The sequence below is a fragment of the Phyllobates terribilis genome, unplaced genomic scaffold, assembly GCF_046119375.1.
Source record: "Phyllobates terribilis strain yellow unplaced genomic scaffold, ASM4611937v1 Scaffold_7__3_contigs__length_470593459, whole genome shotgun sequence".
NCBI lineage: Eukaryota > Metazoa > Chordata > Amphibia > Anura > Dendrobatidae > Phyllobates > Phyllobates terribilis.
Window position 1 is genome coordinate 362,016,904 of NW_027362767.1, and position 144,179 is coordinate 362,161,082.

The following is a 144,179-nucleotide window of genomic DNA, read 5'->3' on the forward strand; positions in this document are numbered from 1 at the left end:
TCATTTATCCACCAGTTTGCAATCCCGATCCCTATGTCAACACTCCCGGTCAGCCTGGTTTTAAAGTGGAAAAAGTAGCTGCCAGAAATGGAACTGGTCAAGAATATCCAATGCTTCCAATTCTTGGTGACTTTGGGCAGTGAAATCTCTGTGTCTGTGGTCGGTCTTGTTTTTAGCTTTGGGAATGTCTCTTGATTAGGTTGGGAGTCTCTGATTTTATGATCTGCTGGTAAATCGCACATGACAGATATGTAAATATTACCCGGAGAATGGAAGGTGCGGTTCTAGTATTTGTGGAGACGGCGTTCGCCCAGCTCTGAAATGCGTAATAGCTGTGGTATAACAGGTTTGTCTATGCCCTGCCCGGGGCTGCTGCTGTCACTTGTGGAGTTATTATATGTAAATGATTATATTAGAAGGTGATTATTGCTGTTTAAAGGTATTTTGCAAGCAAAATTATTTTTACAACTTTTTTTTTTTACTTTTATCTAACATGGAAAATGACACTTTTTAAATCATGTTATTGGGGGATTTGACTTGTATGCATTTTTTTCTTACAGGAATAAAAGTGGCTTCCTCTATCCCTGCATTCAGGGTTGGACTGGCCCACCAGAGAACCGGAGAATCCTCCGGTGGGCCCTGGCTTCTCCTTCAGGAGAGTTCATAGTGCAAACCTTGAAGCTGCTATGGGGCTCTTGAGTGGGGGAGAAAGGTGGGCCCTCGGAATCAAATCCTCTGGTAGGCCCAATGTTCCTCAGTCTAACACTGCCTGCATTGATATCAGACCGTACTGATTTGGAGTACAGATGGTGGCAGTGATGGGTCAGCTCCACCCTTGTGTGTCACTAACTGTGGGGATAAGCTGCTGCAGGAGATTGGCCTGATGAGCACAACACTCGGAGGAGACAGTCGCTGACCGATCACTGCCATCAGCTGTACTCCCAATGAGTAAATTCTGATATCGCTGCCGATGAAAGCAGGGAAATTAACTGGGGAAACGCAGAGGTTTGGAAGCCACTTGCATGTAATTTTTTTTTTACAGGAATGAAGACTTATCCTCCTCAAAGAAGGGATTTGCAAAGTTTCAGGACTTTCCATGCTGGACAAATTAAAAAAATAAAAGTTACTTGTTAAGCAGAACTACACATGTATAGTGCTATGCAAAGCTGCGCTGTACATCAGATGAAGTTTTGGGCACCAGCTCTTTTGTCTGTACCTCTCTTCTGGAGGAGGAGAAGAAAATGAGCCGCTGCCCGACACCTCATGGGGCACTCTATCTTCCCTGGGCTCTGAAATTCTTTATGGACCCCCCCCCCATTCAGGTTGGAGCGGATTCGATGCCGCTCAGCTGGTGTAAAGAGAGCTAGAGCACCATGGCTCTCTTCACCACATAGTGGCTGTTTCTCGGTACTGCTGCTCAACTCCTCTTGAAGTGAATAAGAGCTGAGTTGCAAGACCCTTTGGCTTTCCTTGTGGTTCCTTCTGTGTTTTTTTAAAATACTTTATTTTTTTATTTTTTTTTACAAGAATACCTCCATAATACAGCACCACGCAGAATTAAAGTAAGGGCCTATAGCTGTTGAGTACCATCTTACCGATATGTCCAGCGCTTTCATAATATGGCCACATGTGGGAAGCGTTGCAGTTTGTTGGACAGCAACCTCTTCCAATACGTCTTTGCATTATAAATTTTTGCATAGTTGCATGTACCCATATGGTGAAATAACCAAAACCCAGTGATACTGTGTAGATCGTTGTGTGTGTATATTTAATTATTCATCGAATAACTGATTTTTTTTCCCTCTTTCCCTACAGATAACTCAGAGGAAATTTGCACAGCTTCGGCTTTGAAGACTTTACAGCCCAGGTTGCAGTTCTGAGCCTTGATAAACCTGTCTGCACAACAGCACATTTGCCATTCTTGTCACCAAGCGCCCCGACGCGCGTGCAGCCCGCACACTCGCTCCCTCGGCATCAGCAGCTGTGCTTAGCAAGTTTACCATAAGTCTAAAGAAAAAAAACAAATACTTCTTATTTTCCTTCTCCCTTTCTAGTTTCCTAAGTTCCCATTAACAGCTAATATGCAACAGTTCAGTCTCGGTTTTATTTTATTTTTTTTAGCAGTATAGTTTAATCATTTTTTGACACTTGTATTTATTGAATACTTTAAACTCAGTATTACCTACTTTTTGCCTTTAGGACGGTTTTAACAGAGGATAACTTTGAGCCTTAATCGAATGGTTAATTTCTGTATGTTACCTCGACTCTGCTCCTAACCCCTTCAGTGCCGACCGGCCGACTATAGCATCGTTGCCTGCTCCTCTTGCATTGAAGGCGCTCGTACACTTGTTTTTTTTTTCTTGATTATGAGTTGTAAATGCTTTTGAGATTATGTTTACGATTTTTTTGGGGGGTATCAAGTGAAGCTGCTGAAAACTACATTGGACCTGGTCTATTTTTTTTTTTTGTTATTAATAAATGCCTATCGGGTCCAGAACGTGTTGAAGCCGAGCTGGTAGGTGAACAAAGTCCCTGCTATAACGTGTTATATTACAGGACCATTTTTTTATTTAAAAAAAAAATAAAATGTTGAATCCTCCTAAAACAAAATAATTGTTCCACTTTGAAGTGGTGACCCCAGGAACGGATGGGCTTGTATGGGTTGAACGCGGAAACCCAGTGGTTAGGACTCAAACATATCCTATGTATTAATTTTTACTTTTTTTTTTTTTTGTTTTTTAATGCCCCACTTTTAAAAAATCCATTGATCACCTATTTTGTTGTTTTTTCACTTTTTTTTATATATTTACTATTACGTAGTTATGGGTTGTTACCTCTTGTGTGTCTCTAATATTACCCAGCTTCAGACAACTTTTTTTTGTTTCACCCCATCTTCCCACATGTGCACATAAAAATCTAATCCGAATAAACTGATTTTATGTTTTCTAGTTTATTATAGTTGTGTTTTCTAATGTACTTATTGAAGCAATGTATTTTTTTTTGTTCACTTTAGTCACACTCGTTGCTTTTCTGCTGTCGTTCGCACTCTCCTGCCCCAAGTTACAATGTGACTTGGCCACTTTTCACTCCAGAGATTATTAGCCGAATGTGCTTTATATATAGCCAAAGCCTTTCATGGCGTTTTAACTGAATTTTTTTTTTGTTTTTGTTTTTACATATGTCGGATTACTTTAACATTAAAACTTAACAATTCGATTTTGCAGAAATGTTTTTAATTTGTGAATAGCAGTTACAATTTATACCTCCATCATGAAATTAATTATATCTAGCGATTACTTTACAATGGGCTTTCCCCCCCCCCTTTATGTCTTTATAGTTTCCTCCCCCGAAACAAAGAAAGGTCTTGCTAAATTAAAAACATAATCACACTGACCAGCTTAATCTCTGTTCACACTAGTGTCACAGCTTCTACAAGAATACCAGCTATCCCAGATTTATTTGATGAAGCCCCATGGATTCCGTTGTTTTTAATGTAGGTTTTTTTGGTTTGTCATATTTCTGATGGCATGAAAACTGCTAGAGACAACCAGATCCTTGCCCTATATACCGGAAAGTGCCAGTGGGAACAGTCTTGCGCTGCGTTGTTAATTGTTGCGCTCCCATATGGGGTAGTGCCCATTTTTTTCCGATCTTTACTGGTATTGGAGGGAAATTAGATGTCGGTAATAAACCCGCCGGACATCTGATGTGTATGGGGGACCTCCTAACTCTCCCTCGAAATGAGAAGGATCATGCAGCAGGAATGTCTACCCCCTGATCCTATTGTTTTCAGGGGAGATGGTCGCCTTTTTTGCTCATCCCGACATTGAAAACACATGTATGAAATAATCCAGAATGAATGACAGGCTTTTTTTTTCCCGATATATATAAGGCCATCCAGTATGGTGGCTTTTCCCTCCCTCCGGCGTGGTCTTGAGGTTTTGTAGGAAAATAGATATAGGATCTGATCTTATAGGAATTTATAGTGCATCGGCTATTGTGCTGGATTGCTTGCCGGACTAGATCGGCGTTTTCTCACCCGGCTATGAACGCTGGCCCGGTTCTCTGCTTTGGTATAGGTTACATCCCCATCAGGCATAAGAAAACTGACCGGATACAACTGATGTAAGGAAGCCCAGCCTAAGAGCTCATTCAGACAAGCAGATTATACGTATTTGTGCTGTTATTGTTACAGTCAGACAGACCAATGTTATTGCCTAGGGCTGTCCAACTGGCCGTCATGTCACACGGACCAAGCGTCGGGGTGAAACAAAATTGCAACGTGCCCTATTCTTCCCTTTTTTTTGGCTGATACTCTTCCATTTAAGTCCAAAAAAATTTAATCCAATGTGAATTCTCCATATCGCATCCAATTTTTCCCCTTCTCCCATGACAGCACCATCTGAGAGAGGGTATCCGCCCACCAAGGACAGGAACCTACTGAATAAAAAGGCGGTACCTCTCCTCCGCATCAGTTTTGGTTCCTGTCCCTGATGGGAGCCTCACCAGGTGGTACCTCACGTACCTGGATTATGGACGGTGCGGCCTGGAGGCCGTGGAAGCAGCAGATGGTCCCTGTTCCCAGCCCGTCTGGCTGCTGCCCGGGTCTGCGTGTGGGGAGGAGGTGCTGTTTCTGGATTCCTCCCCGCGTGCGCCAGGGCCTGTGGCCCGGTCTGCGCCTCGCAAAGATGAACTGAGCGCGCCGGCCGGCAGGTCTTCCGGGCTGTGCACGTGGGGGTCACGTCGCACCCTGTGACGGAGCGCGCCGGAAGTCCGGGCTGCGCACGCGCGGGGTGCTGACGCGCCCTATCACGGAGTGCGCCGGAAACCGGGTCTGCGCATGCGCGGGTGGGAAGCTGTCATCCCGCTGCAAGCGCGCCGGGTGCCGCTGGGCTGCGCAGAGGCAGGTGGATCTGCGGGTAGCGCGCCAGCTGGCTAAAATAAAAAAAAAAAGAAAAAAAGAGAGATGAGCACGCTGCCGGAAAGGGAGGAGCCTAAAGGAGGTGGAGCCCTACTGCTTTTAAGGATGGGGAGCAATCAGGATGGCGGTGTCTGCATCCCCGCCATGATGGATGAGGAACCGCAGTAACCTGGGCAGCAGCTGTCACCGCCACAGGAAGTACAGCAGCAGCCACAGCCATCAAAGGAGCGCAAGCAGCTCAAACAAATGGAACGGGAATCTTCCCATCAACAAAGTCACAGCAGTGAGGGGAGTACGAGTTCCGGCAAGACTGGTCAGAAAAGACTTCGTCAGTCCACCTCCGCCAGATGGGAGCCCTCATGTGAACGGCAACCACCGCCTCCGGTACCCTAGTCTGAACGGCAGTGTGGTGAGTGATCTTCGTGAAAGTCTCACCTTGAATAATGTGCTCTTCTCTCTCTCTCTTTTCCTCCTTCTCCTTTTATTTCTTGGGGCAGGAGGCGAAGAAGTGTAGTGCTAAAAGTAAAAACAGGGAGTGTGCTTTATGCAAAATCGGTCTTCCCACCTCCTATGCCAAAAACCTATGCTCGGACTGTATTCAGAAAACCATTGCAGAGGAGTCCCCCAGGTTTTCTTTAGAATTAAAGGATCTAATCCAGACAGAGGTCAGAGAGTCCTTAAGAGGCTTAACCTCACTCAAAAAGAAGAAGCGAAAACTAGTTTCTTCAGAATCAGAGGAATCAGTGGAGTCCCGTTTTACGAGAGAACTGCCTTCCTCCTCTAATCACTCCTCATCGTCATCGGAGTCTTCGGATGATGATGGGGGGGGGGGGGCAGACCTTGTTTTTCGGTTGAGAATACTGAGAGACTAGTTAAAGCCGTCAGAGGGGCTATGGGTATTACCGATACCAAAGTGCCCAGAACAGTCCAGGATGTTATGTTCGGGGGCTTAGACCAAAGGAGGAGACGCTCATTCCCGGTCAATGACAGGATTAAATCTCTGATAGAAAGGGAATGGAAGAAACCGGAGAGGAAGGGTCAGCTGCCGTCATCCTCCAAGCGGAGGTACCCCTTTGAGGATGAGGATGCGGCTAAATGGGACAAAACCCCTAAGATTGACGTGGCCATTTCAAAATCTTCAAAAAAATCCACTCTGCCCTTTGAGGATTTAGGAGCCTTAAAAGACCCGCTGGATAAAAAAGCAGAGTCCTTCCTTAAGCAAACCTGGGAGTCGTCAGCAGGGGCCCTTAAACCGGCAGTAGCAGCGACCTGCACTGCTAGATCTATGATGATCTGGCTTCAACAATTGGAAGACCAGATCAGGGGGAATGTGTCCAGGGAGAAAATTCTATCAGACCTTCCTCTTGTGCAGGGAGCGGCTGCATTCCTGGCAGATGCATCGGCAGATTCAGTTAGGCTGGCTGCCCGGTCTGCAAACCTCTCTAATGCAGCCCGTAGGGCGCTATGGCTCAAGAGCTGGCCAGGAGATGTGCAGTCAAAGTCTAAACTGTGCTCAATCCCTTGTGAGGGGGACTTCTTGTTCGGCAAAGGTCTAGATGACATCCTAGATAAAGCCGCAGACAAAAAACATGGATTTCCCACGGTGTCTGGTTCCCGATTTAACAGTTCCTTTCGGAAGAGAAAATACAGCCGCAGTAAAGCTCCCAGAGACCAAGGTAGCTGGAAAGACCGAAAGCCGTATAGCAGAGGCTTCATGTTTGGGGGTCCCTCCTCCGAGAATAAGAAAGCCCCTAAGTGACAGTTCCCCCCGGGTGGGAGGAAGATTGTCCCACTTCCTGCCTGCCTGGAAGAAAATTTCATCCAATTCTTGGATCTTAGGGATAATCAGGAGGGGGCTCACATTAGAGTTCAAAAGCAGGCCCAAGAACACTGTCAAAATATCAGCCCCCAGAGGTTTAGCGGAACAGATAGCCTTACAGCAGGAAGTTCTCTCTCTGCTCATGAAAGGAGTTCTGGTGGAAACACCTGCACCCGAGCAAGGAAGAGGATTCTATTCGACTCTCTTCCTAATAAAGAAGCCGGACGGCTCCTTCAGGACCATTGCGAACTTAAAGAGACTGAACGACCATTTAATCTACAGGCCTTTCAAGATGGAAACAATAAAATCAGCCATAAAGATGTTATTTCCGGACTGTTTTATGTGCGTCCTCGATCTGAAGGACGCCTACTACCACGTCCCGATTTTGCCAGATCATCAACAGTTTCTAAGAGTAGCTGTACAATTCGGCAGGCACGTAAGGCATTTTCAGTTCGCAGCTCTTCCCTTTGGCATTTCCATGGCGCCGAGAGTCTTCACAAAAATCATTCTGGAGGTCACAGCGCACTTGAGGGAAAGAGATATTTTGGTCATCCCTTATCTGGACGACTTCTTAGTAGTGGGCAGATCAAGTCAACTCTGTGCTCTAGCCCTGGCGGACGTCATGGCCAGTCTAAGACGCCTAGGTTGGCTGTTAAATCTGGAGAAGTCAAGGCTGGAACCAAAGAGGGTTCAGTCTTTCCTGGGTCTCATTCTGGACTCAGAAAACCAAACCTGTCTTCTGCCAGAGGAAAAGAAACTGAAGATCAGATCCCTAACATCTCAGGTTGTCAGCAATCCGACCATGACCCTGAGGAGTGCAATGTCTCTGTTGGGTACAATGACGTCTTGCATCCCGGCGGTTCAGTGGGCCCAGCACCATTCCAGATGTCTTCAACAGGAGATTCTGGCAGCGGACAGGCGGCTCAAAGGTCGCCTGAATGGGAAAATATCTCTTCCAGATGTTGTGATCAACTCCCTGGACTGGTGGACATCTCCGGTCAACCTATCTTTGGGGGTTCCTTGGACCTTCCAGGTGTCGGATACAATTACAACAGACGCAAGTGCGGAAGGTTGGGGAGCTCACCTAAGGGATCGTTCTGTACAAGGCCTCTGGTCGGACAGCGAGACAAGTCTCTCTTCCAACATGAAAGAGCTGTTGGCAGCCAGAAACGCGCTAAAAGAATTCAGTTCTGTTCTTCAGGGTCCTCACGTCAGGATAATGTCAGACAACAGATCAACAGTCGCCTACATCAATCATCAGGGGGGTACCAGATCTCTCCCTCTGATGTTAATAGCGGATCAGATCTTCAGGTTTGCCGAGAGTCGGCTGGTTACGCTCTCGGCACTGCATATAAAAGGGGAAGAGAACATAAAGGCCGATTTCTTGAGTCGTCACATCTTGAAACAAGGAGAGTGGGAGTTGAATCCAGCCGTTTTTCAGCAGATTGTGGATCGGTGGGGACAGCCCCAGATAGATCTGTTTGCAAACAGACACAATCGGAAGACCGAAACCTTTTGCTCCCTGAATCCAAAAGAGGGGGCGTTTGCGGTGGACACGCTGCAGATTCAGTGGGATTTCACTCTAGCTTATGCCTTTCCCCCTTTAGTACTGATCCCTACTATCGTGAGGAAGATCCGAGAGGAACGGGCGAGGGTTATATTGATCGCCCCGTTCTGGCCCAAGAGACCATGGTTCACTTGGATGAAGAGAATGTCCCAAGCAGATCCATGGGTTCTTCCGGACATCCCGGATCTCCTCAGGCAGGGCCCAGTCTGTCATCCCCAAAGAGCGGGCCTGCATTTGACGGCTTGGATTTTGAGAGGTCGCTATTGACGCAAAGGGGGGCACTGTATAATTATGACTTGGCAGCAAATAGATGGATCATTAGATTTATTAAAGCCTGTCATAGATCCAGACCTATTCCTGTTCCAAGAATGCCTCCTTGGGACCTTAATTTAGTTCTGGAAGCATTAACCAAACCTCCCTTCGAGCCCTTAGAGAAGGTTTCAGAAAAAATCTTAACTTTAAAGACTGCGCTATTGGTGGCCCTGACATCAGCTCGTAGAGTCAGTGACTTACACGCACTATCCGTTAACCATCCATTCACTCAAGTATGTATGGATAGAGTAATCTTAAGACCAGACCCGGCCTATCTTCCAAAGGTAGCCTCCAAGTTCCATAGGACGCAAGTAATCACTCTCCCTTCCTTCTATCCTAATCCTACGGATTCTGAGGAACATAAGCTTCACACCTTAGATGTTAAGAGGGTGTTAGTCCAGTATTTGGAAGTGACAAAAGCCTGGAGAAAGAGTAACGCTTTATTTATATCCTTTCAGGGGGCTAGGAAAGGACTTAAGGTTACAAGGGGGACCAGAGCTAGATGGGTCAGGGATACTGTTACCTTAGCCTACTCTTCTAAGCAATCTGCCGGTTCCTGAGAACCTGAAGGCCCATTCCACCAGAGCGGTAGCTGCTTCCTGGGCTGAGAAGGCGGATGTGCCCATCGACATTATATGTAAGGCGGCAACTTGGTCATCCCCTGCTACATTTTACAAACATTACCGTCTTGACCTTTCCTCTTCTACTGATCTGTCCTTTGGTAGAAGGGTTTGCAAGCGGTAATCCCTCCCTCTGGTATTTGATCTCTATAAATCTCTCAGGTGGTGCTGTCATGGGAGAAGGGGAAAAGATCCTAGTTACTTACCGGTAACGGGATTTTACAGAGCCCATGACAGCACCCTATTAATTCCCTCCCCTTTATCACTGTGGTGTGCACTTTTTTTAAGGTGTTGAGGTGGTGGTTATGTATTAACCTGTCTTCGGAGGCCCTCTCATGCTCTGAAACAAAACTGATGCGGAGGAGAGGTACCGCCTTTTTATTCAGTAGGTTCCTGTCCTTGGTGGGTGGATACCCTCTCTCAGGTGGTGCTGTCATGGGCTCTGTAAAATCACGTTACCGGTAAGTAACTAGGATCTTTTTCTTTTACGGGTACAATGCAATTTTTCACGTAGGAAACTTAATTTGATCTTGAAATATTTGCTTAAAAAACAGATGGAATACAGATGACAATACGGATTAAAAATAGGTTTTTTTTCTTGCTGAAAATTTGCCGAATTGTTATTTTTTTTCAATACATTCATCTGAACCTGGCCTAACTCGTACTCATTTGTGTAGACTTGCCCTCTTTTGAGTTAGTTAATTTTGCTAGAAAATATTAGCAGCCCAGAAACCTTTTATCTTGAGTGTCGTGGTGGATAAAATGACATAAATGATGGACTGTGACCAAACAAGGATCATCTATAGGACGACTCTCATTTGCTAGTTGAATACAAACAGCATGTATCTGTATGAAGAAGCCCGGACTTGGTTATCCGTTTGCTACAATCATTGCTCCTTTTCGGGAACGGTATTAAGCTGATTTGCAGATGCACAATCTTTGTAATGCATTAAAGGGGTTGTCTGCTAAGGAAAATTGGTTTCTTTAGTTGGGATCGTTTAGTGATCAAATGATTGCCAGTTGTTCTGCTGACCGGAACCCAGTGATCAACTGAGAAAACCAGGGTTGAAATTCCCAGCACAAGGGAAAAGAAGCATTACACCATTCCTTTTATAACAATGGGGTCTCCTAATCCACAAGAGTGCAAGGTCCTACAAGACGTCTTTGTACTATTCTCCTACCTAGATTATAGAGGGGTATCAACGGGTTATCCCATCTTGACACCAAAATTCCCTAATGGCGTTTTTAAAAAATTTAGTTTTCCAAAACAAAAACTTAAAATGGTCACCTAACACAACCCTTTGTGATTCATCCTAACATAGTAAGGTAGGTTGAATAAAGACCTAGGTCCATCAAGTTCAACCTTCCTCCCTTTACAATCCTAAATACAGTGAGATGAAAAGGTTTTACACTTATAAGAAAAGGGGACTTGCTTTTATTTTCTGTAAAATAATAAACGTTTCTGGGTCCAACGCCAGATCTCTTCTGCTGCTCCAGTTTCAGTGTTTCGCTGATGTGCACTGAGCTCAGTGATTGACTGCAGCGGTGATGTAGCCAAAACGCTGAGATCAAAACAGCAGTGGGGGACTGGGGTGGAGGAAAAAAACACAAATTCCAAAGTCTTGCCTAACTTTTTTTTTTTTTTTAACTGCCACCTACCTCCATCAAGTATGGAAATCTGCTGGGTAATGCTTATAAATAAATCAGTATCTATCAATTGACTATTTTTCTACTACATTGTACAGCTGCAAAAAATGGACTTTCCAAATCAATTCTGTTTGATAAAATGGAAAAGGATCCTGAGAAAATACACTTTAAACTTTTTTTTTTTTTTTCTCCCTGTTTTTATGGATGAAGAACAGAAATCAGAAGGCTCCTCCTCTGGTGGGAACGACCCTCATTGTGCTTGAAGGAGGCGCCTTTACTTTCTGTGCAAGCACAATTTTAATTTGTCACGTGCTTCCCTTGATTTTGGACTTGCACTTTTATTTCCAGACATGGCTAAAATATATTTTTTAAGCAAGGGAAATACTCTAATTATTATATATATATATATATATATATATATATATATATATATATATATATATATATATATATATATATATATATATATATATATATATATATCTATCTCTCTCACTTTCGTCCATTTTTTATTTTTCTTGTTTTATAATTCAAGGAGGTGAGAAACATTTTATTTTACTTTTTAGCAATATTTTTGACTTAAAAATTGAAACCCCCTTAAGTAAAGATTTGTTTCTGTCTACGGCGTATTATTGACTTACAAGTTTTGAAATCCGGGATAGGACAGGACGCGTATTTGGTTTTCATTGCAGTCAGGAAATAACGGTTTATTCAGCACATATTGAATGGGAGATTTGGAGCCAATCTTCATGCTTCCCGATCAGCTTGCATGTTAACGTTGCTATTACAGACAGTCTTTTCTGCAGCAGACGTGTTGTGGTAACTGTGACGCTGCGTTACAAATGAAAACTACTTGACTAAGGCTCAAACTTGGACATTGTATTGTGTTTCTTGTTGATCAGGTAGTCGGTGTAATGCAAATTTAAGGTATCCGGAACATCTAGACAATTTTGGAAAATCTAAGATACTCAATTTTGGCATTTTGTAAAGCAACCGAACCATTCACCCGTTTGTAAATTTTTATTTTTTTTATATATATATGAAATAAATATGTATTAATGACATTGAGTATATGATTGTGATTTATTTAGATTTTACTTTAGAAATAAAATAATCACGGTCAATTTAAATGTGACTACCCAATCGGTCTATGCTTTGAAGTGGATCAGTCTGAAGATGTGACTCATGACTAGTCCACGAGGCAGGTCCCCAATGTATTTTCTCAACCAATTCACCTAAATTTGAAAGGTCCCTGAATGTATTTATGGAGAGACATGTCTGTCAACGGGGAGAAGCTGCCGGGGACCTGACTCTGGCTGGTCTAGTTGTCACCTCACCGGAGACGTTTCAAAGTATTGTTCCTACCTGAAGCCCTACAGCATTTAAGAGTAAAACCAGCATATTTTTAATGGGGCAACATAAATCAATACTGACAGGTTCCCATTAAAGAAACCCTCCTGCAGACGCATTAATTTATGCCACCCTTTCATCAATCATTTTCAATGATCGCTTTATACCTCTATCTTGCTAACTCGACGGTTGAAAATGCAGCAGGTGTCAGTTGTATACTATAGCTGAAAGCCTGTTGCATCGACCACCATTGGTGTGATTGGTGATTGTAGCCATTCAACCCCTCAGATGCTGCGGTCAATACAGACAGCGGCATCTAGATGGTTAACAGATGGAGGGGGGCTCACTCTTTAATCACAGTGCACATGCCATATCTCCTGGCCAGTGAAAAAAGCAAGAGTATACAGACATGACAGCATGGGATTTCTGAAAGCAGCATCTGTGATTCCCTGCTGTCCTGTCTGTATACTCTTTTGCTTCCTTCCTGCCCAGAAGCTGTGGGTATGATCAGACCGTGTTCCTGCACGGTCAGAGACGGCCATCACATGGGACACATTTATAAGAATATTTCGGCACAGGATTTTTATTTTATTTTTTTTTTAACACCTCCAATAGTGGAGTTTAATATCATTCCGTGATCTATTGATTTAAAGTTAATTTAGTTCAAGGGTAAATTCCTTTTTAAAGTTTGGAAATTTTTTTTTTCAATTTTCATAAAATATCCTTTGCTTTTGATAAACACAAAACACATCCACCTAAATATCTCACTAACAAAGTATAATGTGTCAAAAAAATCTCAGAATCACTGGGATATGTTGGAACATTCCAGGGTTATTGCCACATATATTGACACCTATCGGCTTTCAAAAATTAGGCTTGGTCATTAAGTGGTTAAAAAAAGAATAAACCCAGTGACGTGATTGAAAAAAAAAAAAAAAATTCTACAGGCAGCAACTCTAGCAACTCCATGTTCCATGATGGCTTTCGTAGACACCACATTGGAAAGTGTGGCCATGTCACATCTGTCAAAAGCAGTAGATATGCAGGATTCCAAATTGTGAATCAGGATGCTAAAAGGACACAGATGAAGATCTAAGGGACAGGGAATGGATAGAAACTCATGTAGACTTTGCTCCGTGCGCCCATGTACCCACATCCACTTTGCTCCGTGCACCCACATAATTTTATCGCAGTAATAAAACAGTTTGCCAGACCTGCTGCCATGGACTTGCATTATATAAACCAGTTGACATTCTATTGTTCAATAGGACAAGAAAAAAATAACTCTACAATTTGTCCCCTTGAAAAAAAGGGATCCTAAAACATGGTAGAAGGTATTTTGGCCTGAACACATAGTAGCCTCACATCACTTCAAAGGAACTCTGCCAGCACAGAATGACTGTTCATACCAAGTATAGGCACTCGGGGCACCCTTTGGCATGGCCAAACCTTTAAAGGGATTTTTCCCAATAACAAAAGTTAATTTTAATCCATAGATATTTTAATAATAATTTCCACAATTGGATGTGTTTAAATAAAATGTTCCTTTGCTGAGATAATCTTATAAATGTGCCCCTGCTGTGTACTGTGTAATGGCTGTGTCTGAACGTACAGGAACATGGTCTGATCATACCACATCTCCTGGGCAGGAGAGGAAGCAAAAGAGTATACAGCGAGGACAGAATGGGATCACAGATGCTGCTTTCAGCAACTCCATGCTGTCCTGTCTGTATACTCTCTTGCTTTTTTCACTGGCAAGAAGATGTGGCATGTGCCCTGGGATTAAAGAGTGAGCCCTCTAATCATGCAGTAACATGGTCTTATCATACCACATCTCCTGGCCAGGGGAGAAGCAAAAGAGAGAATGCAAACAGGACAGCACGGGATCACAGCTGATTCTTTTAATTAGTAAAACATTTCCCTGTGTTTTTAAACAATGTTTTACTTCAAAGAAAGAATCAGCTGTGATCCCCTGCTGTCCTGTCTGTATACTCTTTTGCTTCCTCCCATGCCCAGGAGCTGTGGTATGATCAGACCATGTTCCTGCACGGTCAGACACAGCCATTACACAGTACACAGCAGGGGCACATTTATAAGATTATCTCAGCACAGGGACATTTTATTTAAACACATTCAATTGTGGAACTTATTATTATTCCAAGAACTATTGATTAAAATTAACTTTTGTTTGATGGAAAACCCTTTTACCCCCCAAGGTGGTTTGCACGTTAATGACCAGGCCAATTTTTACAATTCTGACCACTGTCACTTTATGAGGTAATAACTCTGGAACGCTTCTATGAATCCCACTGATTGTGAGAATGTTTTTTCGTGATATCTTGTACTTCATGATAGTGGTAACATTTCTTTGATATCGCTTGCGTTTATTTGTGAAAAAAAAAAACAAATTTGGCAAAAAATTTGAACATTTTGCTATTTTCAAAATTTGAATTTTCATGCCCTTAAATGAAAATACACACGTGGTCAAAATTGTTGGTACCCCTCTTTTAATGAAAGAAAAACCCACAATGGTCACAGAAACAAACTTGAATCTGACAAAAGTAATAAATTAAAAATCTTTGAAAATCTACAAATGTAGAAATTTTTGGAATATTGAAGGAAAAAATGAACATTTATTTTTTATCACAAAAATGTTACTTTAGACCCCATTTTTTTTATTTTTGCAATGGTATCAGGTAAAAATGGACCACAAAGCTTGTTGTGCAATTTCTCCTGAGCATGCAGATACCCCATATGTGGGTAAAAACCACTGTTTGGGCACATGGCAGGGCTCGGAAGGGAAGGAGCGTCATTTGACTCTTTGAATGTAAAATTTTTGGGAAGCCCCTGATGTGCCTAAACAGTGGAAACCCCCTACAAGTGACACCATTTTGGAATCTAGACCCCTCAGGGAACTTATTTAGATGTATGGTGAGCACCCTGGACCCCCAGGTACTTCACAGAAGTTTATAACATTGAGCCATAAAAATACAATTTTCACATTTTCCCACAAAAATGTTTTTCAGCCCCCCATTTTGCATTTTCATAAGGGTAACAGGAGAAATTGCATCATTCAGTTTGTTGTGCAATTTCTCCTGAGTAAGCAGATACCCCATATGTGGGAGAAAACCACTGTTTGGGTGCACGGGAGGGTTCGGAAGAGAAGGAGTGCCATTTGACTTTGTGATTGTAGAATTTGCTTGAATAATTAGCAGGCGCCATGTTGCGTTTAGAGAGCCCCTGATGTGCCTAAACAGTGGAAACCCCCCCACAAGTGCTACCATTTTTGAAACTAGACCCCTCAGGCAACTTATCTAGATGTGTGGTGAGTACCCTGGACCCCCAGGTACTTCACAGAAGTATATAACGTAGAGCCGTGAAAATAAAAAAAAATCAAACTTTTTCCACAAAAATTATATTTTAGTCCCAATTTTTTTTATTTTCACAAGGGTAAGAGGAGAAAATGTATCCCAAAAACTGTTGTGCAATTTTTCCTGAGTACGCCGATACCCCATATTTGGGGAAAATACACTGTTTGGGCACTCGGCAGGGTTCAGAAGGGAAGGAGCACTGTGACTTTTTGAACGTAAAATTGGCGGCAATCAAGAGCGGACGCCATGTCGCAGTTGGAGAGCACCAGATTTGCCTAAACAGTGGAAACCCCCCACAAGTGACCCCATTTTGGAAAGTACACCCCTCAAGGATTTTATGAAGGTGTTACATGCATTCCACCTAAGTTCAGATAGGGGTGAGACCATTTACATGAATTTGTTGGAATCCTGGGGGAACCGTTACTCAGGGCGACCATAGGTTGCAGCTTCTCTCAGGCACAGGACAGATTTAATTGCTGACCAGACACATTTGACAAGAGTCCTCATAAATGGTAGAACAGTAACATTTAATGAGGCACGGCCAGTGCAAAGTAAATGTCTCTTTGAGCAACAGGCTCCAGTAATAACAGTACAATCTCCTTTGCAGCACAGCAGTACACAGTCTATTATCCTGTAGCACAGTACAGCACAGTTTTAATGCATACACAACCACAGGCTTTTCCTTCACAAGGGCTCAATTGTACACAGCATTCTTTATCCTGCATGGAGATGGAGGGGAGGAGAGTTTGATGCAGTAGATTATCCCATTGACAGGATTCGTTCAAGTCCTTATCGTCCTGGCCGACAATACTCCACACTGTTAGCTCAGGGAGTCTAACTGACATTTGTTTAGCTTCCCTCCTGACCCGAATTCTGTTCCCTTGCCTTCTGTCAGATACAGATCATAAGCCGCCTATCTCTTCGGCTCCAGCCATACAGTAAACAACTTCCCCACAATCCGCCTGGGGCTCTAATAAAACACTCCGTCTCCTGTGACTGTGTTAACCCCTCTAGTTGCTGGATGCTTCTGGAGCACAGCACTTCCTGTCTCCTGTGCTTGTGTTACTTCTAATAGTTGCTGAATGATTTTAAAGCAACAGCACTACTTTTGCATGTCACACTCTTCCCTCCTTTTTGAATGTCGTCCTCGACATTCGTCTTAATTGGTCAATCTGACCAATTCTGAGACAGTGGTGAAAGTTGGATAGCTTTATATACAAATTGGTATAACGCTCATAAACATTGATAGCAACCTATTCTTATGACCTTTTTTTTTGTAGGACTCCTGTAAGAAATAAACAAATAACACCATTAAAACAATCAGCATCTCTTCAGCTGGAGCTTTTCGTACGTCTTCAACCAGCTCTCTCTCTCTATGCTTTAACAGTTCTTTGTTTCTACAAAGTCTGTTAAGGAAAATCAAAGCATCAAAACAAGTCTTTCCACCAGACAACATCTTCCATACTGCCTCTCGGTGGTGAATGCCACTCAAGTGGGCTTACTTGGTCCGCAGGCAGAGATACCTGTTTCCAGTCGACTTTCCTTGGCACTTGACTTGGTTCACCAAGTGTCTCATACGTCATTATCATGGGCCTCCTCACTTCTCAAGTCGACATCCTCCTGGTGGGTTGTTCCTCAGATACCACGGGTTCTTCGGTCACAGGAGTTTCTTCCGCCGGATTCCTTTCCCGTGCTTCCTCAGATGCTCTTGGAGCTGCATCTTTAAGTTCCAGTACTTCTCCTGAGTCACCTGTTTCCACACGGTCTGGTAATTCCGCTCCTCAGTGTCGATCGGTCTCTTTAGGGACCGGTGTTTGATCATCAGATCTGAATTGGACTTCATCTGTACTACTTGGTACGATCTCTGGAGCCTCAGGACTTAGTTCACTCTCCTGAGGATGGTACATCCCTCTCCTTGCCAGTCCGAGGAATACAACAGTGTGTTCTTCTCCATTATTCAGTACCTTTCAAGGTCACTATCCACCTCCAGAGCTTCAGTCTTTGGTGGTCCCTTAGTCGATCTCGGACGATGTCGGTCTACTTCTGGGAAGTCTTGTTGTGGTGGGAGATAATCACAGGGTAGTAGTAAATTCCGATGGACTATTCTGGTTTTCTTGTCTCCCGTTTCCAATCGGATTTCATACACTGGGCTGTCATCAGCTTTCCTCCTTACGACCACATACACCTTGTCTTCCCAGTACGAACAAAGTTTTCCTGGACCGCCTTTCTCGCGTATGTTCTTGACTAGCACCCAGTTTCCCAGTGCCAATTCTGCTCCATAACATTTTCGATCATAGTACTCTTTACTCTTACTCTGTCCTTGCATAACCACTTTGGACACTATGTTGTATGCCTCTGCTATCCATTTCTTCCATTTCCGAACGTACATTTTATAAGTCTCTGACACCGGAGGATCGAACATGATGTTGATTGGCAGTCTTGGCGATCGTCCATACAGTAGGAAAAAGGGTGAGTAACCCGTTGCACCGCTCTTTGTACAGTTATAGGCATGTACCACTTTTGACAGAGAACTCTTCCAGTCTTTCTTCTCATCAGCTGTTAAAGTGCGCAACATTGACAATAATGTCCGGTTAAAACGTTCCAATTGTCCATTACCCTCTGGGTGATAGGGCATTGTGTGGGATCTCTGAAGTCTACAGTACTTTCCTAGCTTGGCAAAGAGCTGGTTCTCAAATTCTCTTCCTTGGTCGTGGTGTAACCTCGTAGGGAACTCAAACCTCAAAGCAAAATCATTGAAGATCTTCTCTGCCGCTGTTTGACCCGATTTATTGGTGGTGGCATATGCTTGAGCAAATCGAGTGAAATGGTCCATCACCACCAAGATGTATTCGTAACCACCCTTGCACGTCTCGAGATGTAGAAAGTCTATTGAGACCATCTCAAAGAGATAAGTAGTTTGGATGTTGCCCATAGGTGCCAGGGTTGATGTGTTGGGACGTTTATCTTTCAGACACCCACACTCCCTGGTCACGTACCTCTCAATATCTCTCTGCATGTACGGTCAGAAGAAATGTTCACGGATCAAATTTGTTGTCCTTTCCACTCCCAGGTGTCCCATGTTTTCATGGAGTTCTTTGAAGACCAACCTACGGAATACTCTGGGTAGTACCAACTGCTGATTTTGCCCTCCTTTACGATACAGGATACCGTCTTCACTGAGGTAGAGCTTCATCCATTCTTTAATTAAAACAGATACTGCTGGTGACTCATTGTCTCTCGCCCGTTTACTTGGAAACCGATTTTGGTCCACATAATGTAGTATTCTACCAATTATCTGATCTTTCCGTTGTACTCTATGGATTTTCCCTTTTGGTAGTTGTTGAATAGACAGGGGGTGATCTTTTTCTCTCGCTTTTATGGTGGTTTCCACCGTCAACGGACACCACAATGGTGTGTCTTCCTCCTGATAAGCTTGTACTGCTTTGGTAGTGCTCTCAGCTGCTTACTGACTGACTTCCTCCAAGCATTCTTGCATGAACTCCTCAGGCTCTAGTGGCATTCTCGACAATCCATCAGCATCTGCTTTGCATTTTCCTGGCCTGTACTTGATGCTGAAATTGAAGTCAACTAGTTCAGTGACCCATCTCTGACCCATTGCATTCAGTTTGTCTGTAGTAAGGACATAGGTCAAAGGGTTGTTGTCAGTGTATACCTCAAACTCTTTGCTGTAGTAGAGATAGCCCATTTCAGTGCCAGGAACTCCAATTTTCCGGAATGTAGATGGTAATACTTTTCGGAGTCTGTTAATGTTCTAGAACCGTAACCGATGACTCTCAATTTTCCATCTTGATGCTGATACAGGGCAGCTCCCAGCCCAACTTGAGAAGCGTCACAATGAAGAACAAATGGTAAATTGAAATCAGGACATCCCAAGATGGGTGGTTTTACCAGGTAGTCTACTAGTTCTTCCAATACCTCCTGGTGGTCTGCTGTCTAGAGAATGGGCTGTTGGGACGAAACGGCATTGTTTCTTTTAAGCCTGGTCCTATCCGCGTTCTTCATTTTCTCCGTGGGTGTTGTTGACTTTGTCGCCCCCCCCCCCAAGAGGAGGTATAGCGGGGCGGCAATCCTGGAGAAGTTACGAACGTAAGTACGATAGTAGGGTACGGAATCCTAAGATCTGCCTCAACTCCCCGACAGTAGAGGGCTGCTTGTCTTTTAAGGCCAGTACCGGAGCGATTTCTGCTGGGTCCATGGTATATCCTTCTCCGGACACAATTTTCCAAGAAATCGGACTTGCCTTTTGAACAGTTCACACTTCTTTGGGGTCAACTTAACTCCATGTTGTTGATACCATTGTAATACGGTCTTCACGTGTTCAACATGCTCCCTGAAGGTTTTGCTGTGTACCACATTGTCATCCAAGTACAGCTGGTAGATATCGTCCCTCAATCCTTCTAAACAGGTCTCCATGCTCCTCTGAAATTCTGCTGGAGCTGAACTGAGCCCAAACAGTATGCCGATCCGCTCATATAACCCCCACGGTGTGATGAATGCTGTCAAGGATCTACTGGACTCTTCAACAAACCCTTGATGGTATGCTTTACCCTGATCAAGGACAGAGAACCAGGTACTTCCTGCCAGCATATCTTGAATCTTTGGTAGCGGGTGACGATCAGGTACTGACTTTCGGTTTAATTCCCGGTAATCACAGCAGAGTCTGAACGTACCGTCCTTCTTCCTAACACAAACAATAGGAGAGGAATAAGAGGACTTCAACTTTTGGACCCAACCTCCGTTGATTAGATCTTGTAAATACTCCTTCACTTCATGATGTAATGGTTTCGGCACAGACCTGTAACTTCTGGTTATTGGGGTCATGTCTTTCAAATTGATTTTCAATTGCAACGATGGGATACAGCCTATATCAGAGTCATCTTTAGAGAATGCATGACACTCTTCTCTCAGCATCTGTTTTGCTATCGCTATAGCTTCAGCACACATGTGTTCCATGGATACTGGGGGATCCCGGGACCCTGAGGTGGGTCGTGCAATTTCCTCCCCTGCGCAACTCCTGTTCCTTGGCGGGGAGACTGAGTTCACGGTAGACGCCTAGGCGGGTCTTACACTGGTTGGATATACCGTTTTAATGGTTTCGATGTGACCTAACACAGTCTTTGGATCCAGTCTAATTTCGTGTTTCATAGTATTCATCACCGTTACTGTCAGTCGAACAAACCCACCAGTAGAAATCGTAAGAACAGTCTCACCTTGAACTAGGCCTCTCGGAAGTTCTGAGGAGTCTTGTGGCACGAACAGTCTTTTCTGGACTTTTCTTCCCAGTTCTACCCGGACTCCACACCTCACCCCCACCATTTGGTTTGCAGGGATGATGGTTGGGCACCAGCTTACCTTGACTTCTTTTAGGTCCATTGTATTCTATGTTTTTTTTACTCTATGAATCATATTTTCCACCACGGTGTTGGGTATGGCAAGTGATGTTGCAATTGCATCGACCACCAGCGTCCCTGACTTGTGTTTCGTGATGACCTCACTGATTACATTATAACCCAGGATAGGATCCTCTGCCACGTTCTCCTCACTAGTCACGAGTAAAAGGTACCAAAAGCTCAATGATGTGGCTGTTCTTCATGGCCCTCAGTTGGAAAGTCACTTCCACCCAGCCTATGAAATGGATTTCGGTTTGGTTAACAGCATTGCCGTGGAGTTCCACTGGTCCTAAGGGTATGTGCACACGATGCAGAAATGCTCAGGATTTTTTCCTGAGCGTTTCTGCATCTCTCTGGCAGGAAAAAACGCATGCGGATTGTACATGCGGTTTCCTGCCAGGGACATGCGGAAATGAAGCGGTCTTCACTTTCATTTCCGCATGCGGGTTGACAAGCGCTTCCCAAGCGATTTTAGCATCACTTGGAAAGTGCTTGTCAACTTCACACTATATAAATCCATGCAACCGGCATGGATTTATATAGTGTGTGATGTCAAAAAATAAAAAATAAATCTATACTTTACCCTCTGATGGCCCCCGGTGTCCTGCTTCATCGGTCCCGGCTGCCGGCAGTGAAGACTTTAGGACCTTCCGACGTCAGCGTCACGTGACCCGTCACATGACTCTGACATCAGCGAAGGTCCTTCTTCATTCAAACGCGAAGTGCCCGGGAAGCCGGCAGGACGCAGCGCGGGCCGTCAGAAGGTGAGAATATATATATTTTTTATTTTATTCTTTTGGTACCTGGGTCTGGATGAGAGTCCTCTCATCCACACCCGGGTACCATCCGCACATTAGACCGCATGAAAAGCGCATCAACATATACAGTGATGCGGATTCCATGCGGTCTAATGCAAGTCAATGGCGGCAAAAGAGCAGCGTTTCCGCAAAATTAATTGACATGCTGCGGATTTTTGACCGCAGCGTTTACGCTGCGGAAAAATCCGCATCATGGGCACAGCACATGCGGATTTCCATTGGGGAACATTGCTGCCCTTCTACCATGCGTTTTTCATGCGTTTCCGCGGCATTTACGCAACTGCAAAAACGCCGCGGAAACGCATGAAAAACGCATCGTGTGAACTCAGCCTTAGAGTTCTTTTAGTGACCCAAGGCAGGTATGTGGCAGGTAGCGCCTTCTCCATTCTTCATTTAAAAGGCTCGCTTCGGCTCCTGTGTCCCACAGTGCTTTTACCAGGAGTCCATCTAGCTGGCAGTGTATAAAGCACCTTTCACCGATTAGGCTGATGAGGCTATCTTTACTGACCGAGGAATCCTCCTCCCAGGAGTACATCATTTGACCTCCGCACTGGGCATTAAGTAACTGATGCCCCTGTCTCTCTTGCAGCTGTTGTAGATGGGAACACACTTGGGGATAGTACTGACACAACCGTTTTACCTCATGCGCCGTTCTGGGGTTTCGTGAGATTTGGATTTGCTTCTGGGACCTCCTCCATGTTGTGGTTACCAGTCACCCCGCACTGGCCACCTCCTGTCTTTTAACCTAAACGACCGTGACCATTGGCATTCCTTGGCATAATGTCCTTCCTCACCACATCTTAGACAGTGGACACACACCGTACTCTGATTTGATGAACGGCACGCTTCACAAGCCGGGTATCTTCTGTTCTGGAACCCACTCCTGGCCCTGAGGGATACAGGTTCTGGGCTGGAATGAATCAACTTTTTCCCCTCAATCAACTAGGCTCGCAGTTCTCCTATTACTTCCTCCCAGTCAGCGCTGGCGGTCCTTTCTTTTGTTGGCGATTTAAGGTTCCCTCTCAGAGGTGGCACTGGAGGGTCTCCATGATTATCCCCGTGCGGGCCACCAATGTTACACGCACGCCGCCTAAGTTCAGATAGGGGCGAGACCAGTTACATGAATTTGTTGGAATCCTGGGGGAACCGTTATTCCGGGCAACCATTGGCTGCAGCTTCTCTCAGTCACAGGACAGATTCAATTGCTGACCAGACACATTTGACAAGAGTCCTCATAAAGGGTAGAACAGTAACATTTAATGAGGCACGACCAGTGCAATGTAAATGTCTCTTTGAGCAACAGGCTCCAGTAATAACAGTACAATCTCCTTTGCAGCACAGCAGTACACAGTCTATTATCCTGTATCACAGTACAGCACAGTTTTAATGCATACACAACCACAGGCTTTTCCTTCACAAGGACTCAATTGTACACAGCATTCTTTGTCCTGCATGGAGATGGAGGGGGGAGGGTTTGATGAGGGAAATGATCCCTATGACAGGATTCCTTCCAGTCCTTATCTTTCTGGCTCTCCACACTGTTAGCTCAGGGAGTCTATCTGACCTTTGTTTAGCTTCCCTTCTGACCTGAATTCTGTTCCCTTGCCTTCTGTGAGATACAGATCATAAGCCACCTTTCTCTTCGGCTCCAGCCAGACAGTAAACAAGTTCCCCACAATCCCCCTGGGGATCTGCTAAAACACTCCCTGTCTCCTGTGACTGTGTTAACCCCTCTAGTTGCTGGATGCTTCTGGAGCACAACACTTCCTGTCTCCTGTGCTTGTGTTACTTCTAATAGTTGCTGAATGCTTTTAAAGCAACAGCACTACTTCTGCATGTTACAAAGGGGTATAGTGAACATTTTGAACCCAGAGGTATGACACAGAATTTGATAACATTAGGTCATCATATTGAATAAGGTGTCATTAGTCTTGAGCGCAAGTGCTCGCTACTTGAGTTTGTATCGGGTACTCGGGTATGCACCGAGTGCGGATGCTCGAGTCCCCGTCTCACATGTTTCACGGTTATTAGACACCCAAAAAAAAAACATGCAGGGATCACTCGTACATGGCAGGCAATCCCCACAAGGGTTTTTTGGCTGTGTAACAGTTGTAAAACATATGGGGTGGAGACTACCTCTTGAAGCTCATCAAGAGAATGCCAAGAGTGTGCAAAGCAGTCATCAAAGCAAAAGGTAGCTACTTTGAAGAACCTAGAATATAAGACATATTTTCAGTTGTTTCACACTTTTTTGTTAAGTATATAATTCCACATGTGTTAATTCATAGTTTTGATGCCTTCAGTGTGAATGTACAGTTTTCAAAGTCATGAAAATACAGAAAAATCTTTAAATGAGAAGGTGTGTCCAAACTTTTTGTCTGTACTGTAGATTAGGACCTAGGACATAAGATAAGGACAATAGGCTTAGTATATACTGATATAGGATAAGGTATAGGTAATGTTTGGGGCTAGCCCACAGTGGGAGGGGGTTAGTGAGGTTAGAAAAGGAACTCACTTCCTGGTAGTTGTGAGATAGGGAAGTACAGCAACAAGTTCAAGTGCAGTGGGCTGCTAGGGCCAGCATGTACCCAATCGTTCAAGGCAGTGGGAGGCCGTACTGATATCCCATGCGGACATATCAGCTATGTCAGGAGCCCAAAGCTTAGTGTGGAGGCTGATGGGCGCATCGTGTCCTGTGGCGCACAGAGGAGGATGGATGTGTTAAGGTTAAGGGCAGATGGCTGATCGCGGGCGCACTGCGGAACTTGGCAGGAAATTCCTGGGGCTGACTGAGTCAGTGGGTTTCGGTATAGTCCAGGAAGAATGAATGGTAGGGCTGAAGAGGTGTCGTGCAAAGAAGTATGGAATAAGAAGTGTTGTGCCCTGTCCCACATGTTACAACCTGATGAACTTGAACTGACCAGTAAACGTTTGCTTGTTGCAATGAACTTGGTGTCCCCTGAGTTGTGTGAGGCGGCTCCTGAAGATGGAGGCCTGAAGACAGCGGAGGCCAGAGGCCTACAAGTGAGTGTGATGCACCCCATACCTGACAGCACATTGGGACTGGGACACTTTTTCTGTAAAGTGCCAGAGTGTAACCAGACAGCTGCTGGGTCATGACTACGGCTTTTCGGATACTTTACATTATCGTTACTGCTCATTTTACCATTACAATAATTAACTTTTAATTGTTAAAGAAGCACTCCTCCTCCTCCTCCTCCTCCCATCAAAGTTTATCCTCTTAATATATTGCAGTCATCATATTATATAGCACTGTGTACTTACAATTGCTCATTTTACCTTTCAACCCAGCTAATTCATCTCTTTTCCATTAGGTCTATGACATCATGTGAGTAAAAACTGACTAACTGAATCCTTCTAAGCTCTATGTAGAAATAGGAAGTTTCTTTTCCCTGCATGAGTCACAAGTCACTGCAAAAGTCCCTGGCAGGGGGGGAGCAGCTGGGTCAGGAGGTGAAGAGGGAAATGAATCATGCAGGGACAAGATACTTCCTGTTTCTACATAGAAAAAAGAGAAGAATTATCTGGGTAGAAAGGCAAAATGAGCAATTGTAAGTACACCGTGCTATATAATATGATGACTGCAATATATTAAGAGGATAAAACTCTGATAGGAGGAGTGCTTCTTTAATCAACAAAGTAATAGGAAGTATTAAAAGTCTTTTCCTGGACCAACACTTTCTATAGATCACCAACATAAGGTTGGCGGGAGTCTGACACCCACCAGCAGCCCCCCAAAAATCAGCTTATTGCTGCTCCAGCAGTGGGGCCAATATGACCCACAGGCCATTAACAGAATTGCAAAATCATGCCCTCAACATATAAAATAAAGACACATCATACCAGATCCATCAATAGTAATTTATTAGTGGTTTCCAATAACAGATTATTTTCCTATACTGTATAGATTGAGAATAATTGAAAAAAATAAAGGGAAAACTTTCCGTACAGTTTAATGAAGTAATAAGTGTTACTTGCAAATGCTTTTCTCTATGCAGGGAGTGTGAAGCCTCAGCTAGCTGCTTCAGTGGGAGCTGGGCTAGATAAGCCTGTGACATACAGATCCTTCCAACCAGCTGCACTTCTTGGAAGCAGGTCATACTCTGTCTTACAGCCAAGGATGCTGCACTTGAAAGTCCAATTCCTGGATGACTCTCAGAAGACCTTTGTTGTGGATGTAAGTACATTATTATATTACATAGCTTAAAAAATCAGATGAGGGATGAGATTGGAGCAGACTGAGCTGTTCTGGGACCTTACATGTAGCATATAGAATATTGCTCTTATTACAGCAGAGATTGCACCAAGACATTCTAGAAACCTTGTATCCACTGCAAACCCCTGTAGTAATGAGCAGATCTGCATGGTGATGTGCATTGTCTTAATAGCTCCAGCTTATGGAACAGCTGCCTTATGAAGTGGACTATGCTGAAAATCCAAAATTGACTGAAACCAAATATCACTGATCACTACATAGAGATTTAGATACTGACTTCTTCAAGGAGATATATGGATGGTCTCGACAAAGTATAATATCAATCTGGCGTTCTGTGAGTTCTAGACACACAGATGTAGCAGGGTTGAATTTGTTTTCAAAGCCTTATGGCTGATAATATGGTCATATAACACCTCAGGTTTTGATGATTTGAATACCAAATAAAACGCTGCTCCATCTAACGAAATATATATATTGATGTATTAAAAATATCAAATGTTTGTGATCAAAATTGGCATAGCTTATCTTGATATTGTGTTATGTGTTGTTGTTTTTTACATAGGACTGCAAGTGAGGCTCCTATATTATCTGAATGGAGATTGTGCCAGCTTGAACAATACAAAAAAAATAGTTAAATGTCAGATTCAGCTCTGCTACATCTGTTACAGATGTGTTCCCTAATTAGGGTTATAAATGAGCATATGGGCAAATCATATCACTAACTTTCAATCAGTCTCCTAGAACTTCCACTACATATATATATATATATAGTAGATATTCATAGATATATATATGTGTATATAAATATATTTGCGTGTAATATGTGTGTGTGTATATATATATATATGTATGTATAACTACATATTTGTGTGTAATATATATATTCATGTGTGTGTATGTGAATGTATTTGTGTGTAATATGTGTGTGTGTGTATGTATGTATATATGTGTCTGTGTGTGTGTGTATATAAATATATATTTGTGTGTATAAATATATATTGTGTGTAATATATATATTTGTGTATATGAATATATGTGTAACAGTATAGTAATATATGTGTATATACTGTAAATATATATTTGTGTGTATTTTGTATATTCATATATGTATATATAAATATGTGTGTAATATGTATATTCATTTTATTTATATTGATATATATAATGTGTGTGTAATATGTATTTTTTATATATGTGTATAATACTTACATTCATGTATGTGTATATAAATATATATTTGTGTATATATATAATATATATCTCCTATTTCTATATCATACAGACCCATATTCAATTGCTTTGAATTCCAGTCACATAAGCCATTGGTGAATGATGTTATTGTAGCTAATGGCTCCATTAGGGCTTGTGCGTGTTGGTTATTCTTCCACAGCATGAACACATCTGACCCTTCACTTGCAGGCATTTGATCCATTTGGTGGAGGATACTGGACAGCATGAATGGAGCAAATGAGTTCATGGAAGAAAAGAGGGAGAATAGCTCAGGGCACCATCAGCGGTAAACACGGGACTTTCACATGGGGAAGTCGCACCTGTGCATTCACTGTATTACGGTACAAATGTGCAGAAAGCACAGAGGGTCTCGGTGTGTGACCACTGCTCTAAGGAGTTAATGAGTGACATCAGGCACAAGAGCTGTACATCTGTCTCATAGAGAATAAGTCGCACTCCCAGTTTCAGCAGATGCAGATGAGCTTTCCTGCTATTTACATGAGTTCTTTTTTTGCTACTTTTTTGATCATCGTGTATCTGACGCCAATGTACAACGTGTAAAATCCAACTGACTCTTAGTAAACAGAGAATGGAAAAATAGATCCTCATGGATCATAAGGAACTTATAATACAACTGATCTAAAGAAAAAACGAACTGTGACCTAAAGGGGTATTCTCATTTCAGTATGTGATTGCATATTTCTGGGGTTTACAATCACTTATTCTTCTTTTGGTGTCTGCTCTAAGTGTCTGACATCTATTCAGAGTATCATTTTTCCCTGCACAGAGGCATCTCTGGCCTCCTGGATGTGCAGGGAGCTGCAATGGGCCCCATTCACCTACATAGAGCCACAATGCAGCTTGTGATATTTGTCCTATAATTTGTAACTTTTATTACTTCTTATTATTTTTCAATAGTAAGGGTCAAGCCCTCCCACTGACCATAAGATTTTATTATTTTTGGTCCGAGTGCAATTCGACAAAACATTGGATTGCACTCAGACCAATGTTAGTCTATGGGGCCGTGCACATGTCAGACTTTTTCCTTGGACTTACTCTGACCAAGGAAAAAAATCTCAGCTTGCATGATGTGCATGTGTAAATTAGATCGCACTCGGCCATGCAAGTCAATCGGTCTGTCAAAAGAATCGGACCGCTCTTGGATAACATAACATCTGAGTGCAGTTTGATATCCCTGGACTGACAGAATGGAGAAGATGGAGATTTGGAACACACTCTGATCAAATACAGACCCTAGCCTTAGAGTTTGTTTAGTATGTACTTTTTGATCTCTTTTTTTTTTTTAATTGGGTCAGGTTTTTTTTCTGTATCGTTCATATTGCTGATAATGAAGGTAATGATTTGTGCGTGTCCCACTCATTCCCCCGTATTGTGTAAGTGCTGGTGATTCTGCTGAAAGTTAAAGCTGACACCTTTGTACACTATCTAAGGCAGTGTCTGTCTTGTGTTGAGAGATAGTCTGCTTCAGGTTACTGTGGGAAAAAAAAGTATTTAGTCAGCCACCAATTGTGCAAGTTCTCTCACTTAAAAAGATGAGAGAGGCCTGTAATTGACATCATATGTAGACCTCAACTATGAGAGACAAAATGAGAAAACAAATCCTGAAAATCACATTGTCTGATTTGGAAAGAATTTTTTTTCATATTTTGATAGAAAATAAGTATTTGGTCAATGTAGCGTCGGCGTCCCTGCCTCCTGCTAGGCAGGGACGCTGTTCCCCTCACCTCTCCGCTCCGTGCCCGGCGTCCTCCTCCCGCTCTGCTGGCAGCGCTGCTTCCCGGCCACTGTGCTTAGGGCGTGCGCGCGCTCCCCCTCTCTTAAAGGGGCCGCGCGCGCCGTCCTAAGGAGTCCCCGGCCAATGGCCGGAGGACCTCACCATATATTAGGCACCTCCTCCAAAATGGAGGTGCCCGAGCAATGCTGTTGCAAAGCCTTCACTCTGCTTCAGTCCTCAGGTCCCGCTACCAGTTACCTGCCAGATTCCTGCTTGATACTTGCCTGATATCCGCTTACCTGCTTGCAAGCCTGCGGTCCGACGGTCTGCCTTCCGACACCTGTCAGTCTGTCTATGGACCAGCCTGCCCGCTCACCTGGGAGCGCTCACCTGCTACCTGCCTGCTAGCCTACCTGGAGGCTCTGCCGTCACTTGCCGTGACCACCTGCCTGTCCAGAGACTCTTGCCCGCTCACCTGGGAGCGTCCACCTGCTACCTGCCTGCTAGCCTACCTGGAGGCTCTGCCGTCACTTGCCGTGACCACCTGCCTGTCCAGAGACTCTTGCCCGCTCACCTGGGAGCGCTCACCTGCTACCTGCCTGCTAGCCTACCTGGAGGCTCTGCCGTCACTTGCCGTGACCACCTGCCTGTCCAGAGACTCTTGCCCGCTCACCTGGGAGCGCTCCCCTGCTACCTGCCTGCTAGCATACCTGGAGGCTCTGCCGTCACTTGCCGTGACCACCTGCCTGTCCAGAGACTCTTGCCCGCTCACCTGGGAGCGTCCACCTGCTACCTGTCTGCTAGTCTACCTGGAGGTTCTGCCGTCTCTTGCTGTGACCACCTGCCTGTCCAGAGACTCTCGCCCGCTCACCTGGGAGCGCTTACCAGCCTCCCGCCTGATGTCCTTCTACCCAGAGACTGTCCCTGTCACTTGCCGTGACTACCTGCCCTTCTACCCAGAGACTGTCCCTGTCACTTGCCGTGACTACCTGCCCTTCTACCCAGAGACTGTCCCTGTCACTTGCCGTGACTACCTGCCCGTCTTCCCTGGGAGCCACCCGCTTCCTTACAAGGACCGCCCCCTTGTATAGTTGCTCAGAGGTTCCACCTCCCAGACCCGTTACAGTTTGCTCGGGCCATGGAATCCGGTGGCACCCAAGCTCCTTCGCTCTCGGACCTATGTCATGAACTGTCCCGTCAGAGGTCCCAACAGGAGTCCATCCTGAGTCACCTGCGGAATGTCAACTCTCGCCTGGACACTCTGACTGCTCCATCAGCAACCACCGCTAGTGTCATGACTCGCAACCCGGCAGCGCCGCTGCCCACCAATACCATGGTATCCTGCCCCGGACCCCGGCTTTCTGCACCTCCTCGCTTCGGTGGTGACCCCGCTCAAGCTCGGGGCTTCATAAACCAGTGCACCCTGCACTTTGAACTCTTGTCCCACCAGTTTATCTCCGACCGGTCCAAAGTAGCCTTTATCATGTCCCACCTCACGGGGGAGGCTCTGGCTTGGCTAAATCCTCTATGGGAGAGAGGAGACTCCCTGGTGTCCGACCTGCCAGCCTTTCTCTCGGCTTTCCGGAAAGTCTTCGACGAACCCGGACGGAAGACCTCATCCGCATCATCTCTGCTACGCCTCCATCAAGGAAATCTCACCGTGGGCCAATTTGCCATACGGTTCCGTACCCTTGCTTCGGAGCTGGCCTGGGATAACGACGCCCTGGTATCTGTCTTCTGGGAGGGTCTGTCCGGCCGTATTAAAGATGAACTCGCCGGTCGGGACATTCCTACCACTCTCGATGACTTAATAACACTTGCCACCCGGATTGACATCCGGTTCCAGGAGCGCGCCAAAGAGGTCACCCGTGAGAGGAGGTTTCCACGTCTAGCCCCTATCTTCCAGAAACCCGTCACTCCCTCCGTTACTCCCCAGGCACACTCACCTGAGCCTATGCAGGTCGACCAGACGAAGATGGTCAAAACCCGTCAAGACTTACGCCGTGCCGAGGGGAGCTGCTTCTACTGTGGCAGCAAGGAGCACCGGATCCGTTCCTGCCCAGAGAGGTCGGGAAACGCCTGTGTCTTGGATCGCTCAGAGAGGTCGCCCTAGACAAAAATAAACCCTCTCCATCCCTGATGCTGTCAGTCTCAATCATCTGCGGAGAGAACCGCTATTTTGAACTGGCTCAACTTGACTCAGGAGCTGCTGGAAATCTCATCTCTCAATCCCTGGTAGAAAAATACCGCATTCCCACCAAACCTCTGGCCGTACCTTTATCTGTATGCGGACGTCTTTAATAAAAAGGAGGCAGAGACATTACCCCCTCATAGACCATACGACTGCCCAATCGACCTGATGCCCGGCGCTACTCCTCCTCGTGGGCGCATTTACCCTTTGTCCGCTGCTGAGACCCAATCCATGTCAGAATATATTGAGGAGAATCTGGCCCGGGGATTCATCCGGAAATCTACTTCCCCGGCGGGAGCAGGCTTCTTCTTTGTCAAAAAGAAGGACGGCTCACTCCGTCCCTGTATAGACTATAGAGGCCTTAACCAGATCACGGTGAAGAATAAATACCCCCTTCCGCTCATTCCTGATTTATTTGACCGTCTGAGGGGGGCTAGAATCTTCACCAAGCTGGACCTCCGTGGGGCGTATAACCTGGTCCGTATCCGTCAGGGGGATGAATGGAAGACGGCATTCAACACTCGGGACGGCCACTATGAATACCTGGTAATGCCCTTCGGTCTCTGTAACGCTCCCGCCGTCTTTCAAGAGTTGGTCAATGACATCTTCCGGGACCTTCTCTACTCCTGCGTAGTGGTGTACCTGGACGACATCTTGGTCTTCTCTCCGGATCTCCCCACACACCGGAGGGATGTTCGGCAGGTTCTGCTCAGGCTCAGGCAGAAGCATCTCTACGCTAAATATGAGAAGTGCCTCTTTGAGCAGACCTCGCTTCCGTTTCTGGGCTACATAATCTCTCAGACCGGCCTACTAATGGACCCTGAGAAACTGTCTGCCATCCAGAAGTGGCCCCGACCAGAGGGGTTGAAAGCTATTCAGCGGTTCCTGGGTTTCGCCAACTACTACCGCCTCTTCATACCGCACTTCTCTTCCCGGACTGCCCCAATCTCTGCGCTCACCCGTAAGGGCACTAATCCCAGAGAATGGCCGCCCGAAGCAGAGGAAGCCTTTCTTTCCTTAAAACAGGCTTTCTCTTCCGCCCCGGTGCTGCATCGTCCGGACGGCAACAAACAATTCTTCCTGGAAGTTGACGCCTACTCCTCGGGAGCCGGAGCGGTACTTACCCAAAAGTCGCCTTCCGGAAGAATGGTAACTTGCGGCTTCTTCTCCACACTCTTCTCCTCTTCTGAGCGCAATTATTCTATAGGAGATCGAGAGTTATTGGCCATTAAGCTGGCACTGGAGGAGTGGCGTTACCTGCTCGAGGGGGCTCTTCACCCATTAATTATTTACACTGACCACAAGAACTTGGCTTACCTCCAGAGCGCCCAGAGACTTAACCCGCTCCAAGCCCGGTGGTCCTTGTTTTTTGCCCGCTTTGACTTCGTTCTTCATTTTCGCCCGGCAGACAAAAACATCAAAGCCGACGCCTTGTCCCGATCCTTCCTAGTGTCTGATCTAGGGGAGGAACCGAAGCACATCATTGATCCCGCCAGAGTAATACAGGTGGCTCCCGTGAATCTAAATCGTCTCCCTCCCGGTAAGACGTTCGTAACAGTACCTGATCGGAAGAAGGTCCTACTCTGGGGTCACTCGTCTAAACTAGCTGGCCATGCCGGTCAGAAAAAGACCCTCCAGCTTATTACCCGACATTACTGGTGGCCTACCCTGCACAAGGATGTAATAGACTTTGTTTCAGCCTGTGTGTCCTGCGCCCGCAACAAAGTTCCGAGACACTTGCCTGCCGGTCGCCTTCTTCCTCTTCCAGTACCTGCTGCCCCGTGGCAGCATATAGCTATGGACTTTATAACGGATCTCCCTGTCTCTGCCGGTTGTACGGTCATTTGGGTGGTCGCTGACCGCTTTTCCAAGATGGCTCACTTCATTCCCCTGCCGGGTCTCCCGTCTGCACCCGAACTGGCTAAAGACTTTATCCGCCACATCTTCCGTCTCCATGGCCTGCCCCTCCACATCGTGTCGGATCGTGGGGTTCAGTTCACCTCACGCTTCTGGAGAGCCACATGTAAGCTGCTTGACGTCACCCTGGACTTCTCCTCCGCTTACCACCCACAGTCCAATGGTCAAGTGGAGCGGATCAATCAGATCCTGACCAGTTACCTCCGGCACTTCGTTAATGCCCACCATTCGGACTGGGTGGATCTCCTACCATGGGCCGAATTCTCTTACAATAATCACGAGAGCGAATCTTCCTCCAAATCCCCGTTTTTTGTAGTCTTCGGTCAGCATCCTCGGATCCCATTTCCCGTCTCCACCTCGGTGGACAATCCGGCTGCGGAATCTCTCATTAGCGAATTCTCCTCCATTTGGGAGAGTACCCGATACGCACTCCTTCAGTCGTCCGAGCAGATGAAAAAACACGCTGACAAAAAACGCCTGGATCCTCCACTATTCCGTCCTGGAGATAAAGTCTGGCTCTCGTCCAAGTATGTCCGGCTCAAGATTCCCTCCTACAAGTTAGGGCCTCGGTTCATCGGCCCACTGGAAGTTGTCAAACAAATTAATCCGGTGGCCTATAAATTGAAACTCCCGGCCAACTTACGGATCCCTAACTCCTTCCATGTATCTCTCCTCAAACCCGTGGTACTTAACTCTTTTTCCAAGTCTACAGGTACACCTCCTGCTCCGGTTTCCGCTGAAAACGAGTTTGAGGTAGAGAACATTCTGGCCACCAAAAGGGTAAGAGGAAAAACCTTTTTTCTAGTGGATTGGAAGGGGTTTGGTCCTGAGGAGAGAACTTGGGAGCCCCGGGAGAACATCCATGCCCCTCTCATCCTTGATAAATTTCTGTCTGGCCTGAAAAAGGGGGGGCCTAAAGGGGGGGGGGGTACTGTAGCGTCGGCGTCCCTGCCTCCTGCTAGGCAGGGACGCTGTTCCCCTCACCTCTCCGCTCCGTGCCCGGTGTCCTCCTCCCGCTCTGCTGGCAGCGCGCGCTGCTTCCCGGCCACTGTGCTTAGGGCGCGCGCGCGCTCCCCCTCTCTTAAAGGGGCCGCGCGCGCCATCCTAAGGAGTCCCCGGCCAATGGCCGGAGGACCTCACCATATATTAGGCACCTCCTCCAAAATGGAGGTGCCCGAGCAATGCTGTTGCAAAGCCTTCACTCTGCATCAGTCCTCAGGTCCCGCTACCAGTTACCTGCCAGTCACCTGCCAGATTCCTGCTTGATACTTGCCTGATATCCGCTTACCTGCTTGCAAGCCTGCGGTCCGACTGTCTGCCTTCCGACACCTGTCAGTCTGTCTATGGACCAGCCTGCCCGCTCACCTGGGAGCGCTCACCTGCTACCTGCCTGCTAGCCTACCTGGAGGCTCTGCCGTCACTTGCCGTGACCACCTGCCTGTCCAGAGACTCTTGCCTGCTCACCTGGGAGCGTCCACCTGCTACCTGCCTGCTAGCCTACCTGGAGGCTCTGCCGTCACCTGCCGTGACCACCTGCCTGTCCAGAGACTCTTGCCCGCTCACCTGGGAGCGCTCACCTGCTACCTGCCTGCTAGCCTACCTGGAGGCTCTGCCGTCACTTGCCGTGACCACCTGCCTGTCCAGAGACTCTTGCCCGCTCACCTGGGAGCGCTCGCCTGCTACCTGCCTGCTAGCCTACCTGGAGGCTCTGCCGTCACTTGCCGTGACCACCTGCCCGTCCAGAGACTCTTGCCCGCTCACCTGGGAGCGTCCACCTGCTACCTGTCTGCTAGTCTAGCTGGAGGTTCTGCCGTCACTTGCTGTGACCACCTGCCTGTCCAGAGACTCTCGCCCGCTCACCTGGGAGCGCTTACCAGCCTCCCGCCTGCTGCCCTTCTACCCAGAGACTGTCCCTGTCACTTGCTGTGACTACCTGCCCGTCTTCCCTGGGAGCCACCCACTTCCTTACAAGGACCGCCCCCTTGTATAGTTGCTCAGAGGTTCCACCTCCCAGACCCGTTACAGTCAATTACAAACAAGCAAGATTTCTGGCTCTCGCAGACCTGTAACTTCTTCTTTAAGAGGCTCCTCTGTCCTACACTCATTACCTGTAGTACTGGCTCCTGTTTGAACTTATCAGTATAAAAGACACCTGTCCGCAACCTCAAACAGTCACACTCCAAACTCCACTATGGTGAAGACCAAAGAGCTGTCGAAGGACAGCAGAAACAAAATTGTAGCCCTGCACCAGGCTGGGAAGACTGAATCTGCAATAGGCAAGCAGCTTGGTGTGAAGAAATCAACTGTGGGAGCAATAATTAGAAAATGGAAGACATACAAGACTGATAATCTCCCTTGATCTGGGGCTCCACACAAGATCTCACCCCATGGGGTCAAAATGATCTCAAGAACGGTGAGCAAAAATCCCAGAAACACACGGGGGGACCTAGTGAATGTCCTGCAGAGAGCTGGGACCAACGTTACACAGGCTACCATCAGTAATACACTACGCCGCCAGGGACTCAGATCCTGCAGTGTCAGACGTGTCCCGCTGCTTCAGCCATTACATATCCAGGCCCATCTAAAGTTTGGTAGAGAGCATTTGGATGATCCAGAAGAGTATTGGGAGAATGTCATACGGTCAGTTGAAACCAAAGTAGAACTGTTTGGTAGAAACACAACTCATCGTGTTTGGAGGAGAAAGAATGCTGAGTTGCATCCAAAGAACACCATACATACTGTGAAGCATGGGGGTGGCAACATCATGCTTTGGGGCTGTTTCTCTGCCAAGGGACCAGGACGACTGATCCGTGTACATGAAAGAATGAATGGGGCTATGTATCGTGAGATTTTGAGTGCAAACCTCCTTCCATCAGCAAGGACATTGAAGATGAAATGTGGCTGGGTCTTTCAGCATGACAATGATCCCAAGCACACCCCCAGGGCAATGAAGGAGTGACTTCGTAAGAAGCATTTCAAAGTCCTGGAGTGGCCTAGCCAGTCTCCAGATCTAAAACCTATAGAAAACTTTTGGAGGGAGTTGAAAGTCCGTGTTGCCCAGCGACAGCCCCAAAACATCACTGCTCTAGAGGAGATCTGCATGGAGGAATGAGCCAACATGCCAGCAACAGTGTGTGCCAACCTTGTGAAGACTTACAGAAAACGTTTGACCTCTGTCATTGCCAACAAAGGATATATAGCAAAGTATTGAGATGAACTTTTGTAATTGACCAAATACTTATTTTCCACCAAAATTTGAAAAAAAATTCTTTCCGAATCAGACAATGTGATTTTCAGGATTTGTTTTCTCATTTTGTCTCTCATAGTTGAGGTCTACCTATGATGTCAATTACAGTCCTCTCTCATCTTTTTAAGTGGGAGAACTTGCACAATTGGTGGCTGACTAAATCCTTATTTCCCCACTGTATAACAACTAAATCTGATATTTCAATGCTTATTTTTTTTATACTTCAAGTAATACTTTTCAATATTATGATCCCTCATTCAGTGTATTATCCAACAGTAAGGAGTTATACTTGCTAACATTTGGAAAATAGACCCTCTCTAATAGACCAGAACAAAAAGAACTTCGTCATTATGAATGGCCCAGGTCTAACAGCCACTTACGTGGCCGTGGCCAAATACAGTTCAGTCAAAAAATATATATTACATGAGAATTGTTCCGAATCATGGTTCCGTGCTCCCACCTGGCAATGAAGCTGGTCCAGTATGGCACGTCTCCGGTCGCAAGTGCCACCATTGTCCTGACCCGGGAGGCGGAGGTACCACGCGTGCAGGGAATCTGTCCCAATCTGGTGTAGCATCTAGTTCTGGTTTTGTTGGATGTGTAAGGATACGGGACGCCATGTTCCTCACTGATTTCTCTGCCCAGGGAAGATGGGACTCTATTTTCCTTAGTTGCCAAGCAACGCAGGACACTGCTTTGTTTGGCAATGAGCAATGGTGGGATTTTGTCCAGCCTGTGGTTGAATCTAGCAGGGAGTGGATGTCTGGGAATGATTGGGAGGTAGTCAACACCTGATCATTAGGCAAGCTATATAATCCTGCTCCCTTCTCAGTCCTTTGCTGTTTATTGCAGTTTTCATGTGCTTGGTGGTTTGTGGTGTTAGCATTAGGTTTTACTATTACAGCAGGGTTTTATCATTTTCCTTTTGGTTACGCTTTCTGGGGTTCCAGCAGAGGTACTCACCTGGTGAGCGCTGGTAAAGCTGCAGCCCTCAGCTGTCAGCTTTATCTTGGCTGGTTATCAAAAATAGAGGGGTCACCACTCATTTTTTTTTAATTATTTAAATAAATATTTTAAAAAAATGGCATGGGGTCCCCCATAACCAGCCATGCTAAAGCAGACAGCTGGGGGCTAATATTCTCAGACTGGGATATTGGCCCTCCCAGCCTAAAAATAGCAGCCTGCAGTTGCCCCAGAAAAGGCGCATCCATTTGAACCCGACGGACCCACGGGTCCACCCATCACAAGTTAAGACTGTTCATTTCACAAATTTTGGAAAACTTGATGATGTTTGTTTGCAGCAGGTAGATAAAATGTCAGTTTCCGTGTTTTAGAGGTAAAACTAATCTATAGAGATTGAAATAAAACAAACAGCAAAGAAGAAAACAGCGCTCCAAAACTTCCAAAATGACAGCGGTTTATTGACCCACGATGATCCTATAGAGATACATGTTTGTGGGATCATTGTACGGTGACATCATTATTGTTTTTGCAGCTCTTGGCAATGTCTTAGTTTTGCCGACATCGTCACAGAATGCAGCACATGAAATGTTTAATCGGAGAGCGTTTTAATTGCTTTAATTACACGAGTCCTGCTTAACTTAGACATGAACTAGCAGGACTGTGCGCTGCAAGCTACCATTAGACTGTCACCGAGAAGAGGCTGAACACAGAGCATAGCAATTTAATCCAACAGCTCTTGATTTTTGGATACTTGCTATGCTCATTATTCCAACAAACAGCTCCGCTCCCCACCCCGATGTATCCCACCCGTCTTAGGAGACAATGGAATTAAAGCTTCATTCATCACATGCTCATTCCAGAATCATTTCAGATTTGAATTATACCAACCTTAATGCTTCTACCACTCATTTATTTGACTATTAATGCTACCAAAAGGGTTCTGAAATAGACTAGATATTGGAGAATATCAAAGCAGTTTTGTAGGAGTCTCCAACAAGTCTGAATTTATTCAGTATTCACATTTTATCCTATGTATATAATCAACAATTCATTTTAGATCCAATATTGGCACTGATGGCATGCACCCGTCTCATACAAAGAGGTCTGGGACTGGCATTATCTCCAGCCAAATCTGGGCAGATGCAAGGGTCCACTAGAGAGCTACACTTGTCATGCAAGTCCTGATCTGGTTCTGTCTGCCATACACATCATCATTTTAAAAGGTTGATCCGGGCCTTATAAAATTGTAATTCTACCTGAAAATGGCGATGTAAATGGAAAAGGAACTCCTAATCCCCTGCTGCTCCAAAAAACCCAGCCATAGTCTCCGTGTTAAGCTCCTGACATTGGTTGGAGCTATGGCATACCAATCCATGACTTTGTCCAAATGTAAAGAGCTCAATGGGAGATGCGGACTGGTGGTGCTGGTGCAGCAATTTGAAAGTAAAATTTTCAATTAAAAAAAAAATTTGGTTACTCCTTTAAAATAAGCCTAGCTTACTTATTGAGGCAATTTATGAACAAGTTGGCTTACGAAGAATTTAGGGGGCTCCAAAACAGAGAATTTTTTATCCCTTATGATTCAAGACAGAAGGTTCTGGTGTTTTCTCATCTATGCTGTATTTATGACCACCACCTCTTTGCTAGCAATGCAATACCTTTGCATAGGGAAGCCCAGGTTCTCTCTACCAAATGGCACATAGGATGCAGCCAGCGAGGACTGCGCCTCCAACTCTCCCGTGGTTCATGCAACTGGATGCTTTGTCTTTATGGTTGTTTTCTTTTTCACACTTGAGGTCCGATTCATCGTTTACAAGTGATCAAAGTCACTTTTCATTTATTGTCTTGTGGTAATCGCTGACATTTTTCGAATCAAATTCTCCAAAATGACTCACGGTGTTCATGAATTTGGCCCAGAATCAAAAATGCTTTTTATTTTAGTCTTTGACCAGTTTTTGCAACTTTTTAACACCAAAAGTTACAAATCTTTTAAAATAAAAAATCACAAAAATTCACCAAATTGAAAACTCCACCTGAAACCTTATTCCAGGCGAGAATTGGAGTAAGATGCGTCAAACAAATTAGATATTTAGTAAAAATCGCATTTCATGAATCTGTCTGAAACATCTGGATGAGCAAAGTTGTAGAGGAAAAAAAAAATTAAAGACTTAAAAAAATAAAATCAACTTAAAAAATGGCGTAAAATGCCAATAAAAAGGAGCAAATTATTCCAGAAAAAGTGGAGGAACAGCAATGATGAATGAGGGATTTGGTCTTTAAAGAAGTCCTCCTCCTCCTCTCATCAAAATGTCTCTCCTCTTAATATATTGCAGTCACCATATTATATAGCACTGTGTACTTACAATTGCTCATTTTGCCTTTCTACCCAGATAATTCTTCTATTTTCCATTAGGTCAATGACATCATGTGATTAAAAACAAGTCCTTGGCAGGGAGAGGAGGGAGCAGCTTGGTCAGAAGTTGAAGAGAGGAATGATAAATGCAGGGACAAGAGACTTCCTGTTTCTACATGGATAGAGGAGAGAAAAGAGAAGAATTAGCTGGGTAGAAAGGTAAAATGAGCAATTGTAAGTGCACAGTGCTATATAATATTATGACTGCAATATATTAAGAGGAGAGACATTTTGATGGGAGGAGTGCTTATTTAATTGGACATTCATCTGGTAAGCCTAGAGACCAGGGAAGCACGAGATGGACAAGTGTTTTATGAGAAGTGCTCTTATGGAACAGCCAAATAGAAAAGTAAAATGCTGGACATGTATAGATATACTGTATACCTTTATATATTTGTTTTATTATTCTGCAGCAAAAAGCTCCTGGAAAAGAATTGTTTAATATGAGTTGTAGCCATCTGAACCTGACAGAGAAAGAATACTTTGGTTTGGAGTTCAAGAATCACACAGGCTACCAAGTAAGTGACAAATCTTTTATGTTTACATCTTTATATTAGTCTTTTATTGGTTGTAAGCAGCATAATCGAATAATAATGATTAGTGTTGAGCGAGCACTAAAATGCTCGGGTGCTCAAAGCTCGGGCCGAGCTCACCATGATACTCGGGTGCTCGACCCGAGCAACGAGCCCAATGTTAGTCTATGGGAGACCCGAGCATTTTTGCGGCGGCACCCCCGGCAGTCTGTAGAAAGCCTAAAAAGTGCCCAAAACGATAGTGACAGTGCTCAAATGACATGGGAACAGCATGGGCATCGCCCCAGGAAGCATTTCTGACCCCCAGGTCACTGCTGTCAACAACGTGGTCAGAAGTATTAAGCCACTTTTACGGGGTCACAAGAAAACTTTCAAAAACGAAACTGAAAGTGCTTTCCTGTGAAATATGTTAAGGAATTTCTTTTCCAGGGTAAAGACTTATAAGTAGTGTTGAGCGATACCTTCCGATATCAGGAAATATCGTATCGGATTGGATCGGCCGATACCCAAAAAGTATCGGATATCGCCGATTCCGATACCGGAAACCAATGCAAGTCAATGGGACACAAATATCGGAATGAAAATAAACCCTTTCTTTCCTTGTAGGTTAATTCTACATGAAGTAAAACAACTAAGAATAATGTAGAATGACATGAAAAGCCGGCAATTCATCAGCGGCATACACCGGTACCCGACAATTTACAACAGAAAGAATAGAGCTTCACACATAGATTAGATAGATAGAAACATGTCAGTCACATATATATGAAGTACAGTGACAGTGTTGCTTACTGTACTTGTCATTTAGTGTAAAGGATTTATTAAAAAAAATATTAGTGTTTTCGTGCACCGTCTCTTTAAAAAAGCCGGCCGGCAATTCAGCATCGGTACCCGACAATTTATAACAGACAGAATAGAGCTTCACACATAGATTAGATAGATAGAAACATGTCAGCCACATATATAAGAAGTACAGTGACAGTGTTGCTTACTGTACTTGTCATTTAGTGTAAAGGATTTATTTAAAAAAATAAGTGTTTTCATGCACCGTCTCTTTAAGAAAGCAGGCCGGCAATTCAGCATCTGTACCCGACAATTTAGAATAGAAAGAATAGAGAATCACACATAGATTAGATAGATAGAAACATGTCAGTCACATATATATGAAGTACAGTGACAGTGTTGATTACTGTACTTGTCATTTAGTGTTAAAATAAAGGATTTATTTAAAAAAAAATTGGCGTGGGGTTCCCCTTAATTTTAGGCTCTAGCGGAGGTTAAGCAGACGGCTGGGGCAGATGTTTGAAGCCTGGGAAGGGGGTAATACCCACGGAGCTTCCCAGGCTACTAATATCAGCCCCCAGCTGAATACCTAGCCTTTACTAGCTATTAAAATGGGGGAACCCCCCCAAAAAAGTAACGTGGGGTCCCCCCTAATTTAATAGCTAGCACAGGCTAGGCAGACAGCTGGGGGCTGATATTAATAGCCCAGGAAGGGTGCCATGAATATTGGCCCCCTCCCAGGCTAGAAACACCAGCCGTCAGCCGCCCCAGAAATGGCGCATCCATAGGATGCGCCAATTCTGGCACTTAGCCTCGCTCTTCCACGCTGCCCTGGTGCGGTGGCAGGGGGTAATAGGGCTGGGGTTGATGTCAGCTTATAATGCCAGCTGACATCAAGCCCAGGTTAGTAATGGAGAGGCGTCTATAAGACACCCCCATTACTAACCCCATAGTCAAAGTTAAAAGAAAACACAAACACCCAGAATAAAGTCCTTTAATTGAAATAAAGACACAATTCTTTATTGTTCTAAATTAAACCATACTTACCATCACGCCCATTCCAGCTGAAGCCAACGATCTCCTGCAATAAAAGAAAAATAATAAAGCAACCTCATCCTTACCTTTCCATGGGTCCCACGACAGCTTCAGCTCTGCTACATCGAGATGACAGGCTGGACCGCAGCAGAACGCTGCCATCCAGCCTGTCATCCCGCAGACACTGAGAAGCGCAGGCATGCTTGCGCTCCTCAGTGTCTCTCTGTGACGTCATCCAGATGAGCCGAGTTCAAGTCCAATGAACTCAGCTCACCTCATGCACGTCACTGACAGCGTGGGAAAATTCTCACGCTGAAGTGCTGAGTGCAGGAGAATTTTCCCACGCTGTCAGTGACGTACATGAGGTGAGCTGAGTTCATTGGACATGACCTCGGCTCATCTGGATGCCGTCACAGCCAGACACTGAGGAGTGGAAGTATGCCTGCGCTTCTCAGTGTCTGCGGGATGACAGGATGGATGGCAGCGTTCTGCTGCGGTCCAGCCTGTCATCTCGATGTAGCAGAGCTGAAGCTGTCGTGGGAGCCATGGAAAGGTAAGGATGAGGTTGCTTTATTATTTTACTTTTATTGTAGGAGATCGTTGGCTTCAGCTGGAATGGGCGTGATGGTAAGTATGGTTTAATTTAGAACAATAAAGAATTGTGTGTTTATTTCAATTAAAGGACTTTTTTCTGGGTGTTTGTGTTTTTTTTAAATACTTTACTAGAAATTCATGGTGGTCATGTCTAATATTGGCGTGACCCCATGAATTTCGGGCTTAGGGCCAGCTGATAATGCCAAGCTGGCCTTAACCCCTTTATTACCCAGTGAGCCACCGCACCAGGGCCCTGGATGAGTTGGGTACAGCGCCAGAAGATGGCGCTTCTATGAACGCGCCATTTTCCGGGGCGGCTGCGGACTGCAATTTGCAGCGGGTGGGGCCCAGAAAGCTTGGGCCTCCCTGCGCTGCGGATTCCAGCCCCCAGCTGCCTTGTTGTACCTGGCTGGACACAAAAATAGGGCGAAGCCCCACGTATTTTTTTTTTTAATTATTTCATGAAATTCATGGAATAATTAAGAAAAAAAGGGCTTCCCTATATTGTTGTGTCCGGCTAGGTACAAATAGGCAGCTGGTGGTTGGGGGCAGCCCGTTCCTGCCTGCTGTACCTGACTGGACACAAATATAGGGCGAAGCCCCACATCAATTTTTTTTGAATCATTTCAGGAAATTCATGAAATAATTAAAAAAAAATTGACGTGGGGCTTTGCACTATATTTGGGTCCAGCCAGGTACAGCAGGCAGGAACGGGCTGCCCCCAACCACCAGCTGCCTATTTGTACCTGGCCAGACACAACAATATAGGGAAGCCCTTTTTTTCTTAATTATTCCATGAATTTCATTAAATAATTAAAAAAAAAAAAAAACGTGGAGCTTCTCCCTATTTTTGTGTCCAGCCAGGTACAACTAGGCAGCTGGGGGATGGAATCTGCAGCGCAGGGAGGCCCAAGCTTTCTGCCCCCCGCTGAAAATTGCAGTCCGCAGCCGCCCCGGAAAATGGCGCGTTCATAGAAGCTGGATGCTGTACCTGGCTGGCATACAAAAATATGGCGAAGCCCACGTCAAAAGTTTTGGGAAAAATTAATTAAAAAATAAATAATAATTTAGGGACTGCATCTTTATTAACTCCTCAAATGTCATTTAGTGTTAAAATAATGGATTTATTTAAAAAAAAAATGGCGTGGGATCCCCCATAATTTTAGTCTCTAGCGGAGGTTAAGCAGACGGCTGGGGCAGATGTTTGAAGCCTGGGAAGGGGGTAAAACCCATGGAGCTTCCCAGACTACTAATATCAGCCCCCAGCTGAATACCTAGCCTTTACTAGCTATTAAAATGGGGGACCCCCCCAAAAAAAATGACGTGGGGTCCCCCCTATTTTAATAGCTAGCAAAGGCTAGGCAGACAGCTGGGGGCTGATATTAATAGCCCAGGAAGGGTGCCATGAATATTGGCCCCCTCCCAGGCTAGAAACACCAGTCGTCAGCCGCCCCAGAAATGGCGCATCCATAGGATGCGCCAACTCTGGCACTTAGCCTCGCTCTTCCACGCTGCCCTGGTGCGGTGGCAGGGGGTAATAGTGGTGGGGTTCATGTCAGCGCCAGCTGCCATGAAGCCCAGGTTAGTAATGATGGGCGTCTATAAGACACCCCCATTACTAACCTACAAAGTGTTAAAAAGAAAAAACACACTACACCCAGAAAAAAATAATTTATTTGAAATAAAACACACAATTTTATTTAATTCTTAGTTTACTAAAAATAATAGTTACCTGTCCACGTTCCTGCGCTGATCTCCCATGCACAGCTGTCACATCTGGAGATGGTGACAGCTGTGCATGGCTGCTGTAAGCTCACGCTGCCGGGAACACGTCCGCTCCCGGCAGCGGGAGCCACTGACTGAGGTCACCGGAGTGCATTCAGGCAGCGCAGCTCCGGAGACCTCCTTTACGGCACTGCTGTACCGTGGGAATTTCTCACGATACAGCAGGGCCGTAAAGGAGCTAACCGGAGCAGCGCTGCCTGAACTCCGGTGAACCCTTACGGCCCCGTCATTCTAGCGGCGGCAGCGGTTCAGAGCGGTCACATTCTATGTGGCTGCTCTGAACTGGAGATGTTCGTGGGACACTCGTGGACTACTACGGAGGGGTAAGGATAAGGTTGTGGTTTATTATTTTATATTTTATTACAGGAGATCGATGGCTTCGGGGAATTAGGTGTCTTGGTGAGTATAGGTGTAGTTTTTTATTTTTTACTTTATTTTAGGTGGCGATCGGCGGGGACAGGTAATGTATGAACTAATTTCTTTTAGGTAACCACTGGCCACCAATGACATGTATTTAACATTTATTGGGGACACAGTAGGGCAATTTAAATAGCAGGATCAGTCTGATGGGAACTACTGCTCCCATCGAGCTGATCCTGCTGGCAGGAGTGGACGGGGGACAGACATAGGCCGATGGGAGTAGTAGTGTCACATCGGCCTATGTCTGCCTGCACGCACACACCCGCACACACACCGCACACACCCGCACACATCGCACAGACACCGCGCACACCCGCACAAACATCGCGCACACACCCCGCGCACACACCCCGCACACACACCCCGTACACACACTAATCATGACGGTCTGATCGTCTGGGAGGTGAGGCTGACCTGTGCGGCCGTGGGAAAGTTCATGTGAGTTCATGCAGTCAAGCATGAACTCACATGAACCCTCTGAGGGCAACGCGGCGACTTCAAATGAACAGCTGATCGGCATCAGCTGATACCTCAGCTGTTCATTTGAAATAACCGGCGGGAAAGCGCAGCACAGAACGGGAAAGCCGGCGGTGAAGTCTTTTCACTGTCGGCTTCCCCGCCCGGGTCCTTCACTCCCCGCTCCTTGGAGCTGCGCTCCCCGCCCGGTCCTAACTTACGATCGGGATGGGAGGTGGCGAGGGGAGCGGAGGATCGGGGTGGGAGGCTGCGGGGAAGCAGTATGGGGCTGTGTGATTGTTTAAAAGCCGGCGGCTTTATACCGCCCGCCGGCTTTTAAACAATCAGGAGAATTCTCCCCCGCTGGGATGGCATTCTGATGACAGGCTGGATCGCGCTGCCATCCAACTTGTCATCCTTCACAGACACTGCAGAGCGCAGGCATTATGGGAACTTCCGATTCCGGTATCCGATATTGTAAAAGTATCGGAATTAAGTATCGGAATTCCGATACCGCGAATATCGGCCGATACCCGATATTACAGTATCGGAATGCTCAACACTACTTATAAGGTAAAATAAATAACCAAAAACAAAAATACTCCTCCACACCTTGGGCTATGTTCACAAGTAGCATTTTTTTATGCCTTTTTGCACTTTTGTATTGCTTTCAACCGTGACAAATGCATTCACCGGGAAATGTCATTTTAACATTTTACAATCTTATCTGGCCATGTGCTGTGTGACACATGCATACAGTGCTGAAAAGATATGGGAACAGCATGGGAAAGACCCCTGGAAGCATCTCTGACATCCAGGTCACTGCCTAAAAGTGTGCCCATCAGAAGTGATCCTTGCCGCATCAGAAGATGCAGACTTGCAACTATCCCTGTGCAAGTCCTTGTCCCAGGGCAGTGTTCAATTGTACCTCCCCCATTCCTTGCAATGCAAGCGCAAGTATGCAGCCTGCCACCCACCCACCCCCAGGCTGCAATACCATACTGCTAGCTTGCTTGCACTTGAAATTGGGCCTTTTAGGCATGTGGAGGCAGACGCCTGCCACCATGTCATGGCTGCGTTGGCGGCCTGGTATCCATACTCAGTCCCCAGCCGCCCGGCGGCCGGGTGTCCACGCTCGGTCCCCAGCCACCAGGGGGCGGCCTGGTGTCCATACTCGGTCCCCAGCCGCCCCAATTTGTCCCGGTAGCCTTCCCCACACTTTTCTTAGCCTGGCCTGCTATAGGGCAGCATTGGCCGAGCCCACCAGACAACCAGACTCCTCCGGTGGGCCCTGGCTTCTCCATCAGGGGAGTTGAGAGTGCCAAAGTGAGGAGCATGATGATGATGATAGAAGTTAGCATCTGCTTTGTTTTATTGGAATGCAAGTGTAAGTGTGCAGCCTGCCACCCACCCACCCCCAGGCTGCAATACCATACTGCTAGCTTGCTTGCACTTGAAATGAGGCCTTTTAGGCTTGTGGAGGCAGACGCCTGCCACCATGTCATGGCTGCGTCGGCGGCCTGGTATCCATACTCAGTCCCCAGCCGCCGCTGGCCGGGTGTCCACACTCGGTCCCCAGCCGCCCCTATTTGTCCTGGTAACCTTCCCCACACTTTTCTTAGCCTGGCCTGCTTTAGGGCAGCATTGGCCGAGCCCACCAGACAACAAGACTCCTCCGGTGGGCCCTGGCTTCTCCATCAGGGGAGTTGAGAGTGCCAAAGTGAGGAGCATGATGATGATGATAGAAGTTAGCATCTGCTTTGTTTTATTGGAATGCAAGCGTAAGTGTGCAGCCTGCCACCCACCCACCCCCAGGCTGCAATACCATACTGATAGCTTGCTTGCACTTGAAATGAGGCCTTTTAGGCTTGTGTAGGCAGACGCCGGCCACCATGTGATGGCTGCGTCAGCGGCCTGGTATCCACACTCAGTCCCCAGCCGCCTGGCGGCCGAGTGTCCACATTCAGTCCCCAGCCGCCTGGCGGCCGGGTGTCCACACTTGGTCCCCAGCCGCCAGAGGGCGGCCGGGTGTACATACTCGGTCCCCAGCCGCCCCGCGGCCGTGTGCCCACACACGATCCCCAGCCGCCTGGGGGCGGCCGGGTTTCCATAAACGGTCCCCAGCCGCCCCCATTTGTCCCGGTGCGCCTTATACACAAGCGCGCATACCAAAACATTACCTTTGCCCTCCCCAGTGCATTTAGTGGGAAGGACAGCCTAACCACAAATACATGGACAAGTGAATGTGGCTAGGGATGGTCCATCTCACTGACGCCTTCACACTGGGTTAATATTGTGGAAGCCGGGACGCAGTTGGACACTGGGATGCAATACGTCCTCCAGACATAGAGGATTGCGGGTCCTGGGTCAATCATTCTTCAACACAAAGTTCAGAAGGTAGACAGCAGCAGTGGTCGGCCTCCTACACAACAAGTAAATTATTCATGATCATGAGGCCATCCATCTCCTTAGCTTTCTGTTCCTTGGAATGCAAGCGCATGTATGTAGTAGCGGCTAGGCCTGAGGTGGTCAGCGTTTTGGCGCATATCCTACCTCCTCCGAGGATTGCTGGATGTTTTCCTGCTACTATCCCAGTTCTATGACTCCCGTTAAAACAAAGCTTCAGGTGATGAATGATGGATGAGGTGGTGGCAAAGGAGAAAGAGCAGGAGGAACAGGGACCATTCACATCAATATCAGGCCAGTCAACCACACATGTCTTGTAGGATATGTTTCTGTACCAAAAGGAGTAGTTCGGCTACACAGTTATAGGGCATACAGTGAGTGCAATGCCTACCAAAAATTTCAAAGCACTCCAATGCCCCTTGGAAGTGACATGGAGGTCAGAGGGCCTTAACTAAACTTTTTTTTCTATTTATAGCAACTGGGTCTCCTGTACACTGTTGGCCTAAGCAGTGAATGGAAGGCTTTCCAAAAATTATGAGGAACTGCAATGCCCCTTGAAACAGACGTAGATTGCAGCGTACTAAAAACCTTCTACCCATCATTGGGGAGTGGGTCTCCCTTAGTGTTCTCCTATGCATTGAAAAGAAAAAGCTGACTAAAATTAGGAGGAAATGCAATGCCCGTTGGAAGAGTCGTGGAGGTTAGAGGTAATTAAAAACAACATTTCAATGCCCCTTGGAAGAGCTGTGGAGTTCAGAGTGGTTTAACAAGACGGTTTTAATGCCCCTTGGTAGAGTGGTGGAGGTAGCAGTGGAATAAAAAGACAATATCAATGCCCCGTGGAAGAGACGTGGAGGTCACAGTAGCTTAACAAGATGGTTTTAATGCCCCTTGGAAGAGACGTGGAGGTCACAGTAGCTTAACAAGACTGTTTTAATGCCCCTTGGAAGAAACGTGGAGGTCACAGTAGCTTAACAAGACTGTTTTAATGCCCCTTGGAAGAAACGTGGAGGTCACAGTAGCTTAACAAGACTGTTTTAATGCCCCTTGGAAGAAACGTGGAGGTCACAGTAGCTTAACAAGACTGTTTTAATGCCCCTTGGAAGAGACGTGGAGGTCACAGTAGCTTATCAAGATGGTTTTAATGCCCTTTGGAAGAGACGTGGAGGTCAGAGTGGTTTAACAAGACGGTTTTAATGCCCCTTGGAAGAGACGTGGAGGTCACAGTAGCTTAACAAGACGGTTTTAATGCCCCTTACAAGAGCCATACAGTACAGCATATTAAAAACATTATTCCCATTATTGGGGAGTGGGTCTCCCATAGTCTTTGCCTATGCTTTCCAAGCAAAAGCTGCCAAAAATTAGGACGGAGGAACTTGCAATGCTAGCAACACGGACCACGGTCACCCTGGTGGTATAGTCGTGGTGGAGGCTGAGGATAAGGAGAAGAGCAAAAAACAGCCGAAATGAGGAAGCGTATACTCATGTGTGGGTGTGAAGCGGTGCATGGGAATACACCTCCCGAAATAACACAGTGGATTTGACTTTATGTTACTCTGCTGTCATTTGGTGGTGATGAGAAGTCAGGCCCAATCCAGCCCTTGTTCATTTTGATAAGGGTCAGCTTGTCAGCATTGTCAGTTGACAGGTGAGTGTGCTTATCAGTTATAATTCCCCCAGCGGCACTAAAAACACGCTCTGATAACACACTAGCGGCAGGGCAGGCCAGGACCTCCAAGGCGTACAGAGCGAGTTCATTCCAAGTGTCCAGCTTAGATACTGTTATGCACACGCCCGGACTGACTGGCGTGTGTGTGTTTAGTGATCCCACTGGACCATGAACCGGAGAGTGCCTGGAGGGGCGTAACTAAGTATCTACCCGTTCCGACCAAGGTCGCACGACGGCTAACGACGGCAGTGCACCAGGGAGGAACCGAGCAGAGGGACCAGGTGCTACTCCAGGACAGACCACGGACACGGCTGTTGACCCACACCGGAGAATACAGGAACAGGCAGGTTAGGCTGGCACACTGACTGGTGGGTATAGGCAGACACGGCAGGTATGCAGACAGGCGGGCACTGGTAACCACCACTGATAAGCAGGCAGGGAGTACTGGCAAGCACGGCTGGAGTGCCGACAGGGAGGCACTAGCAGGTTGGAGCTCAGGCTGGATAAGGTCCAGTACAGACTGGGACTCAGGAACAGAACCGCAGATGCAGTAGACAAGCAGAGCAGAGCGAGACCGCCAGAGCGGTGAACAAGAGCAGAGCAGGGCAAGACCGCCTGGAGCGGTGAGCAAAGGCAGAGCAGAGCGAGACCGCCTGGAGCGGTGAGCAAAGGCAGAGCAGAGCGAGACCGCCTGGAGCGGTGAGCAAAGGCAGAGCAGAGCGAGACCGCCTGGAGCGGTGAGCAAAGGCAGAGCAGAGCGAGGCCACCTGGAGCGGTGAGCAATGGCAGAGCAGAGCGAGACCACCTGGAGCGGTGAGCAAGGGCAGAGCAGAGCGAGACCGCCTGGAGCGGCGAGCAAGGGCAGAGTAGAGATAGACCGCCTGGAGCGGCGAGCAAAGGCAGAGCAGAGAGAGACCGCCTGGAGCGGCGAGCAAAGGCAGAGCAGAGAGAGACCGCCTGGAGCGGCGAGCAAAGGCAGAGCAGAGAGAGACCGCCTGGAGCGGCGAGCAAAGGCAGAGCAGAGAGAGACCGCCTGGAGCGGCGAGCAATGGCAGAGCATAGCGAGACCGCCTGGAGCGGTGAGCAAAGGCAGAGCAGAGCGAGACCGCCTGGAGCGGTGAGCAAAGGCAGAGCAGGCAAGAACCGCCGGAGCGGTGAGCAAGGCAGAGCAGGCAAGAACCGCCGGAGCGGTGAGCAAGGCAGAGCAGGCAAGAACCGCCGGAGCGGTGAGCAAGGCAGAGCAGGCAAGAACCGCCGGAGCGGTGAGCAAGGCAGAGCAGGCAAGAACCGCCGGAGCGGTGAGCAAGGCAGAGCAGAGCGAGACCGCCTGGAGCGGTGAGCAAAGGCAGAGCAGAGTGAGACTGCCTGGAGCGGTGAGCAAAGGCAGAGCAGAGTGAGACTGCCTGGAGCGGTGAGCAAAGGCAGAGCAGAGCGAGACCGCCTGGAGCGGTGAGCAAAGGCAGAGCAGAGCGAAGCCGCCTGGGGCGGTGAGCAAAGGCAGAGCAGAGTGAGGCCGTCAGGAGCGGTGAGAAAAGGCAGAGCGAGGCCGCCTGGAGCGGTGAGCAATAGCAGAGCGAGACCGCCTGGAGCGGTGAGCAATAGCAGAGCGAGACCGCCTGGAGCGGTGAGCAAAGGCAGAGCACAGCGAGACCGCCTGGAGCGGTGAGCAAAGGCAGAGCAGAGCGAGACCGCCTTCAGCGGTGAGCAAAGGCAGGGCAGAGCGAGACCGCCTGGAGCGGCAAGCAAAGGCAGAGCAGGCAAGAACCGCCGGAGCGGTGAGCAAGGCAGAGCAGGCAAGAACCGCCGAAGCGGTGAGCAAGGCAGAGCAGGCAAGAACCGCCGGAGCGGTGAGCAAGGCGGAGCAGGCAAGAACCGCCGGAGCGGTGAGCAAAGGCAGAGCAGAGGGGACAGGGCTCTGTTCACACGGAACAGACTGGAAGGGAAAGGCAGAACCAGATGCACACAAGATACTAGCAGGTTCAGACTCTGCAGAAAAAGGGAAGCTAAAGACATAGAGAAAAACAGGAAACAGGCTAGGAGAGTGTTCAGACAGGAACTGAGTGTACAGACAGAAACTGACACTGCAGCGAGATACAGGAGCGAGTCTGGGTATGCGGCCCCCAGAAAAGGCGGAGCGAACAGGCTAGGAGCGTGTTGAAATACAACCTCCAGGAAGGCGGACAGACAGGCAAGAAAACACAGACAACAGGTCTAGGTATGCGGCTCCTAGAAGGCAGGACGAACAGGCTAGGATACAGTTCAGACAGGAACTGCTACTGAAAGAGATACAGGAGCCAGTCTGGGAATACAGTCCCCAGAGTGGTGGAAACAGACAAGAACAGAACAGGACCTGGCACATTCAGAGTATGGAGGCACACTGAATGAAAACGTTGCTCAGGCATCAGCTTCCAGGTGAAGCTGGTTTAAATATCCAGTGACTGACAGCAATAGGCTGAGGACGCATTAGGGGTGTGCCCACAGCAGCTACAAGAAACAGGAAGTGACCGGGCCGCCACCCTAAGCAGTCAGAACAGAGACAAACAGACAGCATGGAAAGAAGCCAGGCTAGCAGACTGGAGTGATGAACAATTTTGCGATCTTGCATAGTGGGAGATGGTGCCCTATGCAAGAATGCCGCCAGGTATGTTACAGATACCCAATAATTTAAAGGCACAGAGGAATCACGGAGGACGCTGGTACGGTCGGCAAGGTACTCCCTCACCATCTTTTGAAACTTTCCACTCCTTGTGAGAGTACCCCGCGCCTCAGGGCCTGTAAGCTGGGCGGGTCTCAGAAAACTGTCCCAGAATGTTGACAGTGTTCCCCTGCCTCTGCTGGATTGGAGTTGCGTCTCTCTCGCCTGTACGCCTTGGTTGGGCAACAAACTGTGGCCTCTGCCGCTAGCGTGTTCAGATGGGAATTTTTTTAACAGTTCTGCATCAAGGGCCTTCTGGTACTGCCCCATTTTTGTAGACCTCTCCACCTCAGGAATAAGAGCGTGAAAGTTCTCCTTGTAGCGGGGGTCTAAAAGTGTCACCAACCAGTAATGACTGTCACCCAACATTTTGACAACGCGAGGGTCACGGTTAAGGCAGCGTAACATAAAGTCAGCCATGCGTGCCAGACTGGTAATGGGCAAGACTTCCGTGTCCTCACCAAGATGACGACTGACCATGCTCTCCTCCTCCTCCCCCCTGTCCTCAGGCCACCCACGCTGAACCGACGGTATGACAGTTGTACAGGTACTACCGTCTACAGCGCATGATACCAGCTCCTGTTCTTCCTCCTCCTCCTCCTCCCCTCCCTCATTGTCCCCCAATGCACGTTGGGATGAGATGAGGCTGGGCTGTGTGTAATCGCCCGCTACGGCTTCTTGATCCATCTCATCATACTCTGGCTGCAATGCCTCCTCTTTAATTCTCTGCAGAGAGCGTTGCAAAAGACAGACAAGTGGGATGCTGACTCTAATGATGGCGTCATCGCCACTCACCATCTTGGTGGACTCCTCAAAGTTTGTCAGGATGGTACATATGTCAGACATCCAGGTCCACTCCTGAGGTCTTATGTGTGGAGTCTGACCTGAATATCGACGGCCTTGTTGCAGCTGGTACTCCACAACTTCTGCTCACAAATCCTTTGCAACATGCGGAGGGTAGAGTTCCAACGTGTGGGGACATCACACACCAGTCGGTGTGCCGGAAGCTGCAAACACTGCTGCAACACAGCAAGGGCGGCGGAAGCTGTAGCCGACTTGCGAAAATGAGCTAACAGGCGGCGTACTTTGACGAGCAGATCTGGCTACTCGGGGTACGATTTAAGAAACTGCAGAACCACGAGGTTAAGCACATAAGCCAGGCATGGTACGTGTGTGATCTCGCCTCGCCTCAGAGCCGCCACCAGGTTACAGCCATTGTCATACCCGACCATGCCTGGATGTAGGTTCAGCGGTCTCAGCCACAGATCTGCCTGCTCTTTCACAGCTGTCCACAACTCACAATCAGTGTGAGGTTTATCACCTAAGCTTATGAGTTTCAGCACAGCCTGTTGCTGCTTGGCTGAGGCAGTACTGCAGTGCTTCCAGCTTGTAACTGATGTGGTGATATATGAGATGGAGGCTGAACATGAGGAGGAGGAGGATGATGCGCAGGAGCTGTACACTGTGGGGGCAACTCTGACTGACATAGGGCCCGCAATCCTCAGTGTGGGGAGGATGTGTTCTGTCCCAAGGTCCGACTGGGTCCCGGCTTCCGCTATGTTTACCCAGTGTGCCGTCAGGGAGATGTACCGTCCCTGGCCACAAGCACTTGTCCACGTGTCCGGCAAGCAGGTTGATAACACCCAGATTTGAACCATGGAAGAGGAAAAACACAGTTCTAGTTCTCTGGCCTACACCAGACTCTTTTAAACAGATATATTTGTGTCTGAACAGTCAGCGAGACACTGAAAATGTTTTTTTATGGAAAAAAGGCAAGCAGGTTGATAACACCCAGATTTGAACCGTGGAAGAGGAAAAACACAGTTCTAGTTCTCTGGCCTACACCAGACTCTTTTAAACAGATATATTGGTGTCTGAACAGTCAGCGAGACACTGAAAATGTTTTTTTTTATGGAAAAAAGACAAAAAAGTGGATAACACAGAGATTTGAACCGTGGAACTGCAAAACCACAGTTATAATTTCCTGGTGTATTCCAGACTTGTTAAAATAGATATATTTGTGTCTAAACAGTCAGCGACACACTCAAACTGTTTTTTTTTTATGGAAAAAAGGCAAGCAGGTTGATAACACCCAGATTTGAACCGTGGAAGAGGAAAACCACAGTTCTAGTTATCTGGCCTACACCAGACTCTTTTAAACAGATATATTTGTGTCTGAACACTCACAGACACACTCAAATTTTTTTTTTGGGGGGGGGGGGATACCAAAGGTTAATAAGACGGGTATTTGTACAGTCTGACTGAGGGGAAAAAAAAAAAACAGGATTTAGATGAAAAAAAAAAGGATTTTTCCTGGCCCCTGAGACCTGGGGATAAGTCTAGCAATTTGACCAGCAGGAGCACACAGGAGTGTAATGCAGTGTTTGTTGGTATAACCACTGCGTCTCCTATACAGCCTGCCTGCCTGATATCTGGGATGGATATTAGTCCTGAGAAGGACTGTTTGTTTGATTTTGCAGGCTTTAGAGTCCCCACATTAACTATTTCAGAGTATAAATCTCTCCCTACACTCTCTGATCCGGAGCGACTGTGTCCAAGATGGCGGCGTCCGGTTTTAAATACTCGAGGTGACGCTGTGCGGCCAGCCAATCACTGTAATGCCCACAAACAACATGACTGCGGCTTTACAGTGACTGGCTGGCAATCCCTGCATGTTCATTGGCTCTGTAAAGAGCGCCAAACGTGCAGGGTGGAGACCCGAGCTCCCGCCCGAGTAACCCGGAAATGCTCGGTGCTCGCCGAACATCCCGAGTAGTGAGATGCTCGGGCGAGTACTGAGCAGTGTCGAGCATGCTCGCTCAACACCAGTAATGATGTATGCAATGTATGTTAGCTGGTTCAGTACAGTTGAGGATACAGTCTGTACCAGTCACACAGTGGCTTGCGTAAGTATTCACCCCCTTTGGCATTTTTTGTGTATTGCTACCTCGCAACCTGGAATTTCACTGTTTTCTTTTTTGAGGGTTTGCATCAGTTCATGTAAAGAACATGCCTACAACTGTGAATACTTTTTTTGTGAAGCAAATAACAAATAGGACAAAATAACTGAAAACTTCAGTGTACATAACTTTTCACCCCCTAAAGTCAGTACTTTGTAGAGCCTCTTTTTGTGGCAATTACATCTGCAAGTCGCTTTGAATAACTCTCAATGAGCTTTCCACATCTTGCCACTGGGATTTTTGCCCATTCCTCATGGCAAAACTTCTACAGCTCCTTCAAGCTAGACGGTTTCCTCAGGTGAACAGCAATTTTCAAGTCTGACCACAGATTCTCAATTGGATTAAGATCTGGGCTTTGACTAGACCATTCCAAAACAGTTACACATTTCCTGTTAAACCACTTGAGTATTGCTTTAGCAGTATGCTTTGGGTAATTTTTTTGTTGGAAGGTGAACCTCTATCTCAGTCTCAAATCACTGACCGTATAAAGAAGTAGTATAGTCGACACTCCGCAGTCCTTGGTGGAGCAATCGGAAAATAAATCACAAATAGAAAAGACGGGTCCCGGCACTCACGGGTACGAAGTCAGTTCATTTATTCCACATATAGGAGAGTAACAAAATGTTTCAGCCCCTCATGGGCTTTTGTCAATTGTGGAAAACAAGATAACTTTCACATATATATAGGGAAACTCAAGGAAATGACATCACAGAAAAATAAAAATCTACAATAAAATATTTCAAAACAATCAAACAAAATCAATAAAACAAAATATATATAAAAATAACATCTTCCCATGCTGACAATACCGTTGTAATTAAATATTATATTCAGAGGTAGATCTAATAATTCCTCCATAAACTTTATCCTGCATGTCATATATGCCCCTGTATTAAATCATCCTCACCTCTCGGTATATAAATGAACATGTAAATTTTGTCATATACATACACCATTCTAAATATTCTTTTTTTACAATTTTTTTTTAAATTTAGTTTATATTTTTTATTCATTTTTCTAATGCTCACTAAATTACCCCTTATAAATACCAAAATCTCATATGCAAAGTAAATATAGCGCTAATTATATTGGTGTCAACCCTATACAAAATAGGTTCACCCCCTATATGTCACTTTATCAAAAGAAGCTAGGTGTGCTGTGTACATATGTAATCATTATCAAAAAGATACAGGGTGATCATCAATAATTAATGTCACATCATATTATATTATTAAATATCTCCACACTATATGTTACTGCCCCTTTACACTGTTACGCTTCTCACACTATACAAAATTGGCCAATATGATGTGATATTACTTATTGATGATCACCCTATATCTTTTTGAGAATGATATCTGCTGATATGAACTATATATAGCAGATAGTAGGCAATTATCTTCAAGGACGTTTCTTTAAACACAAGCGACATGAGCGCACACATCTCCTTCTTCCCTGAAAACACTCTCCTATTCCCTTACTAACTCTACCCATAAAGTAGGTCCTGTCTCTGGTACTGGTGGCTGGACATAATCTTTCACTGCATGCTCCTCAGCATTCAGTAGTGAACACTCTGTGTGCATGTTCACAGAGCAAGAAGAAATTAATGGGCTGGTGGCCATAAAAATACAGCTGCCGGCCCAAGCTTAGCAGTCCCCGGGAATCTGCCCAAGGGCTAGATAAAATGTCATCGAGAGCCATAAGTGGCCCAGGGGCTTGAGGTTCCCCACCCCTGCTGTAGATGCTAAGTAGCTACAGTGATATACATATTTTCTTCCTTTTGCTTCCTTTTACTTTTGCCTTCCGTTACCTCTCTGACGAAAACTCCGTACCGTCCTGCTAGGCTTCCTGCCCCTGGCCCCGGTATTCTTTCTCTCACCTTCTCTGTTCCGACTTCGGATTGCTATTTACTTCTCTTCTCTGCTAGCTCTTCTCTTACAGGCGCTTATTATCTGCTCAGAGGACCCTGCCCCCGAGGGCTCAAATCTACAAGATATTAATATATTTCTCATATATAACCAACCATTCTGCAGCATCTCTTTTATACCCCTACATTGCACTGTTTCTCAATTATTTCTACTGAATTTGACAACTAGGCCTTAGAATTCCCCTTTTAGGCCTCATTCAGATGTCAGTTTTTCACATACATGTCCGTGTATTTTTGAAGACTAAGTGGTTCGCACAAAATCATGGAGACATGTCCAATTGTGACCTCAGTCACAGATTAAATTCTCCAATCCAAGCCTATGGGGCCATGAAAAAAATTAAATAGCTCTCGGATGCCATCTGTGTCCTGTCCGTTTTTCTAGGAACAGATTGAGAAACCACATTTAAAAAAAGACGAGAAAAACTGATGAAATTCTGATGGTAAAAACTGATACCCCGAGGAAACGCTGATTAAGTTCAGAGACAAAGCTTGTACCGTTTTTTATGAAAAAAGCAATGATGTCTGAATGAGACACTGCTAGGACGGACTTGACACTTTACTCCGAGTGAATATTAGAGGTTATGTAGGTAAAATACATGTATAAATTCAGCTTGGTCTTTTGACATTACAGGTTTGGCTTGGACTTCTTAAACCAATAACCAAGCAAGTGAAAAGTAAGTGCTAATACTGTATTGTATAAATGTGGCGATAGTGTAACATAAGGCTGTGATTATATCATATAGGCATCATATGCTGCAACTGTGTTCTACTATTTAATTATTATGCTTTGCTTATATAGCGCCATTAATTCCACAGCTCTTGACAGACAACATCATTGGGGCTCACAATCTAGATCCCCTATCAGTATGTCTTTGGAGTGTGGGAGGAAACCGGAGAACCGGGAGGAAACCCACGCAAACACGGGGAGAACATACAAACTCCTTGCAGATGTTGTTCTTGGTGGGATTTGAACCCAGGACCCTAGTACTGCAAAACAACAGTGCTAACCACTGAGCCACTATCCTACAACTAGAGATGGGCATATGGATTTGCAGGACTCTGGTTCACCATCCAGGTCAGTAGGTTCTGGCCACTGGACGTCAGCTCTGTGATTCTCTTACTTTCCCGGATCTCCAGTGCAGCTTTTGATTTGCTGGGTTGGCGAGACATCATCTATACATCACGCCGCTTTAACCGGAGTCCCACGAATTGTTCTGCCCATCTCTACCTACAACCATAAAGATAAAAGGAGAAGCATTTAGGGGCGAGGGGGAGGGTTAGAGCTGTTCATGGTGGTAACATAGATGAATCCATTGCTGTGATTAGAAACCATTGGGTGCCGTACCTGCTGGTGATTGCAGCAGACAGAGAAAAATAAACGAGGGTAGTTTCCGGCACAAACAACTGGATAAAAAAAATGTACGTTTATTGAATCAATTGAAAAAAAGTCTATTAAAAGTTAAAAACCTCAACACCTATCATAATGATAAAAGGCTTGTCCAGGACTGAACCCTTGACATCCTACTGTATATGTAGGATAGGCCATCAATATGAGATTGCGGGGTCCAAAACCCAACACCCCAGTCAATCAGCGGCCAGAACTAAGCAACGTATGCGACGAAGTGCCGCAGTCCCGTACATTGCTTACTGGCTTGTACTATATACTGTTGTAGTGCAGTACTCATAATTAAAAGTATATCTACTGAGCCCCCACCATTCCTCAGCACTACTGCCGTACAGTCTCTTCGCTTCCTCTTCCAGCGGGGGGACGTCACACGGCTGTGTCTAGCCCAGGGGGGATATATGGGGGAGACTCGGTACCCGGGCCTTTACCTCCTTGTGATGTCGCGGCAGTCGGCTCCCGGGCCCGTCCTCTGGGTCACTCTTTAAAAGGGGTTTTAGTGTTTTTGTTAACAGTTTGTCTCGTGACGCCACCTGTGGTTTCCGGTAATGGTTACCAGCGCTGCTGCAGACCTCCGGGGGTGATGGCATGGCAGCTGGGATGTTTCTGCTCCCCACAGACGGAGCAGGCCCCCGGGGCAGGATTGATGGATGGGATGCAAGTGAGAGATGGCCCGGTCGGGTCAGGGGTAATGACGGACATGCACACAGGGGATTCGCTTCAGTACCTTTACTGGTGTAATGGCAGGTATGGTCCAAGGTACTTGCTAGGAAGGGTGCACTTCAGGACTCTCCCCAGTGAGCGGGTATAAGGCCTCCTTGATCCTTTTCTTCCCCTCTCTAAGCTTCTGGCCTGCCTGGAACTTGGCCTAGCTTCTATGTTGTGTTGCTCTCTCACCTGACCGCTTGGTAGTAGGACTTTTCCTTGGCAACCACTATCCCTGGACGCCGGGGCCTTCGTGGTTCCTAGTCCTGTTATTGATGGTAGCTTCAGGATGACCAGGGGTCTGGAAGCCTCCTGGTATGCCGGTTGTCCCTACTGGGTGTAGAGAACCCCGTAGGCGCGGACCCGGTGTCCAGCTAGTATCTTGGGGTGAGCCTGTGATGCTCCTCTGCCCCATTACCTCCTCTTTCCTTGCCTCGGCCACACTTGGGGCCTTCAACACACACAGCAGCTCACGTGCTGCTTCTTCACTGGTCTAAGTGTCAGCACACTGTTCAACTACCTAACTCCACCCTCCGTATATATATCCCTAACAGGGCTCCCTCTGGTGGTATGAGGTAGAAGGGTGGAGGTGTCTATGTGTAGTGAGGGTCTCTTGTGGAGAAGTCCGTCCATGCACCCTTTTGAGTCCTGTGGCACCTGTGGGTAGCAGGGTGCGACAGCTGCAACTGTCATAATCCATCCAAGAAGGAAGTTATGGTCTCCTAGCTCTCTCTTATGGCTCAGATGTAACCTGTGTCTGGACGTGAGACAACTGACTGCAGCAGGAGCCCCCCTCTGCTTTATCTGCAATAACTAATATTAAGACCTGCTTCTTGCTTGAGATCAACATATTTTCTATTTTCCAATAAAAAAGGCCATTATGGGGCTATAAATAGGTTGCAGTTTTGGAATTACACTGGGTTAAAAGTAATGTTATATGTTTTGTGTGTATTTCTATATAAATAATGTATTATTTTCTTCATTTTTTTAGACCCTAAAGAAACTATTTTCAAATTCCTGGTGAAATTCTTCCCAGTGGACCCCGGACAGCTGCGAGGAGAGCTCACAAGGTTATCATTCCTTCATTCTGTGAATTCCATCCAATATATCGAGATATAAGTGATAGATGTAACAGATTCCTATGTGATGAAAAGTTCAGCTCATGTTAACCCCTCAAAGGACATAGAAATCTTTTGAATCCAGGACCCACAAAGCAACAGTGCTAACCACTGAGCCACTCTGCTGCCCACACTTCTTTTTCAAACATTTTTTGAACATATGTCCCCCATAAGGTCACAAAAGACCTCTGAGGAACATCCCCTCTCTCTCCCTTTTTTATTTTTTAAGTTTCCCCCTGTAACTGGAGCATCCATAGGAACCCAAGTTACAGATGAACCCAGCTGTGGCAGATCAGTCACCGGCAGAGCTGATCTGGGTGTGCTTAGTCCTAGCAGCTCTGCACCTGCCATATCAGGAGGCATATATCATATGAGTTTGGGCTAGAATACAGGAGGTGTGGAGTGATTGGATTGCCAGTAATACAGTATTGTTATATTTGTGCTGCCAAACCTTGCATCCGCTACATCCAAACACTAAAATCATATGTATACTAATATTTCAACATTTGCAGGTATCTCTTTGCTCTACAAATAAAAAAGGATTTGGCATATGGGAAATTGTCTTGCAATGATAACAGCGGTGCCTTAATGACTTCATATGTACTTCAGGGTAAGTAAAATACTTGTTCTTTATAGAGTATATCCAAATATGAATATTACACGTGTCTGTCAAATTAAAAATCAAGACCTGTCACCTGTGGCATATGTCCGACAGAAACAGGCACATTACTGCCAAAGTGTCTTAGGAGAGCCCCAGTAAGGGCGAACATACCATTGGTGCAACCTGTGCTTCCACAGGGGCCCAAGAGGTAAGGGGCCACTACCACCTCCAATGCAGGTGGAATTGTGCATTATGATGAGTTATTGGGCAGCAAAGGGCCCATTTACTATTCTTGCACAGGGGCCCTTTTCTGTCTGTGTCCACCAGTGGTGCTCAGCATTGAACTCCTTGACTACCTGCAGCTATCCATAGGGGGAGCTACTTGAATGCAGAGCTACCCAGTCCCTCTGAGTTCTGTATTAGGTATATAATCCTGTATGTTGTTCGCTCCACCTAGTGGTGGCTTTGTTCCTATTTAAGTGGATACATTTTTTCACTTCTAAACTGTTTTAGTTTTGTAACCTCTATTAATCACAGTACATAGGCTACAGAATGAGTTAACTGTGAACTCATCAGCAGGCTGCTCTGAAAGAGTATAAGTCTTATCTATCTTCAGTACTCTTCTGGTTTATGTGCAGATCAAAGTTCATCTCAGAACAAGCGCACTGAAGGGTTTACAGTTAACTCATTCTTCAGTCTGATATGTACAGTGATACACAGCCAAACAGTTAACACATTTTAATAAAATCACATTGCAAATATGATTTTTAGGCAAAATACATACAGTGAGGAATGATCTGCACTCCACATTGAGTGTGTGACGAGGAGTATGCTCTGCCATAAATCTGAATAAATGTTCAACTTGATTTTTGACCAAACCTAGAAATTGGACACACTTTTAGCCATCTTCTAGCCATCAGATTGAGCTCTTAGGTCACGGCCCCACTATCAGTATTCGGTCAGTATTTTTTTCTCAGGAGTGGGAGCCAAAACCAGAAGTGGGTGATAAATGCAGAATTGGTGACTTGTTTCTATTATACCTTTTCTCTGATTGTTCCTCACCTGGTTTTTGCTCCCACTCCTGAGAAAAATTACTGACTAAATACTGACCGAATACTGATAGTGGGGCCGTGGCCTTAGAATGGTGAACCTGCAAACAAAGTTGCAGTCCATCCATCGTAGCATGATCACCTATCTATACATATTAATACTGTTGCACTGTATAACGAAAAGCGCTGTTAGAGTAAACAATAAATGATATGGAGAATTAAAACGATCTACTATTTTGTTTATATTGTAGCCGAATTGGGTGATTATGAGGAAGAGACAGCCAGAAAACATGTGGAACAGAATCAGTACTTGCCAAATCAGGAATATCTGGACAACAAGATCCTCAAGTATTACCAGCGACACGTGTAAGGAACTTTTTTAAAAGGGGCTGTCATATGAAAATGACCTATTGTTTAAATTAGGTTTTTGCGTTAATTATATATGGGGTTTTTTAACATTTGGCAAAGGTTTTTTTCGCTAAAATCACAATCTTTATTAAAAAATAAAAATGAGAAATCTTGTAATTTTTTACACTGGTCACTGTTTTTTTTTTTTAGACTCTTAACTTCCTGTTGTTTCAGGAAACAACACATGTAAATAGTTACAATGAACAGACTCTGACCCTATCTTTTGACGTGTGTAATGAGCGTGTGCAAATGTCATTTTGAAGGGAGGGGGAGCAGGGTCAGTTGTGATATTTCCAATTGTGAATTCTGTATCTTGACCACATATAGAAGTGCAAACTTTCATTATTATTCTGGCTCTGATGATAAAAATCCTGCTGAAAACTTTCCCTGAAAGGACAGAAAGTATGTGCCTAAAAAAGCCCCAAAGGCAAGTGAGAAAAATTACAAGAGGTATTGCGGACATATTATTTTGGAAAGTTAACGTTCTGTTTTATGTAAAGTTCAGCTGGGCGTTACAAGACATTCAACCTCATGCAGGGGAAGAAGTACACCTCCCACAGAGATACATTTTTAGGACATGGCCCCGCTATCAGTATTTGGTCAGTATTCGGTCAGTATTTTTTCTCAGGAGTGGGAGCCAAAACCAGGAGTGGGTGATAAATGCTGAATTGGTGACTTGTTTCTATTGTACCTTTTCTCTGATTGTTCCTCACCTGGTTTTGGCTCCCACTCCTGAGAAAAAATACTGATCGAATACTGGTAGTGGGGCTGTGGCCTAAGAGTATAACTTACTGATTGTTGGGTGTCTGACCGCTGGGACCCCCAGTGATATCAAAAAGTGTGCTCAAGGACCTGAAAACCAGACTCTGCAGAGCCTTCTTGAATGGAGCTGAGGTGCTCATGCTCTACCTTCACTGTCCATTGGACTGCTGGACATGCCTCGAGCAGCTCGAAGCTATTTTGGGCAGCGTCATAGTTAATGAATGGGCCGGATGTTGAACATGTCACCTCCACTCCATTATCAGCTTCCAAAGCCCCATTCTTGGAGTGGTCTCGTTCAAGTTTACTCCACCTTTTTAGTTGATTTACTTTAGCATATTGCATGTTAGGATCTCGCCCTATTCGGACAAGCCACACCCCAGTTCAGCGAGTTCACTTTTCCTTATCGGACAAGATGCAGAATGTGTCTAAAGCACATAAAAAATATGGCTTAAGTCTGCAACAAATTAAGCCTGAATTCCGGCACACTTAGCTTAATAAATTTCCCCCAATGTCTCTCTTGAAGGGATTGTCCGCGATTTTATCATTGATGGCCAATCCTCAGGATAGGTCATCAATGTCTTATCGGTGGGAGGTGCAACACCCTGCACCTCTCCCCAATCAGCTGATACCGGTGCTGGCGGCGGCAGCGGGAACTGCACAGCTCCGTCGACTCTATAGTGGCCGCGGCCTAGTACTGCACATCCACACTCGATTCAAATCAATAGGGGGCAAATGTGCAGTACCCGGCCACAGCCACTATGCCGGCAAGAAGTTCTAGCCGACACCGGGAACAGTTGAGTGTTGGGGTTACACCACTCAGAAATTGGTGACCTATCATAAGGAATTTGGCCATCAATGTCAAAGTCTCAGACAACCCCTTTAAAGCAATTATCACCTGGAAATTATACTACAATGCTCTTAGATTGATGTGGCTTACATTCGAAAACTGTATAATCATTATGATCTGAATACTGACTTATCGAATATTTATGCACATCCTGCAGAATTAAATTAGATACATGGAGAGAATGGAAATAGTCAGATGCTTTTTTTGGACTAATGACCCATCAGATATCAAAGATGGTCTTGTGTTAATAGCACTCCAAACATCCCTTGCCGTCACCTATGTAGTAGTGAATAATCACACATCCATATACCGTCTCCTCTTCTATGCGGCTCTATCACAGTCTTCTCTCTGTATTACAGGGGGAAATCTCCAGCAGAATCAGACATGCAGCTGCTGGACATAGCACGAAAGTTGGACATGTTTGGAATACGACCGCACCAGGCTATTGATGGAGAGAACATGCAAATCAACCTTGCGGTGGCTCATATGGGTGTTCTGGTTTTACGGGTCAGTAATAAAAAAAAAAAAAAAAAAAACAATCACATGCAAGAAGTGCCATGTTAAACTGAAAAAAAAAGAGAGACGTCCTTTTTCATTTCTAAGTTTGTTTGTTTTTTTATGTGGATTCCAAAAATTCCTGGGAAGCAGCGAGTCATCTCCACATGAGATTCCATAGCGTTCACCTGTGTGTTTAGTTTTCCTGTTGTACTTGTTTAGGGAGAAGTCTGTGCACTAATCTGGCGCACGCAACATCTTCAGATGCAAAAAGATTGAAAGCTGTGGGTTCAGATACTGCCACCTTCATTGTGAATTTGTTTTGTGGGAAAAGATCAAATGCTTTAAAGGGCTTGTCCAACTTTAGGAACAAGATGGACATTTTTTTTGTTTTACTGAATTGCATGTATTTGGGGCTAGAAAGCATTTTTGCAATTGAGTTAATTAAAAATCTTCGCTTCTACAGTCTCTTTTTTTCCCCCTGCACATTCAATTTTGATGTGGTTTGTAGTAAATCAAGAAAAAAAAAACAAAAATAAAACAGATAAGGTCTGCAAACTGTCCTGTAAGACTGTCAGAACGAGCTCACCCTGGTCTACAAACTCTCCTGTAAGACTGTCAGAACGAGCTCACCCTGGTCTACAAACTATCCTGTAAGACTGTCAGAACGAGCTCACCCTGGTCTACAAACTCTCCTGTAAGACTGTCAGAACGAGCTCACCCAGGTCTACAAACTCTCCTGTAAGACTGTCAGAACGAGCTCACCCTGGTCTACAAACTCTCCTGTAAGACTGTCAGAACGAGCTCACCCAGGTCTACAAACTCTCCTGTAAGACTGTCAGAACGAGCTCACCCAGGTCTACAAACTCTCCTGTAAGACTGTCAGAACGAGCTCACCCTGGTCTACAAACTCTCCTGTAAGACTGTCAGAACGAGCTCACCCAGGTCTACAAACTCTCCTGTAAGACTGTCAGAACGAGCTCACCCAGGTCTACAAACTCTCCTGTAAGACTGTCAGAACGAGCTCACCCTGGTCTACAAACTCTCCTGTAAGACTGTCAGAACGAGCTCACCCAGGTCTACAAACTCTCCTGTAAGACTGTCAGAACGAGCTCACCCTGGTCTACAAACTCTCCTGTAAGACTGTCAGAACGAGCTCACCCTGGTCTACAAACTCTCCTGTAAGACTGTCAGAACGAGCTCACCCCGGTCTGCAAACTCTCCTGTAAGACTGTCAGAACGAGCTCACCCTGGTCTACAAACTCTCCTGTAAGACTGTCAGAACGAGCTCACCCTGGTCTACAAACTCTCCTGTAAGACTGTCAGAACGAGCTCACCCCGGTCTGCAAACTCTCCTGTAAGACTGTCAGAACGAGCTCACCCAGGTCTACAAACTCTCCTGTAAGACTGTCAGAACGAGCTCACCCATGGATTCCCAGTTAACTCATCCTGCAACTAGTAATAGCCAGTTAAACACAGAAGTTATAGGAGGCAAACGGTGCACGATTTTTAATGAAGCCCAATTGTAAAAGATGAAAAAGAAAGGTTCCCAAAAGTGGACTACCTTTTTAAAGCTTAAAGGTGAGCGACAAATATCAGATCACTGTGTCTTGCTGGTGAAAAAAAAACCCTGACGCTCGCAATCACTTGCTTATAAAGAGAATTGATGTAAGACTTATTGGACCTTCTCACATTGCCGTGAATGAGCCCATTTGTACTTGGGCCTCCCCTATCACAATGTAATGTATGTTGGGCACACTACAGGGTGGGCCATTTATATGGATACACCTAAATTAAATGGGAATAGTTGGTGATATCAACTTCCTGTTTGTGGCACATTAGTATATAGGAGGGGGAAAACTTTTCCAGATGGGCGGTGACTAGTGATGAGCGAGTATGTTCTGTTAACCCTTTTGTCGAGTATGCTCGGGCGAGCACCGAGTAGTTACAGCTGCTCGGTGTTATGTTTAAATCACTCCCGTGTGCATGATTTGCGACTTTTTGACAGCTTTAATACATGTGAGGCATACGTAAGAACTAGACATTCCTCACATGTAATAAAGCTGTCAAACAGTTGCAAATCATGCCCACGGGAGCGATTCAACCATATCACCGAGCAGCTGTAACTACTCGGTGCTCGCCCGAGCATACTCAGCGAAAGGGTTAACAGAACATACTCGCTCATCACTAGTGGTGACTAGGGTGGCAATTTTGAAGTCGGCCATTTTGGATCCAACTTTATTTTTTTCAATGGGAAGAGGGTCATGTGACACATCAAACTTATTGAGAATTTCATAAGAAAAACAACGTAACTTTATTCTTTCATGAGTTTTTTACAAATTTATGACTACTTATAAAATGTGTTCAAAGTGCTGCCCATTGTGTTGGATTGTCAATGCAACCCTCTTCTCCCACTCTTGACACACTGATAGCAACACCGCAGAAGAAATGCTAGCAAAGGCTTCCAGTATCCGTTGTTTCAGATGCTGCACATCTCGTATCTTGATGGTATGGTGTGGTATATGGGGTACAAAGATAGTGGGACCATTCTTCATCAATGGAAACCTCAATGCCACTGGATATATGAAATTGCTACATGATGATGTGTTGCCCTCTTTATGCACTGAAGATGGCATGTTCCTTGAGTTTTTCCAACAAGATGGTGCACCTCCACAATATGGGTGTGAGGTCCGAGCATTCCTACATGAACAGCTTCCTCGAAAGTGGATTGGTCGTCGTGGGCCAGTTGAATGGCCACCAAGGTCTCCCGATCTGACCCCCTTAGACTTTTATCTTTTGGGTCATCTGAAGGCAATAGTCTATGCTGTGAAGATGCGAGATGTGCAGCATCTGAAACAACGGATACTGGAAGCCTATGCTAGCATTTCTTCTGCGGTGTTGCAATCAGTGTGTCAAGAGTGGGAGAAGAGGGTTGCATTGACAATCCAACACAATGGGCAGCACTTTGAACACATTTTATAAGTAACATAGTAACATAGTTTTTAAGGTTGAAGGAAGACTAAGACTATGTGCCCACGATGCAGAAATGAAGCAGAAAATTTCTGCAGCGTTGCTGCATCTCCCTTGCCAGAAAAAACGCATGAAGATTGTGCATTCGTTTTTCCTGCAGAATACACGCGTATTCACATGCATATTCACATGCGTTTATACATGCGTTTACGCATGCGGACTACAAGCACTTTCCAGGCGATAGCATCACTTGGAAAGTGCTTGACAACTAGGTCACACTATATAAATCCATGCAAACAGCATGGATTTATATAGTGTGACCGTAAAAAATAAAGCTATACTTACCGATCCCCGGCCGCGTGTGCTGCTGCGTGTGTTGTCGCGCTACTTCCGGGTTGCCGGCATATCGCGACGTCCTCTCAGGTCCTGGAAGATAAGGGCTGCCGGCCGGCCCGAGTGAAGGTAAATATAAACTTTATTTATTATTTTATTCTTTTTTTCACAGGTACAATGGTACCCAGGTCTGGATGAGAGTCTTCTCTCCTCCAGAACTGGGTACCATCCGCACATTGAAACGCATATAATCCGCGTGTACAAATGTACAGACACGGATTATATGCGTCTCAATGCAAGTCAATGCTGGCAATTCCGCTGCGCTTCCGCAAAATTAATGAACATGCTGCGGATTTTTGAGCGCCGCAGAGACGCTGCGGAATAATCCGCAGCATGTGCATTGACATTGCGGAATGCCATTGAGGACCATGTAGTGCGGATTACCAAGCGTTTTTGATGCTTTTCCGCTGCTTAAATTCCGCAGCAGAAACGCATGAAAAACGCATCGTGAGCACGCAGCCTAAGTCCATCTAGTTCAACCCATAGCCTAACATGTTGATCCAGAGGAAGGCAAAAAAAAACATGTGGCAAACACTAAGCTCCACATTGGGGAAAAAAATCCTTCCGGACTCCATACGACAATCAGACTAGTTCCCTGGATCAACGCCCTATCAACGAATCTAGTATATATAACCTGTAATATTATACTTTTCAAGAAAGGCATCCAGGCCCTTCTTAAATGTTAGAAGTGAATCACTTATTACAACATCATGCGGCAGAGAGTTCCATAGTCTCACTGCTCTTACAGTAAAGAATCCGCGTCTGTGATTATGATTAAACCTTCTTTCCTCCAGACGTAGAAGATGCCCCCTTGTCCCCGTCTCAGGCCTCAGAGTAAAAAGATCAGTAGACAGGTCTTTGTACTGTGCCCTCATATACTTGTACATAGTAATAAGATCACCCCTAAGCCTTCGTTTTTCCACAGTAAATAGCCCCAAGTGTAATAACCTGTCTTGGTATTGCAGACCCCCCAGTCCTCTAATAGCCTTGGTCGCTCTTCTCTGCACCCGCTCTAGTTCAGCCATGTCTTTCTTATACACCGGAGACCAGAACTGTACACAGTATTCTAAGTGTGGTCGCACTAGTAACTTGTATAGAGGTAAAATTATGTTCTCCTCATGAGCATCTATGCCTCTTTTAATGCATCCCATTATTTTATTTGCCTTTGCAGCAGCTGCCTGACACTGGCCACCAAAAGTGAGCTTGTCGTCCACAAATACACCCAGGTCTTTTTCAGTTACAGTTTTGCCCAGTGTTTTACAATTAAGCATATAATTATACATTTTATTTCCTCTGCCCAAGTGCATTACCTTACATTTATCCCCATTAAAGCTTATTTGCCATTTATCAGCCCAAGCTTCTAGTTTACATAGATCCTCCTGTAATATAAAATTGTCCTCCTCTGTATTGATTACCCTGCAGAGTTTAGTGTCATCTGCAAATATTGAAATACGACTCTGTATGCCCCCTACAAGGTCATTAATAAATATGTTAAAAAGAAGGGGGCCCAATACTGACCCCTGTGGTACCCCATTATTAACTGAGACCCAGTCTGAGTGTTTTCCATTAATAACTACCCTTTGTTTCCTATCACTGAGCCAATTCTTAACCCACATACATATATTTTCCCCTATCCCCATTGTTCTCATTTTATGTATCAACCTTTTGTGTGGAACCGTATCAAAAGCTTTTGAAAAGTCCATATACACAACATCCACTGCATTTCCTTGGTCCAGTCCGGAACTTGCCTCCTCATAACAGCTGATCAGATTAGTTTGACAGGAACGGTCCCTCGTAAACCCATGTTGATATTGGGTCATGAGGTTATTCTTCTTCAGATACTCTAGTATAGCATCTCTTAGGAAACCCTCCAGGATTTTACCCACAGTAGAGGTTAAGCTTATTGGCCTATAATTTCCAAGTTCAGTTTTTGTCCCCTTTTTGAATATTGGCAGCACATTTGCTATACGCCAGTCCTGTGGTACAGACCCTGTTATTATGGAATCTTTAAAGATTAAAAATAATGGTCTATCTATGACGTTACTTAATTCCTGCAGTACTCGCGGGTGTATCCCATCCGGGCCCGGGGATTTGTCAACTTTAGTGGTTTTTAGACGCCGCCGTACTTCCTGCTGGGTTAAGCAAGTGACATTTAATGGAGAATTTTTGTTATCACTAATCATGTTTTCTGTCATGCGATTTTCTTGTGTAAATACGGTTGAAAAAAAATCATTTAGCATATTGGCTTTTTCCTCATCCTCATCCACCATTTCACCCAGACTATTTTTAAGGGGGCCAACACTATCATTTTTTAGCTTTTTACTATTTATGTAGTTAAAGAATATTTTGGGATTATTTTTACTTTCTCTGGCTATAATTCTCTCTGTCTCAATCTTTGCTGCCTTGATTTGGTTTTTACAGAATTGATTTAATTTTCTGTATTTATTTAATGCCTCATCACTACCTACTTGCTTTAGTTCTCTAAATGCTTTCTTATTGCGCCCCTTACAGCTCTATTTAGCCATAGTGGTTTCCTCCTATTTCTAGCATGTTTATTCCCATAGGGTATATATTGTGCACAGGTCCTATTCAGGATGCTAATAAATGTCTCCCATTTGCTTTGTGTAGCTTTATGTCTCAGGATATCGTCCCAGTTTATTGCACTAAGATCATCTCTCATCCGTTCGAAATTTGCCTTTCTTAAGTTTTGTGTCCTTGTAACCCCTCTACTGCACATCTTATTAAAGAATACATGAAAACTTATTATTTTGTGATCACTATTACCCAAGTGACCCCCAACTCGTATATTTGATATGCAGTCTGGCCTGTTGGTTAATATTAGGTCTAGCAGTGCCCCCCTTCTTGTTGGGTCCTGAACCAGTTGTGAAAGGTAATTGTCTCTCATAGTTGTCAAAAACCTATTACCTTTGCTTGAACTACAGGTTTCTGTTCCCCAATGTATTTCAGGGTAGTTAAAGTCCCCCATAATAATGACTTCTCCTTGAGTCGCTGCTTCATCTATTTACTTTACGAGGATATTCTCCACTGCTTCCATTACTTTTGGAGACTTATAACAAAACCCTAATAGTAATTTATAATTTTTTCCCCCTCCCCTTATCTCCACCCACAGGGACTCTACATTTTCATTAGATTCACATATATTCTGCCGCAAGATGGGTTTTAAGGATGATTTTACATATAAACACACCACCCCCTCGCTTGTTTGTATGGTCATTTCTGAACAGACTATAGCCCTGTAAATTAACTGCCCAGTCATGGCTCTCATCCAGCCATGTCTCAGATATCCCTACCATGTCATAATCATTTTCCAACAAATTTAATTCTAATTCCTCCATTTTGTTGGTGAGGCTTCTGGCATTAGTGTACATGCATTTTATGTATCTCTCTGTACCTCTATTCCTTCTTACTATATTGACACTTCTAACCCCACCCCCAATTTCTTTATTTGTGCCCTGGTCACTATCTGCACTATCTTCCCCACCTACAAAATGAATACCCTCCCCCCAATCCCTAGTTTAAACACTCCTCCAACCTTCTAGCCATTTTCTCCCCCAGCACAGCTGCACCCTCCCCATTGAGGTGTAGCCCGTCCCTAGCGTAGCATCTGTAGCCAACTGAGAAGTCGGCCCAGTTCTCCAGGAACCCAAACCCCTCCTTCCTACACCAGTTCTTGAGCCACTTATTTATCTCCCTAATCTCCCGTTGCCTCTCTGGCGTGGTACAGGTAGTATTTCAGAGAATACCACCTTGGAGGTCCTTGCTTTAAGCTTGCAGCCTAATTCCCTGAAATCATCTTTAAGGACCTTCCACTTAACTCTAATTTTGTCATTTGTGCCAATGTGTACCATGACCGCTGCGTCCTCACCAGCCCCTCCCAGTAGTCAGTCAACCCGATCAGCGATGTGCCGGACTCGAGTGCCAGGTAGGCTGCACACAGTTCAACAATCCCTGTCTTGGTGACAGATTGCCCTATCTGTTCCCCTAATAATTGAGTCCCCCCACTACCAGCACCTGCCTGGCCTGCCTGCTCTCCTATTTCCCCCCTTACTGGAGCTGACACTCCTCCGGCTTTCAGAGGACATGCCTTGCTGCAGCAGTGCTACCCCTGTACCGACAACCCCCTCATCTGCCAACTTTGCAAACTTATTGGGGTGTGCCAGATCAGGACTAGACTCCCTGGCACTCTTCCCTCTACCTGTTATGATCTGCAACATGAACTAAGGAAAGAAAGGGGAAAGCTGTCCCTACAGTAAGACTAAGCTGAATCCCTACGATGTAGCGGGCTGCCTATTCCTAGTGAACAGACCCGCATTCATCCTCGGCTAGTCTGAACGAAGACCTATAGAATTAAGGGAGGGGTCCCTAAAAGGACTAAGGACTGGGACGAAAATGGGACACTTCCTAAACAGAAGTTGTTGCAGAACACAAAAGACAAACTGACAAAAAGTACTAGAGGTCCCAGAGAACCAAGCGAACTAGACAGAGAAAGGCACAGAAGCACCTGGCTAGAGAGACAGTCAAACACTGAAGTCCAGCAAAGCCAGAAGGGTGGACCTGGAATATATAGGCAGATGGTCACATGACCTCAAAACACAAGATAGAAAAAACTAACAGGAGGGTTCTAACAGTACCCCCTCTTTTATGAGGATCCTCCGGATCCTCCAAGCCCAGGCCTATCCGGAAACCTCCTGTGGAAAGCTTTAACAAGCCTAGGAGCAGAGACATCATCCGTCCTTACCCAGGAGTTGTCTTCGGGACCGAAACCCTTCCAGGAGACAAGCTACTGTAATCTCCCTCTATGCCATCTAGAATTCAAGATACGCGAAATCTCAAATTCGCCGTCTTCCACCATAGGAGGAACTGTGACAGTGGCGTCCTTATCAGATACGTCAGTCTTTTTCAACAAGGAAACATGAAACACAGGATTAATCTTCCAGGAAGTAGGGACATCCAACCTAACAGCAGACGGGTTAACAACCTGAAGCACTTTAAATGGACCCACAAACTTAGGACCCAGTTTTTTAGAGGGAATCCTCAACTGCAGGTTCCTCGAGGACAACCAAACCATGTCACCCACAGTAAAAAAAGCCTCTTTACGTTTCCTGTCAAAATACTTCTTGGACTTCTTGTTAGCCTCTTGAAGGTTGCAACGTACATTAGTCCAAACTCTCTCCAAATCACCGGAAAAATTCTCCTCCGGCACCGCCGACCCTAATTTGGAGAACGAACCAAAAGACTGATGTCTCCCAGTACAACAAAAAAAATGAGAACACCAAGCAGAGGAGGATGTATGATTGTTAAGAGCAGGCAGAAACTCAGACCACACCTCTTGATTGTCTGCCACAAAACAACGCAAAAACTGTTCAACATCCTGGTTCTTTCTTTCAGGATGATAACCAGACTAAAATGACAAATGGACTCCCAATCTGTCACAAAAAGCACGCCAAAAGCGAGCCACAAACTGAGGTCCTCTATCAGAAACAATATCTGTGGGAACGCCATGGAGTTTGACAATCTCCTTAACAAAAGTTGTTGCAGAACACAAAAGACAAACTGACAAAAAGTACTAGAGGTCCCAGAGGACCAAGCGAACTAGACAGAGAAAGGCACAGAAGCACCTGGCTAGAGAGACAGTCAAACAACACTGAAGTCCAGCAAAGCCAGAAGGGCGGAGCTGGAATATATAGGCAGATGGTCACGTGACCGCAAAACACAAGATAGAAAAAAACTAACAGGAGGGTTCTAACACTACCCCCCTTCAAACTGTCACCCAGCTAGATGCCTCACTGTCCTGCAGTTCCCTACTACTACCCTTCCAGTGGAAAACTTGTAAAAAAACTCATGAAAGAATAAAGTTATGTTAAAACTAAGCACAACATTGTTTTTCTTATGAAATTCTCAATAAGTTTGATGTGTCACATGACCCTCTTCCCATTGAAAAAAATAAAGTTGGATCCAAAATGGCCGACTTCAAAATGGCCACCATGGTCACCATCCATCTGGAAACGTTTTCCCCCTCCCATATACTAAAGTGTCACAAACAGGAAGTTGATATCACCAACCATTCCCATTTAATTTAGGTGTATCCATATAAATGGCCCACCCTGTAGTACCCTCTGCATAGTATCCATTGACTGGCAAGGAAGGAAATTATGGGTTTCATTCATTCCTTTCTGGTAAATTGAATCCGAGCTTTGTATGATCAGTAATGGTAACAAGGACAGTTTTACTGCAAGACAATTCTGATGAATGAGAAATAGAAAAACTTCGCAAAAGTTCTTTGCATGTTAGTCCTTGGAGAAAATGGGCTCCTCAGTGGCTTGGAAACAACTTCAAGAACATGTAGGACCAACAGTCCAGCACGTCCGTAAAATCCAAATTTTATTGTAGAGCAATCCATTAAAATGGTAATACACAGAGCGATTGATGGATGTGAAAGACAGTCCAACATGCGACGCGTTTCGAACTACACTGTTTCTTTGTATGTTAAGCTGTGGAAAATTGCATCCAAAATATTTAAAACCTTTAACATCAATACTGACCCAAAGCACTTGATGCAAAGTGATACAGACCCAGGTTAAACCTTAATTCACATAGATAAAAATGGTTGGGATGAAAAAAATAGCACAAAAATATGCTGCTAACCATCTAAACAAAAAACTAAAAAATAGATAATAAGGATGGGCACTGTAGTAGCACTGTAGACACAAATATCGACGTTACAAACATCATTGAAACAGGCACAATAAGTCGGGGCTGGGAATAGTAAGAACACTAAGTGATGCTCTGCCATAACCATGTTTGCCGGATGTTAGACTGCGCTTCATATGGGCACTGAACAATCTGTAGTAGATGGGCATAGGCTGCCATTGTTCTTGGAAGCGCGAGTCCAGGTTAGATAAGTTGCATAGAACGATGATCTGTAGTGAAAGTGAAAAGATAATTTCGTCTGCTCATTCGGCGGGTGGTGGCCAGCACGATTTTCTGTGAACAGGTTTTTGCTACCTAATCTGAGAGCATCACAGTGTAGGGGGAAGAGACCCTGATTTCAGTATTGGGTCATTAACTGGGCTGCTTAGTGTAGTTTTTATGAAATCACTGTTTTATCAGCAGGAGATGATCACTTAGATGACTACTAGAGGCTTGCTGCCAGGTAGTCCAGCCCTGCCCACATCACTGATTGGCTGCTTTCTACCTATGCATAATCAGTGGTGGGGACGGGGTTATACAGAGCTCAGCATTCAGAGAACTGCTAGATCTGCAGTGGATAAAAAGTGTTTTTTTTAATGAATGCCGTCACTTAACAACAGTCAGGATTTTATTGTGGCTGATATTTGTGCAGTTTTCATTACAAAAATGCAATTCACTCTGCCACTTTCCAGTTTGAGCTCATAAGGGAGTTTGTGTTCAGATTCAAAGCCTGCTACGTTTCTCATACAGAATTGTATCGCATGCTATGGTTAGTGTTCTTGCTATTCACAGACTCTACTTATTGTGTCTTTTACATCTTTGTCACTTTGATGTTTACGCGTCCCAGTGCTACTACAGTACCGATTTTTATCATGTATTTTTGAGTTTTGTGTTTATATGGTTAGCAGCATATTTTTGTGCTTTTATATCCCAACAATTTTTCCTTTGTGAATTAAGGGTTTACCAGGGATTATATTACCTTTCAACGGGTGCTTTTAAGTTATTATTGATGCTCCAAGGTTTTGAAATAGTATGAATGCCATTTGTATGCGATGCCATGACAAAGCACCAGTGTGGATCGAAACGCGTCAGGTGTTGAATTTGTTACCACATCATTCAATGGCTTTGTGTAATAACTTAATGGACTGATCAACAATACATTTTAGATTTTTCTCAATACCCCTTTTTCACATGTAAAGGGCCATGGAATTAATGGGGCTATAATAATAATAATAAATAATAATAATACTCAGGCACAATTCAAGTTCACTTATTTGCACAGATTTTCCTTAAGGCTAGGTGCCCACGATGCAGAAATGCTCCGGATTTTTCCTGAGCGTTTCTGCATCTCCCCTGGCAGAAAAAACGCATGCGGATTGTACATGCGTTTTTCCTGCCAGGGACATGCGGATGTGAAGCGTTCTTCACTTGCATTTCCGCATGCGGGTTGACAAGCGCTTTCCAAGTGATTTTAGCATCACTTGGAAAAGTACTTGTCAACTTGGTTACACTATATAAATCCATGCAACCGGCATGGATTTATATACTGTGACCGAAAGAATGGTAAAAAATAAAAAAATAAATCTATACTTACCTTCCGATGGCCCCCGCAGTCTTGCTTCGCTCCATCCTGGCTGCCGGCAGATCGCGGTACACGGAAGGACGTCACATGACTATGACGTCAGCGCAGGTCCTTCAGTCCACCGCGAAGTGCCGGCATGAAAGGACGAGTGCAGCGGGGGCCGCCAGAAGGTAAGTATATATTTATTTTTTATTTTATTCTTTTTTTCACAGGTTCTATGGTACCTGGGTCCGGAGGAGAGTCTCCTCTTCTCCAAACCCGGGTACCATCCGCACATTGGAATGCCTGCATTCCGCATGTCCTTATCTAGTGAAGCGGAATCCATGCATTCTAATGCAAGTCAATGGCGGCGAAAATACAGCACTTCCGCAAAATAATTGGTAGTGCTGTATTTTTTTCCGCAATGATAATCCGCAGCGGAAATTTCCGCAGCATGTGCACAGCACATGCGGATTATCATTGGGGAACATGGCAGGCCTTCTACCATGCATTTTTAAGCATTTCTGCAGCGTTTTTGCCGATGCGGAAATGCTTAAAAAACGCATTGTGGGCACACAGCCTAAAAATTTGATTTGCAGATAAGTTATTCTCCATGAAGTAAATGTCCTTATTATGTTCTGGAGTCTCTACAGACCCCAGAGTATAATAAACGTAAGATGTAAAAAATATGTATACTTATACTCACCTCTCAGGCCACTTCGCACCTCATAGTCACTTGTCCAGTCTTTGCCACACCTTCTGATCACCGCTATGAATGTTGAATCCCCGGATCTCCTCACGTAAGCTTGGGATGGTTTTGCGCAGCCGCGCACAAGTGATGACATTACTGCGTGCGCGGTATCCTTGCATGCGCAGACCCGTCCAGTGCCGAATCAGAGCCAGAAGTGGCGGCTTAGCCTGCGGTGATACGAAGATGCGATGAGGACTGGATGGGTGAAAGTGGCCAGTGAGGTGATCATAAGGATTATTTTTATACTTTAACATTTTGATGACCTTTATGGTTCAGAAAAGTGTTGGCCAGCTGAAACAAATTAGAAAAAAAAAAATACATTTTGGTGAATGCGGATTTTTGTAAAATTCAATTTCATATTCTCTCATTTATAGATTTTAAGGATGTTCTGGACTTTTGAGTGATGAGCATTATCTTATATAAACCATAATCTTTTAATAATCTTTTTATTTATATAGCGCCAACATATTCCGCAGTGCTTTACAATTCAGACAATTTACAGACATTGGGCATTGTCCCCATTGGGGCTTCCCTATCAGTATGTCTTTGGAGTGTTGGAGGAAACCCACGCAAACACGGGGAGAACATACAAACTCCTTGCAAATGTTGTCCTTTGTGGGATTTGAACCCAGGACCTCAGTGCTGTAAGGCTGCAGTGCTAACCACTGAGCCACCGTACCGCCCACCATACCAGGGAATGAGGGGCTTGTTGTTTTTTTTGTGGCTTTCCCTATAATTACACAATTCCTGAAATACAACATCATCTTCATCACTATTAGGCTATGTGCCCACGATGCAGAAATGCTCTGGATTTTTCCTGAGGGTTTCTGCATCTCCCTGGCAGAAAAAACACATGTGGATTGTACATGCGGATTGTACATGCTGATTGTACATGCGTTTTCCTGCCAGGGACAAGCGGATGTGAAGCGTTCTTCACATGCATTTCTGCATGTGGGTTATCAAGCGATTTTAGCATCACTTGGAAAGTGCTTGACAACTTGGTCACACTATATAAATCTATGCAACCGGCATGGATTTATATAGTGTGACCCCAAAGAATGGTAAAAAATAAAAAATAAATATTATACTTACCTTCTGATGGCCCCCAGTGTCTTTATATGATGTGTCCTGGCTTGCCGGCAGCTCGTGATAGACTAAAGGACCTGCCGGCGTCAGTGGTCGCGTGACCCGTCACATGACTAAATGACGTCACGGCAGGTCCTTTAGTCTACCGCGAGCTGCCGGCAAGCCAGGACGCATCATATAAAGACACCGGGGGCCATCAGAAGGTAAGTATAATATTTATTTTTTATTTTATTCTTTTTTTTTACAGGTTCTATGGTACCCGGGTTCGGAGGAGAGTCTCCTGTCCTCCACACCCAGGTATCATCCGCACATTGAAACGCATAGCATCCGCATGTACAGATGCAGTGATGTGGAATCCATGCGTTCCAATGCAAGTCAATGGCGGCAAAAACGCAGCGCTTCCGCAAAATCATTGGTAGTGCTGCGGATTTTTCAGCAAAGATAATCCTAGCCCGAAATTTCCGCAGCATGTACACAGCACATGCGGATTATCATTAGGGAACATGGCAGACCTTCTACCAAGCGTTTTTTAAGCGTTTCTGCAGCGGAATTGCCGCTGCGGAAACGCTTAAAAAACGCATAGTGGGCACACAGCCTTAGACCTCATTCAGTTCAATTATTTTTTTTCGTGCACAAAACGGCCCGATTTTCATCAGTGTTTTTTTCATTGTGTTTCATCAGTGATTTTCTTGAATGTAAATAAACTACAAAGCTTCTCCTGTCCACTACTAATCACGGACATCTCACTGATCACAATGTGCGCTCTGTGATTTTCACAGATCCATTGACTTGAATGGATAATATTGATTTGAAATCTTGGATCAAAAACAGACATGATTTTTATAATGGACAGCATCATCCGTAAAAAACAGAGACATCTTTGAAAAATGCAGATAGAACATGGACATGAGAAACGGACATCTGAATGAGGTCTAATAACTTTTCGTTCTGCTCTAGTATTTGAGTGAATATAACACTGTGGGTTTTATAGACTAAAGAATTTTTCAACCAATTATTTTTCTTTTACAGGGTAACACCAAGATTAATACCTTTAACTGGGCGACGATTAGAAAGCTGAGTTTTAAAAGGAAAAATTTCCTGATTAAACTTCATCCACATATTGATGTGAGTTAAGAAGAATGTTTATTGTATGTCATTTTAGTTTCTTTAAAGGGATAATCCCAGAATTGAAAGTTATATTGTATCCACAAGATAAGGGCTATCCTACTCATTATCGGGGAAGGGGGTGTATGACATTGCTGGAGAAGAGCAAGTGCAGCGCTTGGCTGTCTTCGACAGTCCTATAGACCATGAATGAAGAGGAGGTTGAGCATGCGCCCGTCAGCGCCATTCTGTTCTGTGCTACAGCATTGCCGTATATAGCACAAGTGATCAGACAATCACAGCTTCAAGTCCCCTAAGGGGACTAACAAGAACAGTGAACAAAAAAAAAACAAAAACTAAAATTTCAAATCACCATGCTTTTCCCCCAAAGCAAAGATAAAAAAAAAAAATAAAGATATTAAAAAAAAAATACACATATGTGGTATCACTGCATTCAGAAAAGTCCGATCTATCAAAATATAAAAATAATTAACCCGATTGGTAAACGCCGTAAACGAAAAAAGATCAAGAACGCCATAATTACGTTTTTTTTTTTTTTGGTCACTGCAGTTCCATAAAAAAATGCTGTAAAAAGTGATTAAAACATAACACCTATTCCAAAATAGTATCAATAAAAACTTTGCCTGATCCCGCAAAAAATGAGGCGCCAAAAATAGTGTTGAGCGAGCATGCTGGACGCTGCTGGTTACTCGCCAGAGCATCCCACTACTCGGGATGTTCGGCGAGCACCGAGCATTTCCGGGTTACTCGGGCGGGAGCTCGGGTCTCCGCTCTGCACATTTGGCGCTCTTTACAGAGCCAATGAACATGCAGAGATTGCCAGCCAGTCACTATAATGCCGCAGCCATGCTGTTTGTGGGCATTACAGTGATTGGCTGGCCGCACAGCGTCACCTCGAGTATTTAAAACCGGGCGCGTCCATCTTGGACACAGTCGCTCCGGATCAGACAGTGTAGAGAGGGGTGCTGCTGAGTTAGGGAGAGATATATAGTGCGAAATAGTTAGTGTAGGGTCTCTAACGCCTGCCAAATCAAACAAACAGTCCTTCTCAGGACTAATATCCATCCCAGATATCAGGCAGGCAGGTAGGCTGTATAGGAGACGCTGTGGTTATACCAGCAAACGCTGCATTACAGTCCTGTGTGCTCCTGTTGGTCAAATTGCTAGACTTATCCCCCGGTCTCAGGGGCCAGGAAAAAAATCTTTTTTTTCATATAAATTCTGTATTTTTTTTTCCTCAGTCAGACTGTACAAATACGCGTCTTATTGACCTTTTGGTATTCCCCCCCCCCCCCCCCCCAAAAAAAAAATTCAGTGTGTCTGTGACTGTTCAGACACCAATATATCTGTTTAAAAGAGTCTGGTGTAGGCCAGAAAAATAGAACTGTGGTTTTGCAGTTCCACGGGTCAAATCTCTGTATTATCCTGCTTTTGGCATTTTTTGCCGTAAAAAAAAAACTGTAATAGTGTCTCCCTGACTGTTCAGACACCAATATATCTGTTTAAAAGATTCTGGTGTAAGCCACATAACTATAACTGTGGTTTTGCAGTTCCACGGGTCAAATCTCTGTATTATCCTGCTTTTGGCATTTTTTGCTGTAAAAAAAACTGTAATAGTGTCTCCCTGACTGGTCAGACACCAATATATCTGTTTAAAAGAGTCTGGTGTAGGCCAGAGAAATAGAACTATGGTTTTGCAGTTCCACGGGTCAAATTTCTGTATTATCCTGCTTTTGGCATTTTTGCCATAAAAAAGAACAGTAATAGTGTCTCCCTGACTGGTCAGACACCAATATACAGTACAGACCAAAAGTTTGGACACACCTTCTCATTTAAAGATTTTTCTGTATTTTTATGACTATTAAAATTGTACATTCACACTGAAGGCATCAAAACTATGAATTAACACATGTGGAATTATATACTTAACAAAAAAGTGTGAAACAACTGAAAATATGTCTTATATTCTAGGTTCTTCAAAGTAGCCACCTTTTGCTTTGATGACTGCTTTTCACACTCTTGGCATTCTCTTGATGAGCTTCAAGAGGTAGTCACCGGAAATGGTCTTCCAACAATCTTGAAGGAGTTCCCAGAGATGCTTAGCACTTGTTGGCGCTTTTACCTTCACTCTGCGGTCCAGCTCACCCAAAACCATCTCAATTGGGTTCAGGTCTGGTGACTGTGGAGGCCAGGTCATCTGGCGTAGCACCCCATCACTCTCCTTCTTGGTCAAATAGCCCTTACACAGCCTGGAGGTGTGTTTAGGGTCATTGTCCTGTTGAAAAATAAATGATGGTCCAACTAAACACAAACCGGATGGAATAGCATGCCGCTGCAAGATGCTGTGGTAGCCATGCTGGTTCAGTATGCCTTCAATTTTGAATAAATCCCCAACAGTGTCACCAGCAAAGCACCCCCACACCATCACACCTCCTCCTCCATGCTTCACAGTGGCAACCAGGCATGTAGAGTCCATCCGTTCACCTTTTCTGCATCGTACAAAGACACGGTGGTTGGAACCAAAGATCTCAAATTTGGACTCATCAGACCAAAGCACAGATTTCCACTGGTCTAATGTCCATTCCTTGTGTTCTTTAGTCCAAACAAGTCTCTTCTGCTTGTTGCCTGTCCTTAGCAGTGGTTTCCTAGCAGCTATTTTACCATGAAGTCCTGATGCACAAAGTCTCCTCTTAACAGTTGTTGTAGAGATGTGTCTGCTGCTAGAACTCTGTGTGGCATTGACCTGGTCTCTAATCTGAGCTGCTGTTAACCTGCGATTTCTGAGGCTGGTGACTCGGATAAACTTATCCTCAGAAGCAGAGGTGACTCTTGGTCTTCCTTTCCTGGGGCGGTCATCATGTGAGCCAGTTTCTTTGTAGCGCTTGATGGTTTTTGCAACTGCACTTGGGGACACTTTCTAAGTTTGCCCAATTTTTCGGACTGGCTAATCTTCATTTCTTAAAGTAATGATGGCCACTCGTTTTTCTTTACTTAGCTGCTTTTTTCTTGCCATAATACAAATTCTAACAGTCTATTCAGTAGGACTATCAGCTGTGTATCCACCAGACTTCTCCACAACACAACTGATGGTCCCAACCCCATTTATAAATCAAGAAATCCCAATTATTAAACCTGACAGGGGACACCTGTGAAGTGAAAACCATTTCCGGTGACTACCTCTTGAAGCTCATCAAGAGAATGCCAAGAGTGTGCAAAGCAGTCATCAAAGCAAAAGGTGGCTACTTTGAAGAACCTAGAATATAAGACATATTTTCAGTTGTTTCACACTTTTTTGTTAAGTATATAATTCCACATGTGTTAATTCATAGTTTTGATGCCTTCAGTGTGAATGTACAATTTTCATAGTCATGAAAATACAGAAAAATCTTTAAATGAGAAGGTGTGTCCAAACTTTTGGTCTGTACTGTATTTGTTTAAAAGATTCTGGTGTATGCAACATAACTATAACTGTGGTTTTGCAGTTCCACGGGTCAAATCTCTGTATTATCCTGCTTTTGGCATTTTTTTGCCGTAAAAAAAAAACTGTAATAGTGTCTCCCTGACTGTTCAGACAAAAATATATCTGTTTAAAAGAGTCTGGTGTAGGCCAGAGAAATAGAACTGTGGTTTTCCTCTTCCACGGTTCTAATCTCATTTTTATTACCCTTTTCCATTGATAGTGCGAGTGTAAGCTATTTTACTTCCTTTACAATGGGCAAGGCGCGTGGCAAGGGACGTGGAACTGGACGTTCTGGTGATGGTGCGTGTAGAGGACGGGGCCGTGGCCAAGGTGAAAATGTGCCACAACCAACAGCCACATCTTCTCGCTTCCACTTCTTGACCGAATTACTAGGGAAGCACACTACAACACCAGTATTGCGAACTGATCAGTGTGAACAGGTTATTAATTGGATAGCAGATAATACTTCCAGTTACCTGGGCACCACCACCTTCCGTCTGTCTTCCACACGGTCAAGTTTTAGTAGCCGTGAGTCTCGACCGCATACTCCTCCTCACCCTGATGCTCCTTCCTTCCACCATGCCGAGCGTCATCAGACAGCAACTGATCCCACACTTGGACACTCTGAAGAGCTGTTCACTGGTCCATTTCCATATTTGTGCCCCTCGCCTGCTCTGCTTGAAGTGGTGGAAGAGGAGATCCCATGTAGAGATGCCCAAATATTTGAACAGCCACGGCACCAGGAAGTCGACGCTGGCAATTTGTCACAAGAGGTGGATGATGACGAGACACAATTGCCAAGAAGTGAGGAGGAGGATCGTGGTACGCAAGTGGAAGAGGAAGAGGTGGTGGATGATCTAGTAACTGACCCGACGTGGCAGGAGGACACGCAGAGCGAGGCCAGCAGCACATAGGGGGAGGGAAGCAGAGTACCCCAACAGGCAGGAAGAAGCAGTGTGGTGGCCGCACACAGAAGGCGGGCAAGAGTTCCCAGTAACACCAACACGAGGGACGTTGCCAGTACAACCTGTAGGTCTTCCAGAGTCTGGAATTTTTTAAAGACTCTGCTGATAACCCCAAAAAGGCCATTTATACCACCTGCCATGCCAGCATCAGCAGGGGTGATAAAACTACCAGCCTGACCACCACCAACATGATCAGGCACATGTCAGCAAAGCACCCGACTTTGTGGGGCGAACCCCAGGGTCCACGACCAGTGTCAGCGGGTGTCACCACTGCTTCTTCCGCTGTTGTGCGTGTAATAGAACCCCCTGTTGTGCGTGCAAGGCAATCCCCTGTTCATACTGCATGCAAAGATGCCCCCTCCTCTCAGTCTTCACTTGTTATGGCAGTTTCTCAAGAAACAGCATCAACGTCCACGTCCACGTCCCACCGCAGCGTTCAATTGTCCATATCCCAGAGCTTTGAACGAAAGCGCAAATTCGCAACCAACGCCGCACAGGCCACAGTCCTAAATTCGCACATTTCACAACTGCTTGCGTTGGAAATGCTGCCTTTTAGACTGGTGGAGATGGACTCCTTCTGCAACCTTATGGCGGTGGCCGTCCCTCTGTACTCGATCCCCAGCCGACACTATTTTCCCCGGTGTGCCATCCCCGCACTACACAAGCACGTGTCCCAAAACATCTGCCGTGCCCTCAACAACGCAGTTACTGGGAGAGTCCACCTGACAACGGACACGTGGACAAGTGCTTGTGGCCAGGGACCGTACATCTCCCTGACGGCACACTGGGTAAATATAATGGAAGCCGGGACCCAGTCGGACCTTGGGACGGAACAGATCCTCCCCACACCGAGGATTGCGGGCCCTATGTCAGTCAGAGTTGCCCCCACAGTGTACAGCTCCTGCGCATCACCCTCCTCCTCCTCCTCATGATCAGCCTCCATCTCAGATATCACCACATCAGTTACAAGCTGGAAGCACTGCAGTACTGCCTCAGCCAAGCGGCAACAGGATGTGCTGAAACTCATAAGCTTAGGTGATAAACCTCACACTGCTTGTGAGTTGTGGACAGCTGTGAAAGAGCAGGCAGATCTGTGGCTGAGACCGCTGAACCTACATCCAGGCATGGTCGTGAGTGACAATGGCCGTAACCTGGTGGCGGCTCTGAGGCGAGGCGAGATCACACATGTACCATGCCTGGCTCATGTGCTTAACCTCGTGGTTCAACGGTTTCTTAAATTGTACCCCGAGTTGCCAGATCTGCTCGTCAAAGTACGCCGCCTGTTAACTCCTTTTCGCAAGTCGGCTACAGCTTCCGCCGCCCTTGCAGTGTTGCAGCAGCATTTGCAGCTTCCGGCACACCGACTGGTGTGTGATGTCCACACACGTTGGAACTCTACCCTCCACATGTTGCAAAGGATTTGTGAGCAGAAGAGAGCAGTTGTGGAGTACCAGTTGCAACAAGGCCGTCGATATTCAGGTCAGACTCCACACATAAGACTTCAGGAGTGGACCTGGATGTCTGATATATGTACCATCCTGACAAACTTTGAGGAGTCCACCAAGATGGTGAGTGGCGATGATGCCATCATTAGCATCAGCATCCCACTTGTCTGTCTTTTGCAACGCTCTCTGCAGAGAATTAAAAGAGGAGGCATTGCAGCCAGAGTATGATGAGATGGATCAAGAACCCGTAATGGGCGATTACACACAGCTCAGCCTCATCTCATCCCAACATGCATTGGGGGACAATGAGGGAGAGGAGGAGGAAGAACAGGAGCTGGTATCAGCGTGGGTGGCCTGAGGACAGGGGGGAGGAGGAGGAGGAGAGCATGGTCAGTCGTCATCTTGGTGAGGAGTCGAAAGTCTTGCCCGTTACCAGTTTGGCACGTATGGCTGACTTTATGTTACGCTGCCTTAACCGTGACCCTCGCGTTGTCAAAATGTTGGGTGACAGTCATTACTGGTTGGTGACACTTTTAGACCCCCGCTACAAGGAGAACTTTCACTCTCTTATTCCTGAGGTGGAGAGGTCTACAAAAATGGAGCAGTACCAGAAGGCCCTTGCTGCAGAATTGTTAAAAAATTCCCATCTGAACACGCTAGCGGCAGAGGTCACAGTTCGTTGACCAACCAAGGCATACAGGCGAGAGAGACGCAACTCCAATCCAACAAAGGCAGGGGAACACTGTCAACATTCTGGGACAGTTTTCTGAGACCCGCCCAGCTTACAGGCCCTGAGGAGCGGGGTACTCTCATAAGGAGTGGAAAGTTTCGAAAGATGGCGAGGGAGTACCTTGCCGACCGTACCAGCGTCCTCCGTGATTCCTCTGTGCCTTTTAATTATTGGGTATCCAAGCTGGACACTTGGAATGAACTCGCTCTTTACGCCTTGGAGGTCCTGGCCTGCCCTGCCGCTAGCGTGTTATCGGAGCGTGTTTTTAGTGCCGCTGGGGGAATTATAACTGATAAGCGCACTCGCCTGTCAACTGGCAATGCTGACAAGCTGACCCTTATCAAAATGAACAAGGGCTGGATTGGGCCTGACTTCTCATCACCACCAAATGACAGCAGAGTAACATAAAGTCAAATCCACTGTGTTATTTCGGGAGGTGTATTCCCATGCACCACTTCACACCCACACATGGGTATATGCTTCCTCATTTCGGCTGTATTTTGCTCTTCTCCTTATCCTCAGCCTCCACCACCACTAGACCGTGGTCCGTGTTGCCAGCATTGCAAGTTCCTCCGTCCTAATTTTTGGCATCTTTTGCTTGGACGGCATAGGCAAAGACTATGGTAGACCCACTCCCCAATAATGGGAATAATGTTTTTAATATGCTGTACTGCATGGCTCTTGTAAGGGGCATTAAAACCGTCTTGTTAAGCTACTGCGACCTCCACCACTTTTCCCAGGGGCATTGATATTGTCTTTTTATTCCACTGCGACCTCCACGTCTCTTCCAAGGGGCATTGCATTTCCTCCTAATTTTAGTCAGCTTTTGCTTTTCAATGCATAGGCAAACACTAAGGGAGACCCACTCCCCATTAATGGGTAGAAGGCTTTTAGTATGCTGTAATCCACGTCTGTTTCAAGGGGCATTGCAGTTCCTCATAATTTTTGGAAAGCCTTCCATTCACTGCTCAGGCCAACAGTGCACAGGAGACCCAGTTGCTATAAATGGAAAAAAACGTTTAGTTAAGGCCCTCTGACCTCCATGTCATTTCTAAGGGGCATTGGAGTGCCTCGAAATTTTTGGTAGGCATTGCACTCACTACATGCCCAATAACTGTGTAGCCGAACCGCTCCTTTTGGTACAGAAACATATCCTACAAGACATGTGTGGTTGACTGGCCTGATATTGATGTGAATGGTCCCTGTTCCTCCTGCTCTTTCTCCTTTGCCACCACATCATTCATCACCTGAAGCTTTGTTTTAACGGGAGTCATAGAACTGGGATAGTAGCAGGAAAACATCCAGCAATCCTCGGAGGAGGTAGGATATGCGCCAAAACGCTGACCACCTGAGGCCTAGCTGCTACTACATACATGCACTTGCATTCCAAGAAAACAAAGCAGATGCTAACTTCTATCATCATCATCATGCTCCTCACCTTGGCACTCTCAACTCCCCTGATGGAGAAGCCAGGGCCCACCGGAGGAGTCCGGTTCTCTGGTGGACTCGTCCAATGCTGCCCTAAAGCAGGCCAGGCTAAGAAAAGTGTGGGGGAAGTTCCAAGGAGAAATAGCGGCGGCTGGGGACCGTTTATGGACTGTGTGTGGACACCCGGCCGTGGGGCGGCTGGGGACCGAGCGTGGACACCCGGCCGCCGGGCGGCTGGGGACTGAGTATGGATACCTCGCTGCCGAAGCAGCCATGAGGTAGTGGCCAGCTTCGGCCTCCTCCAAACTAAAAGGCCCCATTTCAAGTGCAAGCTAGCAATATGGTATTGCAGCCTGGGGGTGGGTGGGTGGCAGGATGCATCCTTGCGATGCATTGCAAGGAATGGGGGCGGTACAATTGAACACTGCCCTGGGACAAGGACTTGCACGGGGATAGTTGCAAGTCTGCATCTTCTGATGCGGCAAGGATCACTTCTGATGGGCACACTTTTAGGCAGTGACCTGGGTGTCAGAGATGCTTCCAGGCGTCTTCCCCATGCTGTTCCCATGTCTTTTCAGCACTGTATGCATGTGTCACACAGCACATGGCCAGTTAAGATTGTAAAATGTTAAAATGACATTTCCCGGTGAATGCATTTGTCATGGTTGAAATCAATACAAAAGTGCAAAAACGCATAAAAAAATGCTACTTGTGAACATAGCCCAAGGTGTGGAGGAGTATTTTTGTTTTTGGTTACTTATTTTACCTTATACACAAGTCTTTACCCTGGAAAGGAAGTTCCTTAACATATTTCACAGGAAAACCGTTTCAGTTTCGTTTTTGAACGTTTTATTGTGAGCCCGTAAGTGGCTTAATACCTCTGACCACGTTGTTGACAACAGTGACCTGGGGGTCAGAAATGCTTCCTGGGGCGATGCCCATGCTGTCCCCATGCAGGGCCGTATTTGGAGTTTCTGCTGCCCTAGGCACTGTCAGTGGTCGACCCCCCCCCCGGTCACGCCGACCCTCACCCCCCATCACGTCCCCCCCACGTCGTGCCCCCCTCGCATCCAATATTTTCCCCCCCGTCGCGGCCGTTTCCCCAAGTTTCATGTAGGGATGGGAGCGGCCCACACAGACCACAGGGCTGCAGCATTGCATATGGGGGTGGGGGGGATGGGAGCGGCCCACACAGACCATAGGGCTGCAGCATTGCATATGGGGGTGGGGGGGATGGGAGCGGCCCACCCAGACCACAGGGCTGCAGCATTGCATATGGGGGTGGGGGGGATGGGAGCGGCCCACACAGACCACAGGGCTGCAGCATTGTATATGGGGGTGGGGGGGATGGGAGCGGCCCACACAGACCACAGGGCTGCAGCATTGTATATGGGGGGGCGGGAATTGGAAGCGGCCCACACAGAACTGGGCTGCAGCAGGCATTGCAGCATTGCATATGGCCCATATGCAATGCTGCAGTGCCTGATGCAGCCCATGTCTAGGATTCAGACCCCACTGTGTCCCTCCCTGCTGGTGCCTGCCATCATGTCTGACCAGTGACAACAGTCACAGACTAGTCAGACTCCTCAGAGTCTGAGACTAGTCAGAGACTCAGGCAGTCTGGGCTCTGTCAGGCTGGCACTGTTGCCCGCTGGCTGTACTGGCTGTGCACAGCACAGAACACAGTACCGGCGGCAGCTGCTGACTGCGCGTCTGTGCCTAAACTATGATCCCGCCGCCCGCCTCGCCGCCCGCCATCATCAATTATGCTGCAGAGCAGACTGTCTGTAGAAGTGGCAGCTCCTCAGCCAGCATCATGCACCGGCACCACGGCCCGGGTGGCAGTGTCTGCGCAATGGCATATCACAGCAGGACACAATTACCGGCGCTGCCTGCTGAGATGAGCCGCCGCCAGCAATGTGCTGCCCGGGCCTCCGCGGGAACTTCAAGTGCCCGGGCTCCTCCTCTTCTTTCCAGATCGCAGCAGCAGAGCAGACTAGAGAGGTGAGGTGGGTGGGCGTGACCAGAGGGCGAGATCAGGGGTGGATTAAGAGCAGCAAGGGCCCCGGGCAGTTTAGAAGGTGTGCCCCCCCCCACACACACACACACACACCTGATGTATCACATGTCACATGATCCCCTGTGATAGATCATGTGATAGTTCACGTGAAATTAATTTGGCACAATATTAATTATAATAATTTTTTTTAGGCTGTGTGCCCACTATGCGTTTTTTAAGCAATGCCGTTGCAGAAACGCTAAAAAAACGCTTGGTAGAAGGTCTGCAATATTCCCCAATGATAATCCGCATGTGTTGTGCACATGCTGCGGAAATTTCCGCTGCGGATTATCATTGTGGAAAAAAACGCAGCACTACCAATTATTTTGCGGAAGCCCGGCGTTTTCGCCGCCATTGACTTGCATTGGACCGCATGTCATCCGCATCACTGCATCTGTACATGCGGATTCCATGCATTTCAATGTGCGGATGGTACCCGGGTTTGGAGAAGAGGAGACTCTCCTCCAGACCCGGGTACCATAGTACCTGTAAAAAAAAAAAGAATAAAATAAAAAATAAATATCATACTTACCTTCTGATGGCCCCCGGTGTCTTTATCCGATGCGTCCTGGCTTGCCGGCAGCTCACGATGGTCTGAAAAGGATCTGCCGTGACGTCATTTAGTCATGTGACTGGTCACGCAACCGCTGACGTTAGCAGGCCATCAGAAGGTAATTATATATTTATTTTTTATTTTTTACCATTCTTTTACAGTCACACTATATAAATCCATGCCGGTTGCATGGATTTATATACACTGTGTTCCAAATTATTATGCAAATAATATTTTCTCAGATTTTCCCAAATTACCTATATGAATTGCAGTCATTGTAATTTTCCAGTCAAATAACTATTAGAGTACAATTGAAAGGTTTTTGTACAAACTGCCTATGATAACAGTATATTTAAAAAAAAATAAAAAAAACTCAAACTGCACTCAAAATGCATGTTCCGAATTATTATGCACAGCAGAGTTTTCAACCTTTTCATGATCTCGATGGTCCAGATGGATGGAGTGGAGGATGGTTGGTTGATGGACACCTCATGCAAACACTGCTACGGCGCTAACAAGGAGGAGGTGGAGTAATGTTTTGGACTGGAATCATGGGGAGAGAGATTGTCAGCCCTTTTAGGATCCCTGAAGGGGTAAAGATAAACTCCATAATGTATGTGGAGTTTCTCAAACAGCACTTCCTGTCATGTTTCAAGAAGAAGAACCGTGCATTAGGCAGCAAGATCATTTTCATGCATGATAATGCACCATCTCATGCTGCACATAACACATCTGCATCTCTGGCTGCTATGGGCATAAAAGTGGACAAACTTATGGTGTGGCCCCCATGTTCCCCTGACCTCAACCCCATTGAGAACCTCTGGAGCATCATCAAAAGCAGTGTCTATGATGGCGGGAGGCAGTTCACATCTAAGCAACAGCTCTGGGAGGGTATTCTGTCCTCATGCAAAACAATTGAAGCAAAAACCATCCAAAACCTGACAAATTCAATGGACGAGAGAGTTCAGAAGCTCCTTTCGAACAAGGGGTCCTATGTGCAAATGTAACATCACCTAGAATAAAGTTTTGAGTTGAAAACTGTTTGATTTCAGTTTGTAATAACCTGCTAATTCTTATAATTTCAAAAATGACCATGTTTTTGTTCTTTACTAAAATGAAAAGGTTGAAAACTCTGCTGTGCATAATAATTTGGAACATGCATTTTGAGTGTTTTATTTTTTCAAAAATATACTGTTATCATAGGCAGTTTGTACAAAAACCTTTCAGTTGTACTCTAATAGTTATTTGACTGGAAAATTACAATGACTGCAATTCATATAGGTAGTTTGGGAAAATCTGAGAAAATATTATTTGCATAATAATTTGGAACACAGTGTAGTGTGACCAAGTTGTCAAGCACTTTCAAAGTGATGCTAAAATCGCTTGTCAACCCGCATGCGGAATTGCAAGTGAAGAACGCTTCACATCCGCATGTCCCTGGCAGGAAAAACGCATGTAAAATCCGCATGCGTTTTTTCTGCCAGGGGGATGCAGAAATGCTCAAAAAAAATCCGAAGCATTTCTGCATTGTGGGCACATATCCTTACATTAATTGTATGACTCAATATTGAGCACACGTAGCCATCTATATACAGCGGGAGGCCGCACGTAGCCATCTATACACAGCGGGAGGCCGCACGTAGCCATCTATACACAGCGAGAGGCCGCACGTAGCCATCTATACACAGCGGGAGGCCGCACGTAGCCATCTATACACAGCGGGAGGCCGCACGTAGCCATCTATACACAGCGGGAGGCCGTACGTAGCCATCTATACACAGCGGGAGGCCGCACGTAGCCATCTATACGCAGCGGGAGGCCGCACGTAGCCATCTATACGCAGCGGGAGGCCGCACGTAGCCATCTATACGCAGCGGGAGGCCGCACGTAGCCATCTATACGCAGCGGGAGGCCGCACGTTGCCATCTATACGCAGCAGGAGGCCGCACGTTGCCATCTATACGCAGCAGGAGGCCGCACGTTGCCATCTATACGCAGCAGGAGGCCGCACGTTGCCATCTATACGCAGCAGGAGGCCGCACAGCGCCATCTATACGCAGCAGGAGGCCGCACAGCGCCATCTATACGCAGCAGGAGGCCGCACAGCGCCATCTATACACAGCAGGAGGCCGCACAGCGCCATCTATACACAGCAGGAGGCCGCACAGCGCCATCTATACACAGCAGGAGGCCGCGCAGCGCCATCAATACACAGCAGGAGGCCGCACGGCGCCATCAATACACAGCAGGAGGCCGCACGGCGCCATCTATACACAGCAGGAGGCCGCACGGCGCCCCACCAGAGACAGCGGGAGGCCGCACGCAGTCACGCACACACAAACATACAGACATATACATACACGCATAAACACATTTGAAACACAAAAATACATATAAACAGACATCACACAATGATATCTGCACACACACAGACTCACAGACTCACCATCCCCCGGCTTGGCTCCAGTCCTCTCCAGTGGTAAGTAGCAGTACAGGGCGCGCACTGCGTGACGTCACAGCTAGGAGACACGGCCGCGCACAGCGCCGTGTCTCCTAGCAGTGACGCGGACGGGCCAACACACAGGGAAGTTAACTGCTGCAGTGCTGGCCCGGCCGGAGAAGAAGCAGCAGCCGTGCGCCGCTGCTGGGGGAGCGGTCCGGGGGCCCCCCCGCCACTGTCTGCCAGTATGTGCCGCGGGGGGGGGGGGGTGGAGCCACCAGGCCAGCTTGGGGCACAAACACACACAAAAAAACACACACAAAAAAAAAACACGCTCAGGCGCCGCCCTCCCCGAATTCCGGCGCCCTAGGCACGTGCCTACAAGTGTCTAAGGGCAAATACGGCCCTGTCCCCATGTCTTTTGAACACTGTCACTATCGTTTTGGGCTCTTTTTAGTCTTTCTACAGACTTCCGGGGGTGCCGCCGCAAAAATGCTCGGGTCTCCCATAGACTAACATTGGGCTTGTTGCCCGGGTCGAGCACCCGAGTATCACGGTGAGCTCGGCCCGAGCTTCAAGCACCCGAGCATTTTAGTGCTTGCTCAACACTAGTCACAAAGCTCGATCGACAAAAAAAATGAAAATGTCACGGGTTTCGGAAAATGGTGACACACAACCCCCAAATTTTTTTTTTTTTTTTTTTTACAAATTTCTGTTTTCTTTTTTCCACCACTAAAATAAAAAAAAACTGGACATATTTTCTATCACCGTAGTCGCATGGAGGAGTAGAATAATATTTTTAGGTCATTTTTACACCAACATTTACACCGTAAAAACAATTCCCAAAGAACAATGTCAGAATTGCTTTTTTTTTTCCACAATTTCACCACACTTGGATTTTTTTTTCCCATTTTACAGTACACTATATAATAAAATGAATGGTGTCATTCAAAAGTACAACTCGTCCTGCAAATAACAAGCACTCATATGTCTATGTGGACAGAAAAATAAAAAAGTTATTGATCTGAAAAGAAGGGGAGGAAAATACGAAAACGCAAAAACGGAAAATTGGCCGTGTCGGGAAGGGGATCATGATAGGATGACTCTACTCATCTTGTCCCAGTCTGTACAAAACTGGCAAACGAGAAAATGGAAACAGTGAGCCTCAGCCCATTGTAGCTACTTTAGTGGCCAGTATGATAACTGGAGTATTTCAAGATATAATTTTTTTTAAATGGATACCCCCTACCCTGAGAACGTTAAAAATGTAAAAGCATGTTTATTATTAAAAATTTGATTTAGATACTTTTTCTGATAATACATTTGCTTATGTTACCTGTGTAATTTTGGGAGAATAAAAGAAAATACAAAGAAAATGAGAACTTAATCAGAATTTACCCCTCGAAGGTATTAGAAGCGCTTTATCAGCCTTTTAATACCCTCTTTAATTATGCTGTTTTAGCCCTAAATGCTAAATAGAAGTTTTTAAAAACTAAGTTTAATTTATGTCATTGACTAAAGCTTACCTGCTGATTAGTGATGAGCGAACGTGCTCGCCACTACTCGGTACTCGCCCGAGCATCATAGTGCTCGACAAGCTCGGCGAGTATTTCCGGGTTGCTCGGGCTGGAACTCGGGTCCCCTCCCTGCATGTCTGGTGCTCTTTAGAGAGCCAATGAACATGCAGGGATTGCCTGCGATGCACTGTAATGCCGGAGCCATGTTGGTTGTGGGCATTACAGTGATTGGCTGGCCGCACAGCGTCATCAGGTCTATATCAGATCTGGCGCCGCTGTGCTCGTCACAGTCACTCCGGATCAGACAGTGTATGGAGAGGTGCTGCTGAGCTAGGGAGAGATTTGCTTGTGTATTAGGAAGTGTAGGGAGAAAAAACGTACATTACACATATCCATCTTAACAAACAGTCCTTTTGAGTGCTAACTAATACATCTGCAGAGATATCAGGCAGGCAGTGTATATAGCAGACTGCAGTGCATATAGCACAAGAGGCTCCATTCCAGTTCTGCCTTCTGCTGCTGTTAGATATTTCTGGAAATAGGCCCAGGTCTCAGGGGCCAGGAATAATTTTTTTGCATCTTAATCCTCATTATTTGCTTAAAAAGCAATCCAGAGAACACGTTTTTTTCTGCGCCATTTGCTTGTTGGCACTGCAGAATACAGCCAGGTCCTTTCCATATTACAGCGCTAAAAATCCATCTATTCAAAACTGTGTTTTCTCCGTCACACGGCTCACATATACGTTTTCAGAAAATACTGCCTTTTCTGGCCTCCATTAAATTTTTTTTTCAGTGTGTCAGCAAAGTTTTTGACACTGGTTTGCTGTTCAAAACAGTTACCTACAGGCCAGGTATTGAAAACTGTGTTTTCTCCATCACACAGATTACATATATTTTTTCAGAAAATACTGCCATTTCTGGCCTCCATTATAAAAAAATTTCAGTGTGTCAGCAAAGTTTTTGACACTGGTTTGCTGTTCAAAACAGTTACCTACAGTCCAGGTACTTAAGACTGTGTTTTCTCCGTCACACGGCTCACATATACGTTGTCAGAAAATACTGCCATTTCTGGCCTCCATTAAAACTTTCTTTCAGTGTGTCAGTGAAGCAATTCACAGCAGTTTGCTGGTCAAATTACTTACCTACAGGCCAGGAATTTAAAACTCTGTTTTCTCCGTCACACGGATCACATATAAATTCTCTCAAAACTCAGTCATTTGTAGTGAGCGTGGAAGATACTGTCCTTCAATTAAAATGGGCAAGGGACGGGGAACTGGACGTGATGATAATGGTGCATGCAGAGGCCGAGGACAAGGCCGTGGGCAAGCCGAAATTGTGCCATAACAAACACCCACATCTTCTCACCTGACCTTCCTGTCCCAATTTCTAGGGGACCGCAGCACACCACTATTGAACCCAGACCAGTGTCAAAAGGCTGTTGGTTGGATAGCGGATAATACTTCCAGTCACTTAGCCACCACCACCACCACCCTGTCTTCCACACGGTCAAGTCTCAGTAGCCATGAGTCTGGACCGCATATTCCTCACCCTGATCCTCCTTCCTCCCACCATGCCGAGTACCCAGAGACAACTGATCCCACACTTGGACACTCTGAAGAGCTGTTCACTTTTCCATTTATATATTCGGGTGTCTTGCCCGGTCCACTTGAAGCGGTGCAAGAGGAGATCGCCTGTAGCGATGCCCAAATATTTGAGCAGCCACGGTCACACGAAGGTGACGGTGGGAAAGTGTCACAAGAGGTGGACAATGATGAGACACAATTGCCAGAAAGTCAGGAGGAGTACCAGGGTGCGGAAGTGGAAGACGAGGTGGTGGATGATATAGCAACTGACCCAACCTGGCAAGAGGACATGCAGAGCGAGGACAGCAGCACACAGGGGGAGGGAGGCAGAGCTCCCCAACAGGCAGGAAGAAGCAGTGCGGTGGCCACAGACAGAAGGCAGGCAACCGTTCCCCGTAACACCAACACGAAGGAAGTTGCCAGTACAACTGTTAGGTCTTCCCGAGTCTGGTTGTTTTTTAAAGACTCTGCCGATAACCCCAAAAAGGCCATTTGCACCACGTGCCAGGCCAGCATCAGTAGGGGTGGCAAAACGACAAGCCTGACCACCACCAGCATGATCAGGCACATGGCAGCAAAGCACTCGACTTTGTGGGCTGAACCCCAGGGTCCAGGCACAGTGTCTGCGGGTGGCACCATTGCTTCTTTCTCTGTTGTGCATGCAAGCCAATCCCCTGTCCATGGCGCATGCGAAGATGCCTCCTGCCCTGCACCTGTCGTTGCACACTCTCAAGTAGCAGCATCAGGAAGCACGTCCATGTCCTTGTCCCAGCGCATCGTTCAATTGTCCATACCCCAGTCCTTGGAACGCAAGCACAAATATGCAGCCAACGCCCCACAGGCCACACTACTAAATTCTCACATTTCACGACTGCTTGTGCTTGAAATGTTGCCTTTTAGGCTCGTGGAGACGGAAGCATTCCGCAACCTGATGGCGGCGGCCGTCCCTCGGTACTCGGTCCCCAGCCTCCACTATTTCTCCCGGTGTGCCGTCCCCGCATTACACAAGCACATGTCCCAAAACATTAGTCGTGCTCTCAACAACGCAGTTACTGGTAAAGTCCACTTTAGCACGGACACGTGGACAAGTGCTTGTGGACAGGGACGGTACATCTCGTTGACGGCACACTGGGTTAACATTGTGGAAGCCGGGACCCAGTCGGACATTGGGATGGAACACGTCCACCCGACGCCAAGGATTGCGGGCCCTAGGTTAATCAGGGTTGCCCCCACGGTCTACAGCTCCTGCACCTCATCCTCCTCAGCCTCCTCCTCCTCTTCAGCCTCCATCTCCGAAATGACCACATCAGTCACAAGCTGGAAGCACTGCCTCGGCCAAGTGGCAACAGGCTGTGCTGAAGCTAATATGCTTAGGTGAAAAAACGCACAATGCTGAAGAGTTGTGGACAGCTCTGAAAGAGCAGGCAGATCTGTGGCTCACACCGCTGAACCTACAGCCAGGCATGGTCGTGTGTGAAAATGGCCGGAACCTGGTGGCGGCTCTGAGGGGAGGAGAGCTCACACACGTACCATGCCTGGCCCACGTGCTTAACCTCGTTGTTCAGCGGTTTCTCAAATCCTACCCGGAGCTGCCGGATCTGCTTGTTAAAGTACGCCGCCTGTGTGCCCATTTTAGAAAGTCAGCTACAGCTTCTGCCGCCCTTGCCGTGTTTCAGCAGCGTTTGCAGCTTCCGGCTCACAGACTGGTGTGTGATGTCCCTACGCATTGAAACTCTACACTGCAGATGTTGGGAAGGAATTGTGAGCAGAAGAGGGCAGTTGTTGAGTACCAGCATCAACAAGGCTGTCGGTATTCAGTTCAGACTCCACACATAAGACCTCAGGAGTGGACATGGATGTCAGACACATATACCATCCTCCAAAACTTTGAGGACTCCACCGAGATGGTGAGCGGCGATGACGCCATAATTAGCGTCACCATCCCGCTTCTCTGTCTTCTGAAACGCTCTCTGCTCACAATCAAACAGAATGGATTGCAGGCGGAGCACGATGAGATGGAGCAAGGAACCATACAGGGTGATTACACACAGCCAAGCCTCATCTCATCCCAACGTGTATTGGGTGACAATGAGGAAGAGGAGGAGGAGGAGGAAGGACAGGAGCTAGTTTCATGCACTATAGAAGGTACTACCTGCACAGCTGTCATACCGTCTGTTCAGCGTGGATGGCCAGAGGACAGAGAGGAGGAGGAGGAGGAGTAGGCGAGCATGGTCAGTCATCCTCTTGGTGAGGACACGGAAGTCTTGCCTGTTAGTAGTCTGGCACGCATGGCAGAGTTTATGTTACGCTGCCTTTCTCATGACCCTCGCGTTCTCAAAATTTTGGGTGACAGTCATTACTGGTTGGTGACACTTCTAGACCCACACTACAAGGAGAACTTTATATCTCTTATTCCTGAGGCAAACAGGTCTACAGAAATGGGGCTGTACCAGAAGGCCCTTGTTGCGGAACTATTAAAAAAAATTCCTATCTGAAAATGCTGGCGGCAGAGGGCACACTTCGTTGGACAACCAAGGAGTACAGGCGAGAGAGACACAACTTCAATCCAGCAGAGGCAGGTGAACACTGTCAAAGTTCTGGGAGAGTTTTCTCAGACTCTCCCATTGGACAGGCCCTGAGGCGCGGGGTACTCTCACAAGGAGTGCAAAGTTTGGGAAGATGCTGAGGGAGTACCTTGCCGACCATACCAACATCCTCTGTGATTCCGCTGTGCCTTATAATTATTGGGTATCCAAGCTGGATACGTGGAATGAACTGGCTCTCTATGCCTTGGAGGTACTGGCCTGCCCTGCCGCCAGCGTTTTATCAGAGCGGGTTTTTAGTGCCACTGGTGGAATTATAACTGATAAGCGCATCCGCCTGTCAACTGAAAATGCTGACAGGCTGACTCTTATAAAAATGAACAAGGGCTGGATGGGCCAGACTTCTCAACACCACCAAATGATAGCGTAACATAAACTCAAATCCAGTGTCTTTTCTTGGGAGGTGTATTCCCATGCACCTTTTCACACCCACACATGGGTATACGCTTCCTGATTCTGGCTATTTGCTCTTGTCCTCCTCCTTCTCCTCATCCTCCACCACCATATCACCAGGGTGACCGTGGTCCGTGATGCAACACCCACCTAATTTTTTTAAAGGGTGTTTATGATGCCCGTAAAAAAAAATTTGTATACAGTATGTTACCCCTAGGGGTAAATGTTTGTCAGCCCATACACTTAGTGCATGGGCATTACAAGTATAGGAGGCCCGCACCTTTCTAATGGGAACATTTTTTATGAGGCCCTCCTCCACGTCTCTTCCAAGGGGCATTGAAGTGCCTCCAAATTTTTGGCAGCCCTTGCATTCACTGCATAGGCCAACACTATGGGAGACTCTCTCCTTTCTAATGGGAATTTGTCGTTACTGTGGCCCTGCTTCATGTGTCTTTAAATTCTTAGTGGGGTTTTTCCTAAAATTGGTCAGCCGTTGGACTCACTGCATACCCTATAACTGTATAACAGACCCTCTCCTTTCTAATGGGAACATGTCGTACCTTGTTACTGTGGCCCTGCTCGTTGTGTCTTTAAATTCTTAGTGGGGTTTTTCCCAAATTTTGGCAGCCCTTGCAGTCACAACATGGGCATTACCACTATAGGAGACCCGCTCCTTTATAATGGGAACATTTTTTTTTACTGAGACCCTCCTCCATATCTCTTCAAAGGGGTATTGGGTTGCGTCCAAATTTTTGGCAGCCCTTTCAGTCACTGGATACGCAATAACCGTATAGGAGACCCACTTGTTAATAATGGGAACAACAAAGCATAGCCGGCTGATGGCTCTCTAACAATAGCTAAGGCTGACTGCTGACCTTTTAAGAATAGTAAGGGCCGTCTGATGTCCCTATAAAAATAGGCTTTATGACTTTCAGAGTCCCTCCATCATAAATAAAACAGGATGTGTCACACACCACATTGCCAGATAAGGTTGTTAAATGTTAAAATGACATTTCCCGGTGAATGCATTTGTCTTAAAAAAACCCGTAAGAAAACCAAAACAATAGGATCTTTCTTTAGTAGAAAAAACAGCGTCACCAATTTAACAACAATGTAATCACATTGTTCAGCTCATGCATCTCCTCCTCCATCTCCGAAATGACCACATCAGTCACAAGCTGACAGCACTGCAGCACTGCCTTGGCCAAGCGGCAACAGGCTGTGCTGAAGATAACATGCTTAATTGACAAACCACCCAACGCTGCAGAGTTGTTGAAAGCTGTAACACAGCAGCCTGATCTGTGGCTCTCACCGCTGAACATACAGCCAGGCATGGTCATGTGTGACAATGGGCGGAACCTGGTGACGGAGAAATGACAGTCGGGGTAGATGCGGTTTCCCTCTATGCCAGTCCTATCACCGAGCTAAAGAATATGGCTGTGGTGAAATACAACTCCCACTGAGAAGCTGTTTCAGATTGAAAAACATTGTGCCCACCAGAGGATTTGATTCTGAGGGCTAACCTTTCCCCCCTGCTCAAGAGCCCCATAGCAGCTGCAAAGTTAGCACTATCATGAACTCTCCTGAGGTAGAAGCCAAGACACACCAGAGGATTCTCTGGTGGGACTGTCCAACCCTGCCAAGAAGCAGTCTTGGCTAAGAAAAGTGTGTGGAAAGGTTCCCGGACACTCTATGGCTGCTTTTTTACTGAGAAGGAAACACACGCAAACACGGGGAGAACATACAAAGTCCTTGCAAATGTTGGCCTAGCTTGGATTTGAACCCAGGATCCCAGCGCTGCAAGTCTTCAGTGCTAACCACTGATCCAATATGCTGCCGTTCACCCTCTAATATCTAACAGGCTGGAGAAACTTGCACCTACTGCCACTCTGTCTTCAGCTCCTTTGTGAGAAAATGTATTTGGGCAGCCACTCAGTCTACCAAATAAAATTCCTGAGAAGGAAATTGGGGATGGCTTCGCTACTGGTACTGGGGGCAGTGCTAATACCATGGCGTCGTACCATAGTTTGCTGGAAATATTCCAGGCTGGTAGGAGGCAAGCAAATTCCCACAGAGAAGTACCAGCAGTAATGTTCAGGGACCCGCGCTTGTAGAAGACGGAGACAACACCGGGAGAAATAGTGACGGCTGGGGACCGAGTATGGACATGAGGCATGTGGTTGTGAAAAGCTTCCGCCTCCACGAGCCTTAAAGGCCACATTTCAAGTGAAAGCAGCTTTACAGGACTTCCTGTGAGAAATGACACGCTGGGTAGATAGGGTTTCCCTCTATGCCAGTCCTTTCACCAAGCTAAATACAACTGTCAGCAAAAAAAGTTGTGGACTGGCTCCGTACTGTCCCTGGCCACATTCACCTGTCCACGTGTTTGTGGTTAGGCGGTCCTTCCCAGTAAGTGCGCTGGGGAGGGCGCGGGTAATGTTGTGGTACCCATGCTTGTGGAAGGCGGAGGCGATACCGGGAAATATAGTGGTGGCTGGGGACCGAGTATGGACACCCGGCCGCCGCCGGCATCAGGTTGTGAAAAGCTTCCTCATCCACGAGCTTAAAAGGCCATATTTCAAGTGCAAAAAGCTGCCCAGAAATCTGGCAGTTTAGTGTTGCGGCCTGTCGGTGGGTGGGTGGCTGGCTGCATACTTGAACTTGCATTCCAAGTAACAGAAAACTAAGCTGATGGTGGCCTCTATCATCATCATGGCCTCACCTCGGCACTATGAACTCTCCTGTAGGAGAAGCCAGGGCCCGCCGGAGGAGTCTCCGGTTCTCTGGTGGGCCCGTCGAACTCTGCCGAAAAGCAGCCCTGGCTAAGAAAAGTGTGGAGGAAGGTTCCTGGACACTCTATGGCTGCTTTTTTAATGTGGATCGGCCATGCTTATGCATGTTAATTCTCAAACCGCATTACAGATCAGGCCATTGTCCAACTCTGTATTCAAGAAATTAAATGCGCAAAGAAAGATGTGTGTGTGTCAAAGCACCACTGACAAGGGCGAGTTGATGTTGGTTGGGCTGCCATTGCTTCTGTAACAAGCTGCATTACAGGACTTCCTGTGAGAAAAGACATGCAGGGTAGATACGGTTTCCCTCTATGCCAGTCCTTTCACCGAGCTAAATACAACTGTCAGCAAAAAAAGTTGTGGACTGGCTCCGTACCGTCCCTGGCCACATTCACCTGTCCACGTGTTTGTGGTTAGGCGGTCCTACCCAGTAAGTGTTGTGGGACCCGTTCTTGTGGAAGGCGGAGGCGATACCGGGAAATATAGTGGCGGCTGGGGACCAAGTATGGACACCCGGCCGCCGCCGGCATGAGGTTGTGAAAACCTTCCCCCTCCACGAGCTTAAAAGGCCATATTTCAAGTGCAAAAAGCTGCCCAGAAATCTGGCAGTTTAGTGTTGCGGCCACTGGGTGGGTGGCTGCCTGCATACTTGCGCTGGCATTCCAAGGAATGGGGTAGGGACAACTGAACTCTACAATGGGACAAGGACGTGGACGGTGATTGTTGTAAGTCTGCAACGACAGGTTCATGGCGGGAGGCATCTTCGCATGCGCCAAGGATCACTTATGATGGGCACACTTTTAGGCAGTGACCTGGAAGTCAGAGGTGCTTCCAGAGGTCTTCCCCATGCTGTTCCCATGACTTTTCAGCACTGTATGCATGTGTCTGATGATGTGTCACACACCACATGGCCAGATAAGGTTGTAAAATGTTAAAATTACATTTCCTGGTGAATGCATTTGTCTTGGATGAAAGCAATGCAAAAGTGCAAAAGCCCATCAAAAACGCTACGTGTGAACACAGCCCAAGGTGTGGAGGAGCATTTTTGTTTTTGGTTATTTATTTTGCTTTATATACATTGTACATGTCATGGAAAGGATGTTCCTTAACATATTTCCCAGGAAAATCCATTTTGGTTTCGTTTTGGTATGCTTTATTGTGAGTCCGTAAAAGTGGCCTAATACTTCTGACAACGTTGTTGACAGAAGTCACCTGGGAGTCAGAAATGCTTCCAGGGGTCTTCTCTATGCTGTCCCCATGTCATTTGAGCTCTGTTCCCATCGATTTGTGCAATTTTTAGGACCTCTGTAGACCGCCGGGGGTAGCCGCCTGAAAAATGCTCGAGTTTCCCATAGACTTACATTGGGCTCGTTGCTCGGGTCGAGCATCCGAGTATTCCAAATTGCTCGACCCGAGCAACGAGTACCCGAGCATTTTAGTGCTCGCTCATCACTACTGCTGATTTTTTTTTCTTAAAGGGAACCTGTCTGGTCCCCCCATGCCCTCCAACCCAGCAGCATTCACATATGCATTACTAAATTCCCTGCCTAACCAATGTTATTCACTTAAATCCACATTTAAAAAAGGTATTTATAAGCTCCGTTTTTCATATGGTAATTAGCCCTTTGACTAGTCGATGGGGCGTTAGTTGCTCCCGATTAGTCGGCCCTCTTTGCATGTTATCACGTCCCGGTAGGTGTCATTGCATGATTTGCTAGAGGTCATCGCCAGCTCCCTGCATATCTCGCGCATGCACATGGCTCTATTTGGCAACGTCATTGCAACTCTGAAGCTAGGTGTACGTTTCCCGGCTTCAGAGGTGCACTGCGCATGACCGAAAGTGGAGAAGATGTACGTGAGCAGTCTGAAGATGTACGTGGGCGTGCGCAAAGTTTGCAGAGAACTGGTGAAACTCCTGTTTCATCAGAGGCTCAGGCTGCTGCTTTTTCCCTCCCTCATATTTTACCCTGCAGGTCTGTTAGGAAAATAAATTGGGGAAAAAAAGCAAGTCATTCCATCCCGGTACAATAGAAAGATTATAAACTGCAAACATTTTCTTCATTAGCTTGTAGAGGATCAGATTGCTACTCTCTTTATGTTTGGAACCACCTCTTCATTCTCTTGTATCATTTCTTTTCTAGACCTTGTGTAAAGACACTTTAGAGTTCACTATGGTAAGTCGAGATGTGTGTAAAGCCTTTTGGAAGACTTGTGTGGAGTATCATGCCTTCTTCCGCCTATCTGAAGAGCCCAAATGTAAGCCAAGACCTTTCCTCTGCAGTAAAGGCTCGAACTTCCGCTACAGGTAAAAGACAATTAGTCAAGAGTTACTGGAAAATAACAATTTCTTTTTAGAATCTTCATTATAATAAAACGTGAAAAAGGCAAAAGTGAATATGATGGGGTCCGGTATAAATTGATGATGGGTTTTTAAAAGTAATTTCCTCTACTAGGAGCAAGATACCATAATCTGAGTTAATATTAGTTGTAAAAAAAAATTTGCGAAGGCTCCATTAAGCTAATTTCTGTACTGCACAACTATTTATGGACTTTATGCATGAGAATATCTTATAAAGGCTATTCTCTTGTTCTTTAAGGATTAAAATGTGCAATTTACTTATTAACAATCCTCTGTATTCTCAAGATTGTAGGACTTTTTAATTTTGTTTACTGCCCCTTGCCTACATTACTGGCCTCTGTGGTGACAAAACACATGCAGTGCACACAAGCTCTTTTTTATAGAGCTTGTAAGTGGTGCTCTGAAGCTAGCCACATCATTGGAGTGCACTATTCGCTCCTTATCCTGGACAGCTTCAGTCCCCTTAAGCAAAGCTGCCTAGAAGAGACCACAGTTTTTCTGAAATGTCAAACAGGAGTGCCCCCACCATCCAAGAGCAGGAAGGCGGGAGATCAGTGCACTCCAGAAAACAAGATGGGACAACCCCTTTAACACATGACACTAGTCAAGTGTCATGTGCATAAATATCTATGTGTTGAATACTGTGCTAAACACCATGTCCCAGATTCAAACTGATTATACCAGATTTCTAGCATCAATCGCTGCAAGAGTCAAAATTTTTGAGCATCGGAGTTGTGCAAAAATTTTGTGACTTGGCGTTTTGCCTCCAGTTTTGGCCATATCCGCCAAAATGGGTGAAGCTGGGGCAGGACAGGGCACAACGACATCCGCTTGCCAAGTTCATGGCTTGCTGTGGCATGCCTTATGCCCCAAATCTTACGTCAGTCCTTGACTGGAGTAAAATTTGTGCCGAGACGCACGGAGGCGTCTGATTCATTAAGAGGCACCTATTTCATTACAAGGCGTGAATTCCCTCGTTAAGACCGGCGTGAACAACATCAGTCTTTATGAATTGACCCCTATGTTTTCTTTCATTTTATCTTTCCCATTCCATATCTTTGATTTTCCTCAGTGGGAGAACCCAAAAGCAGTTGTTTGATTCGTGGACTAAAGGAAAAGCAAAGAATCTTCCCTTTGAAAGGTAAAGTGTTACATATCTAAAAATCACGTATCGGCTCACTGGTTAACGCACTTTAAGACAGATTTTTCTATTTAAAATCCAGAAAACATTTACAAGCAAATCTTCACGAAAGACAATGTAGATCGTCCCCCGACCTCCTGACCGAAGTGGCCAAACAGGTAACACATCCCTAAAATGTATACAAATCCACATCTACTTATAGAATTCATCTTTAGTTTAATACTGGTAAGGGCAGAAGCAATGTGGTCTTCAGACTTACTACCCCTCCTATAGGATTAAGGAGCACTATACCAAAAAGTAACATAATATTTGAGAATCACTGAATGCATACTGACCATGTTTGTCTGTCCGTCCTCCAGCCCAATGACTTGAGCCTGCTATACACCAGCAGACCATGCTCCAGGAGCGTCAACAGTGTGGGCTGGGATCCACTTCTAGACAGGCATAGAAGAAATTCGGCCATTGAAGTCATTTTTACTACAGAGGTTGAGCGTTCAAAACCGGAGGTGCTGGAGCAAGAATCTTTGCAGCCGTCAAAAAGCAGTTCTTCATTCCCTGGGTGCAGCTACGGTGACATAGCCAGCGGGTTGTCTCAACAGCGTCCATATAGGAGACCATTGTCTTGTTATGAGGAAACTAATAATTTTTCTGGGAATCGTAAAAGTTCTTCTGAAGGCAGCATGAGGGAGACAGTTCCTGCATCACCAAGGACATATATCGATATGGGTCCTACTGCGAGACACAAGTTCTACAAAGGTCCTCCCAGCATATACTGCTACACCGATGGCATATCGCCAATACCAGCTCAGACAGCCGCAGTAGTTGAGGAAATTATAAGACTTACTAGCCAATCTAAACTTTTTGCAGGACAAGCAGCGGACAGGAGTCCAAGTGCCAGAAGGTTAATGGAATATCATCAACCAGTTTACCCTCGGACCAGTTGCAAAAGTAGTTCAGGCATGGGATCCCAGGTAGAAACACAAATGACAAATGTAGAAGATGATCAAGAATCTTATCCTAAGAGATCTTGGAGTCATTCAGACATGAAATCTGAAGGTTTTACCCATGGTTCAGAATTCAGACCTCTAGGTCCCTACCCCATACTTAGTAGAACATCGAGTGTCTCAAAGAACCCCCTACCTCATCAGCTTCCTCCGTTACCACTTCCACCGCCACCATTACCACCACCTCATCCTCCATCAAGCTCAAAGAAAGGTCCACAAGTCACAGAAAGATATGTATACAGTGGGACTGAATCAAGTGACTCAGAATCAGAGATTATAAATCCATATTACTACGCTGTATTTGGGAAAAACATAAGACATCCCATGGCGAGAGTCAGATTGTCCTCGGGCAGCCTTCAACTAGAAGACGAGGAAGACCTCCCCTTTAATATTCGTGCATGGGAAAGCAAGAAGCCGAAGCAAGAGTGGAAACATTTTCATACCTAAACTCTACATCCTCCTTTGACCATCATTTTTCACTTATATATAGAAATAATCTATGTAAAAAGTTGAGAAACTTGGTAAATATATTGCTTTACTCACATTTGCACTCGCCCATATTACAGAGCTGCATTACCAATTCTGCTGGTCTGCTCAGTTGTCAAGATTTCTAAAAACAATCATCGGGAAGGGCATCAAATCATCGCTGAATAAAGGTCATACTTACTAACGCATGGTTACAAAGTTTTAACAAGGGGGGGATGTTTCTTCTTGTGGAGGGCGCTAAGCCGGTGTTAGGAGACTTATAAGCCATACAATGCTCTTCTGGGAATTAAAATATGCAAATAGCCTCTTCAAAAGGAAGAGGACTTGATCTCTGACATCACCTATTGGATGTAGCAATCCTAAAAATCAATAGTGACCCTGTAATGAGCCTTACTCATGACTTAAACCTCATGCAGACACCCGACTTTTGCATACGAGTGCTAGCCTTGATTGTCACGGACAGCACTTGTACCTATGAGTCTATGGGGCAAGTCACATACCCGTGATTTTTTTGTGGACCGTGTGGTTCGTGGAAAAATCGCTGAGGCATGTCAGATTTTGATAAAAGGGTTGGATCAAAATCAATGCAAGTCTATGAGTCAGTGAAAAAAAAAAAAAGACTGCACTCTGATGCTATCCGAGTGCTGTCTGATTTTCATGGACTGTCAGAATGGAGAAGGTGGAGAAACTTTTTTGGAATTGAAAGTGTGATCCAAAAGAAAAAATGGTCCGTTTTTCTCGTATGTCGAAAATCGGATGTCTGAATGAGGCCTAAGGATAAGAAGTAAAACCAGAAACTCCATTTGCAGACACGGTGTTTTGGGGTGTTGCCCCTCTTCAGTGCAAAGTATGAGAACTCATTTGGCTGGGTGAGAGGCCTCTGACTGGGAGCCTAAGAGGGAACATTTCTCCTTGTGGAGAGCGCCAAGCCATGTAATGTTCCACCGGGAATTTATATATGCAAGTAGCCTCGTTAGAAGGAAGGGGACTTGATTGCTGGCACCATCTATTGGATGTAGCAATCCTAAAAATCAATATCGACCCTTTAACCCTAGAACGCATACCTGGGGCCTCGCAGGCCCGCCCTGTTAATTGTTCTCTATTTTCTGCAAGATTACTTTAGTTAGAATTTTGAAACTCTAGGTATTCCTCAGGTATATAGTTGTTTGTCATTTTTGTTTGAGTTATTCCATGTTATTTGCACACGGGCCTAAAATGCCCCAGGTATGTGAAAAAGTAGATTTTTATGGTCATGCGTTCTAGGGTTAATGAGCCTTGCCGTGTGACTTAGGATAAGGCCACGGCCCCACTATCAGTATTTGGTCAGTATTTTTTCTCAGGAGTGGGAGCCAAAACCAGGAGTGGGTGATAAATGCAGAATTGGTGACTTGTTTCTATTATACATTTTCTCTGATTGTTCCTCATCTGGTTTTGGCTCCCACTCCTGAGAAAAAATACTGACCGAATACTGACCAAATACGGATAGTGGGGCCGTGGCCTAAGAAGCCAAACCAGAAACTCAATTTACAGCCACATGTTTTGGGGTGTTGATCCTTCTCAGTGCAAAGCAGGAGATCTGATTTGGCTGGGTGAGAGCCTTCGAACTGGGAGTCTAAGGCAAACATTCTCCTTTTGGAGAGTGCCAAGCTAGTGTAAGGAGACTTATAGGCCATGCAATGCTCCTGAGAGTTTTAATAAAACTATAAATATTGACTTTGGAATTTCTACATAGAAAAGGTGGCACCAGAGATCAAGTCTTCTTCCTTTTAATAGGCCATTTGCATATTGAAATTTTAACCATGTATTAGTAAGCATGGCTTCTTTACAGTGATGTGTCATCACTCAGACTCACTCCCGACAGGCTGAGTTCACATACTGCATTTTGACAGTTGTTCCAAATTCAGATTACAGTAAAGCATCTGGTATAAAAGAACAAAATATACATATAAAAAAAGTTTTGTACAGAGCCTGGATCAGCAAGAAATGCTCAGAGATTTCAATTCTGCAACTTGCAGAATTGTGAATGCAGCTCTGGACTGTAATTTACACACAGAATCTGGATAAGTAATGCCATGCATTTACGAAGTTAATTTTGATGTACATCAATTCAATGTGTAAACCAAACAATAGGGTCCAAACATGACCACATTTTAAAGGCGTACTCCTTGATCGTGAAGTGATGGTATATTGGTTTACAATCAAAAGGATCCAACCTCTAGAAACTCCAATGATCCCGAGAATGAAGGAGAGGCAGAGTTTTTTTTTTTTATCCCCCCTGCACAAAGGTTTTCCCAACCATGAGCTATGTGGGGAACGACAGCTTGAATTGGGCCTGCGGCCCTACACAGCTGGGTTGGCAGCAATGCCAGGGAAAACAATTGATGCCCCGTCTAGCGCAGGATCAGCGGAGTCTCCACAGGGCAGACCTCCGCTGATCATAGTTATAGCATATCCTAGAAATACCAGATGAACATGAAAGCAATTAATATTCAGAATAGAGAATTATATGTTTCTTAGAGAATTTTATGTCCCTGAAAACTGTGCTAGAACGGTTGATCTATGTAATTGCCACATGTAACAGGTAAATTCAGGCAGGTCTCCTATGAAACAAAAAGTTTTACTCTAGGCTAAAGTTTTGCCTTAATGCTATCAGTAAATAAAATGATGTTTTGTATGACCACAGTTCCTACTTAAACTTTAATGTGATCAGTTCTTATCACATTTTTCAGATTTTTTTTTTCTTATTATTCTATAAACCTTGGTTATGAATTTTTTTTTCTGTGTATGCTGTACCTATGTTCTTCTATCATGGTTTCCACTATACGTGGCCTGACGCACAAGCAGATTTGTTTTTTTTTCTCTTCCCACAATTTTTACATAGAGGGGAGAAAAAAAAGCATGACAAAAGCAGCAGGTGTAAATACGAGCATAGTGTCCATCTTCAGCGTCTTACAGGCCCAGGACATTTCTGAAATAGAATACCGTGGATAAATATGGCTCCTGAGGATTCACACACAAAACTAAATGTGAACAAAGTCTAACTTTTTTCTTTCTGTTTTTTCTATGGATATTATAAGACTGCATGCTTGAGTTTTACGCACCTTATGAAAATAAATGGGGCCTAAGTGGTCAATTACCAAACTAGAAGAGGCGTTTACATGCTTTCATGATTTCAGAATTTGAGTTTGTGCATTAAAGAATTAAAAGAATGAGAATCCTTTGGAGATCTGAGTTGTCATGTGCAATCATGGTGTGATTAAAAATTATATTGGAGGAATTGTCCACTACTGGACATGTGGCACCGAGGTGCTGCATAAAATCAGAATGTATACTTACCTCCTGGTCCGGCACTGCTCTGAGCCTTGTGACCCCCCAGCAATCAGGTGATGTCATGAAAGCAGTGAGACTAGGCTAAAATTGTATAGTATGAAAGTGGTAATTTAGAGGGGAATTGTGATGGTGCCTCTGTTCAGATCTTTATTTTAGCCAAGGTGGAGTTTCCAAAGTGTCTCTTACGCTAGAAGACTTGTCCTGCGCTGCATTACACACACAACACAGTGATTTATATGGGCACTTTTTAATAACTTGTTTCCCCTGTGCAGGCAGTGCAGGAAACCCACACACTTACGACCAGCTTTCTCCACAGATCAGCTTATTAAACAAAAATAAAAAGTATTGTCAAGGGCCAATCTCATAAAAGTGCTACTTATAACAAGTGCCAAATGAGCAGTTGGCGCAGTAGTATAGCGCCATTTTTTCCATGGCGCTTTACATCGATAAAGGGGTATACATAAAAAACAAATACAATAATCTTGAACAATACAAGTCACTGACTGGTACAGGAGAGAGGACCCTGCCCACGAGGGCTCACAATCTACAGGGGATGGGTGAGGATACAGTAGGTGAGGGTAGAGCGGTTCGTGCAGCGGTATGGTGGAGTGAGGGTTACTGCAGGTTGTAGGCTTGTCGGAAGAGGTGGGTCTTCAGGTTCCTTTTGAAGGTTTCCATGTTAGGCGAGAGTCTGATGTGTTGGGGTAGAGAGTTCCAGAGTAGGGGGGATGCACGGGAGAAATCTTGTATGCGATTGTGGGAACAGGAGATAAGAGGAGAGTAGAGAAGGAGATCTTGTGAGGATCTGAGGTTGCGTACAGGTATGTACTGGGAGACTAGGTGACAGATGTATGGAGGAGACAGGTTGTGGATGGCTTTGTATACCATGGTTAGGGTCTTGAACTGGAGTCTCTGGGTAATAGGGAGCCAGTGCAGGGTTTGACAGAGAGGAGAGGTCGGGTAATAGCGGGGGGGACAGGTGGAGTAGTCAGGCCGCAGAGTTTATGATAGATTGGAGGGGTGAGAGAAAGTTAGAGGGGAGGCCACAGAGCAGGAAGTTGCAGTAGTCGAGATGGGAGATGCTGAGGGCATGCACTAGTGTTTTTTTTTTGCAGATTCTTGACTAAACAATGTACAGATCCAGGTCGTCACCTAGTGCTTTAATTGGTTGAACACTGTAGCGCATCTTAGGCTGTGTGCTCACAATGCGTTTTTTAAGCGTTTCCGCAGCGGCAAAAATGCTGCACAAATGCATGGTAGAAGGCCTGCCATGTTCCCCAATGATAATCCACATGTGCTGTGCACATGCTGCGGAAATTTCCAGTGCGGATTATCATTGCGGAAAAAAACGCAGCACTACCAATTATTTTGCGGAAGCGCTGCGTTTTCGCCGCCATTGACTTGCATTGGAACGCATGGAATCCACATCACCGCATCTGTACATGCGGAATACATGCGTTCAATGTGCGGATGGTACCCGGGTGTGGAGGACAGGAGACTCTCCTCCGGACCCGGGTACCATAGAACCTGTAAAAAAAAAAAAAAAAAGAATATGATAAAAAATAAATATGATATTTTCCTTCTGATGGCCCCCGGTGTCCTTGTCTTCGCTTGCCGGCAGATCGTGGTGGACTGAAGGACCTGCGCTGACGTCATTTAGTCATGTGACGGCAGGTCCTTCAGTGTAGTGTACCGCGATCTGCCGGCAGCCAGGACGGAGCGAAGCAAGACTGCGGGGACCATCGGAAGGTAAGTATAGATTTTTTTTTTTTTTTTTAACATTCTTTAAGGTCACACTATATAAATCCATGCCGTTTGCATGGATTTATATAGTGTGACCAAGTTGTCAGGCACTTTCCAAGTGATGCTAAAATCGCTTGGAAAGCGCTTGTCAACCCGCATGCGGAAATGCATGTGAAGAACGCTTCACATCCGCATGTCCCTGGCAGGAAAAACGCATGTACAATCCGCATGTACAATCCGCATGTACAATCCACATGTGTTTTTTCTGCCAGGGAGATGCAGAAACGCTCAGGAAAAATCCGGAGCATTTCTGCATTGTGGGCACATAGCCTAACACTTATGGAGGGCGCACCAAGCTATCCATGTATCCTGTCCAGTTGACATATACTAGATCGGTTATATAAGGTTTACTATAAATTCATTATCTCCATGTTGATAGTGGACAGTTTTTTCTTTTAGCAATACTGGAGTAAGGCTATGTGCACATGTTCTGGATTTACAGCAGAAATTTCTGCTTCAAATCCTGATGTGTTGGCAGGAAATACACTGTGTAAAATACTTTCATTTCTGATGCAGATTTTCCCCACTCAGTATGAGTGAAATCTCCTGCAAAAACGCTGAAAGAATGGACATGCGGCAGATTTAAATCTGCAATGAAAAAATAAGCACCGTGTGCACGAGACTTCAGGGTTCTCATTCACTTTGCTGACACTAGGAAATGCTTCAGGTTTTGTGACAAATCTGCGCATAAAAAAGCGACAAAAAAGGAACGCGTGCACAGATCCTAATACTTAAGTAATATTGTACAGTAAGAAAAATGATTTAGTAATAGTAAAGATGTTGTCACTTTCTGACTGTGCAACAAGTTCAGGACAACCCAAAAAAAAATTAAATACATGCAATAATTCATGTCTGAATACATTCAATAAGAAGTTGCCCTGTCACCATAGATACATTCATTAAAAAAATAAAGTAAGAAGAAACTTAGGGGCTGATTTATTGAAGTAAATTTTCTTTTCTTATCTTGTGGTATTTGCTGAAGTTTTTTTGAATTTGTGAGTGCATTGCAAAATCACACAAAATGCTCTTTATTTTTGTCTTTAACCTGTTGTTCTTGCAACTTTTCAGCATCAAAAGTCACATTGTTTGAAAAGCTGCAGAAATGCACCAAATTAAAAACTTTTAGAATCCTTACTCCACGCACAGACTGGAGTGAGAGGCACCAAAAAATGGCAGCATTTGGTAAATGTCGCATTTCATGAATCGGTCTAAAACAGCTGGATAAGCAAAGTTGTCAAGGTAAAAATTTAAAAAAAAAAAGCCAAAAAAGAGAACTTAAAAAGTGTAGAGAAAATAAGGTGCAAATACTAAAGCCACTAAAAAGGAGTAAATTACTTCAGAACAATGGAGGAAAAACAATGATTAATCAGGGCCATAGTTTATGACATGGACAGGGTTAAAAGCACCGCTTCCTATTTGGTTATACAACCTTTGGTAACTATGACACCCTCCAAAGATTTATTTGAAGCCATCAAGGACTCTTGTAGGTGTTTTTTTATTACACAATAAAAGGTTTGTGTGTTATAACCTTAATCCCCTCCCTGTCTAGTTGTTCTAGCACTTCCCTAACACTGCACAATTCTTTTTTTCTTGATAATCCTGCTGTAGACCTGATATTAAGTCAAACATTGCTTTCTTCCATAAGGGAACAAATTTTGCACTAAATTCTCTGATCTCATCAATTCTGTAACACGTTCCAGGTCGCCAGCCTCAGAAGCAGCAAAGCAGCCCCACAACATCTTGGATCCTCCACCGTGCTTTACTGTAGGTAGGGTGCTCTTTTCTTCACAGGCTTTATAAATAATTTTCCCAAACGTTTGGCAAAATTCAATCTCTTTTATAAGGCTTTAAGCAGTAAAGCGCTTCTTTGGTTTTCACTTGTAAAGATTTTTCATTCAGAATGCGGCATATGATCTACTGTCAGTTGAGACTAGTGTTGAGCCACCCCCGTAGTGTTCGGGTTCGGTTCGTCGAACACCGGGATGTTCGAGGAACTGTTCGTCGAACTGTTCGTCAAACTGTTCGTCAAACACCTTAGAACACCGTCGAACACCGTTAAAACCAATGGCAGGCAAACAAAAACACATAGAAACACATAGAAAACACCTTCAAAGGTGTCCAAAAGCTGACAAACTGCTCAGAAGACGCTCTATTTAAAAAAGCCGGCCGGCAATTCAGCAGCGGCATACACCGGTACCCGACAATTTAGACAAGAAGGAATAGAGCATCACACATAGATTAGATAGATAGAAACATGTCAGTCACATATATAATAAGTACAGTGATAGTGTTGCTTACTGTACTTGTCATTTAGTGTAAAGGATTTATTAAAAAAAATATTAGTGTTTTCATGCACCGTCTCTTTAAAAAAGCCGGCCGGCAATTCAGCAGCGGTACCCGACAATTTAGAACAGAAAGATAGATAGAAACATGTCAGTCACATAGATAAGAAGAACAGTGACAGTGTTGGTTACTGTACTTGTCATTTAGTGTTAAAATAAAGGATTTCTTAAAAAAAAAAAAAATTGGCGTGGGGTTCCCCGTAATTTTAGTCTCTAGGTTAAGCAGACGGCTGGGGCAGATGTTTGAAGCCTGGGAAGGGGGTAATACCCATGGAGCTTCCCAGGCTACTAATATCAGCCCCCAGCTGAATACCTAGCCTTTACTAGCTATTAAAATGGGGGACCCCCAAAAAAATGACGTGGGGTCCCCCCTATTTTAATAGCTAGCAAAGGCTAGGCAGACTGCTGGGGGCTGATATTAATAGCCCAGGAAGGGTGCCATGAATATTGGCTCCCTCCCAGGCTAGAAACACCAGCCGTCAGCCGTCCCAGAAATGGCGCATCCATAGGATGCACCAATTCTGGCACTTAGCCTCGCTCTTCCCACTGCCCTGTAGCGGTGGCAGTGGGGTAATAGGGTTGGGGTTGATGTCAGCTTATAATGCCAGCTGACATCAAGCCCAGGTTAGTAATGGAGAGGCGTCTATAAGACACCCCCATTACTAACCCCATAGTCAAAGTTAAAAAAAACCATGGGGTCAAGCCAATATTAGACATGACCGCCATGAATTTCTAGTAAAGTATTTTAAAAAAAACACAACACCCAGAATAAAGTCCTTTAATTGAAATAAACACACAATTCTTTATTGTTCTAAATTAAACCATACTTACCATCACGCCCATTCCAGCTGAAGCCAACGATCTCCTGCAATAGAAGAAAAATAATAAAGCAACATCATCCTTACCTTTCGATGGTTCCCAGGACAGCTCCAGCTCTGCTACATCGAGATGATAGGCTGGATCACAGCAGAAAGCTGCCATCCAGCCTGTCATCCCGCAGACACTGAGAAGCGCAGGCATGCTTGCGCTCCTCAGTGTCAGGCTGTGACGGCATCCAGATGAGCCGAGGTCATGTCCAATGAACTCAGCTCACCTCATGTACGTCACTGACAGCGTGGGAAAATTCTCCTGCACTCAGCGCTTCAGCGTGAGAATTTTCCCATGCTGTCAGTGACGTGCATCAGGTGAGCTGAGTTCATTGGACATGACCTCGGCTCACCTTTATGCCGTCACAGCGAGACACTAAGGAGCGCAAGCATGCCTGCGCTTCTCAGTGTGTGCGGCATGGCAAGCTGGATGGCAGCGTTCTGCTGCGATCCAGCCTGTTATGTGAATGTAGCAGAGCTGAAGCTGTCGTGGGAACCATGGAAAGGTAAGGATGATGTTGCTTTATTATTTTATTTTTATTGCAGAAGACATTGGCTTCAGCTGGAATGGGCGTGATGGTAAGTATGGTTTAATTTAGAACAATAAAGAATTGTGTCTTTATTTCAATTAAAGGACTTTATTCTGGGTGTTTGTTTTTATTTAACTTTTACTATGGGGTTAGTAATGGGGGTGTCTTATAGACGCCTCTCCATTACTAACCTGGGCTTGATGTCAGCTGGCATTATAAGCTGACATCAACCCCAGCCCTATTACCCCACTGCCACCGCTACAGGGCAGTGGGAAGAGCAAGGCTAAGTGCCAGAATTGGCGCATCTTATGGGGGCGGCTGACGGCTGGTGTTTCTAGCCTGGGAGGGGGCCAATATTCATGGCACCCTTCCTGGGCTATTAATATCAGCCCCCAGCTGTCTGCCTAGCCTTTGCTAGCTATTAAAATAGGGGGGACCCCACGTCATTTTTTTGGGGGGGTCCCCCATTTTAATAGCTAGTAAAGGCTAGGTATTAAGCTGGGGGCTGATATTAGTAGCCTGGGAAGCCCCCGTGGGTATTACCCCCTTCCCAGGCTTCAAACATCTGCCCCAGCCGTCTGTTTAACCTCTGCTAGAGCCTAAAATTATGGGGAACCCCACGCCAATTTTTTTTAAAAGAAATCCTTTATTTTAACACTAAATGACAAGTACAGTAACCAACACTGTCACTGTACTTATTATATATGTGACTGACATGTTTCTATGTATCTAATCTATGTGTGATGCTCTATTCTTTCTGTTCTAAATTGTCGGGTACAGGTGTATGCCGCTGCTGAATTGCCGGCTTTTCATGTTTCACTGTGAGCACTGTTCCCATCGATTTGGGCAATCACTGTAATGCCACAACCACCATGGCTGTGGCATTACAGTGAGTGGCAGACAATCCCTGCATGATTGGTGCTCTAAATAGCGCCAGACATGCAGGACACGCTTTTGGAGCACGAACAGTTATCGAACATAACCTCGAACAGCCGAATTTTTTGCAAATCGTTCGGGTTCATCGAACACCGCCCAAAACAGCTCGAATTTGAGATTGGCGAACAGTTCTAGTCGAACACCGCTCATCTCTAGTTGAGACCCTCAGTCCAAACATCTCCATTGTGCCTGAAGTTCTTTGGAAGCTGTACATGATTTCTTAGGTCAGCACAGTGGCCCAGTTGTTAGCACTGCAGCGCCGGGATCAAATCCCACCAAGGACAACATCTGCAAGGATTTTGTATGTTCTCCCCGTGTTTGCGTGGGTTTCCTCCGGTTTCCTCCCGCATTCCAAAGACATACTGATAGGGAATCTAGATTGTGAGCCCCAATTGGCACAGCGATGATAATGTCTGTAAAGTGCTGCTGAATATGTTAGCGCTATATAAAAATAAAGATGATTATTATTTATTTGACAAATTTTTAACCAATTGTAAAGGGTTTTCTCATCTATTGTAACACTTTCCACCACATCCTGGAAGATTCTTGTCAGTTCCATAAGTAACTACACCAAAAATCCTAAATCCACATCCAATGTAGCCAAAAAAGAAGCCTAAAGCAAGTAGAAACACTTAGAAGAGAGAGGCTTCTTTGTAAGGGGCTAAAAACATCTTTATTTATAAATCATTAAAATAATTATGCAGGAAAATATATATATCTCAGAACATCAACACAAATTGGGGGTACAACCCCTGGACGAAGCATTTCATTGTGAAGCGCGCATCGGGTGTGGTGATGCAATGTAGGTAATGTTACCTTAATTTCTTCTTTTTTGATCTCACATGCATACAGTGCATTGTGAAAGTATTTGGCCCCCTTGAACTTTTCTACCTTTTGCCACATTTTTGGCTTCAAACCTAAAGATATAAAATTCTAATTTTTTTGGGAAGAATCAACAACAAGTGGGACACAATCGTGAAGTGGAACGAAATTTATTGGATATTTTAAACTTTAACAAATTAAAAACTGAAAAGTGGGGCGTGCAATATTATTCGGCCCCCTCGAGTTAATACTTTGTAGCACCACCTTTTGCTGCGATAATAGCTGCAAGTCGCTTGGGGTATGTCTCTATCAATTTTGCACATCGAGAGGCTGAAATTCTTGCCCATTCTTCCTTGCAAAACAGCTCGAGCTCATTGAGGTTGGATGGAGGGCGTTTGTGAACAGCAGTTTTCAGCTCTTCCACAGATTCTCGATTGGATTCAGCTCTGGACTTTGACTTGGCCATTCTAACACCTGGATACATTTATTTTTGAACCATTCCATTGTAGATTTTGCTTTATGTTTGGGATAATTGTCTTGTTGGAAGATAAATCTCTGTGCCAGTCTCAGGTCTTTCGCAGACTCCCAACAGGTTTTCTTCCAGAATGGTCCTGTATTTGGCTCCGTCCATCTTCCCATCAATTTTAACTATCTTCCCTGTCCCTGCTGAAGAAAAGGTAGGCCCAAACCATGATGCTGCCACCACGTTTGACAGTGGGGATGGTGTTTTGAGGGTGATGAGCTGTGTTGCTTTTACGCCAAACATATAGTTTTGCATTGTGGCCAAAAAGTTCGATTTTGGTTTCATCTGACCAGAGCACCTTATTCCACATGTTTGGTGTGTCTCCCAGGTGGCTTGTGGCAAACTTCAAATGAGACTTTTTATGGATATCTTTGAGAAATAGCTTTCTTCTTGCCACTCTTCCATAAAGGCCAGATTTGTGCAGTGTACGACTGATTGTTGTCCTATGGACAGACTCTCCCACTTCAGCTGTAGATCTCTGCAGTTCATCCAGAGTGATCATGGGCCTTTTGGCTGCATCTCTGATCAGTCATCTCCTTGTTCGAGATGAAAGTTTAGAGGGACGGCGGGGTCTTGGTAGATTTGCAGTGGTCTGATACTCCTTCCATTTCAATATGATCGCTTGCACAGTGCTCTTTGAGATATTTAAAACTTGGGCCATCTTTTTGTGTCCAAATCTGGCTTTAAACTTCGCCACAACAGTATAGCCCCCGTCTCACATAGCGAGATCACTGCTGTGTCACGGTTTTGGTGACGCAACAGCAACCTCACCAGCGATGTCGCTATGTGTGACACTTTGCAGCGATTAGGCCCCTGCTGTGAGGTCGCTGATCGCTGCAGAATGTCCTGGACCTTTTTTTGGTCGTTGCCCTCCCGCTGGTCAGCACACATCGCTGTGTGTGACCAGCGGGAGCAGCGATCAGGCTGGTAACCATGATAAACATCGGGTTACTAGGGGCACACGCGCACCTAGTAACCCGCTGTTTATCATGGTTACGAGCCTGATAAAGTGAGCGGTAACCTCCCGCTCACCGTAGCAGGCTGGTAACCATGATAAACAGCGGGTTACTAGGGGCACGTGTGCCCCTAGTAACCCGATGTTTACCATGGTTACCAGCCTGCTCCTGCTTCAGCAGGCTGGTAACCAGGACATCGTGGAAAGATTCTTTCCACGATGTCGCTGCTCCCCTGATCGTTGGTGAGCCTGCCTGTTTGACAGCTCACCAGCGACCACATAGCGACGCAGCAACAATCCCTGACAGGTCGTGTTGTTGTCGGGATCGCTGCAGCGTCGCTAAGTGTGACGGGGCCTTATCTCGGACCTGCCTGGTGTGTTCCTTGGTCTTCATGATGCTCCCTGCTCTTGAAGCAGAACCCGAGACTATCACAGAGCAGGTGCATTTATACGGAGACTTGATTACACACCGGTGGATTCAATTTATCATTACCAGTCATTTAGGACAACATTGGATCATTCAGAGATCCTCACTGAACTTATGGAGTGAGTTTGCTGCACTGAAAGTAAAGGGGCCGAATAATATTGCACGCCCCACTTTTCAGTTTTGAATTTGTTTAAAATATCCAATAAATTTCGTTCCACTTCACGATTGTGTCCCACTTGTTGTTGATTCTTCCCCCCAAAAATTAGAATTTTATATCTTTAAGTTTGAAGCCAAAAATGTGGCAAAAGGTAGAAAAGTTCAAGGGGGCCAAATACTTTCACAATGCACTGTATTCCTCTCACTTTGGTGCGGTTTATACAGGTCATGCTGTGACTTGTTATATTATTGAATTTCATTCATTATTTCTAAACTTCACATCTGATCTGCTCTCTATATAATGTTTTACACATTCCAATAGATAAAGACACAGTGTATCATGTGTTGCTGATCTTATGTGGTATATACAGTGTGCCATACACATTATTATCCAGGTGTAACAACCCCCTCCCCACCCCCCATTTGTGTTGAGGTTCTGATATATATATTTTCCTGAATAATTAATAAAGAAGTTTTAAGTCTCTTACAGTGGTTCTCAGTTACATAAGTCGCAAACTTCACATTTTGAACTGTCAAAGGCAGGATGTGAAGGTCTTTAGACAACTTGCCGATATCATTTCAGCTGTTCAGATAGTTTTCTCCTTTCCATTGTGAACAAAAACAGGGAATAAAACTGCCCTTTTTTCCACTGCAAGTCCAACGTTCATAGGTTGATTAAAGTCAAGTCAGCGCTAGCACCATCAGGACAAGTCTTGTCTATTTTTTTTTAAATTAAATAAATTCCATCACAAAAGAAAAATCTACGGCACTTGCCCAACATTGCAAATCTAACCCTAACTTTATTGGACAAGCAGACACAGCAGCAGGGACAGGAGACTAGTCAGACCAAGGTCTTTCTATGCTCAGGTGGCACTTTCAAATTAATTACAGGTTCGTCTGATTTTGTCCTTCGTTACAAAGTGTGCCATTAATCATGTCCTTGCATAGCGCCTAATTTTGTATCCTTTTTATCGCCACTTTTCTGTATTAAATATAAGTTTATATATTTAAGCATCATTAAACACTATTTCAAAAGAAGTTGTACATGATCTGACTACTCTTCAGGAGTGCGAGTAATGTTGACCACAACTGTATTAGGCCAGGCCAACAGCCATAGCAGTCATTGACCACATATCTGAGCCCCACTTCTGCAGCAGGATAGTACATATAAATTAGTTGGCTTGCGCTGGGGATCTTGTTCCCACGTTATGCATAACTATGGGAATTGATGATCGCAAGTGCTCGCTACTCGAGTTTGTCGCAGGTGCTCGAGTAACATGTTCGAGTACCCATGGGCCACATTTCGTGGATGTTAGCCACAAAACATGCAAGGATTGCCCATGTTTGTCAGGCAATCTCGCATGTCTTGTAGCTGTCTAAAAGCCACAAAACATGTGGCCGCGAGTACTCAAAACTCACTCGAGCACCGGCGATACTCTGAATATCCAAGCAAACTCGAGTAATGAGCGCTTGCGCTCATCACGTGTGGGGATGCACAGCTAAGAGCACTGTGGCGTTGGGGGACTGGAGTAGTATTTCTGGCATAAAACACCAGCACTTTTGCTGAACTTGACAGGTGGGTGTAGCTGCTTCAGCACAGAGTCACAACATTTTTGTGCAACTCCACAACGTAAAATGCTCTGAAAAGTTGCTACATTTTTGTGCAGCAGTTTTCTGGTGTAAAAGCTTTGACGAATCAGGGAACGTTTTAAAGTGATACAACAAAAAGTCCATACATGTAAGGATAAGTGCACACACGTGTTTTTTCTGCAAGTTTTCTGCACCAAGTCTGCTGATAACTTCTCTGGTAGGAGATTAGCTGTGTCAAAAACACGCGTATTTGCTGGGTATTTTGGTGCATATTTTTGACCACCCATTACTTCCTATGGGTGAAAATATGCGACAAAATATGCAAGTAATACGCACCAAACAAAAAAGCAACATGTGAGAACAGTAAATTCTGGTTTCTCATACAGTTTGCTGGTATTGCCAGACGCAGCTGAAAATTTACATAAAAATATGCTGCTAATGCACAGCAAAACACAACATGTGTGAGATAAATGTATCAAATAAATCTGAACATTCTTGAAGAGCTGGAAAAAAAATAGCAAAAATACACTAAGGTTACTTACCGGTAGCCATTTTTTCCTGAACCCATGACAGCACACCTTGAGAGATGGATCCACCCCATCAAGAGTAGGAAACCGTTTGAAATAAAAGGGCAGTACCTCTCCCTCGCTTCAGTTGATTACACAGCATTGAGAAGACGTCCAGAAAAAGTTAGACACATAACCAACACCTACAATATATATATCTATTTATATCACCCAAAAGAGTGCCCATCAGGGTGTGGGGAAAAACTACAGGTGCTGTCATGGGTTCAGGAAAAACTGGCTACCTGTAAGTAAGCTTGGTGTTTTCCCCTCACCCATGACCGCACACCTTGAGAAAATTTTGGAGAATTATGAGCACCCTAGGGAGGGACCACCACCTGAAGTACCCTTCTCCCAAAGGTAAGGTTAGAGGAGGACAGATCCAACAGTTTATAGAAGGTGGATGGTGTAGACCAAGTAGCAGCTCTACATATCTGATCGATTGAGACGTCTACCCTCTCTGCCCAGGAGGCTGCTACGGGTCTGGTGGAATGAGCCTTGACATTGTCCGGGGCCGGTACTCCTGTGGATGTATATGCTATACAAATGGCCTCCCTAAGCCACCGGGAAATGGTACCCTTGGATACCCAGTGACCCTTCCTACTCCCCTGAAAGGCCAGGAACAAGGAATGGTCCTTCCTCCATTCACTAATCATGTTACTGTACTGTAGTAGGGATCTCCTAACATCTAGGTTATGGAATCTAACTTCCCCGGGGTTTTTCAGATTGCTGCAAAACGAGGGTAGTACAATCTCTTGGTTACAGTGGAATCTAGACACCACTTTGTGAAGATAGGCCGGGTCCGAACGCAAGGTGACCCTATTATCATGAATTTGTACGGAGGATCGATCGAAAGAGCCTGCAGGTCACTCACTCTGCAGGTCACTCAAACGGGTCACTGGTGAGTACGTTCAAGACCAGATTGAGGTCCCAGGAAGGAACTTTAAAGAGACCGAACCGATCTGGCTCTGGCACAGGACTTAATAAATCTAGAGACCCACCTGTTCCCTGCCAAGTTACAATTATAGAGCGCCCCCAAGGCAGACACCTGAACTTTAAGAGTCCCTGTGGCTAGACCCAGGTCACGCCCCTTTTGTAAAAACTCCAGGTTTCCCTTGATTGGATGCTTATCTGATAACAGGACATCTATAAAATCTAGGAATTTCTCCCAGATTCAGCTATAAATTTTAGTTGTTATTGGTTTCCTACTATCCAGTAGGGTAGAAGCTAGACCTGCTGAAAACCCCTTGCTACTTAGTATTGACCTCTCAAATTCCACACCGCAAGATGGAATCCTCTGGCTTGGGCGTGGAATACCGATCCCTGAATGAGACGGTCCGGCCTCTCTGGTAGGACCTAGGGATCTGAAACAGACATTTGAAGAAGCAGGGAGAACCAGGGTCTCTTTGGCCAAAAAGGAGCTACAAGAATTATCCTTCCCGCATCCTCCCAAATCTTCCTCACCACTGCCGAAACAATTACTAACGGGGGAAAGGCATAGGCCTTCCTGAACTTCCTTGGAATCTGGAGTGCATCTACAGCATAGAGATTTTCGGTTGGGTTCAAGGAACAGAATCTCTCCACCTTCCTGTTTGCTCTTGTGGTGAACAGGTCTATGTCTTGTTGCCCCCATAACTGGTCAATCTGTCAGAAGACCAACGGGTTTAGGCTCCACTCCCTGTCTTAGGGTATGGCGGCTGAGAAAATCTGCTCTTGAGTTCTCCACCCCCCTTATGTGTAGGACACTGAGGGATGGGAGATGTTGCTCTGCCAGATGTAGGATTCTGTCTGCCACTCATCAGGGAGCATGACCTTGTTCCCCCCTGGTGATTTACATAGGCTACTATTGTCCGATTGTCGGACCTGACGTGGACATGGGAGACCCTGAATGTGAGGAAGGAAGCCTATCAGGGATTTCTCCACTGCCCAAAGTTCTTTTAAGTTTGCAGATGCCCCCATCTCGTGGTATGCCCAGTGACCCTGTTCTGAGAGCTCTGCTAGATGACCCCCCATCCAGAGCAGTTCGCATTGGTTGTAGTCACACGGTCTACTGGTCTGCACCACTGTATGCCTGAGGTCAGATTTTCCCTGTTTGTCCACCATGAAAGGGAATCTACAGATTCTAGGGAAAGAGATAGCTTTCTTTCTAAATGCCTGTTGAAAGATCTCTGCACTTACAGGACCTCCCACTGAAGAAGTCTCATATGCCTCTGAGCCCATCTGACTGCTGGGAGACAGGCAGTCATGGAGTCCAGGAGGGACACTGTTTCTGTTAGGAACATTACAGGAGACTTTATGGCCTTCGAGACTAAACCGATTACTTTGCAGACTTTGTCTTCTGGGAGGAAGCAAGCTTAGAGACGATAATTCAGGATTAGACCCAGGAAGATTTGAGTCCTTGAGGGGGTTAATTTTGATTTTTGGGTATTTATCAACTATCCTAGATGTTGCAACTACTAGATATTGACTGGAGCAGTGGGCTTCTGATTTCCCTATTACCAAAAGGTCGTCTAAGTAGGGAACGATCACTACGTTTTTGATTTGTAGAAAGGCCGTTACTTCTGCTATTAATTTAGTAAATACGCTCAGGGCTATGGAGAGACCGAAGGGTAGGGCAGCAAACTGAAAATGCCTCAGTTCCTCCTGAATGAACAGGGCTACTCCTATTTCTTGTAGTCTGGAAGGATTGGGACATGATAATAGGCGTCCTTCAAGACTATTACTGCCATAAAGCAATTGTGGTGCAAGAGCTTCACTGCCGAGCTCACTGACTCCATTTTGAAAGTCTGGTTCTCTATCAGCCGGTTTAGACTCTTGAAGTGGATTATGGTAGTTAAGGACCCATTTGTTCTTTTTTTTTTTTTTTTTTATCATGAATAGAGGGGAATAGAATCCCCTTCCCCTTTGCGATATGGAAACTTCGAGAATTACCTGTTTCTCTACCAGCTTTAATATCTCTGTCTCCAGAGCTATCTGTTCTTCCTGGACCTTCCTCTTGGGGGTAACCACAAAGGTCCAGTGATTAATATGGCTAAACCGCATCTTTAGGCCACCACTCACAATATTCAGAATCAAGGGATTTGAGGTAACTGCTTCCCAAGCTGGAATAAAGTGGGAAAGCCTTCCCCCTACCTCCAGCCTGGCATCATTGGGAAGATTTCTTAGTATTGGAGGATGGTTCTCCAAACATATAGCCTGACTCCTTTTTTGATTTGGACTCCCATCTTCTCCTGTCTCCTGGAGGGCGACCCCGATTAAATTTTCTTCTCCGAAAATTAAATCTTTGAGTCTCCCACGAATCCTGGGAAACCTTTGTTCCTATCGCCAGCCTTCTCTAAAAGTTCATCCAGCTTCTGGCCAAACAGGAGTCTGCAGTCACAAGGGAGGGAACATAACTTCTGTTTAGATTGTACTGTAGGTCACCCGGGCAACCGTTGAGCCACACGGCCCGTCTGGCCGCATTAGATAAATTTGTTGATTTAGCCGAGAGTCTAACCAAGTCCGCTGAAGAGTCTGCCAGGAAGGCTGATGCTGCCTGCATTAGGGGCAGATTAGAAAGGATTTTATCCCTAGGGATCTTTTTAGCCCGAAGCTGGCCTTCTAATTGTTGGAGCCACACCATGAGAGATCTTGCAACACAGGTGCCTGCTCCCTCAGGCTTCAGGCCCCCGGCTGCAGCTTCCCATGCATGACGTAGAAAGGAGTCAGCTTGCTTTTTTTTTTTAAAAATCAAGGACATCTCTTAGGACGCCCGAATCCTTCAAGGGTAGGGATGATTTTTTGGCACGATCTGGCAACTGCCCCGTCAACTTTGGGGATTTTATCCCAAGGCTCAGAGTCCTTCTCCTCGAAGGGGTATCTTCTCTTAGAGAAGGAGGGCAAGACCCCTGATCTTTCCGGCTTCCGCCATTCTCGGTCAATGAGGCCCCGAATTTTAGGCTTTACCGAAAAGGAGCGTCTTTCTTTCTCCAAGGCTCGCAAACAATGTCGTCCCGGGATCTAGCTGGTTTCTCCTCCCCAAAACCCATGGTTGATCTGACCTTGTGTGTACCCTCAATTGGGAAGTAGGGTCTACCATTGTCCGATGAAGAAGAGGACAATGAATCACTTAGCCATAGATCCTCGGACTGGGAGGAATCAGAGTATGAGGAGATATTCTTAATGGGATTTTTTCTTCCCTCTAAGTAACCCCTTCAGGTACCCTTGAACCTCTGCGTGGACCATGGATTTTGTGAAATCCAGAGAAATTTCCGCTATGGTTCTATTAATACAGTTTGGCAAAAACAGCTTTGCTCAATCTATGGGAAGGGGAATTTGGCATAGTGCACAAATCCTGTGCTTTTACTTGTCGCTACTCTTCTTAGGTTCCTACAAAAGGAAGCACATAACAGACTTCCCATTACTAAAAGGTGACATTCACGAAGGTCACTCACCCCTAAAGTCACAAACTGGTACCGGATTTGGAGACTGTGGCGGAATATGCAATGATTCCTTTCTGGATGGTTCACCTTACTCCTGCGGCTGCCACGATTGCTTGAGCAGCTGTCCATGTGAGGCATCAGTCTGCCTCTTCCGTTGCGGAGGTGGGAGGGGGGTCAGCTGCTGCTCCTGACTGTCCTGGTCAGCCATGGTTTACCAAGACCTATGTGCTGGAGCATGAGCAGCACTTCCAGGATAACCCCTCTTTAAATAGGGCCATCCAGAACCTCCTCTGATTCAAGCGCCCTCCCCCTGGCTGAGGCTTCAAAAAAAAGTGCGTCATGCCCAGAATGCAGCCAACTGAGGAATCTGCGGCAGAGGGAGGGCTGGCAGCGCAGCGGTCTGCGGGAAGCAGGAGCCTGCCTCACCGCGTGCGCCCTCTTGGACACAGGCCCCCAGGAGAGCTGCGGACGGCGCTTCTGGAGCCTGGAACCCGATGCACAGGCCAGCTCCCGTTCTTCCACACCGGAACAGACCCAGGTAAACTTGCATCTTCTTCCAGACAAGTCCTCATCAAGGACAGGAAACCAACTGAAGCGAGGGAGAGGTACCGCCCTTTTATTTCAGACGGTTTCCTGTCCTTGATGGGGCGGATCCCTCTCTCAAGGTGTGCTGTCATGAGTGAGTGGAAAAAAAGCTTTTAGATTAAAATGTGCGATATTAGGTATGCACTAACATACATAGTACGGTATATCCGCAGATTTGCAGAAGAAAAATCTGCTACACGAGATGGGGGTCTTGAAAACCCAATCCACTAGTATTGTACTTGGAATTCGCAAAGAAAGATCTGCTCGGGTCTGAATGTGGCTGAATCATTTTAGAATTTAAAAAAAAAAAAAAAAAAGACACATAGATCAGAATTTAAATATTTATTCTTAAACCATTTAAAATCCCCTGAAATATTGAAATAAGCTTACTCTATTAACAGATTTACAAGAGTAATAACTACGAAGGATATATGGGTACCACTTTTTTTTCCTTTTTTATTTTTTTTTTATTTCTATCTGTGAAGTTCTTATAAAGCTTTCTGATTGACCATATTTACAACTTTTAATGTTTATATATTTATAAAAATATTTTATTTTTTTAACGATAACATTGTTTTCAAAAACTATTTTCAGACTTTCTCAAGATATAAATTTGAAGTGAGTTGAGTTAGAGAGCAAAAAAAAAAAACATACAGAAATGGTTCTTTAAAATTAAAAACAAGAACAAAAAGAAGTATACTCATTTGTGTAGGCACCACTGAAAATGTTGCTCATTCCTTGGCATTAGCCAGTAATATGTTTTCAAGTGTCCCCTTTAAAGCAGGAATTGTGTTGGGGGAAGGGGGGTGCATCTATCTACCCTGCGGTGGAAATAAGCATGCTGCAATTTGAAGCAATTTAACTATATATTATGTATATTACATTTATGGGGCATTCAATTCTGAATTAAAGATAATCTGATCGTCTGGGTTTGTGGTAGGCATGCACCAGTAGCACAGCGCTGTAATCTTAGCAGCCAGCCATGTTTTTTTCTTGTGGACGAGTCTCCATACAAAGCCTCAGAACAAAGCTCACTGGCTGCTACAGAACAAGCAACCTTTCCTTTACGCACTACCCTATATACACCCAGAAGTTTGTGGATCAACGCTGCATATTGCAGTCTAACCCGATATATATATACAAGGCAACGGTCGCAGCACCTGATCAGTATAAGGCTTACGCTACATAGTTGAAAATGCTGGACAAGGCCGCTTGGCATAATTGGCAAAAAAAAAAAAAAAAAAACCTTTCTGAGTGGCTATTAAGACATTGTGCTGCCAGTTCTTCACAGCAAAAAGCAGTATGTATGCTGTCAGGTGAATCATTCTCCTACGGGTGGCTATAAAACAATTACTTGACACTGCAGCATGCTCATTTGCATCAGATACTGGCGGTCACATCCCCTTTAACATCCACTATCATTGTAAAATCAAAAAAAAAAATAAAAAAAACACTGCAATGGCAATTGGAGTAAAATGTGTGTCGGTCACGCACCGGATACATTTCTATAGATTTGGCAGATAGTCTATACGGTGCGTGAGAGACTGGTGGCCATACACCACAGAGGAGGATCGTGCAGGCCAACGTCTCTGGCACATGAGGGTATGAGCCCCTTTAACATTAGTAAAAAAAAAAAAATAATAATAATTGGGCTCAAATCATAAAACGCACACTAACAGATCATAATATTATAATATAGCCAGATAACCACATATTATAATATTATAATTACACCACCTTCAAAGAAACAGAAACGTTGAAGTACATGCGGAAGCAATATATATATATGTATATATGTACATGGGATGTCTTGAGAACATCCCATCAAGCAGTACCATAATCTTCCATTTACAGTTCTGCCGGTTGTTTGGAAAGTTTTTTTTTTTTTTTTTTTTATATATTTTATACTGCCAACCATCAAGACTTTCCCTGGTCGTGTAAGAGCGAATCTCTATAACTTAGTTACTTGTATATTAAATGGTAAATACAGGTTTAAAATACACGTTCACAGGAGTATAAATACATCATGGTGCTGTTCTGCATGAAGAGTACGGAAAAAAAACAAAGTGGAATATATTACATGGGACATCTGATGTTTTGGGGGGATGCTGGTGCAAACCATTGTCTCTGTACTCTGCCTGTGCAGGTGGAGCGGCCTTTTAGTTTTTTTTTTTTTCACGTGATACTTAAAAGGCCCGGCCTTTCCCGCAGTCGGTAGCATTTAATTTACATTATTTTTATCAAACAAAATCATAAAAAAAAAAAAAAAACACCTACATCACATTGCTGCAATGCAAAGTAGGCAAAATCTAGATGCAATACATTAGATATTAGACATCCTCTGTCTACACTCGCAAAAAAAAAAAAAAAAAAAAGGGAAAAAAAAAAAATATATATTGCTTTAATTCTTCTTGAAGAAAATAAGAGACCCTACACATAGAAGAGCGTTCTGTAAGTCTGAGCCATTGATCTGTGAGACGGCTGCCACATTGCTATTCAGATTGACTTCAGTGTTCATTATGGGCCGAGTAGTGGGTAACCATCCCTTTAAGTGTATTAAAAAGGGAGGTGGATGAATATTGACCAACAGAGTCACATCCACCTAATTAGCCTTTCCAGCAAGTGTAGAAAAAAGTACAAGCAACCCAAGTTGCTCTGTTTCAGCAGTGCAATGATATGTTTTCCATTTTATTACCTGCAACCAGTAGAACCTGTCAATAGCCACTTTTTTTTATTTTTATTAACAGGCTTAAAATTCAGTGCAGTTTCATTCTGGAATATTTCTTTGACAGAGCTCCAGATTTCTGCTATCATACTGCTGCCTGCAGCCACCACTAGAGGGAGCTAAAGAGCAAACTACATACTGATGAACTGAACTGATTTTAGAACACTATGCAGTAAACTTTTAAAGCTCCCTCTAGTGGCAGCAGCAGGTAGCCAATCTTTAAAATGTATGTCTATGTAGAGAAAGTGTAGCTCTGTATCAGAAAACAAAAAACAAAGCTATATTAATCAGACTTTTGGATAAAAAAAGGACATGTAAAGTAGAAATTCACTATAAGCTAAAGCCAAAATCTATGGAAAATACAGCCTAAACATATATTAAAGACCAATGACATTGCACTCATGTCTCAGGTCCATAACTAAGGCTGCATTCTTTATTTAAAAAAAAAAATATATATATATGGCAGCTTTTAAATGTATTCTCTAAGTGCCACTTGTCCTAACGTTTCTGTTGAAGGCTGGAATGCAGACGGTACGAACCACGTCATGATTCTCTATGGGGCTCCGGGGCCCGATGGCCTTTTCTTTTTTTCTTTTATGAACTACTGCTCAATCACAGAAACTGCGCTGTTATTAGCAAACGCATGCTGCGCAGAAGCTCCATTGTGCCTCCATGAAACAGAATTGCTCCATTCCACATAACGTCGCAACTTCTCATCCTATATCTTATCAAGAGATGGCAGAAGTCAAATCATACCAGAAAAGAAGAAAAAAAAAAATAAAGGACCAGTAGATTTCATCAGTGTACAGTGCAACACAACCACCACAAACATACTGTCGTCACTTGCACGGGGGGTTACTAACTTAGCAACAGCAAGAACAGCGTATCAACATGTATAGGATTCAACAAAAGGATTAAAGTAGTAAAAGTCTTCAGTCTTTACAAAATAATTTCCAGAAAATATAAAAACCATTTACACCATCACAAAACAAAAATATATATAACAAAACGGGGGAGGAGGAAGAAAAAAAAAAAAAGTTTCTTTGTTTTCCTTCCAAACTTTCAATCATGGTCATGGATGTGTTTTGCAAAGACCCAAAAGGCACAAGGAGCTGAAAATGCTAAGCATGGCCAGGCATGAAGTACTTCTGGTGGGTGTCCCTCTTTTTTTTTCCATTTTTCTTTGTTTTGTTTTTTTTACAGCTATGTCATGGTCATAACATGATACTTAGGAGTCACTGACTGGAAACCTGGAAGACAAATTAAAGAATTGTGTAAAAAAAGTAGAACATGACTTTATAACAAAAAAAAATAAAAAAAAAAAAATCAAAATTTGGAGACTGGCAGGCGTAAGAAGTAGTGTTAGAAATTAGCTAGCATCAAAATGGAGAATATATTCTGGACACTGCAGCCAACAACAAATGTAAGGCAGGATTACATACTTATCTCTCCTTAAAGGGGATGACCCAAGGCAGGGTTCAGATGGCAGTGTTGAATACCAGGCGGGTCATATTTGCATATTTTGGACGTGACTGGCTCATTCTGCTCATGCCCTTACATTGCATGCATTATTCTGGACCTGGATAGTGCTTTATGGGATTTTATTTTTTCCATGAGTATTAATGGTCCATTTGGAAAATTGGAAATTGTCCCATGCAGTAGCACCCTGCCGTGTGTTCATAGCATGCAGACCCCAAGAGCCTGTGAACACCAGCCATATATCACACTGACCAGAATAGTGGATGCCATAGAAAGTCTCTCTGCAATTTGGGCAACCACACTGAAGAAATTTTGCAGACATGACTGACCTGTTTATTGATACTTAGATCTGAGCTTTGCTGTAATTTTTCTGGCTACGGTTTTTAATATATATTCAATGGAGAGAAAACAGTAATCCACAAAACTGATAATTATCTAACATCAGAACAATTCCACATTCCTCCACTAGAAGGAGCAAAACAAACACAAACCTATAGTATACAGTGAGGTCCTCACCTAATGTTTCCTATATATTAAAGGGTTGTCTTAATTGGTGGCCTATCCTTAGAACAGCACTCCCACTGATCAGGCAGATATACGCCACGTACAGGATGGATCACAGCAGCTCCATGCCTTGCTTTGTGGCCACTGCTGACTATGGTGCTTAATCTCCCCTTCAAGTGAGTAAGAGCTGAGCCACAGTACTGTGTAGTGGCTACTAAGCAATGTGCGGAGCCGCTCTGTTCCGGGCTGTACATCGCCCATATCTGGCCACTGTTCGAGCAGATTTCAGCTGATTGGTTGGAGTGGTGGGTATCAGACCCCCACCGATCTCATACTAATGCCCCATCATCCTGTGGATGGGTCATCAATTGTTAAATCTTGGACAACTTTTTTAAGGAGTTATCCAGGACTATTTTTTTTCTTTTACTATGAGACAAAAAAACAGATGCCTATTCTATCCAGCTCCGAGTGGTCACCGGCCGCTCCTGATGTGGCTCCACATCAACAGAGCAGCTCTTCTTCTTCCAGGGTGCTCTGTAGATGGGGTGTGGCTGCTGACATTAAGCTAACAGCCAGGTTCCTGCAGTTTGACAGCTGGCTCCTTGCTGTGGAAACCCGGCTGTCTATCAGCATTACGTCAGCAGTCACGCCTTGTCAACAGAGACGAGCGGAAGAGAAGCCACTGCTCTGTCGACATGACGTCAGCAGAAGCCGCAGAATTGCCGGCAGGAGCAGTCTGTGACCGATCTGTGTCAACAGAGATCAGCGCCAGGCAGAACAGGCAGGTAGTTAAGCAAATACCTGCCTGTTAGCTCTTAGGCCCGCAGTAAAAAAAAAAAAAAAAGAATTAATATAGTTCTGGATAGCCCCTTTAAGGCTTCTTAAAACAAAAATCCATGTTCATAACTCTACTCACTTTTGGAATTTTTCCATGAGCTTCTTTACCATCTTGTCAGTAATTCCAGGATAAGTTTCTTCTGCCAGGTTCATACTCTTTTCAAGTTCTTCGATTGCATTTTTCCGCACGGTGTTGTTCCGGTCTTGCTGTTTAAGCTGCGAAAGAGGAAAACACATTCAGAGGCGTCAAAGAATTTTACAAAGAAAAACTATATTTCATCGCTAAACTCCCATCTTCACTACAAGGAGCACCACCATCATCTCGAGAGGCTTGTAGGTGAGAGCTGTAACCTTCTATGTAAGGCGGACAGATTGTGATTGAGGCAGTCATCAGCCAATATTGCCCAATTAATGAAAACAGAACAATGGCAGCAAGTGTTGGAGGGGAAGATATCAGAAGATCAATGGAGCACGTGTTTCTCTGGTCCCAGTGACGCTACAGAAGTTTGATGAAGTTACAGAACTGGAGGGTTTTTTTGTCCATTTTTTTTTATAGTTTGCATTTAATTAAAGGACATTATTATTTTCTCTTTTTTTTTTAACTATTATAATATGCACAAACAGTCAAACAGGAGCCCTTTTCTTGACATCCCACAGGTATATATAGAGTGAATGTACAGGATGGTATGGTATATAGATGTCTACCTAGGTCATCTATGCGGAAGGAGAATTTTCCAAATTATGCATTAAACAAATGTCCTAAATGCAATAGGAAGTGATAAATGTACACACTCTGGTGTAATAAAATCAAATTAGTTGGGTCAAGACGTATCCTGTATACATCCGTGTCCATTTATCATCAGAGAGATGGGCCTTATTTCAATGATTTGCATCCAGGTGTAAAAATTGTACTATCCGTGCATCATCCATTTTTCAATTAAACTAAAAAAGTGGGAGGAGGACTAAAGGCATATTCACACAGCACGATTATCGTTCCTTTTCATGATTATTGTGCAGTCTAAACAGGCGGTCGATCGCGTGATTTTTGGTTTGCAGAGAAGCTCATCATTCTGTCTTAACCGGACGTGTGCAGCTGTGTGCACCGAATGCAGCATTATCAATCGTTCAGAGTGCATCTGAAGCGTGGTCGGCCTGTGTAAATGGACTTTTAAACAATCAAATATTTACTGGTTGGTGGTCATTTAACGCCGCAAAACCGGCTAATATAAATGCACCTTAAGAGGCGGTTTCCCAAGCATCTCCTATCCATCGGTCAATAGTGGCTTTTGCGCCATCCATTGGTTTTGCACACTTAGTTGGACGTTCCATCCAAGGTATAATATGCCAAACTTTATATAGATCAGCGATTAGCCACAATGACTATAATAAGCTCATTTTCTATCCATGAAAAACAGGCGCAGCAACCAAAGACATACAAGGTGGCCCAAGTTGTCACTTCTTATGCTTCTTTCTAGCAGGAGAGCAGCTATGAATTAGTTGCTGCTTTGTTGATCTCCTTGGTCAAGTTTTGGGGAAGCGGAGAAGTTATAGGAGGAGGCATCGATAGAGATACAGACTTTCCAAAGATACTGCTGCCTATCCTAAGGATTTAATGAAGGGAGGCAACATTCATGATAGTCTGTCTTACTGCCAGAGGCAGATGAAAATTTCAAGCCCCATACATGTAACTACATAAGGATCGTTTAGCTGCCCATCTTGCAAGAGGCTATGGAGAAAAAAAAAATTTAAAGAGGTTGGTCAATACTTTTACATTGATGAGCTATCCTTAGGATAGGACATTATCTGATTGGTTGGGGTCCGACAGCCGGCACCTCCTCCGATCATCTGTTATCGGTGGCCACCGGCCGGAAGTCCTTACTTGCTGAGCTACTCAGTCTACTTGTAATGGCCGGGGCAGGGTACTATACATCCGCCTTCTATTCAAATAAATAGAAGGCGAATGTGCAGTACCGTTCCCTGGCCATTACAAGTAGACGGAGCAGCTCTGTAAGTGAGTACTTCCGGCCGGTGGCCGCCGCCACTGATAACAGCTGATCAGAGGTGGTGCCGGGTGTTAAAGTAGTGGACAACCTCTTTAATTAGTGGTGCCCCTCAAACCTACAATATGAGAACTAGGGTACCTATAATACACATACAACTTGGGAGACCATACCTCAGAAAAAACGGGGGCTATTATTGCCGATATAGAGCTCAGCGTTTTTACAAGGTCTTGATCCTGTAAGAGAAACCACACAATTTGGTTAGTAACGCAACTTATACACACATGGCTTGTGAACATGCTAACAGACGAGACTCTCTTACAGATATAAGCACATGATAGATGTGAGGAAAAAAAAAAAAAAAAAAAAAAAAAAATCGCTGTACAAGTTTGTCACCAGTGTTGGTAATGAGCGCAGATAGGTGATAGGTAAGGTACCAGAATACAGAACTACAGTGTGATGGACTTGGAAGCAATTTGTTCTGAAAAATTTGAAAATGTTATGAAACTGAAGGAAAAAAAGTCACAAATTGGGGATCTGACATGGCTGTACTATGTTATGTCACTGCCCAGATAATCGGGCACTGAACAGACTGCATTGAAATATTTTTATTTTCTGACATCCTCTACAAGTTTTAGTACTAGCCAGCTGAATAAAAAAAGCTAAAGCCTTTGGAAGGTGAAAAAAAAAAAAAAAAAGACAGGTAAAAAAGTAAAGGTAACAATAACAAGGCACAAGTCTCACACCAGACTCCTACGGGCACTTACCGTTCCATTTTGTAATTTTTTTGCATCTGGTTTCTTCCGAACTGTGGTGAAATTCCATTCAGGATGTGTATTGTTCTCCTTATTGCTGGGCTCCCTGTGAATGAGGAGCATATTATAAGGCGCAGTTTCTTGCATACTATCCTGCTTTACATTTTGACCGTAACAAGCAGGCCGTACACGATAGCTGACTGTTAAATGAGCTCTCGGCCACCAGCTATCTGTCCGGGCTCCCCCGTGTACATGAACGTTCAGCTTGGGGCTTGTATATCTGACCCTCTGCATTTGTCTAGTTGCTGCCTAGGTCTACTAAAATAATAGATTCCTGAATATAACTATACATGTGTAAGCTGATCGTGAACAGCAGCAAATTTATTGTGAAGCAGCCTATAAGCCCCAATCAGTGAGCGAATACTTACGTGTCGGAGTCATCAGATTCGGAGTCGCTGTGCCCTTCTGCCTTCCATCGTTTATACCTGTCGATCAACTCTGTTAGGTAAGATGTCCGCTTGGCATTTTTCACGATAAACTTGTGCTTGAGAAGTTCTTTGGCTGTGGGTCGCTAGGAAACAGAACAGGTTTTATTTCACCTTTTCGCAACTCGTAGGCAGGTGAGTAACAGCATTACACAATGGCAGGCTTAAGAGGCGATCAGGGACACAACCCAGACAATACAGACATCATACATCACCTTCACTGGTTATACACAAAGTACATACGTCAGTGGATCTCCCGGTGAAAAGTAATTCATAGTAATAAGTCATAGAAGCCAAACATTACTAGTTAGGTCTTATACTTCAAGATATTAGCATTTTTCTGTTTTGCTTTGGCCTTTCTGCCAGACAATAGGAGGTGCAGAAATGTCATGGCATTGATGATGCAAATCTTTATGAGGAGCCAATTCAAGAGTCGCAATAAATATGGCTGCACTTTCTATTGCAACTTCTACCAAAAAGGCTGCCTTACATAGTGGTACCGTAGGCATATCAATTTATAACGGAAGCAGCAGGTATCTGGCAGAGCATTGATCAGGAAATCCTTTGCCACCAAGATCGGAGTATTTTTCCTTCATTGAGGCGGCCAACAGAAATGTTTGAGTAGCCACATGGCGAACACCCATGAACCAGATCTGAGCAATATCTCCAGTAAACCCCACCACAGTTCCATCAGATGGGCAACTTCTGTTTGGCTACAGCAGACTTGTTACAGGTGTGAACACTCACTACAGAAAGTTTGGGTGATCTTTATTTTATGTAAAACCAAAAAGGGCTAAAATAAAAATAAATTTTATCTAAAAAAAACACAATCAAGTTCTTGTGGCCTAGATGCAAACAGGCTCGTATGTTACCTCCTACAGCCAAGAATACTTACAAAGGAGGGGTCTTTGTTTAAACAGGCATCTATGAACTCTTTGAAAGGTTTTCCAAAGTCCCCTGTTAATGTGGGTGGGTTATTTTTAGGAATGAGAAATAGGACCCTCATCGGATGCATGTCGGAGTTGGGTGGTTCACCTTTAGCTAATTCTATTGCAGTGATTCCCAAAGACCAGATGTCAGCCTGAAATACAAAGAGGAACATGTCCAATTTAGCCAAAATGCAATAGATCTGAACAAGTAAAAAAAAAAAAACCTTGCTAAATGGGCTACACCAATCAGATTCAGCATTAACCTGCTTAAAAAGTCACAGTCTCACCCAAATATCTACTCCACAGAATGAAGTCGATCTGGTGATCAGATTATGGCAGATTGAGGATCCAGTTCAGCAGCGCTCCGGTGACATTGTCAAGAGACTTTCCGGCAGTAGATGAAATTTTCAGGACTGAATGAGTTTTTTTAAAGTCACTTTTGTTTTTTCGCCTTTTCTTTTTTTTTTTACGAATTTTGCTCATCACCAAAAGGTTTTTATTTTTCAAACTTTTTTTTTTGCAGCTTTTTAAAAACGTAAAAAGTCTTCTATTCTGCTAAATAAGGGTAAAATAACTCCAAAGAAGGGCACCGGAGTAAATGTGACAAATTTTACGACTTTTTAAAAGTATCAATTTATGAATCGGCCGAACACATCTGGAAACTCCAGGCACAACATTGAACACAAGAAAAAACAGGAAAAAAAAAACAGACTAAAAAAATTACGAAGTAAAAGAAGAATAAGCGAATGTTCTCAAATTGCATTTTAGCTGCAGAATAACAGCGTTTTACTGTACCAGCAAAATGAATCAGATTTCTAAAATCTGCTTATTTTTTCTTGCAGATTTGAAGCAGTTATAACTCTGCAGTGTGTCAATTGTTTCAGAGTTTTTCACCTATCCAAATGAATGGGAAAAAAATGCACGGAAAAACAAACGCATTTTATGCAGTGTTTTTCCTGCCAAACACTGCAGTATTTGCACATTTTTTAGCTTCCAATACTGGACGTATGCACATACCCTAAGGGGCAAATAAAAAACAGGGGAAAAACACTAAAGTAACTAAAAAAACAGTCGTAAATGTAATAATGTATTGGGACCCAAGACATTACTCAAATATACATCATTAGCAAATCCGACGGGAGGGAGAGTAAAATCTGGCAAGATTCACTTCTATGGGAGATACCTACTGGGAGATAAGGAGTGGATGCTTTACAGAATCTTAGTGGCAAATTGGAGATTTTTGCTTAGTTTTTGGCCCGTTTCGTCACTGTTGACTTGCTGGTCCATACTTTAAATGGGAGAATTGATTCACTTATTTTTCACAAATTCTTTAAGAAAGAAATCACTAATACATCCCAAAGAGAAAAAAAATTAACAAAATGCCATCATGCAAAATGTTTCTTCACATATGGGATTGGGAATAACTTCCGAATGGTTGGAGGTCCTATCATTGCGGACCTTAGTGATCCACAGAACCAGGACTCTGAGGAGTCTTAGCTGAACAGAGAAGGTCGATCACGCGCACTGCCACTCTATTACTCCTAATGGGAGTGCCGATCATCATCCAAGCACAGCGCTCGGCAAACTCCAGCGCTCTAAGAATGAATGGAGGAGTTGGCAGAGCGCACGATCGACCGCTGCTCCATTCAGCTGGGACTCTGCAGAACCCGGTTCTTGGGATCGATGAGTGCCCCAGAAGTAGGACCTTCAGAAATTGGGAACATTCAGCTCGTTAATCAGTCTGTCGCACTGCACGATCAGGAACCACAAATTCCTATGACTTCTCCTTCCGGATAGTCGTGCAATGTAAATGCACAATAAGTTTTCGATCCAAAACTTCACATCATCCTCATTTAGATTGAGTTGCCAGTGATCAACCGGTCCATTACAACAGTCAGCATACGTCAGCACTTTCTTAACTTACACCATCGAATGCGTTGTCTCTCGGAATACATAGCCTGTGCTGTTGAAGAATTACAACTCCCAGCACGGCCGGTCGAAGAATGCTGAGAGTAGTAATGTCAGTGCTGGGTAAGCTACATCAGAAAGGGTTACATACCAGTATCAGGCCCCTTTAATGCTTTATCTCCCTATTGCTTTCCGATATGTACAGCTTTTACCTTTCTTTCACCAGATACTTGTATTTCTCTTTCGAGCTATTTTGTCGTGCATTTTTATCACCTGCTGAGCTCTTTATTGCCTTGGGACAAAACACAATGCGGCGCTCTAGATAAAAGATCTAAAATCCAGCCAGCACAGCAGAACACGCTCTTACAATACAATGAATACACATAAAAATAAATAAATCCTGCATGAAAAAGCTCAGCAGGAAACTAGGCAGTAAAATCAATGCATCAAAGGAAATGTAACCTATTCTTTTGTATATAAAAAAAAACGGTGGGACTCAGAAAATGTACTTGTCAACTCTCCTGTCACGTCTATTTTACTACATACTTATATCAGTGGTGACGTTCCCCTGTTACAGCTTTAAGAAAATAATGGGCAAACTCGTAGCAGTGCGTGTTGGAGGCGTGTCCCTACACCGTCCAATCAGTGCAGACAATACTACACTGGAGGCGGGACAACTGATCAGCGGATCTGTAACATTCCGTATATAATGGTCTCAATATCCAGGAGGAAAAACACGGGAACGGCACGAAACTGTCGTGTATACAGGGGCTACGGAAAGCGTATTCATGGGTAAGGTCCCCGTTAAAAGTAACAAAGCTGAAATACCTATATCTAGGTGTATCATGGCTACTTCAGCCCTGCTCTATGGAAGCATTTAAGCTTAATCCCGAGTGTCCCTCAAACATGTCAACTGGATTACAGTGGTGGGAGTTCAGTAAAGTCTCCTATGGAGACCTCAGTTCTACCATAGAAAGGGAATACAGTCATCCATTTGCCCGCTACATCTTGTTACGGTCTCGATAAGAGTTGTAGACAAAAAAAGTGTTCTATTTAAACTTTTGGAAAAATTGATGATTTCATCCCCCTCCCCCCATGAACATTTTTAAAAAAAAGTTGTAAAACTAGAACCTACACAGATGGCAGTCAGGGCAATTTAAGATGTTTTGGAGATTCCTTTACTTCTGGACCGCGCTCACTTTAAAATGTCCGGGGGCTCCGCATTCTACGCTGCAGTGACGGTAACGTTACAGTAAAGCAACTGCACGCGATTGCACAGCCATGGGAGCAGGGATCTGGGATAGGAGCTGAGCAAAGCTCCTCAAAGAAGGAAGAGACTATTTATTACTGTTGGGAGGAAACAGGAGTTGTTGGGGACTTTCACACCCAGTCAGATCTGCTATGTAGCTGGGATGCTTCATTTCCACTGTAACTGGGGCTAATGTACCAGCCTCAGTTATAGAGGAAATCAGATTGGAAAAAAAAATAAATGTTGAAATGCCCTTAAAAAGGTCTTTTATGAGACACTATGGGGTACAATATGTGAAACAGATAAATAAAAACTGGGGAGAAAAAAAAAAAACACTACTCCCAACCTAAAACGCTGTTACTAGCCCTACACCTGTGAAAAAAATAGTGTCAAATATCTAAATAATGGTTGCAGAAAGAAGAAATTTTAAGACATTTTTGAGGTGCAAGCTGGTCATTTAAAAAAAAAAAAAAAAAAGTGAAAGACTTCTCTCACTGGTAGAAGAAAAAAAAAAGTATGGGGGAAAAAAAAAGCCCCTTGTATCACAAAAAAAAATTAAAAATTCAGATTATTTTTCTTTTCACTAAAGTGGATTTCTTCCGCATTTCCTTGCCCGTGTATGGGGCAAAATTTCCAGTAGGGCCTACAAGGCTGAAAGTTTAGGTTAGGATTGCTGCAGCAGGTTCAGAAATTGTGGTCGGTAAATGGACCATGAAATATGAATGCGTGAATCCAATCACAGGCAAATGTTAACCATGCAATATAACAGGAGAATGCTGTCCGCAGGGGTGACATTACTGTAAAAGTCGTGTCACTATTGGACGGCATGCCAGCGGTAATCTTGTACCACATAATCATGTGAAAGGTGTAACCAATGATGAGACCGATACATTAATATTGGAAAGCTTTAGGTTTTACACACAGCAAGTAGTAAAGGCAGGTAATGCCCTACTATAACTGGAAGTAATAATGACAAAGGTGTAGACATTTGTCTAATGATGTATAAAATCCAATTAAAGAAAAAAAAAAAACGAAGAGAATACAGACTATAAACAGCTGTATCATGTGTATAAGAACAGGTAGGGGACATGTGATCACATCATAATGGAGCCGCCGCTTTATAAACCCCGGGGGGGGAAGAGTGACATTTTCCCATGTCTAGAAATACTCATCATGAGTTATGCATAATAAGCAGACACAAGATATAAAAATTATTTACCAGCTACTGTATATGCCTGCAATCAGCCTGGATTACAATTATATCACAGAGGGACAAGGCCGAGCAAGGATCAAAACCACTGGGGACGCTGCTCAGCAATTACTCTAATGCTCAGTGTACCACTACCAGCGTCCAAAGGGAAAACTAAGACTTTATTTTAAAAGTGCCTAGAGCTAATTTACCGAGTCTTTGGCTGAAGGACAGTAGATCTCCAGATTGTCTTTCATTTATTCTATGTAACAATATATGTATCAAAGAAATGCACAGGAATTGACCTGTAACTGTATATAGAGGATGGCATCACAGCTACCACTGATTCTACAGGATCTGTATATAAAGGAGGGCATCACAGCTACCATTGATTCTAGAGGATCCGTATATAAAGGAGGGCATCACGGCTATCACTGATTCTAGAGGATCCATATATAAAGGAGGGCATCACTGCTACCACTGATTCTAGAGGATCCGTATATAAAGGAGGACATCACGGCTACCACTGATTCTAGAGGATCCATATATAAAAGGAGGGCATCACTGCTACCACTGATTCTAGAGGATCCGTATATAAAGGAGGGCATCACTACTACCATTTATTCTAGAGGATCCGTATATAAAGGGGGCATCACTGCTACCACTGATTCTAGAGGATCCGTATATAAAGGAGGACATCACGGCTACCACTGATTCTAGAGGATCCATATATAAAGGAGGGCATCACTGCTACCACCGATTCTAGAGGATCCGTATATAAAGGAGGACATCACGGCTACCACTGATTCTAGAGGATCCGTATATAAAAGGAGGGCATCACTGCTACCACTGATTCTAGAGGATCCGTATATAAAAGGAGGGCATCACTGCTACCACTGATTCTAGAGGATCCATATATAAAGGAGGGCATCACTGCTACCACTGATTCTAGAGGATCCGTATATAAAGGAGGACATCACGGCTACCACTGATTCTAGAGGATCCATATATAAAAGGAGGGCATCACGGCTACCACTGATTCTAGAGGATCCGTATATAAAGGGGGCATCACTGCTACCACTGATTCTAGAGGATCCGTATATAAAGGAGGGCATCACTGCTACCACTGATTCTAGAGGATCCGTATATAAAAGGAGGGCATCACTGCTACCACTGATTCTAGAGGATCCGTATATAAAGGAGGATATCACGGCTACCACTGATTCTAGAGGATCCGTATATAAAAGGAGGGCATCACTGCTACCACTGATTCTAGAGGATCCGTATATAAAGGAGGGCATCACTGCTACCACTGATTCTAGAGGATCCGTATATAAAGGAGGACATCACTACTACCACTGATTCTAGAGGATCGGTATATAAAAGGAGGGCATCACTGCTACCACTGATTCTAGAGGATCCGTATATAAAGGAGGGCATCACTGCTACCACTGATTCTAGAGGATCCGTATATAAAGGGGGCATCACTGCTACCACTGATTCTAGAGGATCCGTATATAAAGGAGGACATCACGGCTACCACTGATTCTAGAGGATCCGTATATAAAGGAGGGCATCACGGCTACCACTGATTCTAGAGGATCCATATATAAAGGAGGGCATCACTGCTACCACTGATTCTAGAGGATCCGTATATAAAGGAGGACATCACGGCTACCACTGATTCTAGAGGATCCATATATAAAAGGAGGGCATCACGGCTACCACTGATTCTAGAGGATCCGTATATAAAGGAGGGCATCACGGCTACCACTGATTCTAGAGGATCTGTATATAAAGGAGGGCATCACGGCTACCACTGATTCTAGAGGATCCATATATAAAAGGAGGGCATCACGGCTACCACTGATTCTAGAGGATCCGTATATAAAAGGAGGGCATCACTACTACCATTTATTCTAGAGGATCCGTATATAAAGGGGGCATCACTGCTACCACTGATTCTAGAGGATCCGTATATAAAGGGGGCATCACTGCTACCACTGATTCTAGAGGATCCGTATATAAATGAGGGCATCACTACTACCATTTATTCTAGAGGATCCGTATATAAAAGGAGGGCATCACTGCTACCACTGATTCTAGAGGATCTGTATATAAAGGAGGGCATCACGGCTACCACTGATTCTAGAGGATCCATATATAAAAGGAGGGCATCACTACTACCATTTATTCTAGAGGATCCGTATATAAAGGGGGCATCACTGCTACCACTGATTCTAGAGGATCTGTATATAAAGGAGGGCATCACTACTACCATTTATTCTAGAGGATCCGTATATAAAGGGGGCATCACTGCTACCACTGATTCTAGAGGATCTGTATATAAAGGAGGGCATCACGGCTACCACTGATTCTAGAGGATCCGTATATAAAGGAGGGCATCACGGCTATCACTGATTCTAGAGGATCCATATATAAAGGAGGGCATCACTGCTACCACTGATTCTAGAGGATCCGTATATAAAGGAGGACATCACGGCTACCACTGATTCTAGAGGATCCGTATATAAAAGGAGGGCATCACTGCTACCACTGATTCTAGAGGATCCATATATAAAGGAGGGCATCACTGCTACCACTGATTCTAGAGGATCCGTATATAAAGGAGGGCATCACTACTACCATTTATTCTAGAGGATCCGTATATAAAGGGGGCATCACTGCTACCACTGATTCTAGAGGATCCGTATATAAAAGGAGGGCATCACGGCTATCACTGATTCTAGAGGATCCATATATAAAGGAGGGCATCACGGCTACCACTGATTCTAGAGGATCCGTATATAAAGGAGGACATCACGGCTACCACTGATTCTAGAGGATCCGTATATAAAAGGAGGGCATCACTGCTACCACTGATTCTAGAGGATCCATATATAAAGGAGGGCATCACTGCTACCACTGATTCTAGAGGATCCGTATATAAAGGAGGACATCACGGCTACCACTGATTCTAGAGGATCCGTATATAAAGGAGGACATCACGGCTACCACTGATTCTAGAGGATCCATATATAAAAGGAGGGCATCACGGCTACCACTGATTCTAGAGGATCCGTATATAAAGGGGGCATCACTGCTACCACCGATTCTAGAGGATCCGTATATAAAGGAGGGCATCACTGCTACCACTGATTCTAGAGGATCCGTATATAAAGGAGGGCATCACTGCTACCACTGATTCTAGAGGATCCGTATATAAAGGAGGACATCACGGCTACCACTGATTCTAGAGGATCCATATATAAAAGGAGGGCATCACTGCTACCACTGATTCTAGAGGATCCGTATATAAAGGAGGGCATCACTGCTACCACTGATTCTAGAGGATCCGTATATAAAGGAGGACATCACTACTACCACTGATTCTAGAGGATCGGTATATAAAAGGAGGGCATCACTGCTACCACTGATTCTAGAGGATCCGTATATAAAGGAGGGCATCACTGCTACCACTGATTCTAGAGGATCCGTATATAAAAGGAGGGCATCACTGCTACCACTGATTCTAGAGGATCCGTATATAAAGGAGGACATCACGGCTACCACTGATTCTAGAGGATCCGTATATAAAAGGAGGGCATCACTGCTACCACTGATTCTAGAGGATCCATATATTAAGGAGGGCATCACTGCTACCACTGATTCTAGAGGATCCGTATATAAAGGAGGGCATCACGGCTACCACTGATTCTAGAGCAGGGTTCCCCAACTCCAGTCCTCAAGGCCCACCAACAGGTCATGTTTTCAGGATTTCCTTAGTATTGCACAGGTGATGTAATTATCACCTGTGCAATACTAAGGAAATCCTGAAAACATGACCTGTTGGTGGGCCTTGAGGACTGGAGTTGGGGAACCCTGTTCTAGAGGATCCATATATAAAGGGGGCATCACTGCTACCACTGATTCTAGAGGATCCGTATATAAAGGAGGGCATCACTGCTACCACTGATTCTAGAGGATCCGTATATAAAAGGAGGGCATCACTGCTACCACTGATTCTAGAGGATCCATATATAAAGGAGGGCATCACGGCTACCACTGATTCTAGAGGATCCATATATAAAAGGAGGGCATCACTACTACCATTTATTCTAGAGGATCCGTATATAAAGGGGGCATCACTGCTACCACTGATTCTAGAGGATCCATATATAAAAGGAGGGCATCACTACTACCATTTATTCTAGAGGATCCGTATATAAAGGGGGCATCACTGCTACCACTGATTCTAGAGGATCCGTATATAAAGGAGGGCATCACTGCTACCAC

General features: G+C 45.0%; 3 protein-coding genes across 3 annotated transcripts in view; 2 read left to right on the forward strand and 1 right to left on the reverse strand.

Annotated features, from left to right (window-relative positions):
* The window catches only part of RAP2C (RAP2C, member of RAS oncogene family), a 21,258-nt gene extending 17,767 nt beyond the window's left edge, over positions 1-3,491 (forward strand). The window contains exon 4 of the mRNA XM_073641331.1: positions 1,816-3,491. The gene's annotated coding sequence lies outside the window, so the exon portion shown is untranslated. The remainder of the gene's footprint in view (positions 1-1,815) is intronic.
* A 22,001-nt stretch (positions 3,492-25,492) lies between these two features.
* Positions 25,493-111,038, forward strand: FRMD7 (FERM domain containing 7). Its single transcript, XM_073641332.1, has 12 exons — positions 25,493-26,034; positions 40,183-40,287; positions 57,664-57,706; positions 60,131-60,209; positions 60,770-60,867; positions 62,159-62,273; positions 64,284-64,431; positions 78,921-79,016; positions 103,126-103,289; positions 104,416-104,484; positions 104,567-104,642; positions 104,844-111,038. The coding sequence occupies exons 1-12, from the start codon at positions 25,978-25,980 to the stop codon at positions 105,933-105,935; spliced, it is 2,142 nt and encodes a 713-aa protein (XP_073497433.1). The 5' UTR covers positions 25,493-25,977; the 3' UTR covers positions 105,936-111,038.
* A 15,112-nt stretch (positions 111,039-126,150) lies between these two features.
* The window catches only part of STK26 (serine/threonine kinase 26), an 80,916-nt gene continuing 62,887 nt past the window's right edge, over positions 126,151-144,179 (reverse strand). Inside the window, exons 6-11 of the mRNA XM_073641333.1 lie at positions 135,504-135,689; positions 134,552-134,694; positions 134,136-134,229; positions 133,542-133,604; positions 131,448-131,584; positions 126,151-129,798 (exon numbers count right to left, since the gene is read on the reverse strand). Coding sequence (XP_073497434.1) covers positions 129,777-129,798; positions 131,448-131,584; positions 133,542-133,604; positions 134,136-134,229; positions 134,552-134,694; positions 135,504-135,689 — 645 coding nt within the window. The 3' untranslated portion in view covers positions 126,151-129,776. The remainder of the gene's footprint in view (positions 129,799-131,447; positions 131,585-133,541; positions 133,605-134,135; positions 134,230-134,551; positions 134,695-135,503; positions 135,690-144,179) is intronic.

Bases quoted from the DNA above. Each gene is read 5' to 3' on its own strand.
- FRMD7 (XM_073641332.1), top strand. From the start codon at position 25,978: ATGCTGCACTTGAAAGTCCAATTCCTGGATGACTCTCAGAAGACCTTT. The intron at 60,868-62,158 runs GTAAGTAAAATA...TTTATATTGTAG, and splicing joins GACTTCATATGTACTTCAGG to CCGAATTGGGTGATTATGAG. The intron at 62,274-64,283 runs GTAAGGAACTTT...TCTGTATTACAG, and splicing joins AAGTATTACCAGCGACACGT to GGGGAAATCTCCAGCAGAAT.